Source organism: Nannobrachium achirus (genome assembly GCF_963921795.1).
Source record: "Nannobrachium achirus genome assembly, chromosome: 21".
In the NCBI taxonomy this organism is placed as follows: Eukaryota; Metazoa; Chordata; class Actinopteri; order Myctophiformes; family Myctophidae; genus Nannobrachium; species Nannobrachium achirus.
Window position 1 is genome coordinate 38,721,807 of NC_137828.1, and position 117,500 is coordinate 38,839,306.

The 117,500-nt window shown below is 42.0% G+C and overlaps 1 long non-coding RNA gene and 1 pseudogene across 2 annotated transcripts; both read right to left on the reverse strand.

The window, feature by feature from the left end:
- Positions 1-51,681: 51,681 nt before the first annotated feature.
- LOC308306932 (tubulin beta-4B chain-like) lies at positions 51,682-100,306 on the reverse strand (annotated as a pseudogene). The gene is made up of 9 exons: positions 100,250-100,306; positions 92,816-92,924; positions 91,970-92,080; positions 74,594-74,838; positions 73,201-73,567; positions 63,364-63,507; positions 52,812-52,999; positions 52,173-52,225; positions 51,682-51,791 (listed from the first exon to the last, which is right to left on the reverse strand). The product of its transcript is annotated as a tubulin beta-4B chain-like (transcript).
- Positions 54,295-55,251, reverse strand: LOC308306933. Its single transcript, XR_013963189.1, has 3 exons — positions 55,115-55,251; positions 54,736-54,828; positions 54,295-54,468 (listed from the first exon to the last, which is right to left on the reverse strand). It is a non-coding gene; the product is annotated as an uncharacterized lncRNA (long non-coding RNA).
- Positions 100,307-117,500: the final 17,194 nt, after the last annotated feature.

Genomic DNA, 117,500 nt, shown 5'->3' on the forward strand with positions numbered 1-117,500 from the left:
CCCATTTGTGGGTCGCAGACACATTTTTATGGGTCCCTTACTTTCTTGTTACTTTTTTTTTCTTCCAATAAACATTCCCAAAAAAGCTAATATTTTCATGCAATGATTTTTTCCCCCCAGTATTTTCATGAAGAAATCAAAGAAGAATCAAAGAAATCCCATGAATTAGAACAAATATTTTACGTTGTGAGCTTGTAGATCTGCTGTTTTCACTAGTTTGGGTCCGGGCAAAAGTCAAGGTAATTTCATTAATAAATAAAATAAATCTAAGAAATGTCATGAATTAGAAAACAAATGTTTAAGTCAAAGGAGTAGGCCTAGTTCACCCACAAAAATACTTTGATGCTTTTCTAAGACATTTTTTCTCCAGCAATGGAAAAAAGGTCATTTTGAAGATTATTATAATTTATCATTAAATCGGTGTATTTCAATTGGGCCTTTTTTGACTTTCAGGAAATAAACAAAAATACACAGGGAAGACATTATTTGCAATATTATAACCACACCTGGGGGTCTATTAGAGTAATGTTAACTCCATAGACACATACAAAACAGAACAAGTACAAAACTATGGTCTTATCTTCTAGGATTTTGTTCAAGCAGTTAGTTAGTTTGTGCACTGTCAAATCAGAGGTATTTTGAAATGACAGCCACTAATACAGCATTAGTATATTTGTAACAGGTTCAGCAGCAGATGACAGCTCGAGTTCTGGGCCAACATTCTCATGCAGTTCCAAAGCCTGACAGAAACATAGATCCAGCTGCTCACCAGGCCTTAAGGTACTCAAAGTCACTATCATCCTCACGGACAGGGACGTGCAGAGAATGTTAGAGAGGCAGGGGCTGAAATATCTAAAAGGGCCTTTTAGATATTTCGCAGCGCGACGCGTTGTGAGCTTGGAGGTCGGCTATTTTCACTGCTTGATACCACACTGAACTAAGCATAATCAAGTGAATACAGAGAGGGCAATTCAGTTTCAACATAAGATGCTGCATTCAAGTTCAGTTTGGACAAGGCAATTCAAGCTGTCATAACAGTCATATATAGGGCTAAAGTGGTTGATAATATATGTTTTGTAATAATAATCCAAATCTACAAAGTAATTAGTAAAAAGTAAAAAGTATTCCTATAATTGTAGTGGAGTTAAAGTACAATATTTGCCTCTGAGATGTAGAGGAGTTGAAGTAAAAGTATTGAAAATTGGAAATAGGCCTAATACAGTAAAGTAAAAATTCAAATACCTCAAATTAAGCAAAAACTTTCCACCACTGGTCAGTAGTCACACCCAGCTCAGAGTCGAATTAGTTTGACTCAGACCAGGCGTGACGGCTTAAAGCCATCACCCACCCTATGTGAAAAATATGGATTTGGCCTTATGCATGATTTATACTTGGTTGCACTGCACATTGGGTCACGCATGGAAATAAAGAATCTTCTAAGCTCACAACAGGGCACGTTGCAATGCTTTGTGATGCTGTACAGATCGGCTATGTCTGGGGGCATAACACCGCCCAACTAGTATAAATGAGGCCGTCCACCTTGTTGAGAGAATAATGTTTTCTGAATACAGAAATGTCGTGTGTTTCACAGGTAAGATCTCAAACCTACCAATCAAATACATGATGCCGAATAAGAAATAGATGTTCATAAAATGCACAAAATTGTGTAAATACAGATGCCGTTATGTGCTTACACACTGTATGGTCGTGCAGAGGCACACACTTCATGCATGTGTGCCCTCATACATATTCATACTGCAGGCCTATGTCCTTACGTGTACACATACACATGAACATAACGCACATGTACACACGCGCGCGCGCACACACACACACACACACACACACACACACACACACACACACACACACACACACACACACACACACACACACACACACACACACACACACTCAAACACATACAGTAAGCTCATTACTGCCGCAGGGGGTGGCACTGGCTTTGGCTCAGGAGGTAGAGTGGTTGTCTGGGAGCCATAAGGTTCCCGGTTCGAACCTTGGCTCCCACTCCCTTCATGTTGAAGTGTCCTTGAGCTATAAACGGCTAGTGAAGAGCAGCTTAATTGTACCTGCAATAAACATGCAGACTGAGTGAGTGCTCCTGTGTCTTATTTGGGTAGTCTATTTGATTTTGCCCAGGTAAAAAACATTTTATAGAGCAGTGGTTCCGGGACACAAACTAGTGAAACTATTTTCACTACTTTTTAAAGGGACTACACCATTACATTTTTACAATTTGTATGTATTTTTGTGATGTCCCACCAGCACTTTCTATCCTCACAAAGTCCTATTTCTGACCATTGTGTCTTTCTCAGTTTATGGGTAGTTCTATGTAAGCAGGTCTCAGAACGGACAGTCTGATTTTAAGTGCACTTTTAACCAAACCGATTCGGCCACGAATCGGCGGCAGAAGAAGGCGGAAAGCGTCGGTTGCCGACAGGGAGCACATCGGCAGGTTTTCGGCAGCGGGTCGGGAACGCTATCGACCAGTATCGACGGAAAACTGGAAGACTTTATTGGATCTCCTTTTAGTTGACCTTGTAACAGTGAACTGTACTGACATGAAACCTTTTCCTATTCAAACTTCTAATCGACCTGGCGGTTGGCTATTTAAACAACATCATTTTCTGAGCTTGTGGTGGAACTCAGTTAAATATGTCCGGTTGTTGTGAAACCAATTATGTTGTCCTCTAGGCTTTTGAACTGCCATGTTCTTTTAGAATGTGTATCTCGCTAAGTGCTAATGGCCTCTTGTGAGCTATTTGACCTGCTGTGGTAAGCGTCACTCAAGTCTAAAAAATGTTGTATGGAACAGCATGATACAATCCAGGGGCATCATTTGGGCCTACAGTGTTGCTATGGCAATACCCTAGTGTTAAATCCATTTGTAGGGTTCAGGGTGACACCAAAACGTCCGGCACACAAAATAAGTGGCCATTTTCACATGCCGTGAATTTCAAAATTGCAGTAACTTTAAAAAAAAAATAATAATCCAAAAGTTTGGCTCTGTGAAAACGTGCTCTACTACTACTACTGTACTGTATAAGGCAAAATGTGACCTTTTTGACCTTTGAGATGACCTGAGATGTATAATTATTTTAGTTGTACTAGGTTTAGCTTCAGCAGAGCGTTCATTAGAGCCCAATATGAAGGTTCGATGACAATGTTAAAAAGTTTACCTTTCAGAGCTGATAGTTGGCATGCAGCCATCTTGGATCAGAAGATAAAAAACAGGTTAAATCATTAAATTAACATCAATTATGGATTCCTCAACCCAAAAAGTCACAGAAAACTAGTTTTATTCATAACTGTAGGTCAAACCATTGAAAAGTTCATTTTCGTCATAGCTGATTGTAGCCATTTTGGATTTTGGTCTCTAAAAACATTTCCCCACCCTTTTAAAAAATACACCCCGGCCAAATTTGTTTAATAACCCTCCTAGATGACGAATCCATTGAGAAACGGACCTTTGCTCTCCACGGTCACGGAAGTGCCATAAACGACCCAACTATGTAGTGACTCGACTCGAGTGGACTCGGTGGGGGGCGAGTCCCGAGTCAAATGGTCCGAGACCGAGTCGAGTCCAAGTCAAATTAAGGGCGAGACCGAGACGAGACCGAGTCAATGAAAATTTGGACTCGAGTCCTGACTCGAGGCGAGTCAATGACTCGAGTACTACAACACTAGTATTCAGGAGTGGTAATTTAGCCTCAAACCTTTTGAAAAACGTTTTTTGGGACACAAACAATGTTATATAAATTATTTTTAAATGCATGGTGTAGAACCTTTAAACAATTGTTTTCTAATTTATGGAATTTCTTAGATTTTTCCTTTATTTATTCATTAAAATACTGCTTTTTTGGGAATGTTTTTTTTAATATAGTTTTTTCAATAATAATTAAAAACAAAATGTAGGAAACCAAAAAATAAGGGGCCCATAAAAGAAATGTGTCCACGACCCACAAAGGTGTCCCGACCCATTGTTTGGGAACCAGTGGTAGTCATCTAGACTGAGTGGCAAAACGTAAAGCATTGGAGTTTGGAAGCGCTTGTTGGGAAACTCCTCTTCACTGACTCCTCATGACTCCTGCTGACTCCTCATGACTACTACTACTGACTTTATGCCACTCAGTAGGCGTTCGCCCATAACTTCCAGGTACGATGATGTCATGTGCATACCCTCTATTGGTGCCTTGCATGGTTGTAATGTTGTGTGTATGAATGGGTGAATGTATCTTAAATGTATTGCACTATAGAACGCACTCACGCACACATGCACTCACGTACGCACCTTTCTTGCAGCAGTGATCCTGATGAATGGGAAGGCTAGTTCTCTGGGAGTGAGTGAGAGCCTGCAGAGGACGAGCCTTTGCTCTCTCTGGTGTGCATTCAAGCCCTGTTTTTTTCCCCCAAAGACACAGCCCAGGCAACAGAGGCGTTTAAGGCCCACAGAGGAAGAATGCTGGACTATCCTACATCAATGTACAGTGGATTACACATGCTTGAGCTTAATCAATACATGTCACGTGCATTTTTCACCTGAAATTCTATTATGGCGAGCAATGTGGTCACATAACAATGTACCGGTATGCATTAGGGAGTCAGGGAGTGTTGATTTTGGCAGAAATTTCGATTTTGTATTAGCCATAGTCTTTACGTTTTTGTCACATTTTATTTTAGTCACCTGAAATGTTTTAGTTTTAGTCAAGTTTTAGTTGACTAAATATCATACCATTTTAGTCGACTAAATTTTATTTTTGGTGGGCCATGATGGCATCGAAATTACTGATTTTATACTTGGTTGCATGCTGAAAATAGCCGTTCTACTGAGCTTGTAGATCTGCTATTTTCAGAGTGCAACACCCAAGCGCAACCAAACATAAAGTGACTTGTCTTTTAGTTTGACTGCATCTCTTCTCGACTAGTCCCTCCCTAACATTTTAGTCTAGTTTTTATTTGTTGACGACATTGTCAATATATTTAGTCTTGGTTTTTGTCATCATAGCTTCATTTTTATTTACAGGTAGTTTTCGTCAGTGAAAAAAGGTAGTCGACTAACATCTTTCGTTATAGTTTCATCAACACTGACTTTGGTTCTTTGATTGATATTTTTTATAGAGGGAAATGATGTGTGGCTTAACGGTGACCTGAGGGCTTATCACCAACCAACAATCAAAAATTGATTGGTGGCAGTCAGTCGATTCCAGGCCCTCGCCTAGAAGTGTCACAACAATCAATATCCACCCCCCACGAGCCAACACACCACCCAAAAGCGAGATAGAGCATAAATATGCGTGGGTGAGAGAGAGAACCCCAGAGGAGAATGAAATGCAGACAGAGTGTTGGGAAAGAAATAGAGAAAGAGATGTACCCCCCATTTAATTGCTCTGGGAGAGAGAGCACAAGAGACAAAAGAGATGCAAAGAGATGGAGAGACTCGGGAAGATAGACTAGAATAAGGGGGACGGCTACTTTTGTATACAAAGAACTACCTTGTAGTGCTCCATTCATGATTGATTATAGCTTTCCAGTAGTAAATTATGGATGAACTGGAATGAAGGACTTGTACAAAGAAACTGCTCAGACATATCTGTATTTTAGACTGTGAGTACACAAACCTTTCTTTTATGTCGCTGTGTCCATTATTCTCTCACTCTCTGTCCTCCCATTTCTGTATTTTGATCACAGGGTGATAAACAACCTTTGGTTTCCAGGCCAGTGACTGATTCTACTTAAGGGGAAGCTAAATTGTAACTGGGAGACATGGATGAGCTGCATTCCGTCTTCGAGTCCCCAGGAGAGTGACCTACAGTCAGCCAGAGTATCTGCAGGCTCACCATCGCCCTGCATAATGTGTTACACAGTATTTAGAGATGGGGCTTGGCAGTCTGCAGTATTTTGTATGTGTATACTCGGTTTCAAACTAAAGTGTGCTCTAAATATATTCCATATACAGTATATATTTTTCTTTAGTTCATTCCTCAACCATTCAATTTTGAGAAAATGGTATGTATATATATTTTAAGAAGTAGTGCTGCACAGCGGTGCAATTATTCCCTTGAGATGATCTTTGCGTCACAGCATCTCACATGTATGCCCATGATGTAAGCCAGCACATCAGACAGTATTGCATAGCTTACTTCTCTTACATAATAGTCTTGGGGCCAAGACTAAGACAGAGAAATGTTAGCTGAAATTATTTTCACCTATACGAATTGCCAGCTTTATTGAAGAAGAGGTTTTGGACTAATTATTTGAGTGATTTAATAAACCACAAGACCATTCTCTAAAATGACATGCTTTATATTGTAAATCTGGTACTGTAACTGTAGGTGCAGCAATGGAAATAATACTTATACTGTATACTGTACAAGTTCTGCAATACAAATATGGAATATTTTTCAATTCCATTGAATTCACCTCAGGAGTGGTGTATAGATAATAACCCCTGTCCTATATTACAGTAGATCAGGGGTCTTCAACGTTTTCAGGCCAAGGACCCCTTAGTTGAGAGAGAGATGAAGCAGGGACCCCCCACAACCTGTTCATAGATTCCATATAGTTTAGTTTCATCGTTTGACAGCACAATCATCAGTGTATTTTGGGTTAATCTAAATGTGTTTCCAGATATTTAACCACTAGCTTGAACCGTCAATACTCAATAAACTTGACCTACCAATTTGATACTTAGTCTGCTCTTTTACCCTCTACAAAACCTCTTTGCCGAAAATAGCCGATCTACAAGCTCACAACTTGTAGATCTGCTATTTTTGGGAAAGTTCTCTGAATATGGACACTAAGGTTCAATTGGTTAATATAAAAAAGGAGAAAAAAAAACTTTCTGTCACTCAAAGATTTGGGGGACCCCCTGTAGTAACTCTGAGGACCCCCTAGGGGTCCGGGACGTCCGGGACCCCCTTTGAAGACCCCTGCAGTAGATGAATTGTAGCTCATGAGATTGCCACAAAGCATCTGACAAGAGCATGCCTGATGAATGAAATCCACTCCATATTTTACCTTCCTCTATGTCAGCATGCAACAGCCTGGTATTTATCAATAATTTAGAATAGGAGAGATGGCGGCAAACATATGAAAGCTAGCACCATGGACAGCGGCTGTATTGTTCACAAGCAGCCTCTTTACATTTTGACAGCTTGGCAGAACCTCAGTAGACCTACTAGACCAGGGGTGGGCAATTATTCTTTCCATGGGGCCACATGAACAACAGAAAATATTGTGAAGGGCCGGGCCAAAAGGCAGTGCTCCCCGCAAGATCTGCTCCCCGCAAACTAAACACACAGCTTTACCTCCGACTTCAGTAAATTAATATTTTTTTGTTGAAAACCCGGCATTCGGCATCGACTTTTCTTTTTTTAGCCACTTTAGCCATTTTTTATAGGTAAGGTAAGGCAGGTTATTGAGGCAACATCCAATGATCACGCACACGTGCTGATGTACGCATTGGGTCCATATGTACGTGAATAAAAAACTTCAACATAAAAGCAATGCAGCTTTAGTCCATGCATGAGGTAACATTTTTAAAATGTGTTAATTTAACCCTACACGGGCCGGTCAGAGTGAACCAAAGGGCCGAATACGGCACTTTAGTTCGTAGAATGCCAAGGTCTGTACTAGACGATTCAAGGTTACTTTCTTAAATCGAATGTACCGTATTCACTGCGTCATTGTTATGGGCTTGAGTCAACCTTAATATGAATTTCCAATGGCAGGTATGTTTACAGTAATGTCAGGTTATATTTACACTAGAAATTCGAGGCGGCTGTGCCGCCGCTCCATTCCTAGGACTTCGCGCCCTCCGGGCGCTCAGGCAGGACTGCTGCTCTATAGCATTTGGCAACTTGAAATGTGCTAAAAGTAAACAGCATTGGCTGTAATGAGGTAGAGCATTAATTAAGGTTGTACTTACTACTTACCAGAATGAAATGACTCAAATGAAGCAAAGATGGAAACATACGGAGCTTTGCAAAAGACAGAGGCGGCGCGGCACTGCATGAGGTGTTCCAGCAAATGTGTTACTCCATAGCAGGATCCAGGCAGAGGTGGAACATAATTCGATAGGTAACCAAATGTTGTGTAACTGGCTTCACGTTCGGTGGAAAACACGAGTCAGAACTCTCTCTCTCTCTCTCTCTCTCTCTCTCTCTCTCTCTCTCTCTCTCTCTCTCTCTCTCTCCTCCCCCCTCCCTCTCACTGGCTTCACGTTCGGTGGAAAAGACGACACACCTCCCTCTGTTGTAATTCGATACACTGCCAGTGCTCCGCTCAGCTCCGCTCTCTCTACCTCTCTACTCTCCACCCCCCCCCCCCCCCATCCTCCCCCCATCTCTGTAAGTTGATACTTTGATGCCATTGCTTGCAGCTTGCAGGCTTGGAGTCATACTCCATTTGTGACGTAAATCGCGTCGCCGGTCAACTTTGGATCACTCCGTCAGGAGTGGGCTGCTCTGCATGAGCAAAGTTGGTTAAATTGAAATAAATGCGGTTCAAAGAGTGGCATGTTTAAAATGTGGACAGTGGGAAATTTTCACGTTTGTTCAACATGGTGGCTATGTTTGTGAGAGGTGTTTGTGAGAATATGTAGCTAAACATTCTGGTTTAGGATTGCCTCCAAATGCTCCAATGTAGGTGTTGAGATTGCAGTTGGTTTGATGTTTTTTATATGTGGGCCTGCCTCTTACAGCACTCTAGTGGTAATGATTTCATTACCCCTCATTACAGCAATATCATTGTAGAAATAATGAAGGAGAAAGGTGAAGTGATTCAATGAGATGTAAGAGGGTTTGCACATTAATAATAACGATGATAACACGCTGTAAGATAAATGGTCCTTTGGTAGTAAAACAGATCGATGATGTCCTCACCAGGGCCCTGATTAACCTTCATTGATTAGCAAACTGATGACTAATTTACAAGAGGTATGACAAATTGAACCTTTTGTACTGTAAGCACTGTATTGTTTTGGTCCTTTTTTTTTACCATACTGTTTGCCCACGACAATTTAGCCCCTTGAGGCAGAGTTATTATAAGTAAGTATAAAAGTACTGTAAGTAGCCATTACAAAGGAAACAATGGTCCCTGAGCCATGTGGCCCATAGGTCACACTCAGGACCCTATCTTTTTCCTCAGCGTCAGGCAGCTTGATGCACAAGTACACCCACCAGCCATGAGGGACAAGTACACCCCCTGGACATGGCGATACACGTGTTGTGCGCGCGTGTGTGCGTGCACGTCTAATGACGAGTAGTCACAGTATGCATAGTAGTAGTTGTAGTAGTAGTAGTAGTACCGTAATAGTATTAATTGTAGTCATAGTTGTAGTAGTTATCAGTGGTGTACAAAGTACTTGAATCTGTCAAATTTGTAGTACAAAAGTTCAAATTACAACAATGCATTGCTGTATAGAAATGTAGAAAAAATAAATCTAATATAGTGAAAATTGCAGATCTGTAAGCACACAATGTGTCGCATTGTCAGACAATTCTGACTTTCTGTATCGTATACAAATATAAAGGTAGTGCTGGTACAGTATACTACAGATGTCTAGACAGTATGGAAAAATGTATCGATGGGGTTGAACAACCTTTTAAACCTTTTAGCCAACATAACTGGGCAGGCAAAGTTTCATGCCGATAGGCCCAACAATGCCGGAGATTATGTGCACAGGCACAAAGACTAGATTAGAACGCTAATATAATGCTGTATTTTGTAATGACTTAATAATTAAATAATTAATTTCTCTATAACTAATAGCAGGCTAGCAATTATTTATCAGCTCTTCCTCAGCTGCAAGAGAAAATTGGGTTATAAAGGCTAAAAGGCATTGTGTTCGAGTTAATATTGTATTAACATTGTGTATTGAAGTTATTATGTTCTCGTTATAAAGAATGTAGGACTGTAATGAATTTGCTGTTGAGTCGATTAATAAATACATGTCATTGGTGCTTTTGTAGTGCTTCCTGCATGTGAGACCATAATGCACAACGGTCTATGTTCTACATCTGTTACTGTACTATTGCAGCACCCTCTACTGTATATCTGCTACTAGTAACTTCTGGAATTCCTTTTAGTGTGGTTGCCTCTGCAGGGCAACCAGACTATAATAGTCCTTGTCCGACTTTATCTCATCCATCCATCTTTACCCCCCTAGATATATATATGTATTTTTTTTTTGGCCACGCTACTCCTCCCACAGTTTTGGTGGCACACACGGGCCATATGTCAAATCGACCGGCTTAGGCCATGGCTACACGGAGATGGATTTTTCAGATATCCCGGTTTTTCAGATATCCACATAGAAAAACATCTAGGTGGATATTTCGGCCGCAAAGCTGGATATTTTTTAAACCGGATAAATAAGTGGAGAGATTGAAAAATATCCGATTCACTGGATCCGTGTAGACAGGGAACCCGGATATCTCTGAAGACTTTACTGTGTGTGTGCTTGTTAGACCTAGATATCTTTGTCGTGTGGACCTAGATATTTTTCTATGTGGATATCTGAAAAACCGGGATATATGAAATATCCAGCTCTGTGTGGACCTAGATATTTTTCTATGTGGATATCTGAAAAACCAGGATATATGAAAAATCCAGCTCCGTGTAGCCATGGCCTTAATCGGGAATTGATTGCTTGAATTTTGCTGAGAGATACGTTATGTAACCAGGTAGACCTGTTACTATGGCAGCATCAGCCAGGTGCTCCTTGTTTCAATTAAGGGTGGGGTTTATTGGCAGACTGGGCTGGGCTACTTTCATTCAGGGGATCCCCTAGCTGCTGTAAGGTTGGCATGCCTGAGGAGGACGAGCTGGAAGGCATGGCTTATCTATGTGTCGGGCTGTCGGCATATTGGCCTGATGATTTAGTACATATGGTAAGAATGATGCCCTTATTCCATGCTGGTGCTCCTTCTCCTCCTCTGTCACGACAGCCCATATATGGTAATGGTATTGTATGTTATTTATTATAGTTGGGTTTTAGACTCAAATGTATTTAAATGTGTATTGCTTTTAAAATGCTAAATGAATACTGAAGGCAAAACAATAAAGAGACTTTTTGTAATTATTCCTTGTATTATTTCCATGCTCATCCTGCGCATTGTATTGTATATTGTTTTGTTAAAGAGGACCTTCCCTCTAGAAAAAGGTGGCATTGTCTAGTAGGCATTTAGTAGCAGGTATTTTATTAGTCTCCCTTTAAAAGTCCCCCCTGCTACACATAGTTTAAATAATATAAATGTATTCATGAATTAATTTTCTCCATTTACTTTAATAAAATAATAGACTTTTCCCAAATATGGAGATGACTGACATTGACATAATAGATGTCTGACATCATAGACCACATGAGACTGACACAGTATGTCCATATATGGGCATTGCCAGATATGGGCTTAATATTGATGACATCAGGGATCTCCATATATGGGCATAAAAGGGACATGGACGGAATGGTTAGCACTGCTCAAATAGGGACAAGGACTGACAGAGATATTTGTAAGTGTGACCCACATCACGGCAACCACACTTGCAATTTCTAATTGCATCTGTGGTTGCCGGTATACAGTAGGGCAACCAGACTATTGTTTTGGTCCGGAACACAAACATTGCATAAACACAGCCAATCAGGAAGCAGCATTCTCTGTGACGTCACCATTATAGAGTAAGTCCACTGAGATCAATGGAGGAGTGGTGCCCTTGCCTTAGTGATGCTGTCGTTATCTTACTGCCCAGGTAGGTGAATTCATGGATTTCATCCACATCATTATTGTCTCCACCAGCCGAAGGCATGGGGGAGAGTATGTTTTCCCCTCCGTCCGTCCGTGTGTCTGTCCGTCCGTCCGTGCGTGCGTCCGTCCGTGCGTCCTCGCAGTTTGTGAGCACCTAATCTCAGTCGCCGTTGGCCCGGTCGCTGCCAAAGTGAGCACACACATTCCATGGATGCCAATCTAGAACCTCTGCCCTAAATTTTTCAAATGGGCCTTTTCTAGCGCCACCTAGTGGCCGATGTTCGCAAAACACATTTCTGTGCACTACTCTTACAGATTTTGTCCAAAAATCCTACAAATCGGTAGGCAGTATCTCGACAGTCATGTGATCGACGTGGATCTATCCGAATTTGCATATTCCATCCTGATTGGCTAAAATTGGCTTCCAAAGTTTGTAGGATTGAGCCGTTTTGAACAAAATGCCTCAAATCACAAACGCAAAGTGCAACTAGAAGCAGTGCTCTTCCGAGCACAGGTCTCCACCAGGCCACACAAATCGGCCTGTTATAGCGCCACCATGAGGCTGATTTAAAAAATGTGGGGCAGAGGTTCTGAATTAGCATCCAGGGAGTGTGTGTGCTCAGTTTGGCAGCGATCGGGCCAACGGCGCCGGAGATTAGCTGGTAACAACCAGGCCACACAAATCGGCCTGTTATAGCGCCACCATGAGGCTGATTTGAAAAATGTGGGGCAGAGGTTCTAGATTGGCATCCAGGGAGTGTGTGTGCTCAGTTTGGCAGCGATCGGGCCAACGGTGACTGAGATTAGCTGCTCACAAACTGCGAGGACGCACGGACGCACGCACGCACGGACGGACGCACGGACGGACGCACGGACGGACGGACGGACGGACGGACGGACGGAGGGGAAAACATACTCTCCCTCAGCCTTCGGCTGGTGGAGACAATTATCATGAAATCGCACACACACATTCCCACTAGGCCGAGGAAGAAATGCCACTTATTTTTTTTTTAAATCAGCCTCATGGTGGCGCTATAACAGGCCGATTTGTGGTTTTACCTATAACTCCACCGATCAGTTTCAAACTTTGTAAGCGCACTCCCTAGAGGCTAAGGATAAACCTTTGCCCTGCATTTTTCACATCAGCCTTTTATAGCGCCACCTTTGGGCCGACTTATGTAAAACGCATTTTTGGATATTACTCCTTGAGATTTTATCCAAAAATCACGCAAATCGGTACACAGTATCTCTATAGTCATGTGATCAAGTACGATCCGTCTGATATTTCATATTCCATCCTGATTGGCTAATATTAGCTTCCAAAGTTTGCAGGATTGCTCCGTTTTTGAACAAAATGCCTCAAATCATCAACCATGCTTGCGATTACCGTGAAATTTGCCACACATATTCCCACTAGGTCAAGGAACAAATGCTACCTTTTTCACCTTGGCTCGTTATAGCGCCACCAGCAGGTAGACTTTAGCAAAACATATTTTTGGAACAATGCTTCAAATCATGCATGCAGCGTCCGATTGCCATGAAAGATCTAAGGTGAAGAACACATGCCACCCTTTTTACATTGGCCTATAATACAGTAGCACCACCAGGACGCACAGCCTGGTGGAGACCTGTGCTCGGAAGAGCACTGCTTCTAGTTATTGATGATATTGATGGCTGGCTTTTGGATTTATCTTTTTCCTCAGTTTAGTAATCAGTAATGATGGAGAGACCAATCTGTTTACCATATGTCACTAGATCTTCTATCTTGCTTTGTATGTTCTGATGGCGAAGGGCTAACAAAGATTACGTCTGCGTAATGAATGTCCTCCAGAGTTTCTATGAGTGTTCACGATATTACCCTTTTGTTATTTCCAATAGTTTTGTTCATAAGTCTAGTCTCACTCTATGCAAAGTGAGAAAAGTGAGGGGAGCATATCTTGTTTGACTCCTGTTTTAATGATGAATTCCTCTATGAAGCTGGATTCACAGATCACTTTAGCACTAAAGTCTCTATTTAGCATCTTAATTATAGAGATGATCTTGTTGGGAATTCCATAATGCCTGAGAATTTTCCATAGTACTGTTTGGTTAAAGTCAATTAGGTTTGAATAGATGGTTTACTGCTCAATTCATTCACGTATCTGCTCCATTATCTGTCGCAGTGTAATTATATAGGGTGTGTTATTTTCGAATCAACTGCATCAACAATCTATTTAATATGATTCAGAGAATTTTACTGGTAACTGGTAACATCAATCCTCTCCCAATCTGGCTAGCCATCGTCAAAGTAAAGGGAAAAACAGTGCCCTCTCTGTTTTGTTCCTTTTACGTAACATCAGAGAATCTGTTCTTGAGAGATTAATCCTCTCCAGTTGTTGTAATGCAACATATCTCTCTGCTTTGTTTGATAGTTTGACAATGAGATCTGTTTTCCATTGCCGATTTTGGAATATATATTGGAATTGACTCTTTGTCAAGTCCCGCCCATGGTCCCGCCTCTCTTCACACCCATTGGTTGCTGTGTCTTGGTTGGACAAAACTCCTTTCTCTCCATCCACTACCATTGAAATAATGTGTTTTTCAGTTGCTTTGTATTGTTATATATTCAATTCTCATTTTAAACTTAACAGTATAGTAACTGGGAATGTTTTTAAATGTTTTATTTTCTCCAAAAATGATGTTAAATTCAACATAAAAAAGGCGGAACCAGGGCGGAACAAGGCAGAAAGAGCCTGCTGGTTGGTCAGTCAGGGACCAACCAGAAGGCTGACAAAGACAGTAAGGCATATTTGAATATCTAAACTGTTTTCTTTTCTTTCCTTACATTCCTATTCTTCTCCCCTTTCCAGAAAACTACAAGTGATAAGAGCTTGTACAAAAGTGAATTTTACCCACTGTTTTACCTGTAAACCTGTGAAGGTGACAATAAAGTTGAAAAGTTAAAAGTTGATGTTTCTCATACAACCTGATGAGTACCAAGGCTGGAAGGAGTACTTGCAAGCAGGAATAGCCATGGCAATGAGGTTCAATAATTCACAGGTTGGAAAAAATAATGTAATGTTTCTTAAAAAAAAAAACCTGCAAGCCTCAGTCTCGATGATCCCAACATGGGGCTGTTAAGTCTGACATCATTTTGTAGGCAGAGGAGAACTTTTGAATTACAATTCTTACTATTTGTTGTTGAAAGAAAATTGGTAGAATTATACTTTAGTCGTTATTTTTGTCTCGGATCTGTTGAAATAGCGAGGGACAGATATTGAGAATAAATCTGCTTGGAGGTCTGACTACAAAATGATGTCACGGCTTAAAAGCCCCATAGCTCTGCACTCAGTGTGTGTTTGTGAGTGTGTGTGTGTGTGTGTGTGTGTGTGTGTGTGTGTGTGTGTGTGTGTGTGTGTGTGTGTGTGTGTGTGTGTGTCATAGAGTTATAATATTAAGGTGTGTGTGTGTGTGTGTGTGTGCGTGGCTGCGTGCGTGCGTGCGTGCGTGTGTGCACGCGTGCGTCAGTCAGTCTGTTTTTTGAGCGGTGGTCACATCACTCCTATACGTGGCCGTGTGTGTGGGTCTGTCTGTCTGTCTGTCTGTCTGTATGTCTGTATGTCTGTCTCCGTGTCCGTAGCCTGCAGTAACCTTTTCTGACCACACATGTTAAGGGAGGGGCGCTGTTGCACACACACACACACACACACACACACAAACACACTCACACACACACACACACACGCACACACACACACACACACACACACACACACACACACACACACACACACACACACACACACACACACACACACACACACACACACACACACACCACCGCTCAGTTCACACGAGTGTGATTTTCTTTTTTTTCTTCATATACTTGCATGCAGATGCACTCCATGTAATACCATTATTGCCTGGCTCTAAATGAGCTGAGGGACATTTCACAGAAGAATGCACTAATGTTATCAACTTCAAGGTTGTACAAAGATAGACTACGGTATAGTGTTTTGGCTGACGAGTGACAATATCACAATAATTGCATTTAATTGCCATTACTTATTACCGTCTTGTGAAAGGAGTCTTGGGGGAAAACACTATAATGCTGTTCACAGCCAGAGCATGACAGAACTGATTCACCTTTCGCTGTCTTTACTGTCATCTCAGATAGCAATGTTCCTTCACTTTCATTCACCCCCAAACCCTCCCCTCTTCCTCCGTGGGATTTGTGCTTTCCACACCTCTCTAAACTTTACATAAACTAGCCCTTACCCGTTCAAAGATATGAGCTCCGAAATGATGTGCAGTGTGTGGGTTATGGGATGTGCACTGTGCACACAGTATATGAGGGATGGAAAGTAACTTTAACTGGTGCTTGCATGCTAATATGTAGGAGCATCAATGTAAGAAATACCCGTTCCATTTAACAGCTACAGAGATACTGTGTACCGATCTGCATGATTTTTGGACAACATCTGTAACAGGGCCAGAACCCCCCCCCCACCCCACCCCACCCCCCCGTGTGTGTGTGTGTGTGTGTGTGGGTTTGTGTGTGATTGTGCATGGCCTGAACAACAGCGCCCCTCCCTTAACATGTGTGGTCACAAAAGGTACTGTAGGCTAAATAGATATAGATACACCATAAAAATGCGAAAATACAGCATACGATTTGTGAAAGTGACAAACGGGCTTCACAGTTATGTCAGGTGTGTTCATATGCAAATGGTGATGCGATTTCAGATCATTTGCTCCAGCCACTGAGGAGAAACGCTGTTTCAGACAGACAGACAGACAGACAGACAGACAGACAGACAGACAGACAGACAGACACTCACTCACTCACTCACTCACTCGCAAAATTATAGTATAGATAATTCATACTAGTGAGGAATGAAATATTGAAGAGCACAAGTGGGAATGTCAGAGGTCATCCGTCGGCGGTGCGAGGTGAGTGATGTGGAATAGGCTCTGTGGATTACGCCGGTTTTCTACACAGAATGTACAGTTAGCTGCAATATGTTCCCCCATCACTCTACTTTAATGAGCCTGTTATCATGCAGGGAGATAAGTGAAATCTGAAGGATCATTGAAATGATGCACTATCTTCACTATCTCGATTGGAGATATATTTAACCTTTTATGTAATTTCACTGATGCTGCTATAGGCAGTGAAAAAGATAACATGCAGTGGTGGGAAGAGTACTCACATTATTTGAAGTAAAAGTATGGCAATGTTCTCTGACAGGTAGAAGGTTCACTGAGTGAACCCAACAGTGACTACATTTACATTTCCTGTTGCACTGCTTTCCATTTGCTCATCTGCCCTTCCACTTTCACTCTTTACGTCCGTCCGTCCGTCCGTCCGTCCGTCCGTCCGTCCGTCCGTCCGTCCGTCCGTCCGTCCGTCCGTCCGTCCGTCTGTCTGTCTGTCTCTGTCTCTCTCTCTCTGTGTGTCTCTCTCTCTCTCTCTCTCTCTCTCTCTCTCTCTCTGGAAGCCCAGCTAAAGTGACAGGTGCCATAAGGAGTGTATACATTGACTAAAGACTCTGACCTTGCCCAAGAGTCTGCTCCTGTCACATCCATCATCGCATCTCCCCACTAAAGGTTATAACTGAATCCCCAGGGAAATAAAGGAACACCAGGTTGATTGAATTCAGTATTATTTCAAGTTCACTTCAAGTTTTCTTCAAGATCACAAACCCAGCCTATGTTTGTCCCTGATGAGGAAGTAATAAAAGGATTGAATGGGTAAATAACTGAATTATCACCCGAAGCCTGATACGGCAGTAACTGACCATATAGCACAAACCAAAGTTCAAACATGTGTTGAACTGTCAACATGAGTGACCTAAAATTGTGGTAGCACATACCCAAGATGATTAAGCATGCAAAACATTTCAGAGTGAGAAAATCAACACATTTGTGTCTGTGATAAAATAAATGGCTATTAGCGTAAAATATATTGTTATATAATAAGGGTAATAATAATAATAAAACGGTCATACAGCAACTGAATCTAAAAACCCCACAAATCTCATTTGCAATCAAACTAAGTTAATATTTGAGATCGTCTGACTCACGACTTTATTGCTGCAGAAAGCGACCAGACCTTTCCTACCGGGTTGCAGCAACTTCTGTCTTACGTCCCTTTATGTGACGCGCGCAGAACTGCTTCACCCCTATAGTCATGCTTCACATTCCAGGAGGATTTTACCTAAACTAGGTAGGAAACGCCGGTGCGCCTGCAGGAAAGCCTCCATCACCATCAACAACATTTCTTTCACGGGGCTGGGGATGTTACAGCAAATAATGGGGGGAGGGAGAGAAGTGGCCGTGTACAGAGCAGAGTACAGGCATATGTTGCCTACTGTCACTTCACTCAGAGGGGGCTTTTGGACTGGCTGTGGGGGAGGTGGAGTGTGATTTCCGCCACCAACTGGCACCATGCTCACATTGTGTGTGTGTGTGTGTGTGTGTGTGTGTGTGTGTGTGTGTGTGTGTGTGTGTGTGTGTGTGTGTGTGTGTGTGTGTGTGTGAGTGAGTGTGTGTGAGTGTGTATAGTGTGTGTGTGTGTGTGTGTGTGTGTGTGTGTGTGTGTGTGTGTGTGTGTGTGTGTGTGTGTGTGTGTTCATCATTTGAGCATTATTGTCACATCAGAAGTGAAGTGGGTGAAATTAGTTTTTGTGCATCGATGCATTGTATCATTATTTTCCATAGATGAAAGAAAGGGAAAAGGGGGGGGGGGGCAAGGGGGTAAAGGAGGACAAACAAGAAAAACAAAATAAAAAAATATCTACATCTTTACATGGTACCTGAGATAAGATATAAGGTGCTAAACTATATAACGTATCTCTTAGTACCAGTAAGACTCCCTAATCGGGAGATAAGCGACCGCCAGGTCGCAGCGTGATTTTAGGGCAAAATGTGTTGGAGCAGTGTCCAAAAAAGTGTTTTAAAAAATCAGCCTGATGATATGGGACAGATCCATGTTGATGAGATGAGTGTAGACATACTGTGTGGCATTTTGCGTGATTTTAGGGCAAAATGTGTAGGAGCAGTGTCCAAAAATGTGTTTTAAAAAATCGGCCTGAAGGGGGAGCTAAATGGGACAGATCCATGTTGATGACATGAGTGTAGACATACTGTGTATCGATTTGCGTGATTTTAGGGCGAAAATTGTAGGAGCAGTGTCCATAAATGTGTTTTGCAAGAACCAGCCTCATGGTGGCGCTAGAAGAGGGTCATGTGAGAATTGATGGGTGGCTTGGATCGGGGCAACAGTTGCGGAGATATGAGCAGGGCAAAAGTGTGACGTGTGATGCGTGACAGACAGACAGACAGACAGACAGCTGGTCGAGGTTTTGATAGTAAAATGCAAGCAGATGAGTCCCGATGAAGCCAGTCGATTTGACATGATTTGGCCCAAGTGCGTGCCACCAAAACTGTGGGGGGACGGAGGACTAGCGCGGCAAAATATCCAGAAAGATAGAAATATGGAAAGATGGAAAAAAGTCAGACAAGTACTATTATATAGTCTGGTTGCAACCACACTAAAAAGTCAAGTCACATATCAATATAATCTACCAGTAGGTCCAAGGAAGAGCTAAAATCCAAGCTATAATTGCGACCGTAGGTCGCAGTTACTTTTACACTCTCATACTATCCAAACCTCCACCAGCCGTCAGTCTGTCTGTCTGTCTGTCTGTCTGTCTGTCTGTCTGTCCTTCCTTCCTTCCGTCACGTCACTCGTCACACATCACACTTTCCCCCTACTCATATCTCCGCCACCGTTGCCCCGATCCATGCCAAAATTTCCACACAAACTCCTTGCCTGCCAAACTACAACCTCCAAGGACGCCCGGAGCTCCAGGGACCCCCAGGTCCCAGGGACCTGGGGGTTTTACCAAATGTGCAAAAATGACCAAATGACCACCCCAACGGGGCTGCTCACGGGGAATTCCCGGGGACCACCGACTCCTGGTGCTCCAGAACGGATGCAAAAGTGGTGGCGCCCCCAGTGGAGGACCCCCTCCACTGCAGCTCACATAAAATGCCTTAACTCGGGCTAGGAGCGACCAGGAGAGCCGGGGCCGGGACCTATTTGTCCGCCTCGGCGGCGCGGAGACCCCACCCCTCATTTCTCACATGGCCCTCTTCTAGCGCCACCATGAGGCCGATTCTTGCAAAACACATTTTTGGACACTGCTCCTACCATTTTTGCCCTAAAATCACGCAAATCGGTACACAGTATGTCTACACTCATGTCATCAACTTGGATCTGTCCCATATAGCGCCACCTTCAGGCCGATTTTTTAAAACACATTTTTGGACACTGCTCCTACAATATTTGCCCTAAAATCACGCAAATCGCTACACAGTATGTCTACACTCATCTCATCAACATGGATCTGTCCCATATAGCGCCACCTTCAGGCCGATTTTTTAAAACACATTTTTGTACACTGCTCCTACAGATTTTGCCCTAAAATCACGCAAATCGCTACACAGTATGTATACACTCATGTCATCAACATGGGCCTGTCCCATATAGCGCCACCATCAGGCCAATTTTTTTCAACACATTTTTGGACACTGCTCCTACAGATTTTGCCCTAAAATCACGCAAATCGGTACACAGTATGTCTACACTCATCTCATCAACATGGATCTGTCCCATTTAGCGCCACCTTCAGGCCGATTTTTTTAAACACATTTTTGGACACCGCTCCTACAGATTTTGCCCTAAAATCACACAAATCGCACAGTATCTCTACAGTCATGTAATCAAAACGCATCTGTCCCATCTAGCGCCACCATCAGGACGATTTTGGTAAAACAAACTTTTGGCCTATTTGTGGCTGGTCGCTTATCTCCCGATTAGGGAGTCTTACTGGTAATAATACACCAGCAGCTCTGAGACCAGCCTATTCCTCGTTCAGCACTCTGAAGGCAGCCGGGTGAAAACTGCTCCAGAATCTGATGGTGCTACTCTTGATACTGCGGTAGGGCCCCCTTGCCCGGCCGCGGGTGTTGTACAGTTGGTTGAAAAGCTTGTGACTTGGGTTGTGCATGTCCTTGATGATGTGCTAGGCTTTGACTACAAACCGCTTTTGTACAGTTACTTTTTGTACTAGTTTTTACAGTAGAAAAGTTCATCCAAAAAGACCATTCAGTCACAATGAAGCTACTGTCTAGGGAAAAAAGAAAGAAATGGTCTGTATCTGTATGTATGCGTGTGTATGCATACCGTGAATGCGACTTTGGGTGTGCTACTGTGCTTATACTGTAGATTAGAGTTTAGTGTAACCTATCTTCTTTTGAACATGAAATGATATGCTTGTGCTTATCTATAAGCACAGTGCAAGTGCTTATCTATAAGCACAAGCACTAAAACTATCACAAGGATGTCGTATTGTGACACCTGATGAGCTAGTTTTTGTTATTGTTTTGAATTCCCAAAATATGGATGTCAGATTGAAAGTGTTGAACTACAGCTAAACAGTGAGCTACTCTTCTGGCAGTCATTATTGCATTGACCCAAGCAGGTCATAATTTATTTTCTTTCCATAAACCTTCAAAGACGCAGCATACCATATATGTAATTACCCTTTGCATGAAAGTATCTGTCAAGGGGTCACACAAATCTGTCAGAACATCAAAAGCCTTTTCCCTAGGCTGTTTGATGTCGCAAAGTGTGTTTAAGAGACAGAAGGCGGTTGTGTAACACAGCTTACGTATGAAGATGGTCGGTTTACTCAGTTACTGTACCCATATAGAAACATCAATGTTATCAATAAAATAAAGCAAGTGATGAAAAATCATACATCTGATATCAGTTGGTTATTACACTTAGCTTTCTTTTTCTTTTCTGCTTACAGTATGTTTCCCTTCTTTAGAATCTATCCACTGGCATTCTAAAAAAAACATGGTATTTACCAAGAGGATGTTAACCTTCAGCAACAATACTGTGCCCCAACAGGCAGCAGTGGTTATCCTGGGCCTCTGGAGGGATGGAAGTAATATTCTGTCAGCTTCTCTGGGTGACTGGGTATTTATCTTCTGTGATGGCACGGGTTTGGAATATGGCTGGATATGAGTTCTATGAAAACTTCAATCACAGGTTATTACAAACTGGGCTCTGTATTTGTGAGGCGGTCAGCAGAGGTGGATCAATCTTACTTTTACCCCTCTAGTGCAATGGTTCCCAAACACTGTGTCAGGTACCCATTTGTGGGTCACGGACACATTTGTATGGGTCCCTTAATTTTTGGTTTCCTACTTTTTGTTTTTAATTATTATTATTTCAAAACATTTGCAAAACACATTTGCAAAAAAGGCATTTCCCCCAGTGATTTCATGAGGAAATAAAATAGAAATCTTAAGGAATTCCATAAATTAGAAAACAAATGTCTAAGAAGTAGTGAAAATAGCTGATCTACAACGTGGCGCGAAGCTGAGCTTGTAGATCTGCTGTTTTCACTTGTGTGGGTGCAGGCCTAATGTCTAATTTCTCTTTTGGGTCTTGAGCTAAAAGGTTTGAGAATCACTGCTCTAGTGAATGGAATTACACACTACATAATTGTTTGTCAGTGCAGTTCTGCTCGAAATATCATTCCGAATGTAATCTTCTGCACTAGCAACACTGACTATTGTGAAAGGACAATTGCCTGAATCTGGAACAGTTTCAAATTAGTAGCGAGATACATCCAGACATACGTTGAAAGGTAATTCGCACGGTTGTGTCTCTGACATTGTGTTGACTTGCAGGTTTATCAAGGGAAAACGCCCCTCCTATCACCTTTGTTTCCCTTTCCCAGCCTCATTTCAAATCTGCAGGACTCAGCCAACAGCTGTTGGTCATGGTGACTTAATTGTGACTTTCAAAGCCAAATTGCTTCCACAGGGATCCAAAAATGTGTCTGCTGGAAATTCAGTGTGAAAGTCAAATAACCAAGGCTTTGGGAAGATAGACTGTAAAGAGGCCAAATACACCAGAGCTCATTAGTCATGGCTCTTAATTACCAAAGAGTTCACGTACAGTACAAGTCAACCTGGAATGTCTTCCTCTGCCCTGGATAATCCAGGCCTGGACAGTCAGGACTCCAAGGGCATCTTGGAATCCATTAGTGATAGTAACAGTTTTGTGTTTTTTATTCAAATACTTTCTAGTTTCTATGATTGATTAATAATACCAGGCAAAAAAGAAGTAGTAAAGTATTTACAGTTGTTTCTTCAGTTTTAACTAGAATCTGTACTTCTTGCAGTATACAATTGTGTATAATTTGTGGTTACTGTCACTTTGCCAGTATTAAATTGCTTGGCTCTTTTGTTTGTTTGACCTGTTCTCTGTCCCCTGTTTGTGATCATTGCCGAGGTTTCTTCCTTTTCTTTTCAATGTTTTTTCTTGTCAATCTTTCCTTGCCTGATTGAGGGTCTGGTGATATTGCTTTGGATTCCTTTGTTAAACGTGGGCCTGTAAAATGCTTTGAGACTGTAACAGCGGGGCTATACCATGGGTATTCAGCAGTAGGTTTGGACCCCTAAGCGGTCCTCAGAGTCACTGCAGGTAGGCTGCCAAGTTATTGTTAGATAGTAACGTTTATTTTTTAATCTTTTTCAAATATTAAAAAAATATTTTAATATTAATTAAAATATCCAAAATGTATTTTAACACTCGCATGACTGAACCTGATTTTGAGATTTTGAGGTGATTTGGGTTTGTTCAGGAAACTCTGAGAAATTTTCCCTTTCATGATTTTTCCTTAAAGAGGTGGTGCCATAGTTTTGTACTTTTTCTGTTTTTCATATGTCTAGGAGGTTGAAAGTACATCATTGGACCCCCTGGTGTGGTTTTTATGAGCAATTATGTATTCTCTTGGTATTTGTTTGTTTTCTCTTGGAGGCTGCCACCTTGTGGTCAAAAGTGTCAGTTAAAAAACACAGATACTTTTACATCACAGAATCAACTCCTCCCCTAATTACCATTCACCCAACACTGTGGGGTGTGGCTAACTTCAGCTGGGTCACCACCCACCATGACATCCATGCATACTTAATGAACTGGGGGTGTGGCCACATAAAAACCCAATTTTAACTCTTTCTGTATACTTTTTTGGAAAAAATCTTCCTCCTAGTATAATCATAATACCTGATAATCATGCTTTAGAGGGGGGGGGGGGGAAATCATGGCACCACCTCTTTAACATACAAGCAAAGTCTTGTTTTTTTTCTACCATTTGAGACTTTTTGTAAATATGAAACAAGTGAGTGTTTCCTGAGCAATCTAATTCCATTTCTAAATCTCAAAAACAGGTAAAAATGACCTGTTAGTCATGCAAGTGTTTAATGAGATGGTAGGGAAGCTGAGAAGGATGGCAAATGAGTAGCACTTGTAAGGTTATAATTAGTATTACGGTATGATCGGTATCTCCAAGGCTACCCTTTTTATTATCTTTCTGACAGATTTCCTCTTTCCAAATTGCCACTTGATGGTTTTGAACTTTTCAAAGCAATCACAAAAACCTGAGTTGCTTTTAAGAATGTCCATAAAAACACACCTATGCAATACTTAGTATTTCTTCCTCATCTTTTACTCTTTCTAGATAGTTCCTTGATGGCTATGAACTTCTCATTAGTACAGACCAGCAGTGAACTCAACAACCGTCCAAACCTGCCAGCGCTAGATACTGTTATTTTTATTCTGTGGAGGTTGCGTACCACCTTGTCTAAAGCTCTGGAGAGTGTGCTGCAAATTTCAGTGACCATGCCTGGGTCACAAGATTCATATATCTGGCAGAAATGGTTTCTGAGATCAATAAACTTGACAATTCAATGCAAGACCACAATACACATTAACGCATACGATCCAGCTGTATGACAAAATGGAAGGTTTTCTAAAAATAAATAAAGTTCAGAAGTTGGAGGGACAGAGACAGCCTCTCTACCCATTGTGCTATGGCTGGCCACATCAATAAAGTATACAGTAGCTCTATGTATGTACAGCAAGGGTCTTCAACAGGGGGTCCCGGAGTTACTACAGGGGGTCCTCCAAATCTTTGTGTGATAGAAACCTTTTTCTCCTCTTTTATATGAACCATTTGAACCCTAGCGTCCATATTCTGAGAACTTTAGCCAAAAATAGCAGATCTACAAGCAAAGAGGTTTGGTGTAGAGGGGAAAAAGAGCAGAGTACAGAGTGAAAGTCAAGTTTATTAAGTATTGACGGTTCAAGTTGTTAAATTATCCTCAGTGAATACATTGAGGATAGTGCTGTCAAACAATGAAACTATATGGAATCTCTGAAAAGGTTGTGGGGGTCCCTGCTTCATCTCTCTCTCAACTAAGGGGTCCTTGGCATGAAAACGTTGAAGACCCCTGTTGTACAGTATGAACAGTACATGTCCATTTGTTAAGCACAGCTTTCTGTCTAACTTTATTCATTGGATGTGAGACAGGCAGACAGCCCATAAGCACTTAATCCAAAGGCTTCACAGGGGAGCAGCTCCACAATTAATTATTAATTATTCATTATTATTACCGTGCATTTGGAGCGCTGCACCATGAGGCAACATCTGGTGCTGGGGCGAGAGAAACAGCAGGAGAAGAGAGGAGAGGTTGGCAGCTCCCATCAGGACCACGGTGGAACCGCAACTGTGGCATCATCACTACCGTGTCTGCCGTGTCACAGCCTGCTCGCCCCTGTACCTGCTGGTTGTCGGGTTAGTTGCACCACATGGTTAATTTAGACTTGAGAGATACTATAGAGCTGGTGTCAGCAACCCTTTTGACATGATGTGCCATTTTTCCCTTGATAGTCACTGTGCCATATCAACATTAAGTTTAATTATGACCACATCAAAATATTTCCAACAGATTTGGATTGTCTATAATAAATAAAACAACCCCTATTCCGTCTTCTTTTGAAATATACACATCAGGACATTGTAATCATCATTAGAGTAGACTAGCAATAACCCGCCTATCTCACAGACTTCTTAGAATTTGCATACAGATGTGATTATAGTATACTATTACTATTGGGGGCGGCTTAGCTCAGGGGTAGAGAAACCGTCAATAGGTTCCCAGTTCGAATCTGGGCTCCACCTGAGTTAGTGTCGAAGAGTCCTTAAGCAAGACTCTGAACCCCAAGTTGCTCCCGGTGAGCAGGTTGGTGCCTTGCATGGTTTCCTCCACTATCGGTGTGTGAATGGGTGAATGCAATGCAAAATCTATGTAAAGTGCCTTGGATAAAAGCGCTATATTTAAATGCGCCATTTACCATTTAGCCTAATAATATTTTATTTTAAACCAAAAATCCTCTCTTATGCTACACTTATGCCAGCCAGTGATTACCCTCCCCTGTGCCAATGATGACACGCAACCTAAGGTTGCCCCTGCTATACAATGCAAAACAAACAAATTTATTTTTTGTAGAAGAGACTTCTCTCCTAGACCTTCAGTGACTGATTGAGTGTGTATGTAGTGGTTTGAGTCACATGAATTGAAAAGAAAAAGCATAAAATTGTGGTTTGGAAAACTTTGAGAGATGATACAAGGAGTGATGAGATGACAGTGAGTCGTCTATTACTGTGAATAACAGACGATAAGCTGCAGATTGGCAGAGAGAGGCACGCTGGCATATGGCACATTGTCAAGCAATGGTGCCACTGTGTGGACGGAAACCGCAATCACAGCACTGTAATGGTTTCATGACAAACGAGTAGCTTACAGTAGATGTTATAATGTTAGTCACCAAACTACGAAGAGAAGACCACAGCAGATTCCACTAACAAAACACAAAAGACTTAGCCTACATTTATTCTGTTCTTTAAAATGTGTGGGGGACTCGTGATTACTCGTGGGTAAGATGAACACCTGGAGTTGCTTAGAACACCCGCATGCTTGCCTCCCGAGAGTGCACACAATGGATTGAACAGGTGCATTGCAGTTGGAGCGGCCAGGGTAATTAATGACACCTGCCAATTAATTAAAGTGGAGAATAATTCTCAATTCGCTCCGGTCCAATTCAGATAAGTCCAAATATCCAAATTGTCCAAATTGTGTGTGTGTGTGTGTGTGTGTGTGTGTGTGTGTGTGCGCGCGCGCGCGCGCGTGCGTGTGTGTGTTGTAACCTTTCCTGTCTTCGCCTCCGGATTTCTCAAAATAACAGGAGGGCAGACACAGGGGAACTGAATCCCATTCAATTCCACGGCCGAAGTTACTTGCGTCGGTAATCCGTCATTAACTTCAGGGTAGCCTAAGTAAAAGTACAACCCAACGTGTAACTAATTTCCCGTTGCACAGTGGTGAATGAACAGTCTCTTTATCAGGCACAGTTAGTTTAACACTTCTTCAGCAACATCAAACACTGCTTCTTCCCACATCAAACCAAGGAAGATCAAAGAAGGAAATAAGGAATGGACACCGACGTCATTTTAGGCTCCATGGCCATCCGCCATGACACTTTGGGACCCAAAGTTTGGGTGGCGGAAGTGGCACCGGAGGTTCGGTGAATAACACGAGCTTCGGCTGGGACAGCTCATGAACAAAAAATAATTCTGAACGATAGAGACCTTTATAAAACACTCAGCTCAGGAATATAAAAGAAAACATGTCACACATTGTTTTGTGCTGTGTTGCTTTTCGGTGAGTACACTGTATAACATTATAGAGGCATCTAAAGAGCACAATTTACCTTCCTGAACTAGATAGTATCGCAAGACTCTCCACCATTCCCTTTCTGGAATCCAAATCTCGCGATAGCTCCGAGACAGAAACTATACTTGCCGCTGTTTAGGTGCCTCAATAACATTATGTACTGTGCACATCGAAAAGCAAGTGATTGTAAAAATACCTCTGATATGTCTTCTTTTATATTCCTGGAGTGATTATACAACAAAGGTCTCTATCGTTCAGAATTATTTTTTGTTCATGAGCTGTCCCAGCCGAAGCTCATAGACGCTAATGTTATTCACCGAACCTCCGGTGCCACTTCCGCCACCCAAAGTGTCATGGCGCATGGACCGTGGTCAAAGATATTTAATGAATGAAGATAGCTCATCCTCATTGGATCCACTAGAGTGCGACATGGTACACAAATCCTACAAATAGACTCCTAAGTGGGCAATGGCTCTGACAGCAAATCTCGCGCACGTCCTGTTTACTGGTGCTATAGATCCCGCAAGAGTGTGTTGCTGGGACAGCTAAAGAGCAATAATAAAGTTGATTTTTTCAGTTGTTGTGAAGCTGAAAAAAGCCACTTTAGTATGACAATTTTGTTAATATTATGTGGCTTGTGATGATCTGGTCCAATATTTAGTTCAGTGAATAGTAAATGAATAGACTCCAAACATGCTTCCGCCTCCTAAAAAGGTATCTACCTACGTCACACAGAAACGGGAAGTACAGGTCTTTTGCACCCTCTTGCTATCGCCCTCTTTGCCGTGGTGTGCCAACTTCCGGGTGGGTGTCTTCTCCTTCTTTGAGCCTTCTTGCATCAAACACAAGACAGGGTCAGAGTTCAACTACTTCCTCTCTGGCCGGCTACAGACATTAAGGACTCTGAGGCTGGCTACAGACATAAATTTGGCCGATTATCAAATCAAATACTTGGTGACTTTGACTTCCCTCCTTGGGAGTTCAGACTAGCAAGTTCTCCTTTGGAGAAGGGACTTCCGAGGACGGGAGGACGGGAGGATGGTAGTTCTGCTATTGGAATAGCAGCATACTCAATGATGTCACAGTCTCAGCTTGCTTCAGGGCATTCCACTGCACGTTTCTGTGAATAGGCCTATATTTTGGGCAGATCTAGTTGGACGCATTCATACATCTGTTCTTTTGTTCCAACAGAGGATAAAATGTGCTCATTCAACAGTCATTGTGCACTTTACAACTAAACATATATATTAGATAAAATAAAATAAAACACAACACTGGCTCTGTTTTTCTTTCCTTTTTTTGAAATGTCAACCTACTGTTATACAGTATATTGTTTAAAAAAAGAAGCGTACAGAAATGTGCATATGAATATCCTATATTATTAGCCGAATTATAAATATAATATAGCCCACTGTGTGTACAGCCCTGGGTGATCATCGTATTATGCCATTCTCACGGAAATCTTACTGCAAGTGGCCAAAAATGTAATAATGAAAAATAAAGTCAGATATAACATCTAAGCTACTCTTCAATAAATGACTTTTCAGGGCTTAATGTGCATTGACAATAAAACGAAATATGAAATACTGAAACAGCCTTTCCAATTCATTTGTTCATTAAAGTGTAGCCTATATTAGGTCAATATAATTATAAAATTGATTGATTGAATATAATGAAATGGAAATATTGCAGAGTATTTTAACAGTAAAAACAAGTTGTGGGAGATTGCACATACTGTAGTGTAGATGGTGCTGTTTAACAGTTTATTGACAGAGAAGCAAGAGAAGAAGAAATTGTGAAAGGCATTGTGGGTAATTTGCTCTGAGAAGTCTGTGCAAGTCTTGTCCAGAGCAGACTTGGTAAAGTGGGAGGATCGGGCGGATCAAGTCTACATCCTGGTATTTTGTCTCTACTTGCTCAGATGCAGACTTGAGGATTGGAATAGTACTTGGCAGCGACTGATGACGTATCACAAGTTCACAAGGAGGCAAGTAGAGACAAGTAGGGATATTGAGAAAGACCCTTTAAAGTCTCTTCGAAAGAAGAATGCATTTCCCACAATGCTTTGCGGGAAGTGGGCAGTTCTGCTAGAGGAGGAAGCAGATATGGTATTTGGCCATGTAGTTCTTTTGGAGTTGTCATCGGGTGAAGGCAGAGTACCTGCTGCTTTTTGGTGACACGTAAAATGGATCTACAAGCTCACAGCGTGCCGCCATGCGACATGTTGTGAGCTTGTAGATCTGCCATTTAAAAAAGTTACTTTAGGCACTTGAAGTACATTCTGATGCCAACGCTAATACTTTTACTCAATACATTTTGAATTCCAGGCTTTTACTTGTAACAAAGTATTTGTATGTTTCAGTATTGATACTTTTATTTATGCAATGAATTTGAGTATTTTTTCCACCACTGTACATGACAAAAAGCTTACATTTTATTATGAATAGCACATTTAATCAATTGCATCTGTGTAGGCATCACTGTCACTATGTATGACATGTAAATACATATTTGTAATATTCATTGTTATTTTTGAATGTTTACTGTGACACACACTTAACTTTAATTTATTTATATTATTTTTCGTTGTGAAATGGAGGTTTCATGTCACTGCAGTGCAGCTCTGCTGCTGTGGAGTAGACTACAAGTGAACACAGCTGTGTGGGATTGCATCATGGCCTTTCTGTCTCATCAAGTGCAGCTTGTCTGCCCCCTACTGCTCGCCTACAACTGTCTCTGTGCTTGTTCTAAGCAAGTTGGATGGTGTTTGATGCATGCTCTGTGCAACCACAGAACACCAAAGGACTCGCATCAGACTTCAAACCATGTGACTTTCATCGGGAATGAATTGTGCTGTCTCTGCCCCCCGCCTCCCCCCAGAACTCTGAAAGAACTTTGTGTTTTAATGTCTGTAGCCAGCCTTAAAGGCCACATACACTCATTTTACAACTGTGTGTGTGTGTGTGTGTGTGTGTGTGTGTGTGTGTGTGTGTGTGTGTGTGTGTGTGTGTGTGTGTGTGTGTGTGTGTGTGTGTGTGTGAGAGAGAGAGAGAGAGAGAGAGAGAGCACCGCAGTGGCCGTGGTTTACTGCCTGGTGCCACTAAAAAATCTCCCGTTCATTTCCCCATAGACTTTCACGAAAATATGCCATTAGAACCAAGCCATCCAGGATGTCAGTGAATCATGACCATGAAACCTTTGTTTCAGTGAAAATATTTTTTGGAAAATTGCTAAACAAAGGGTATTTATTAAATGTATAAAATAATTAAATATAAAAAAATAAAATATGTTGATATAGGATCAAAATATGTTGATATATAGGATCAAAGGTTTTATGGTCATGATTCACTGAGATCCTGGATAGCTTGGTTCTAGGCTTAACATAGGCTAATTGTTTTGTAAAAGTCTATGGTGAGAGATTTTTAGTGTGCACCATGCAGTAGCCTAAACCACTTCTGCTGTAATAGCCTACTTTCTTGTTTAGGCTACCAGGTTGTATTTTATTTGGAATTTGAATATGTCTATGATTGTATTTTATTAAAGGTTTAGATGATGTCCATGTTTCAACCATGCAAAGGTTTAAAGCAGAGGTGTTCAAAGTTCGGGGTGCCCTATAGCGGTCTTTATGCACAGGGAAGGATTGATTGTTGACTGAATTAATTTGCAAAGAGGTTTTTCAATACAGGCAGCAAAAATTCACATTGGGAGACATTTCTATCGACTGACACAAATGAAATGCATCAGTTCAGTTTGACATGATTCAGGCGGGGGAGAGTGGAATCCAATATTCCTTCCTTATGGAAGTCACATGGTTTCATTCCTCTAGCATAGGAGGGACTAAGGGAGAGTTGAATCCAATTAATTCCCTATGGAAGTCACATGGTTTCATGCCTCTAGCAAGCCTCTTGACTCAACCTCCGATCCAGAATTTGTGCATAGGCTGGTTATTGCAAACACATAATATCAGATCATAATCATCATGTTTACAATAATGTACAGGCCGATGTGTTTCTAAGATATGGTAGCTTACTTAAAGGAGTAGTTCACCCCCAAAATTACTTTTTTCCTATTGATTACTCACGCCATGGAGACTTGAGTTCAATATGTAAATAAATTATAATATTTGTCGCATTCCTAAGACAATAATTTGATTACAATATTTGGGTGCCCATCCGGAATCAATGGGGGTAATTTACTTTTACTTTTTGTTTGTCTTGCTACAAATACAAAAAAATATTATTGAACTGAAGTCTCCATGGCGTGAGTAATCAATAGGGGAAAAAGTCATTTTGGGGGTGAACTACTCCTTTGATACATACTAGGCTAGAGGCCAGGGATTGTGGAAATGTGATTATAATGTGACTTATTCTGTACAGAAGCAATTTAGCCTGTTTACAAATAGCAATAACAATTATTTTGGTGTTCGTGGCTTTTCAGGACAAGTTAATAATTCCTGACATGGAGGCATGTTTGCAGAAGAAGCAAGTTCTGTTGGCAAAATCACTATTGGACACAGGCAGATTAAATCACGTTTGAAAACTCACTTGTTGCATACTCCTTGGGTTTCAATGATTCAGACTGAGAGTTGCTGTTTCCATTAGGCAATGTGCCTAAGTGAGAGAGTAAGAGGGAGTAGAGGAGTGATAGACTCCTATTCTGGCTGGTCGGGAATTGAACCCGGGACTCGCTGATCGGGGCATTTTGTGCCCACCCCTAACAACTTGGCTATCAGGACAACCCCCACTTTGGACACATTTGGACAGAAATGTTACTCATACAGTATCCAGCATTAGTTACTGTACACTGAGAGACCAGCTTGGGGTTAACCATCATTCTTAGTTGCTGAAAGTCTCACTCTCCCCTCTTGCTCACCTATGAGCATGGATATATTCTTTTCATATTATATTCTTTATCTCTTTTGAGCAACTATACAACAGACTTTTTATGGTACGCGAAGATAATGGATGTGCAGTGCAGCACCATAAAATGAGATGACACTGATAGTTGCTGCCTATCCTTTGCCTTACCTGCTGGGAAACTCTGCGGACTCTGTGGAAATAAGCCGTACATGTATGCACACAGATATAACAAGGTAAGATACTTTTCGGAGTATACATTAGTGAGTTGGCTCTCTACAATGTCAGATCTGTTACATCATGTCTTGTATGACATCTCTCTCTCCTGTACTTTCCCCACCTCAAGCTACGACTATGGGAAACCGCGATCCAAGTCGTGTGGCGCTCGTGTTTGTCGAGTTGTTCTGCTTTCTAGTGGCAGTGATATTCAACTCGATGGCGGGAGTTGGTGAAAAATCAGGTGCAGTTGGTCATATGAGGTCAAATGACTTTGTGTGTTCATTGTTTTTGTGTGTTAAGCTACGTTTGATACGATTGAATGTGTTTTCACCCACACAGGTCTTTTCACAAATAGCCTGGTGGATTTTATACTGAAGTATAGGACACCTATAACCCCCGCTTCATGGTCTCTTTTTGTGTGGGATTTCATATATGTTTGGTTTGGTGCCATGTTGCTATACTTTCTAGTGGGGCTCTGTAGAAGGTAGGCTTACCTCCCATTTCTATTTACTGTACGCAACGTCTAATATTGTTTTTACATGACGATTCAATGTTTTGACATTACCAATCCATTGTTAAATATCTGTTGTTGTTTTTTTGTGTACCATATCTCAATGTCAAACCGCAAACTGTAATTTTCATTCATCATCATCACTCAGCGTTTTACGGGAATACAAGAACGCTCACCGGGTCAAACCGGGTCAAACCTGTGACCTCGGAATGGTCAATAACAGGTATTCCTAAACGTAACCTCAGCCTAAACCTAACCTTATTACTAAACATAAAAACTATGCCTAATCCTAAACGTATTCCTACCTTAACCTCAGTAAAACAAATACAAGAACCACTGGGGATGAGCTGTCCGCGAAGGAAATGAACGTGTTTTGGGGGGGATCATTCCGGTTACCTTTTACGGCACACCGTCATTTTCACTTTATTACCTTGCAGACTGCTTTTATCTTGTCATTGTTTCCCAGCAGAGATTGTCTGCAGGCAGAATTTGTTTACTCAGGCAAGCGTTACCATGGAACGGTCTGTTTTATAGGAATGTCTCCTCGTGGATGTACACTACTCCTGCCGTGCTGCCCTATGGATTTCATGTGTCCTTGATCATCAGTCTGTCTCTGAATATCACAACACTGTTTCTTTATGACAGAGAGTAAGTACAGTACACAGAAAATGTCATGTAACGATTATTGTGACCAAAGAAATTGCGATTTATGATATTATCTCGATAATAATCAAAATATCCCCAACAGCCAACAGTGGACAATTTGAAGTGAACATCTACTTTTCTGTGTATCATAGGATGTTGCTGCCAGCTCTAATCGTCTCAGCCTTAATGACTTTCGCCAACTATGTGATTCTCTTTTTCACGTGTCATGGACTGAAGGTCTATGGAGCCTGGCTGAACAAATTTCACACCGCAGACCTCTGGCTCATACGGATTTTGGTAAAACTAAATCAGGGCTGCCTTAACTATTAGTCTTAAACAATTACATTTTACTTGATGCTTTTCTACTCTTGGCAAATGTATACGTTTTGTATCTTTAGCTGGACATACACTGTATTGTAATCCCAGGGACATGCTGGGCCCCTGATTCAGCCTGGGAAAAAGAGTTGGAGAGGCCCTCATTGCGCGCTATAGAGCTGCTGCTACTCAAAGATTTGGCATTTCAGATCATGACAAGTGACAAGCCAGTGGGCCAATTACACAAGTTATATTTTGTCGTTGTCGGGTGGAAACCTTGTACGTCCAAAACCGTTTGTTTTTGTTTTAAAAATGATTTAAACTAGTGAAAACAGCTGTTGTAGATCTGCTGTTTTCACTACTTTTGTGCAACGGCCTTGTATGATGAAGCAGGGCTTTGCTTTGCGAAAAAAATTACAAATTTGAAACTTGGAGATAGATACAAGGTTTCTGCCCGACAATGACGATTTACTTTGTTGGCCACCCAGCCCCCAAAATGGAACGAAGGCCGACATTTTATTTTTATTTTTTTCCTAATGGCCGGCCAGGAATGAACCGGCCGTTCGGGAGTTGTCCCGCTTTTCCCAATGGCCAGCACGTCCCTGTGTAATCCCGATCTGACTTGATATTTTGCCACACGATTTCCGTTGAGTCAGGCCGAATTTCTGCTGTTTAGGCTTAGTTTGTTTTGCAGTGTGTACAGGGGGTCGCAAGGACGAATTTTCTACTCCTGATCAGCCGCTGGGCGTTTGAATACATTTCTGACAACATTCATATCAGTGTCTTTCTGATATCACTGCACCTGCGCCAAGTAGCAAATGGAATAGTGTCAAAATGCAGACTGTATTTACCCATTTAGAACGGGTACACATTATTGCGAATCATTATTTTATGCTTTAACTATTGATAAATAGCAGATATACAAGGTCAGTGTGCCGCGCTGCGAGCTTGTAGATCTGCTATTTTTGAAAAACTTTGAAAATTAGAATTTTGACCCGATTCTATAAGCCATCAAAGAAAAGGTCCTTTTTTAACTGGAGCTCAGTTAGTCTGTTCTTGAGAGACTACTATGTCAGTGGTTCTCAAACTTGTTCATGTGAAGGACCCCCAAACTGATATTTATTTGGCCATGGACCCGCATCTCAAAATATTTAGTTCCAGGGACCACCCAGAAGCAAAATTTGAGTTACAAACGTTCGCTTTAAAAATACATATACTTGTATTCAAAGATTTGCACACATTTTCACAACTTACGAATAAAAAAAAAAAAAAGCAGATCTACAAGCTCGCAGCGCGGCACTCGGTGCCACGCTGTGAGCTTGTATATCTGCTATTTTTCAATAGCTAAAGCATTCAATAATTCTAGGCCTAAATGGGTTAATTACAACCACGAAATGCAAGCAAGCCTGAACCAAAGTGATTCTTCTGCCCAGCTCTGCTCTGCTCCAATCAGATTTACAGAGTCAAAGACAACATTGGTGAGACTCATCGTTTCAGATTGGACTTTTCTGTCTCTCGCTGAAGAGGCCGTTCCTCAGACACCTGTCAAAGCAAATATGAAAGAGAACTTTATAATTGCGACCGAAGGTCGCATATACTCTGAAGAACCGTGTCGCTTGAGTGTCCTTCCTTCCTTCCGTATCCTCGTGACCGTCCGTATCCTCTGTGATGTCAGTGTGATGTCAGCGAGTTGTGACATCACTTCCTGTACAGGGCGGCTACACGAAATGTGGATAACACTATATATGGAGATAGTCCAGTCCATCATGTCATATGGGACTACCGTCATAGTTAATCCGGAGTCAATGGCTGACTGTCTGTACAGGAAGTGATGTCACATGACATACTTTTTATGCCCATATATGAGTCCTAACATGGAGATGTGGATAACACTATATATGGAGATAGTCTAGTCCAATATGTCATATGGAACTACCGTCATAGACAGTAGCTATTGTTAGGTCAGAGTCAATGGCTGTCTGTCTGTCTGACTGTCTGTACAGGAAGTGATGTCACATGACATACTTTTTATGCCCATATATGAGTCCTTCTGTACCACATCTCCATGTTTAGGCAAACTCCACAAAGAAAGGCCCTATCGCCAACCCAACCTAGGGTGTGAGCGATAGGGCCTTTCTGTGTGGAGTTTGCATGTTCTCCCCGTGTCTCCTAGGGTTGATACCCTCACAAAAACATGAACAAACTCCCCCCAGAATGACAACAACTAGAATCGTCAGAGAAACGCTGTGGTTGGCCAGATGGTCAAGAATTGGCGCGACCTCGCCCTTTAGGGCGAGGTCATTTGGACCTATACATGGAGAAATGGAGCAAACCTGTTTGGCCTAAACATGGAGATGTGGTACAGAATGACTCATATATGGGCATAAAAAGTATGTCATGTGACATCACTTCCTGTACAGACAGTCAGACAGACAGCCATTGACTCCGGCCTAACAATGGCTACTGTCTATGACGGTAGTCCCATATGACATGATGGACTGGACTATCTTCATATATAGCGTTCTCCACATCTCCATGTTTAGGCCCTATCGCTCACACCCTAGGTGGGGTTGGCGATAGGGCCTTTCTGTGTGGAGTTTGCATGTTCTCCCCGTGTCTCCTAGGGTTGATACCCTCACAAAAACATGAACAAACTCCCCCCAGAATGATAACAACTAGAATCGTCAGAGAAACACTGTGGTTGGCCAGATAGTCAAGAATTGGCGCAACCTCGCCCTTTAGGGCGAGGTCGCATGTCACCCTGAGGTCGCATTCCACCCTCAGGTGTCTTACTAGTTATTTTTGTGCTGAAAATTCTGCCTCAGAGCTTTAATATACATCTTTATTGACAATTGTCAACAAGAACAGGGACAAGGGACAGGGACGTAGGCCACAGTGAACAGTCACACTTGTCCGTATCTCCGTCTGTCTATAACGCTTGACACTGTGGTTCTATGGGTTTGTCGCTCTGACATCATGCTCTGACTTCACTGTGATGTCAGGGGAACCACTCTAACAGAATGGGTTTGTGGCTCTGACATCACCCTCTGACTTCACTGTGATGTCACACTAACAGAATCCCTTTTATGCCCATATATGGAGTTCCCTGATGACATCAATATTAAGCCCATATCTAACAGGACTTCATATGGGAATGACCACATCGTTCACATACCACACTAACAGAATCCATATATGGCCAAGACAGATGGACAGATGGTTCTACAGTCAGGGATCTCCATGTATGGGCATAAAAGGGTATCAGATGTCAGATGTCATAGACCTCATAGGACTTTCACATAATGAATAACTGAGAAAGCATGTTTGGGCTCTCACAGCATACAGTATCTCCATATACAGTAGGCCTACATGGATCTACATACTGTATACACACCAGGGGTCTACATAAATGGGTAACTGGTCTGATATACATCACTGGCCAGATGGCCAAGAATTGGCACGAGGCGTCTTACTAGTCTTATTCTGAGAAGTTATAGGCCTGTGTATACAATGGTTGATTATGTGAGTAGACCAAATGTTTTGTCTTGTTTAAACACCAGGGTTATTTTAGTTAACACGCACAAATTCACATTATGTGTCTTCTGCAGACTGGCCAGGCCACAAGCGCTGTAGAAGAGACAATCAGTGTCTGTACACTGATTGGCTCTTCCACTTTGTGGTCCACCCAGCACTATGACATGACATGATGCATGATAATGTCAATTCACATGATGGGAATGGTTTACCATCCCAATTCATTATACCGGTATATATAAGTTTCTGTCATTTTCATTTAATTTGAGTTTTGACTTTTCATGTAGTTTCTTTTTAATGAATACAATGTTATTTTAGACAATCTATATGGTAGAGTATATGTTAATAAAATAAATTATACAATTGAGGTAGTTTTGGCCTGCACATTTAGATCCTGTGTTTGGTTTCGTACAACTGGTGGACAAGTTGTGCTTGAAGGTCAAAATTGTATTTCTCCCCTAAACAAGAGGGCAGGCTCTATAGCAATTACCGTATACCGTTTCTACTGTTGCACTAAAGCAAAGAGTTATTTGTATTCTAAATCCCACTGTGTGTATTAAATCAGGTGCAGAATGGAGTGGCACTGTATGCAGCGTGGGGGACCATAGGCACCTTGCTAAACCTGACAATTTATTTACAACACCAAACGATAACGGCTAAATGTCAATGTGCAATGATGTCACTGACACTGCTCCTTATGGAACTCCTTGTATGGTAAGAGAAGTGGTTTGGTTCACCTTGTTAACCTGAAATGACCCCTGCACGATATGTACTTTTGGCCAGTGGTTCCCAAACTTTTCAACTTGAGACCCAAAAGAGGGATAATTTTGCCCGGGACCCAAACAGTGAAAACAGCAGATCTGCAAGCTCACTTGAGCTACTTCTTACATATGGAATATTTTAGATTTTAGTTTTTTCATAAAATTACCATACTGAAAGAAAAATTGTTTTATGTTTTGAAATAATAATAATTAAAATGTAGGAAACCAAAAAGATAAGGCACACATAAAAATGGCACACAAATGGGTCCCGACCGACCCAGAGTAACTGGTTTCCCCCTCTCTCTCCAGCTCTTTATTAAACACAGTTTTTGTTAAATAAAAATATAAATAAAAAAGATTAACAGGGGTCTCCCCATGTCTCTAGCTCTTTATTAAACACAAAATACATTTACAAATTGTGTCCAAGCAAGTTTCAGTCCCAATTCTGTCAACTCTTTGTTTATCCTGTAACCCATAGGAGTTCTCTCTCTTGATCAGATAAAATTGCTATGCCAACCTGAAAAATCTTTTTGTTCACTAAATTGCAGGAGAGATAGGGACACCTAGGTTACTGAACAAGCACTAACACTTAGAAGGAAATAAAAAGAGTTACCTTTTTTTATGTTTATGTTTATCTCCCAGGTTTTTATTGGAAACCTTTTACCTGGATGAGCATGTGCGCTACATTTTGACCATGTACCCTGTGACAGTCCTATGGCTAACAGGCAGTGTGACCAACTCAAACCCCCCTGGAAGCTACATCCATATCTATGCCGGTACCGAACTCTATTAATAGTTGTTAAATCACGTCTCAGCAGTTCCAGCATTACAATAAGTTCATGTGAATATAATGAATTTACCTGGTACACATTAAAATTATTCTGATGTCTTCTCTGTCCCCCTTCAGTCATAATCCTGGTTACATCCTGTGTCATGTTTGTGGCGCGCATCATCCTAGTGATGTGGAGGCACCGCAAGCGACCACTCTACAATGACAACACTCACAGCATGTCACCTGTGGAAATTGCCTTAACACAGAGGAAATACTTAACATAAAACATAAGTCTTGCGTGTGTGTGTGTGTGTGTGTGTGTGTGTGTGTGTGTGTGTGTGTGTGTGTAATGATTACCTTTATTGTTTTGCTTTACTGTGTAATGGTTTGTAGTTGTTACTGTTCGACAAATCTAGGAATATAACATTTCTTCTGAACCATTCCAGAGTGCAGTGTGCATGGTCTTAAAAGTATAAGTGATACAAATAAATACTTCACTGATATCAAGATGCATCTGTAAACACATTGGTAAAGTAATTCCAACAGATTGGGTCACCTGCCTAGTCTCGCGTGGCCAGACTGTTGACTCAGCGATTTGCAAATGCTCCCGCCATACAGTCTGGGATAACGTAAGAAGAATGATGAGTACCCGGGTTAAAGCGGAAGTGAAGCCTCCTCCTCACTTCCGTTTCTGTCTCACATCGCGCACATTTATCCTAATATAAATAAAAATCATCTAAGCATATTTAGCTTGCTGCTTAGCAGAAATAAAATATATTTTCTTGAACGGAAATGCCAGCTTCCATTAGGCCTACTTGCCGTTCAGGAGCTGTAGACTCTATATAGCATTCAGAGATTGTGGAATAGTTGTCTGGCTACACGAGACTACCTGTAGCCTGACACTCAGCCTGAAACATTTCACTGTGTCGTTTCACTCCATTATTCAGTCTGAAAGACCTCTCAGTGCTGCAATTTTCTGAGATGGGGCGTGGCTAAAGTGGGACTCTTTGGCGTTTGTTTCATACTGGATTATCCCGATTGGGCGGCCTTTCTACAGCGTCACCAGACCCTGAATGCGAGGATAATGATTCAGGGCCTGGAGTCAGGCTATACGTCACCTGACCAGCCACACCTAATATGATGTACAACATCCATAAAATTGTCATAAATCTTGTATAACTTCCATAAAACTCTCTCTCTCTCACACGCACGCACGCACGTACGCACGCACGCACGCACGCACGCACGCACGCACGCACGCACGCACGCACGCACACACACACACACACACACACACACACACACACTACATACAAACCATTTTAATATCAATATGCAAAGTCCACAGTCTTGGACGAGATATGGCCATGAATGAATGACTGACACCTGGTACAGTCTTTTCACAGCCTGTTAAACTGTGCTCACAGGGTAGCATGCTGATCTCCAGATCAGATGTGTCTGCTTTCAGGGGACAAGGTGTACAACAGTAACCATGTACTGTAATCATACACAGTGTGACATGGTGATGTTAAATTATTACACTTTCCTTATGCAATATGATACTTGTGCTGGGATTATTTGGTCTCTGAAAGACCATTACCTTGCTACTCATTGCTTACAAGCTGTTGAAATCTGTCAATTACGCAGAAAGATATGAAAGCTATAAAAAAGCATATAAAAGGTCTGATCTCTCAATTTAACCTCCCAATTAACCAATGAATTCAGTGCTTCACATCTAATGTGGATATGCTATACCCTCGTAGGGTCTTCGGGTCACTTTGACCCGGTTTTCAATTTTCAACATCAAGAAAAAGTATGTTAAAATATGTTTTTATCCATGAAACTTCTTCTGCTTGGCTTATTTACTGTACTAAACATGTGATATGAAAATGGTACATGTCATGCATTTGCAACACCCCCCTGTATCAACATATAACACCCAGGGTCTTCGGGTCACTTTGACCCGGCCATTCAAAGTGTATGCTAAATGGCTAATATTTAGACCATTTCTTTCTGAAAAAACATTGGACATATGGATTTTTGAGTACATAATTTGCTCACCATTACAAATTACATTGATAACAATTCATTCAATATTATCTCCGCCAGGCCGGGATGGCCAAAGGTGAGGGATTATGTTTTCGTTGCTTCTGTCTGTGAACAGCTAATCTCAGTCACCGCTGGACCAGTCAGCGTGAAACTTTACATGTACTCCCCCGGGAGGCCTAGGAAGATATTCAACCCCAAATTGTCCTGTTATAGCGCCACCATGAGGCAGAATTGAGCAAAACAAGTTTTGGGGGATATTTACAATACCGATTTTCTCTGGTCATTTGATCAATGTCATGGCCTACAGTATGTGTCACATTTTCTATTCAGATTGGCCACGATTCCAAAGATGCTTACGATTTTTGCGGGAGTGGCACATTTTGCTACCAAATGGGAACTTCATCCCTATGCCACTTTACAAATTCCAAGTTCCACAGCATTCCGACGTGATTTGTAGCATTTCTTTTTTATTTTATTTTATTTTGAGTAGCCAATTATGGTTTACCCTCTTTTTCTCCCCAATCCAGTCCTTATGCCAATTGATTCCTCCCCTATGTTGTCACTGCTGTTGTATCCTACCGAATCACCTGACAGTGAGGACCCCCCACCGAGTGGACGTAGGGCCTTCGCCCTTCGTCCTACTCCTCCCTCCCAAAACCAGCTGCCGCCCAGCCTGGCTGTAGGAATACATGTACAATTATCAACCTCTCCGCCCAGCTTCCCTTCCCTCGAACAACAATTGTGTTTGCATAGATGCCCCACGATTGATTCAAATCCACAACCTCTGTGGCAGTGACACTGTGCCATCAGAGCACCTGTAGCACTTTGTGCAAATCAGAATGGGACAAGAAATATTTGACATATAGTTCTTGATCAAATGACAATAGGGATAATATGTACCAATTGGTGTGAGATTTGGACAAAGTCTATATTGTAATACCAACAAGATATTTTGCAAAGATCAGTCTCATGGTGGTGCTATAAATGACAGATGGAAAAGATTTCTAGTGGAGTTTCTTTCTAGGCCTCCTGGGCGTATGTGTGCCAAGTTTGATGCTGAAGTGGTGCCTGAGATTAGCTGTTCACACAACAGCCTGATGGTGGCGCTATAAGAGGCAAATGTGAAGAATTAGGGGAGGAGGTTCTTCCTAGGCCTCCCGGGAGTGTATGTGTGTAGTTTCACACTAATTGGTCCAATTTGCCTGAGATTAGCTGTCCACAGACAGAGGAGTGAAAACATAATCCCTCACCTTTGGCCATCCCGGCCTGGCAGGGATAATACAAAATATTTATTGAATTGTTAGTAAAGTAGTTAATAATGACAATCAAATTGTGTTTAATATGATTTTTGGGGATTTCTAAATACTTTAGAATGGTTTAATATGAGCCGGGTCAAAGTGACCCGAAGGCCCTGGGTGTGACTAAAACACGAGGATCCTACGAGGGTTAAAATAGTTTTAAGTGGACCTAAATGTGCAAACCTAATGTTACAGATGCATAATACATTGTAAGCATCAAGGCTGGTGCTGTTAGGCAGATAGACTGCCACATCAACACTGTACTAGTGCTCACCAAACAGCAACCTGTTGTATGATCTTCACTCCTAGTCATATATCACAGCTGTTTGCAGGTTGCCTTTGCCAGTAATCACAACTGCATCATTGTTTGCACGAATAGCATTAGCAGTGTATTGGAAATAAAACTGTACGTTACTGTGGCTGACTGTCACTCATTCCTCACTGTGTTCATCAACAACTGCATTTAAGTATTGTTGTATTCAGCTACTTACTTTCAAATAGAAAGATTGTACTTTTGACTCACATTACATTTCCAGGAAGGGACTCTTGGGACCAGGGCAGGAATTTCAGGGAGGCCATGAAGGCCATGGCCGTTGTTGCCCCTCAGTTTGGCCTTGTGCCCCTCCAAAAAATGGCATGACCTGAGGCCACAGTGGCCTTAATGCCCCAGCTGACTGTACCACTTTCTCCTCTGTTCCTTTCTTGTCAATAGCCAATTTAAGCTTTGTATGGCTACGGCAGATGACAACGGCAGCCGGAAATGATCGTCGCTGCGTTTCTCAAATGCCCTTTGACATCAACACTCTAATAAAGAGCACAGGATTTTTAAGCAAATGAATATGGATGATGTCAATATGACAATTCTTCTCTAATTGCCTTTAGTGATTTGAAAAATTCAAAGCCATCACACCAAATTTGAAAGTGAAGAAGGTAAGAAAGTAGTAAAAGGTTCAGAGATGGCCATGGAAATAATAACAATAATACATTTGACTTTTAAAGCAATTTTTGAAAATGGATTATAAATTGCTCCATCTATACCTTCCGTCTCAGCTTTCCTACTGAAGAAAATTAATTAAAGTTCAATGGGATGACTAACCACTCTCCCTCTTTAAAAACACAGCATGTGTTCTCCATCATGTCTACTGGACTGGTATACATTTAGTATTTTATTCATGGTAATATTGTTGACCACTCCTTTTGTATGTCCGTGGCAAAAATATATCTTGTGGAAAATGTCCATCACAAGCCCAGGGGTTGATGACCCATGACCAATGCAGTAAGTTTGATTTGTGCAGGGCTGAGATTTCACTGCAGATAGTCTACATTTCAAAATCATCCTTAACGCTTAAATTCAATTAATTATTTCAATGGATTAAACCTTGTTTTAGTTGATGGCCTTCCTGCCTTAGCAAATTGGCCTTCGTGCCCTCCCAAAATTGACAACAACAAAGGCCAATTGGCCGTGCCCCTAAAACAGACCTGGGCATTGTTCGGCCCGGGGGCCGTATGCGGCCCTTTGGTTCACTCTGACCGGCCCTTGTAGGCTTAATGGCAAATTACAAAATAAACACTTTTTCTAATTTTACCTCATGCACAGACTAAAGCTTTTGTACATATGGACACAATGCGTACATCAGCACGTTTGTGTGATCATTGGATCGTTGTCTCAAAAACAAGCAGGTGGTCAGACTGGTCACATGTCAAGACGACCTGCCTTACCTTACCCATAAAAAATGGCTAAAGTCGATGCTGAATGCCGTGTTTTCAAAACAAATTGGACTGCTTACTGAAGCCGGAGGTAAAGCCATGTGTTTAGTTTGCAGGGAGCACTGCCTTTTAGCCCGGCACTCCTCACTCGGAGTACACCTGAATAGTTCACTGGACTGGTCAGACAACGCGCAGGCGATTCACAGCAAGGGGAAAAGCAGACTGTTCCTCCTGAGAAGACTGAGATCGTTTGGGGTGTGCAATAGGATGCTACAGATGTTCTATCAGTCTGTCATGGCAAGTGTCCTCTTTTTTGGTATAACATGCTGGGGTGGCAACAACAGAGCAGGTGACACGTTTAACCTAAACAGACTGGTGAAGAAAGCAGGCTCTGTTTGGGTCCTCTCTGCAGGGGGTGGAGGAAGTAACCAGGGTGCGCACAGCGAGGAAGCTAGATTCCATCTTGGAGAACTCCTCCCACCCCCTCCATCTAGAGATCACCAGTTACTGGAGTAAGAGAGGAAACGACCGCTTTACCTACCCAGGACGGAGATGTGAGAGATTAGGAAAATCTTTTGTTGTGTTGGTAGTTTCTGAGTATTTTTGCTTTATTTAACAATGACAGTGAGATACTTGTTTGCACTAACTAGCATTGACTGCTATGGTCTCTTTTGCAAGACACTTTATGTATATATACTTATATATTATTCGCCCCCTCTATTGATGCACCTTCTCTTTATTGGTACTGTACTGCTCTTGTCTTTGTTTTGTTTTTTTCCCCCTCTTATCTATCTTTTCTTACGTCTCTGTAACTTTGTAAATAACTGTATACTGCTGTGCTTCTACTGGACAACTGAATTTCCCCCTTGGGATAATAAAGGTATCTATCTATCTATCTATCTATCTATCTATCTATCTATCTATCTATCTATCTATCTATCTATCTAATATGTTCTGTTGTTCATGTGGCCCCATGGAAAAGATAATTGTCCACCCCTGCCTAAAACAACGAAATTCTAGGCATGCTTGGGACCCAAACTTACAAAGAATTATTATGAATGATATTATATTGCAAATATAATGAAAAATGCTCCTATTTCTGCAATTTTTATATTGTATGTCATTACAGCAATGCATTTATATTAAAAACAAAATATTTTGAATACTGAGTATACACTGTACATTAGTAGGCCTATACCACACCTCTGAAGCCTTTCCCCTGGAGAGGTGACCCATGTACGGAAGGTGCAGTGTGGATGAAATTAACATACAATACCTTGGAAATTATTATATAGGTATATATACTGTAGACTACAATATAATAATATAAGTAGGCTACTTGTTGTGGGGAAGAAAACTGGCTGATGCTGCATTATAAAAACACCTCTGGCAAAGAAATGTAATTGTTTGTAGCCTAGCAATACTTTTTTTTTTAATCATAAATAATACTTTAAAAAAATAAAGCTAATTTAGGTGTATTAAAACAGGAGTATTGTTTTTATTTTATTGTACCTTTTATTTGATCAGGAAGTCCCACTGAGATAAAAAACAACCTGGCCATGGTAGCAGCCGTATAAAATCAACAAACACAAATCACAACAATCACAATGCGTTAAATACATACAACATATACTAAAATATTCTATAAAAAAATAAAATCCACAGTAAAACAGAAAAAAAATGCTTTTCAATCATAGTGGCCTGTCAGGAAAAACAATCATGCCTGCTGTATTACCACATCCATTATGATGCCCTGAAATGCATCAGTGCAAGATAAGTGAAATGGAATAAAAGGTTTGTCTTTATCATTTGGAAGTAGTGCGTGCGTGTGTGTGCGTGCGTGCGTGCGTGCGTGCGTGTGTGTGTGTTGCCGAGCATCTGTAGGCCTACTGTATTTTTGACAATTGTGAATGTAATGTCATGTTTCTTTCCATGTGTACTTTGTGATTATCACCATAAGAGGGCAGCATATCATTACTGACCAGAGGCATAAACTAAAGCAATGTGCTTTATTAAGCTACATAAAGAGGGCATTGTGTGACAAGTAGGCTATTTATTGAAATATCAACTTACTCTGTAAACATGCTTCTAAATGTTTTTAGTCAACATGGAAGGTCCCCCAATAATGGTTTTACAGACAAGTCATATTTAAAACATGTACCTTATAGTATAAATGCACACCACAGCTCATATAGCCTGTAGACAGGAAAAAGGCAATATTAAACAATCTATTTTGAGCCTTATGTGTAGAAAGACAGTATATGAGGAAAATATACAGCCCTTTTTTGACAACCACAAGTCCACAAAGCTATAAAAGACCAGAAAGGGGAAAGAAAAGAGAAAGAAGAAACAGAGAAGGATCAGTGTGGTGCTATGTCATGTGATAAACATGAATGCATTTAACCAATCTTCCCCAAATGATGTCATGTGATGTGACAATTAGTGTCAAACTGCCTTTTTTATTCCATGTTATACTATATACTGTACAAACATGGAATCACATTGGCGCTTTCATTTCTTTTCTGGTAATCCTACCGAACTGGTTCACAAACTTGGGGTCAGGGGCCCCCCATATGATCAGCTTTGTGTGCAACATTATCTTCTCATTCAACAGTTAAATCAAGTGTAGTGTATCTTTTTAACACCAAATTGGACAAATTGTCAAACATTACGTAAGAAAGTTAGCCTGGTTCCAGACCCTGAATCACTAGCTACACCCCTTGAAACGAATTGCAATTCAGGCTCAGTGTCAGGCTATAAGAAAGTGGAAAACATTGTGAAAATAGTTTGTCTAGTTTCACAATATTTATCTGTGGATCTGAGTCAAACTAAATGTAATGCCTGCAGTTCCAAGTGCTTGTCGTGGTCCGCAGTTCAAATAGGCCTATTTTGGGTGGTCGTGGCCTGAAAAGTTTGTAAACCCTTGTCCTTTATGGGAACTGGCTCTCACACTTCCTTGTCAAGGACCCCCACATTATTATGATTTAGGTGTGGACCCCTATCGGAAAATATGTTGTGCCAGGGACCCCTAAATGTTTCCTAAAATATTCAAAATTGTTCAGATTTTTCTAAATAGCAGCAAGCTCACAACTATTGTCAAATGATGTATGAAGGGTTAAAGTGATGAAACTAATTTTGATGCTATGTTGACAATTTTACCCACTGGAATCCCCTGACGGACGCCTCAGGAGTCCCTGGAACCCAATTTGAGAGCCACTGTCCCAGAGTGACCTTTGATGAGGATGAAGACAATGACATGCATGAATGGAGATGAGAAAATGGAACAAAGAACAAGAGGGTGCATTATAATTTTAATAATTAAAGACAAAGAGGTTCAGCACTCAAAAGACCAGATAATTGGTCTCCATCTGTGGCATAGCATGTTCAATGAGACAAAAAGAAACAAAAGGCAAAATAATATGTAGAGCACTGCCATATAGGTTCATTTTACATTTTCTGTAATGACACATATTTCGACCCTTGTGTTTGAAACTGCCAGCTACATTTAACACTGTGTTTTAAACCCTAAATTACCATTTCCGAGAGTGACCCCGATAACTGAGAAAGTGTGAAACATTGCCAAGAGTTTGATAACCTCACAGGCATCCTTCAAGGGCTGCGTCTCAGGTCCTAATCCTATTTCCTACACTTGCATCCTTTCCTTGTGTTTCAGTCCCTCCCAATGAGGAAACATAGAAGAGGAGAGAGGAAAGGATGAACATTTTGTTCAGAGAAGTGGGACATCAATTCCTCTTAAGTGTCATCAAAGATATTTAATTAATGAAGATAGCTCATCCTCATTGGATCCACTAGAGTGCGACATGGTACACAAATCCTACAAATTGACTCCTAAGTGGGCGCCGGCTCTGACTGCAAATCTCGCGCACGTCCTGTTTACTGGTGCTATTCACGATATTCCTGGCCCCGCCCCCGGCTTCCTGTTCATATCCTGAAAGAAAATAAAAAACATCATTTGGTTTCCTGTGTCCTTGCATTAAAGTGTCAGTAGAGGCGCTCTGGGCTCTTGGCTCTGAATGAACCGGTGTTGCCATGTCTGCTTATAATAAGCAATTGGTGTCGTTGTTTATTGGGCTTACTTTCTAATATTTTTTAAACCAGTGGTTCCCAAATCTTTTCATATCAAGGACCCCAGATTAACAGATTTGTCCACAGTCGCAGACCCCCATCTGAAAATATGTGGTGCCAGGGACCGCCACACAGATTTGTGTTGTTAAAATGTTTCAAAAATATTCAAATTATTTTCGTTTTTTCTTTCCTCTATATTTTTTAAATAGCAAATATACAAGCTCACAGTGTGTCACAATGTGACACATTGTGAGCTTGCTGATCTGCTATTTTCAAATGTAAATGTAAAGTAGTAAAACTGAACCTAGTTAATTCTATTGGGCTTATTATTCATAGACCTGGCCGCTTGTCTCTGGCAATATCTGGCAACAGACAATTCCCTGTCACTTCCTTGGGATCTATTGTTCTTCGACTTGGGAGGAAGTGAAAAGATGTTTAAAAATGCTCCAGCGCCCTCTGTAAAAGGAAAATGGCAGCCTCCATAGAATGGCCAGGAATATCGTGAATAGATCCCGTGAGAGTGTGTTGCTGGGACAGCTAAAGAGCAATAATAAAGTTGATTTTCTCCTTTGTTGTGTCGATGAAAAAAGCCACTTTAGTATGACAATTTTGTTAATATTATGTGGCTTGTGATGATCTGGTCCAATATTTAGTTCAGTGAGCATAGCTTCTGAACTATTATTTTGATCTGTGTTCACGTTAGCTCTCTCATTGGAAATGAATAGACTCCAACCTGCTTCTGCCTCCTAAAAAGGCGTCCCCCCTACGTCATACAGAAACGGGAAGTACGGGTCTTTTGCACTCTCTTGCTATCGCCCTCTTGGGTGTCATGTCGTGCGATGTCCATTTCTGATGACATCACAGGTGATAGGCCGTTCTATAGAAAGTGAGCGTAAGGCGGAGTTTCGCTCCAGATGACGTATTTCCCGTCGCCATCCTCGAGGGACGTCACTTATAATAATAATAATAAGTGCACTACAACGTTTACACAACCTCCATGACGATCCTATTACTGTATGTATTGAGATAGATTGTTGTAGGCTACAACAGTTATCATCAAAATAAACCATATCAAAGTGTGCGGGACATTTCTCTCTCAAAATAACAACTTTTCTAGTGTTATTTCTTATCCTGGCACATCATGGGTCTGTCCCTTGTTCAGCCATGTCAGATATATTTTCTCTTTAAACAAAACCGTTTGCTCAATCTCATTGTAGGCTATATCCTATAATATATTCAATAGATATATTTTTATGACCGATTTACTGGCCTCAACCTCCCGTGTAATATGTATTAGCCTAGACACTTCAGTCAACTCTGCCACTACGCAGATCATCTGAGAGAGAACATTGTGGTCAAGCAAGGATCACTTTGTATTGAGAGAGAGAGGTGCGCTTTCTCTAATTATCCAACAGAAGAGAGAGAGAGAGAGAGAGAGAGAGAGAGAGAGAGAGAGAGAGAGAGAGAGAGACATGCTCAAGCCTATAATATAGGCCTATTAAATAGAAATGTATGTGTTATGCCAAATTACAAAACCAAACCCGAGTGGCCCCGTAATGGTCTTGTCCATTTCCGTCCCGTTCTGATTCCTTTTTTTTTTTTTTTTTGAGACTTGTGACATTGTCCTGAAATCCGTTTATTTCCGAGGTTCAGAGAGACCCGAGCATTTAGCTTATTATTAGGCTATTAAAAGTCCATGCGTGCCTCTGCCTTGACAGGCACTGTCAGAAGTCAGAGCGGTGTAAACTTTATCATAAATGTAGACTTATTATTGTCAATGCTGCTGGTTGGTTGCCTAGGAATCTATAATATTAACATTGAAACAAAAGCCAGGGAGAAAGGAATGCTTTTAGGCTATTTTCTATCTACAGAGGTAAGTCATTTTCCGTTTAGAGAGAGAAAGAGAGAGAGAAATGGTCGAGTGAGCTTCACTTTGTATTGTAAGACGGGACCTGTGTTGCATTGCCGATTAAAATATAATCTCTTTAGGCCTAAGCCTATTTATTAAATCACAATCGAATGTTGTTTACTTGCATAATGGGGACACTTTAAAAAAAAAAAAAAATTAAATATCTTAAGATATTTAAATAAATACTCATGAAATGTCTATGGAAGAAATGAATGGGGAAAACGCTTCCAACCACCGAGGGAAGACGGGGCTTCAACTGCGATGCTCATTTGTTTTGCACAAAAAACATTCCTTGGGCTAAAAATGGCCCCAGAAAATGATGGTTTAGTGATGAAAAGTGATGAGTCATCACTTTTCATCAGTTTTGTGGGCATTTTCTGGGGCCAATGAATGTTTTTGTGCAAAACAAATGCTTGCAATGGATTCAGCATCATGACAAACCCCTAGTTAGACCCCTCACATCCTACTTAAAGCAGATTTTTTTTTCTGGGTATTTTCCTCCTGTATAGAAAGTCGATGGGAGCCCAACTTGATTTGGCCACTGTGGGTATTTGCAGTGAGCAGATTTTTTATCCTGGCTAGTAGACCTAATTTCCTGTCAGAATCAGTTGAAAAACGAAATAACACAATTTTTTCCAACCTCAGCTTTATTTTTACTTGACTACAATGCGATGTCATTAACCAGTAAGAGAAAAACTAAAATCAGTAAACTGTATGTAAACAATACACAAAAATCTAATTCTGCAAATATTGGAAACAAAGGACATAAAATAATATCTAAAATATAATAATAAAATAAATAAATCAATAACAGTGAAAGTAATAATTTGTAAACTGTATGTAAACAATACACAAAAATAAAATGCCACAGATATTGGAAACAAAGGACATAAAATAATTAATATAATATAATATAATGTAATATAATATAATATAATATAATATAATATAATATAATATAATATAATATAATAAATAAATCAATAACAGTGAAAGTAATAATTTACTTAAATAATACAAATACAAAAATAAATATCAATTGCAGCATCAACGTAAGTCTCAAGTATCAACGAGTCTATGGGTCCCATCCATAACTCTGAACTAGTCAACATTTCCAGCTGAAAGGTAAGGTAAACAAAGTGAAATTTCTGTCCGGGGCACTCATGGACGAAAAACAGGTCCCTGTTTATATTGTACTAAAACAATGAGCGTGTGGTTAAATGAAAAATACAGTCAATGCCCCAGCAAAAAAAAAAAAAAAGCAAAAAGCTTTGTCTTATTCTCCTCCCTTGGTTTTAAGGGCAGCTTGCAACCATAATCCTGCACTACTGCCACCGGCTGGAAACCAGCAGTCCCATATTGCTTTCAGAGTATGTCAAAAACCTGAATTTACTTATTTACTGAATTTAAATTAGCCTGCTCTTACTCATTGTCCAAATGAAAAGTAACGAGTACAAGTATTTACTATTTAAATTACTTAAAAGTAAGAGTAAAAGTAGAGCATTTAAAAACTACTTTAAAAGTATAGATCCTCAAAATAACTACTCTTGAGTAATTACTTGAGTACTTATACTTGAGTGTTTTCAACCTCTATCTAAGGGGTATTTCTTCAGGCCAGGTCTTCCTCTTCCTCTTCCTCCTCCTCGAACTCTCCCTCCTCCTCAACAGTAGCGTCCAGGCACTGCTGGTACTCTGACACCAAGTCGTTCATGTTGCTCTCTGCAGTGCCGGTTCTAGGACTCAAGTGGCCCTATGCAAGATTATTTTAGGTGGCCCCTCACTAACGGATGCGCGCGTACGCGCGCATCCGTTAGTGAGGGGCCAGCTAAAATAATCTGTAGCACCAGATCGAAATGTTTTTTTTGGAGGCATATTGACTTGCTCATGAATCAAGTACAGGCAGCCAGGCCTAGAGTGAAGTTTGGGATTATGAGGAAGGAGGAAGGGGAGCGCATATTAAAATAATAACGCTAGTTTTTGGATAGGGGATACATGACATAATGTAACAATATGTTTAAAAATATCTTCTTCCTGTGATGTGGCCCCCTTATTGGTTGTGGCCCTAAGCGGCCGCTTATGTTGCTTATGCCAGGAACCGGCCCTGGCTCTCTGCCTCCGTGAACTCCATCTCATCCATGCCCTCGCCGGTGTACCTGCAGACCAGGAATAACAGCTTAGGAATCACGCGCACACACACTTGAATGAAAAACCCTTAACTTTCAGTTTTCACTCAACAGGTGCATTGTACCTTGGGTCAACTATTCGAAGTGATGGGAAGTGTGGAAGGGAGGCGAAGAAGAGAGTGCCAAAATATCATTTGGTTAAAGTCATATTTTAGTCATCTGAAAGGTTTTAGTCGACTAGAAATCGTAAGATTTGCCAAAGATCTACTGTCAATTTAGTTGACAAAAAAGTATTTTGGCAGGCTGTGATGGCGTCGTAATGGAAGATTTTACACTTTGTTGCATGCTAAAAATAGCAGATCTACAAGCTCACAATGCGTTGCTGCAACACATTGTGAATTTGTAAATCTGCTATTTTCAGAACACAACCAAAGTTCTACTGGATCTCTTCTCCACTAGTCCCTCCCTAACATTTTAGTCTAGTTTTATTTGTTGACGAAATAGTCAATATACTGTATTTAGTCTTAGTCAACATAACTTAGTTTCCATCTGTGAAAATAGGTAGTTGGCAAAAAAAAATGTCTTAGTTTTAGTAGATGAACAAGGCTCTAGGTACCAGTGGAGGAAGGCCTTGCGACGGAACATGGCGGTGAACTGCTCTGAGATGCGCTTGAACGGCTCCTGGATGGCCGTGTTGTTCCCGATGAAGGTGGCGGCCATCTTGAGGCCCCGTGGCGGGATGACGCAGACGGCCGTCTTCACGTTGTTGGGGATCCACTCCACGAAGTAGCTGCTGTTCTTGTTCTGCAACCGACGGAGGGGGCAAAGGTTAGCGTGGCTTTCATCAGCTTTTATTTGTTTAGATTGATTGAAAACACCCGTCCTTGGTTCATATATATATATATATACACTCTTAGAACAAAAACTAGGCTCTACTCAATTTTATTGGTGAAACATTTTTACACTCAAAAATATTGAGTAAATATTACTGATATGAAATCAGGTAAATGAAACTCAATTAATTTGAGTAAAAGTAACCAAAACTTTTACGTACTTATTAACAACTAAAATTGAGTACAATGACCTAAAGAAATTGAGTAGATATAATTAAATTATTCAGTCAATGCCACAAAAGACTACAAGTAAATACATTGAAATATTAAGTAGATCTAATTGAATATTATAGTATGATTTAACAAAACAAATATGTCACATTTACTCTATTCATTTACTTTTATTGATTTAATTCATATAGTACCATTTTACCCCTTTCATTTACTTTACCTTTTACTCCAGGAGTACATGATGTCAAATGAATACACATGAAATAATTATGCAGATAATTATGTTTTTAATCAACTAATTTTGACCAGTGTAACACCACATCAAGTATGAACATTCAACATACTTTAGTATGTAAATGACATGCAACAATGCCTGCAAAAACAATATATTTAAAGATAATGATCAGGAAAGGGGTATCCCTGACACTTTTAAAATGTTCTGTTTACTAAAGAGCAGTGTGTGTTCACAATACTGTATATAAGTACCTCTAATTGAACTGTACATACTGTAAGTAAGCAGTCTGTCAAACATTATGCACCATAAGAACAATGAGCCCATCAAATAAACAGTAAGTCATAACCACAAAATACATTAAAGAAGACAGTCAGAGGCCATTTGGCATGAAAGGAAATCACAACTTGGAATATGAAATAATAAATAAGCATTTACAGTAGCTCAACATTTAAACATATTGACTATGCACACGTGTAATGTCTATATGCTAAACTGACCTGTTTGCATTATGACTCGAATGCACCAGAAACAAACACTTTACATTAACTAATTACTATCAGCAACAAATACCATTGCAAAAATGCTGTTTTGACAATAAATCCACTTTCAGTAGGTTATACCCACGTTCTGAGAGCATCTTGCTGAACAGTAGTCGGCAAGCAGACATTTTTTCAGTCTCTGAACTTTGGCTGAAAGGTGTCCGGGATCCAACTCAACTAGTACTTTTTGGAACATCTCAAGACCATATCTGAGGTTCTTGGGGTATCTCAGATTAAAGGCATAGAACAGTCCCAACAGATAGCAGCAGATCCCCAAGATTGTTGAGGGCAGTGATGCCCTTAATCACAATACCTACATCAGTAGGTTCATTCATTGAGTCCTCTTGGTTCTGCAGCAGGTAGATCTTCATCTTCATCATCACCTCCTCTGTCAACTTCTCTTCTACTCTGACAGGTGCACCAGCAGCTTCCTTCCTGCACACATTGTGAAGATAATTGTTTAGAGCTCACTTTCAGGCTAAATGTTACAAGACACACAGACACACATTGAGCAATCCTAGCTGTCTCCACATGCATGCAGCCCTGGGCATAATCTTGAATCAGTTGGACCAGACATGCAACGGATGCAACAGCCATTCAGCCAATGTCACAACCTTCTCTGGACATCACTATGCTGTTCCTTTGCATGTGATGGTCTCATCCACGATGACATTAAAACGTCAAAACATTTATTTTACTAACTTGAAAGTCCTTGATCTTGACACTATCTTCTTCCAGATGGTCGACGAGACATCGGATGATGACCTCTCGTGTTCGTTGATTGGGGATTCCTCTCTGCAGAATAGAAACATAATTATTTGAACAATAAAGAAAAAGTATGACTGCACTTTCATAAACAAACATAAACGTTGGCAATACAATTGTTTCCACAACCTAGTTTTAGCAACGGAAGCTGGGAGACTGTCCTTAGTAGCTATTAAGACATACATTTAGAAATGAATAATCAAGAGAGAGAGTTGCAGGGGATAAAGATGAGTTTAGCATAAATTAATGTAGTAATTATTGTCATTAGCCAGGTGAAATATAATTAAAGCAGTTAGAGTAAATGAAAGTTTCATACCTGAAGTAGAATACTCATTTGTGCCCAAACTGCCCTTCTTGGACTGGAACATGGACAGTAGTTTGGGGGTATAGAAGTCCAACATTGCCATACATTTTGGCTCAAGATTCAGTGTGGTGATCATCCTGAACTTTGCACTAACCTGGAAGACAGAGATGAGGGGAAGAGAGTAAAAAAGAAGACGTGAGATTATAGATCTGCTATTTTCCCCCAGGATAGGGATGCTAGGGTATACAAGTGGTTAACTGTCTGTCACATTCAGGTCTAATTTCTGTAACCATTTCTGTAAACATCTAACAAGGCAGGCCAACTCTCCTTGATGTCTGCTGGCTGACAACATCATGTCATCTAATGCTTAATATCTGCAACCCAATTTTACAGGGATATAGTTAATAATAATAATTGTATACTTCAAAATATTCCAAAATAGTGGATATAGCTGATCTACAGCTCACAAGCTTGAGCTTGTAAATTGGTCATTTGAGCATTTCTGAAGAAAAAAAAAAGATAATAATTCAAATAACTGACACCATGTGAGGCTTAGTCAATTTTTACTTGGCCAAACCAAAATCAAGGAATACTGTATAATCATGTTGCTTATTTTCTTCATACTTTTTTTTTTACACATGTAATCCTCATTGAACACCATAATAGATACATGTAGATAATATGCAGGCCTACCTGTGCATTTTATCTTCATTGTACACACCATTGTATGCAGCTGTGCATAGCTTGTAATAAATGCAAAAAGTCATGACTAGAGGGCTTGCACATTACCCTCACTGTGACCTTAACTAGCTGCAAACCTTTGTAAAGAACACAAGTTATACCCAATACATTTGTGTAGCCTATATGCACAAAGATACAGTAAATCTACTTACCAATATTTGCAAACACTCTCCAGGTCTCTTGTTGAAAAAGATGTGTGCTGCTGCTGCTGCTGCTGCTGCTGTTTGTTGACAGAATGTTCCAGTATAATTTTCCCATGAACCCTTTTTTTCCCATGAACCCTTGTGTACAATTTTGAATCTTAGTCATATCTACTCAATTGTTTAGGTTGTTGTGAGAGATGAAAGATTATTTAGTTGGAATGAATAATAATTAAGGGTCTTTTTAAATTGATCCATATAAGTACTCCATACTCAAATATTATGAAGGAAAATTACCAAAACAAATTGAGTATAATTCATGAATAAAATCAGTTGGTCAAATACTAATTTATTCTCACGAAATTAACTCAAATAATATATGTACATCTAACTCAAAACAAACAGTTGGATTTTTACTCATTTCGTTTGGTGTGACCTACTCAAACAATCACATACATGATATTCAGTGATTTTATTGAGTAAATATAACTTTTTCTAATAGTGCCATATACTCGGCCGCAGAATCATTTCTCAGAGTGTATATATATATATATATATATATATATATATATATATATATATATATATATATATAATTATATAAAGGGTCTTAAAGGGGAAGACCACCCATTTTCAAAGTTGCCTAGAACTGGAAGATTGATTTTGGGGTTTGTATTGTAAAGTACAACGGTGTGATGTCATCAAGTTGTACTTTACAATACAAACCCCAAAATCAATCCTCCAGTTCTAGGCAACACAGAAGGGGGGGAACCTTTTTTCTATTTTCAAAACTCCTCTAAGGCAGGGGTTTTCAAAGCGGGTGACGGGGCACCCTGGGGTGCCGCGACAGCAGTCCAGGGGTGCCGCGAGATCATTTGATAATATTTGACATTTATTTGGGCATTTAAAAATATATTTAGTATAATTTTAAACTTGAAGTACAATGTTATTTTCAGTCAATTCTAACCAAAATGGCTATTATCTCGCTTTCCTCGCAACATAATCGCTAAAATATGTTATAAATATAAGGTGCTGGAATTGAAAATTAGGAATATAATAATGTAGTGGTGCCTTGGATGAAACAAATATTTATAGGGGTGCCCCGAGCCAAAAAGGTTTGGGAACCCCCTGCTCTAAGGTATATTAACCAGTAAGACTCCCTAATCGGGAGATAAGCGACCGTAGGTCCACAAATAGGGCAAAAATGTGTTTTTCCAAAATCTTCCTGATCCATGTTGATGACATGAGTGTAGACATGCTGTGTAGTGATATTCGTGATTTTAGGGCAAAAACTGTAGGAGCAGTGTCCAAAAATGTGTTTTAAAAATCGGCCTGAAGGTGGCGCTAGAATAGGGCCATGTGAGAAATGAGGGGTGGGGTCTCCGCGTTGCCTTGGCGGACAAATAGGTACCGGCCCCGGCTCTCCCGGACGCTCCTAGGCCGAGTTACGGCATTTTATGTGCGCTGCAGTGGCAGGGGGTCCTCCACTGGGGGCGCCACCATTTTTGCATCCGTTCTGGAGCACCAGGAGTCGGTGGTCCCCGGGAATTCCCCGTGAGCAGCCCCGTTGGGGTGGTCATTTGGTCATTTTTGGTCATTTTTTACATCTGGGGGTCCCCCAGGGACCTGGGGGTCCCTGGGGCTCCGGGGGTCCTTGGAGGTTGTAGTTTGGCAGGCAAGGAGTGTGTGTGTAAAATCTGGCATGGATCGGGTCAACGGGTGCGGAGATATAAGCAGGGAAAAAGTGTGACGTGTGACGTGTGAGCACATTTGGTCATTTTTTACATCTGGGGGTCCCCCAGGGACCTGGGGGTCCCTGGGGCTCCGGGGGTCCTTGGAGGTTGTAGTTTGGCAGTCAAGGAGTGTGTGTGCAAAATTTGGCATGGATGGGGGAAACGGTTGTGGAGATATGAGCAGGGCAAAAGTGTGACTGACTCACTGACTCACTGACCCACGGACAGCCGGTGGAGGTTTCTACAGTAAGTAGCTCCCTACGGTCGCAATGACATAGTTCGATATTGAAAATGGGTGGTCCCCTTTAAGAGAGCGATGAAGCAGGGAGCCCCTCTACATATTGTATAAATGTTTGATGCAGATTTTCCTCAATTTCATAGATAAATTCATAGACTTGTTTCACAGCACTGTCATCTGTTTATGTTGGATTCATGTTAATGTGTATTTTCAGACATTTAACCACTTCAGTTGTCGATATTTTGTAATCTTGACCTTTCACTATGTATACTTGGTCTGCTCTTTTTTACCTCTACACCAAACGTATTTGCCAAAAACAGCCAATCTACAAGCTCTGCAATCCCTTTATGCCCATATATGGAGATCCCTGTCTATAGAACCAGCCACACAGATATGGGCTGTCTTCCTCCATATATGGGCATTCCCATATGAAGTCCTGTTAGATAAGGGCTAAATATTGATGACATCAGGGATCTCCATATGGGCATAAAAGGGATTCTGTTAGTGTGGTTCCCCTGACATCACAGTGAGCCATTTCTCATACTAAACTGCTACCTACGGTTGCAATTAATTTACCGAATGTCTGTCTGTCTGTCTGTCCGTCCGTCCGTCCGTCTGTCCGTCCGTCCGTCCGTCCGCCGTCCGACTGTCACTGATACTACACAGTGTTGCCACCGTGGTAACAATGCCAACAATGCCCAACTGACATCACTGACTGACATCACTACAGTGCCCAAATTCATCACAGACTGGACTGGACACCATATATGGGCATAAAAGAGTGCCAGCCAGACAGAAGATAGAACGGGTATTCGATGGTAACTATTCTGCCCAACGGGCACCGGTCTGGGTTCTCCAACATTATTTCTCCTACATTCAATCCCTCATCGCACATATACCCCCGGGCACTTCTGACCGCAAAACAAATAGTGTAAAAGCGATAGGCTTATGGGCTCCACTCTATGTTATGAGGGCTGCTGGGTTCTGCTGGGTAGGCTAAACTGGATAACATAATAGACCCCATGGACAGTCATTTGGGATCAATATAAGTATAGGAAAATGAGCCTAGATGTTTATTTTTTCTGGAGCTGTCCTTTAAAACGACCTAAAAATGTTTGAAGGTGAAATACCCCTAGTTTATTTAACCTTTTCCTTTTTCCAAATATCCGATGTACAGTACAGTATATTAGATTAAAGTTAGCCATAAATCATAACTCTTGTAGAGGTTGTTTATATTGGGACCTTTACTCTCTACAAGAGTTATAAAGGGGGGGCGCCCGCTGGCCTGGTGGTCAAGAAGCGTACCATATACTAGGCTATGATGCCTGCTGGCGTCACCGGTTGGATTCCCGATCCGGACGACCTTTGCCACATGTCATTCCCCATCTCTCTCCCCATTTCCTGTCAGTCTACTGTCCTATCGAATAAAGGCATAAAAAGCCCAAAAACAAATCTAAAAAAAAAAAAAATCACACTCGTGTGAACTGAGCGGTGGTGTGTGTGTGTGTGTGTGTGTGTGCCCCCGCCCCCTGTGTGTGTGTGTGTGTGTGTGTGCCCCCTGTGTGTGTTTGTGTGTGAGTGTGCCTGGCCTATGCCTGGCCTATCCTGAACAACAGCGCCCCTCCCTTAACATGTGTGGTCAGAAAAGGTTACTGCAGGCTACATACCCGGAGACAGACAGACAGACAGACAGACAGACAGACAGACAGACAGACAGACAAACAGACAAACAGACAGACAGACCCACACACACGGCCACGTATAGGAGCGTTGTGACCACCGCTCAAAAAGAGTTATAAAGGGGAGTCAGAACGCTCTTGCTGGTTGAGCCCTAATGTCCATTTTCGGCTCAAAACATGTACAAATCAATAAGGTGCTCACCGCATCGTCGAAACAGTTTTCTATCTACCGATGGGCCCACTCGTCGGCATGTGTTAGTCCATATGTTTCGAATAAATTAACGTTTACTCAAACTTCTCCGAGACTTGCAGCGTTTCCTCGTCGGAATGCTTCCGCCTTCAGAACTGCAGAACGTACAGTAGGAATACTTCTGCATACAAAAACGTCATGTCCTAGTATGAGCGAATAGCGACGGCCGATCAACGTCACGTGATATGTTCGGCCATTTTTACCCAACAACAAGGAAAGCGATGAGACTCTGAGAAGTTTGAGTAAACATTAATTTATTGGAAACATATGGACTAACACTTGCCGACGAGTGGGCCCATCGGTAGATAGAATACAGTTTCGACGATGCGGTGAGCACCTTATTGATTTGTACATGTTTTGAGACAAAAATGGACGTTGGGGCTCAACCAGCAAGAGCGTTCTGACTCTCCTTTATAACTCTTGTAGAGAGTAAACGTCCCAATATAAGCAACCTCTACAAGAGTTATGATTTATGGCTAGATTAAAGTGGTTAAACTCAATTTGATTCCATTATTATTAACTATAATTCACCTGGAACCCCCTCCCCCTCAAGGACCGCCTGGGGGTCCCCAGACCCCACTTTGAGAACCCTCCCTATACCTGTAGCCTAGCGGTGCCAGCCTCTATCACACACTTCGTTTTGGGAAGAGAGTCTGGGGTTGCAGGGAGAGATTCCATTTCTGGGGGAGGGCTAAAGCCTTCAAAGGGGTTGCACACTAAGGTAATTCTCTCATTTGCAAATCCCGCCCCATTCTGCCGTGTTACTATGGTGGTACAGATGACCCTGGGCAGATTGTTTTTATAGTGGCAGTGAATGGGGGTAGAGGGTATTTTCATTGCCTCATTATTGCAATTTAAAGTACCAAAGGAAAAACATCTAGGTGATATTAATAAAAAGGGAAGACAAAGGTACAGTAGTTACATTGCAAAACAGGGGATTTCCCCCGAAAATATATGTTTTAATCGTTTAATCCCCAGTGGGACAGAATCACCATTGCAGATTCTTTTATAGTGGAAGTGGATGGGGAAAAAAGATTGTTCATAGCCTCATTACAGCTATATAAAGTACCAAAAAAAAAAACACATCTACGTGATATTAATAAAAAGGGAAGAAAAAAGTACAGTAGTTACATAGCAAAACAGTAGTTTTCCCCCGAAAATATATGTTTTAATTGGTTTAATCCTCTGGATCAGAGAGAGAGGAGAAATAGAAAGAGAAAGTGCAGTGCATCTTGGGTAGGAAAATGACAACCAGATTATAGTTCTACTCACATAATAGGCTGGCTTTCGTAATTCTGCCCATTTAAAATATATGTACCCAATCGTAACTCTTAGTTATGTTGATAAGGTCCATGTGAACTAGTCTGTTGAAGCTTATTCATTATGATCAGGGGCGAAAATGGGGGGGTGACAAGGGGTTTTTGTCACCTTCCAGGTACAATTTCGTCCCCTCCATTCACTTCCAGAAGTCCCCCCATCTCCCCAGTCAGGGACCCCCAAGCCAAACTTTTAGGGGTCTGAATTCTGAAAATCACGCACTAAACGCGAGCGATAATGTTTGAAACCCCCCCGTCTAAAATCCCCAAATGGTTCGGTCCAGTGCCCTGAGTGGTGCGTGTTCCCCACACTCCCAAGCCCCCACCATTGCGCTTAGGTTCACCGGGAAATACGCGGTCGCAGCCTGTATAGCAGTTTACAGTTGACTCTCAGACAGGGCCGGCGGCAGCCCACAATGGCTGAGGGTGCTATGCTTTAAGTGAAGGATACCCAACTCAAATCGGCCCTAACCCGGTGAAAACAAAAGGCTAAATTTGCATACCAATGGGAGTGTGTGCCAAACCGGTTGTGGCCAGCCAATGCTGATCTACTGTATTATAATGTAAATTTCGGGAATTACTGAGAGGTGGGGGTGCTCCCTCGCCAAAATGAGGGTGCAAAGCAGGCCTCAGCACCCTCGTAGAACCGGACCTGCTCTCAGAGTGAGTGATGACATCATAATGTGGCGACTTTGTTTTGGCTGTGGTGTGGAAGCATGTTTGGAGGAAGGACAGCATGATTTTTTCATTGGACAGCTGGAATGGACTAAAGCACAACTACTGACTGTGGACGTCGCATATTAATAAAAGTAATTGCTCTTTTGGAATTCCAAAGGTTTGGTTTTGCCTGTTTCTTGTTTCTGGATCTGGACAATGACATTTGACGCTATGTACATTTATTGGAATTAAATGGATACCGACCTCACAACCTGTCCCAAGTTGCTACAGAACTAGAACTGTACATTTCGGGAGGACCAAGTTGACCAACAAGCAACAATGGTAACTATTTACTTTTTCCCTAAGTTGTGACTTTCTGATGAAGTGTTTTTTCATGTAAGCTTTGGTTGTGTTGGTTATTGCAGTAGTGATAACTTAAATAAATAATACATCATAAAACCGCTAAGGCCCGTATCTGAAGGAAAATGAGGGGGGAAAACCGCCCGAAAACCGATCTCTGCACGCCAAAAAAACGAAATCGGGCGCGTCCCCTGCTTTTCGTGGATCTGCGCGCCTGATTATGATGAGCGAAATCGCTATCACCTCGCGCGGCCGTACTGCACGAACGCCGTGCTCCGCAGAGCGGACCGTTGTTGAAAGCCTGAAGCAACATTCTCCACTGCACAAACTCCACCCCCGATAGCAAAAAGTGAATGGTTTTTTTCTGGTTGGCCAGTCAGGGAGTCTCAGGGACCAATCAGAAGGCTGACAAACGGTGGATTGATTGGGCCATAAAAGTGTCAAGACCTCGTAAGTGTTCTCTCTAATCAATGAAACCATCAAAGACAACTACCTGTTTGATGCCTGTCATAGAGGGGAGGGGGAGGGGGGAATGTTTTTGTGTCCACACAGCATACAGCCCTGACTGGCTAACCCTGTTCACTTAGATCAGCCAACACAGGGATGCTGACCGAACCCTCGCTAAAAACTCCAGGGCAAAAATCCACTCGTCCGAGACAGTTTGCCCTCTTGGCTCCCAAGTTGTGGAATAAACTCCCTGTCGCACTTAGAACAACGGACTCACTCGCTACCTTTCGCCGTGGACTGAAGACTCACCTTTTCAGACTCCACCTAAACCCTTAGCACTACAGTAAAATCAATGACCATACATGAAGCTAGTTAGTATTTGTTTTTTGTTTTTTAGGTTTCTTTAGAACTTTGATTATATTGTGTTTTCTCTAGATAGATATCCATTTACATTGTTATATTACTGTTAATGTACTGACCTATTATCTTGTTTATTATTGTGATGTTGTATCTGCTTATTGTAAGTCGCTTTGGATTAAAAGCGTCTGCTAAATGCCTAAACTGTAAATTGTAAACTGTAACCCTTTCTGGTGGCTGGTGGAAATGGATTCTCAATCGTGAGGTTCCAGACCACACTACACCACCACTACCGCCAGGGGGTGGTGTTGTGCGGTCTGGTTTATTAACCAGGCTACCCTACCTGCACGTTGAGCATCTGCTCGTCCACCTCCTTCATGGACATGCGTCCGCAGAAGATGGCCGCCGCGGTGAGGTAGCGCCCGTGGCGCGGGTCGCACGCCACCATCATGTTCTTTCTTGGCATCGAACATCTGCTGGGTGAGCTCTAGAACGGTAGGTTCCGTACGGAACCATTGTTTACTTAGATATGGAAGGATGACCTCCCACTTGGGTAATGACGCCCCCTGGCGATCATTCAGAGAAACTACTTCAGCTCCCGTACTAACGTAGGTAGGAAGGGCCTGTCACTCAAACCGGAGTGACCCGCCTCCAGGCTATATAAGCCCCCGGAGGCGGAAGTAACATCCTCTTAATACCACTCTCTGCCACATTCAGTGAAACAGAGGGGCATTACGTGGGAGGTCATCCTTCCATATCTAAGTAAACAATGGTTCCGTACGGAACCTACCGTTTACTGTCAATATTCCAGGATGACCTCCCACTTGGGATTCTTAAACTCCCCTCTAAGCCACAACCTACTCTCATACCCCCACACACCCCTCATACGGGTGAGCACAGCCCAAACGGGCGTGACCCATCACCCAGAAGGTCCCAGGCCCACCGGACCTGGGTGTGAAGGCATGAGAAAATAAGGAGAGACCCTGACAGACCGAAGTCCGCCTCATTCAACTAAATGAAAAGGACAAGTCCGCCTTATAAGTAAGACACACTATATAAGGAAAACACAGGGTCCCCCCCAAAATACCCCAGGTGGCTACATGCCCACCTGTGGGAGGGGAAGATCCGACTCCTCTATGACGTAGAGGAGGCAACTGCACCCAGAACCGAATGCGCTAGCGAAGAGGATTCGATATCCAGGTGATAGTAGGCTGCAAAGGTAGAAGGCGAAGACCAATTCGCCGAAACACAAATCTCCTGAACGGAGACTCCCTTTGCCAGTGCCCACGAAGTAGCCACACCTCTAGTGCTATGGGCTTTAAGTGCCGCCGGCACTTCCACACCCGCACTAGAGTAAGCCAGCCTAATAGCATCCACAATCCACCTCGAAAGAGTGGGTCTAGACACCGGCTTTCTGACAAGAACATTGCCCATTTCCACGAAGAGCTGAGAAGAAGCTCTAGACCCAGCAGTCCTGTCACAGTAGGCCTTCAATGCCCTGACAGGACAAAGGCAATTCAGCCGTTCATCCTCCACCGAGACAAACGGAGGAGGATGAAAAGCCAGAAGAACAACAGGCTCCTTAGGAACCACCATGTTCTTAGGAACAAACTTAAGATGAGGCTTGAGCAACACCTTGAGATCATTGTTCATAAACTGCATGCACTCCGCAGACACCGAGAGAGCTTGCAGGTCACCAACTCTTTTAGCCGTGGCCAAAGCCAGCAGAAGAGCCGTCTTGAAACTCAAAAGTTTCAAAGGCATCCCTACAAGCGGCTCAAAGGGAGCCCGACATAGGCCCCGTAGAACCACCTGCAGATCCCAAACTGGGAACAAAGACCTAGTCACCGGCCTCAAACGTTCAACTCCTTGCATGAACTTGATGACCTCCGGGACTTTAGAAGGTGCCTTGCCCGCCACCCCCAGGTGACAGGCATAAATAGCCACCAAATACCCCCTAAGGGTAGAAAATGCCAGACCACTTTTCAAGCGGTTCTGCATAAATTCCAGAATTTCCTGGGCTGACGCCACATGAGCCACCACAGGTGGAACACACGACTCACACCAGTCCTCAAAGGCATTCCACCTTCCATCATAAGACGCCCTCGTAGAGGGCGCCTTAGCACTCTGAATGGTAGCAACCACTTCAGAAGAAAAACCGGCTGCCAGCAGGTTTAACCTTTCACGTGCCAAACCCACAGGTCTAGGACCTGCGGGTCTTGGTGGAAGATCCCCCCCCTGGCCTGGCTCAACAAAGCCCTGCACTGAGGCAGCTGCCAGCCTGGTTCGCAAAGGAGAGGGGCGATCGCCGATCTCCACGTGCCCTTGTAGGGAGCCACCAGGAGCATCTCCAGACCGAACCTCCTGACTCTCTCCAGAGTGGGACGGATCATGTCGAAGGGGGAAAACGCGTACAGTAGACCTCTCGGCCACGTGTGCGCTAAGGCGTCCAACCCCAAGGGAGGACTGCCCTTCACCGCGAAGAACAACGGACACTTCGTATTCTCCGCTGAATACGAACTTCAGCGGCTGACCGAACTTGCGAAAAAACTGTCTCGCCACCCTGGGGTGGAGAGACCAATCCTCGTAGCGAGGACCTCCCCTGGACAGGAGATCTGCTCCGCTGTTGAGGAGACCCGGGACGTGTAAGGCCCTGATTGACTTGAGGCGCGACACGCACCAAACCGTCAGTTCTCGAGCCAGACGATCCAGTGGCAACGACGACAGGCCTCCTTGTTTGTTGACATAAAACATGGCCGTCGTATTGTCGGTCCTGACCAGAACGTGACAATGCAAAATCCAAGGCTCGAAAAGCTTGAGCGCCCGGAGTATAGCCATCAACTCCAAATAGTTGATGTGACGACCCCTCATCTCCAGAGGCCAAAGCCCCTGCGCTGTGCGCCCCTCGAAAGTGGCTCCCCACCCACTGAGACTGGCGTCTGTCGTGATCGACTTGTGGGAAACCACCTCGCCAATCGAGACTCCGCTGGTGAGGAACCCCTCCACCAGCCAAGGAGACAGGGCGATCGCGCAGGAAGGGGAAACCGTAACCTTCTTGTACTTCAAGGAGGGCGGGATCCCGAGGGATAACATCCATCGTTGAAAAGGTCTCATATGAAACCTGCCCAAACGCAACAGATGTACTGCGGAAGCCATCATTCCCGTCAGTACCATGCAACTCCTGTAAGTGACCACCTGGCCCACTTGAAAGGAGTCGAGACATTCCCGAAACCTGTCCACCCTCTCCTCTGAGAGACGGGCCGACATGTCGGACGAGTCCAGAAGGACCCCAATGAATGTAAGACGACGTGCTGGAGTCAGCATGCTCTTGCCGTGGTTGACTATGAAACCTAAGGCCTTCAGGTGAGCCAAAACCACTTGTGTGTGACGCGCCACTTCGTGGGCGGAGCTCGCTGAAATCATCCAAACGTCGATGTACGTCGCCAACCTGACGCCCTGCTGTCTCAGCGGGGCGATGGCTGCTTCGGTCACTTTCACGAAAACCCTCGGGCTCAGTGACAGACCGAAAGGGAGTACTGTATACTCGTACAGGTGACCCCCGAAGGCGAACCGTAGGAAATTCCTGTGTGGGGGATAAACCTGAACGTGCTGATAAGCATCCTTCAGATCCACTGAACAGTGGAAATCCCCTTGCCTGACCGACCGTAACATGGTGGGTACAGTTAGCATCCTGAAAACGTATTTCTTCAGGTACACGTTTAGTGCCTTTAGGTCCAGGATGGGACGTAGCCCCCCCCCCTTTTTGTGCACCAGGAAATAACGGCTCCAAAATCCCATGCGGGATTGGGTCCTGTCCAGCTCCACTATAGCACCCTTGCTTAGCAAGGAGCTGATCTCTTCTCTCAAAAGATTTGCTTTTAAACCACGCGCCCTGGTATAAATAACCCTGCTCGAAAGCGGGGGTATGTCTGCGAACTGTAACCTGTAACCCCTGGTTATCGTTCGAAATACCCAAAGGCTCGGGTTGCATAACTTCCACTGGCGCGCGCAGCGTGCTAGCGTGTTTTGAGAGAGAGAAACCCCACCACTGTGCTTCCGTGACGGCGGAGCTATTTGGCGACTGGACCGGAAGCGGGAGACCTGCGTATCCGTATCCGGAACGACCGGATGCGGAGCGCAAGGGTTCAATAGGCCGCATGGCGGAAACACCTTCTGGTTGTACCGCTTGACTAGCGGAGCTATTTTGCGGCGGGACCGGAAGCGGGGAGCGAGCGAATCCGTATCCGGTGTCACCGGAAGCGTTCGCACTTCGCTCGATAGAGAGACAGGAAGAACAAAGCGATTCGACTGATAAACAGACTCGCCCACAACTAAAGCATTCTCCCCTGACAGGAGAGGAACTTTTACGTTTAATACCTGCTCTAAGGCCTTTATGCTTGTCCCTTGACTCGGGCTCATAGTAGGCCGACAGAATTTCTGACTCAAAGTTAAATTCATAGCATCGCTCACGCGAGGGAAGGCCCACTCGCGCGCATGAGGAACCACATAATTGTTTGACGTTAACATTACTGGTTGCTGATAAAACCTGTGATTGATTAAGGAGTCCTGACGGGACTTCATCATTCTTACAGGAGGCATGCATAAAGGAGTCATATTGTCGACGCGAGGGATATTCCACTCGCGCGCATGAGGAACCACATAATTGTTTGACATTAACATTACTGGTTGCTGATAAAACCTGTGATTGATTAACGAGTCCTGACAGGACTTCATCATTACTACAGGAGGCATGCATTTATCTTAGCCCCTGTCCTAAGGCCTTTATGTTTGTCCCTTGACGAGGGCTCATTAGTAGGCCGGCAGAATTTTGTGACTCATTGTTAATTCATTGCATTGACCACGCGATGGATATTCTCCTCGCGTGTAAGGGGAACCATCTAAATGTTTGACATAACATTACTGGTTGCTGATAAAACCTGTGATTGACTACAGAGTCCTGACAGGACTACATCAATTTTACAGGAGGCATGCAAGATGGAGTCGTCTGTGCAATAGAGTTGGACAGAAACAGACTTGTTCTTTCAACAGATTTATCTGGGACACAAGCGGCATATACATTGACATTCTCATTTTCATTTCCCCGACGCGGGGAAGGCCTTTATGTTTGTCCCTTGACGAGGGCTCATTAGTAGGCCGGCAGAATTTTGTGACTCATTGTTAATTCATTGCATTAACCACGCGAGGGATATTCTCCTCGCGTGTAAAGGGGAACCATCTAAATGTTTGACATAACATTACTGGTTGCTGACAAAACCTGTGATTGACAAAGGAGTCCTGACAGGACTACATCAATTTTACAGGAGGCATGCAAGATGGAGTCGTCTGCGCAATAGAGTTGGACAGAAACAGACTTTGTTCTTTCAACAGATTTATCTGGGACACAAGAGGCATATTCATTGACATTCTCATTTTTATTTCCCCGACGCGGGGAAAATAAACGTCCTCGTTTGGGGGGAGGGGAACCGGGTGACACCACGGACCCCTGCCCCAACACAATCCCCCTCTACAATGTCCGCAACTAAAGCATTCTCCCCTGACAGGGGAGGAACTTTTACGTTTAATACCTGCGCTATGGCCTTCATGCTTGTCCCGTGACGAGGGCTCATAGTAGGCCGACAGAATTAGTGACTCATCGTTAAATTCATTGCATTGTTCACGCGAGGGATATTCCCCTCGCGTGTAAGAGGAACCATATAAATGTTTGACATTAACAATACTGGTTGCTGATAAAACCCGTGATTGATTAAAAAGTCCTGACAGGACTTCAACACTTTTACAGGAGTCATGCAAGATGGAGTCATCTGTGCTAGTGCAATAGAGTTGGACAGAAACAGACTTTGTTCTTTCAACAGATCTATCTGGGACACAGGAGGCATATACATCGACATTCTCATTTTCATTTCCCCGACGCGGGGTACAGAAAATAAACGTTGTGCCCACCACTCTATACTGGGGTCTGACAGAACCCAGAAAAGAATGTGCTTGTGTAACTTCCATGAGGATTGTAGCGCTTTAGTGAATCCAACATCTCCGTTGCAGAAAACCAACGTCCTCTGCCATCGCTCCACCCGCTCCACCCGCCTGACTGGCGGGTGGAGGGGCAGTTGAAGTGCTGGCGCCGCAGGGGCCTTACCTTTCACTGTAAAGACAGGGCGAGAGCCATCCTCCTCCGCCATGTCCTCCTCCTTCTCGTCCTCAGAGTATCCTGAGTACGAACCCTAGCTCTGACTGGAGCTCAGGTCCGATTCGCGCCTGAAGGATCGGACTGCTTTGCTAAAGTTCACGTCGAAGGGGACGTCCCCGACGGTCACATCACAACGCTACTCTTTAGGCACCGCGCCCGTAGGAGAAATGGTCACCGGAGGGATATTGTTAGACTTCTTAGTCACCTTCCTCGCGGTAACTCCGCCAGACCCGCCAGCTCCAGTGACAGTGGAGCTAGCTGCGGTCGGCTGCACGGCAGGCGGTGTCTCACGTCGCTTGGCGCCATCTTGACCAAGGCGCGCTGCTGAACAAGCGGTGCCCCGGACGGCAGCGCCGCACCTTGACTATCGGTGCGGGCCGCTTGGGGCGGACAGCCTGGGCTGTAGGATCCAGAGCGTTAAGCCCTCCTGGTGGAGCGCAGGCTCCGAGGCCTGCCCTAGCCAGGTGGAACCGATGTACCATAGCGAAGCAGTGTAGTTAACGTTAACAAGGAAGCTGTCGAGCAACGAGCTAACGGCTAATGCTAGGCCAAACTTGGTTCAGGCAGAACATACATTCCCTCGGCAGAAAGGCAAGAGGGACCATAGCGAAACACGTAGCTAACGTTAACAAGGAAGCTGTCGAGCAACGAGCTAACGGCTAATGCTAGGCCACGCTTGGTTCAGGCAGAGGCCTTAACAAGCTAACAGCAGAACAAACATACATTCCCTCGGCAGAAAGCAAGAGGGTTCATAGCGAAGCAGTGTAGCTAACGTTAACAAAGGAAGCTGACGAGCTAACAAGCTAACGGCTAAAGCTAGGCCACGCTTGATTCGGGCAGGGCCTGAACAAGCGGTAAGCAGTGTAGCTAACGTTAACAAAGAGCAGACGAGCTAACAAGCTAACGGCTAATGCTATGCCACGCTTGGTTCGGGCAGAGGCCTGAACAAGCAGTAATAATCCTTTGTTATAGAAGGAAATAACCGTCGTTTTAGGACGGGACAAGAATAAGTATTCTTAAGTACGGGTTAATTCAACACTCGCCGGTGGGCGACTCCAATGCCACCGCTTTAGGCTAATGCGCGAAGAATAATAATACAAAGGCTGAGTTTCAACTTATCTGAATGTGATATCGCAGAGAGTGAAAAGAAGAGGATGTTACTTCCGCCTCCGGGGGCTTATATAGCCTGGAGGCGGGTCACTCCGGTTTGAGTGACAGGCCTTCCTACCTACGTTAGTACGGGAGCTGAAGTAGTTTCTCTGAATGATCGCCAGGGGGCGTCATTACCCAAGTGGGAGGTCATCCTGGAATATTGACAGTAAACCGTCAGTGCTCTACAGAGAGATGGAATAAATATCAATAAAACCTCTCTATGATGATGAAATAAATATCAATAAAACCTCTTTATGAGGGAATAAATATCAATAAATCTCTTTATGATGATGAAATAAAGATGAATAAAACCTCTTTATAATGAAATAAAGATGAATAAAACCTCTTTATAATAGAATAAATATCAATAAAACCTCTTTATAATAGAATAAATATCAATAAAAACTCTTTTAGGCAGGAACATTCACGTCAAGAAGATTTAACCATTTATTACATAAATGGAAAACAGGTTAAGCAGATTTAACCATTTATTGCATAAATGGAATACAGGTCAAGCAGATTTAACCATTCATTGCATAAATGGAATACAGTTAATCTTGGCGTTTGAAGGGCTCCGCGTTCGGAGATGTTCCCTGAATTTTGTGCAAGCTTTTCTGAGCATGCTAAGCAAAACCAGGGAACACAAAGCAATACCCCCCATAGGGATACAATAGCAGAATAATAGCAATAACCATGACATGTAACATAGTAAAAAAATCACAGTATTGAGCTTAACAACATTGACATGAAACTTAGTTAAAAAAAAATCACAGTATTGAGCTTAACAACATTGACATGAAACTTAGTCAAAGATCACAGTACTTGAGTTAAGCACATGACATGTAACTTAATCAGACAACCAAGTATTTGAGCTTAGCCAGACTGATCGTGCAAATAGGTGGAGGCTGGGGTGGAGGAGGCAGCAAGCAGCAAATTATTCAGAAGCTTCGGAAATCAAGCATTGATAGAGAAGCAAGCAGTATTTAAAGGAGCCTTCCCTACTGATTGAGAGCTTTGATTGGAGTATGGCAGTCATGTGACATAATGACCAGCAGATGAGGTATGAGAACAGAGCTGACTGACATCTGACTACAGCTGAGCAGCAACTTGACCCCCATATCCTGCATAAACTAATGCTGAAGCTTCATTTATGATGGAATAAATATCAATAAAACCTCTTTATAATGGAATAAAGATGAATAAAACCTTTTTATAATGAAATAAAGATGAATAAAACCTCTTTATAAAAGAATACATATCAATAAAACCTCTTTATAATGAAATAAAGATCAATAAAACCTCTTTATGATGGAATAAAGATAAACACTACGCTCTGTCGAGGTGCCAACTTGAGCCTTTTGCACTCGTTGGCCATAGCCTACTTGTGCGCCAGCACAGCACGCAAGTACTGAGATCAGTGCTGTTCGGTGCTATCTGTACCTTGTTATTTATATCAGGTCGCACTTGTTGGTGACTTCTTCAAATGACTGAAATCAGTTGTGGCAACTGAGAACTTTAATCCATGTGTTTATATGGATGTTTTCTTGTTGCTTATTTTTTGATAGATGTGTTATACTATTTAGATAATCATTACCCTTTGGCTGATCGCAAATTATGAAAATGTTTGTTAGACCAAGTCGCAATCTGTGATTTGTTAATGACATGAAAAACTGCAACGTTACCATTTCTGAGAATCCTAAAGAATGTGTTAGACAGCATGTTGTTTAGACAGATGCTGGGTTTGATCTTTACCTGCCATCCTAGTGACTTAATAGTTTTCTTTGAAGTTCTTACATTATTGAGTGACAGCAAGTTTTATTTTGGACACTCATGAGACCACACCTAATGTCACGAAAGTGCCCCACCTTGTGACGAAGCAGAAGTACAACACATACATGTTCCTGTCCCATCACTGTGTTCTACATGGCATTGTGTCAACACATAACACATTCTACATGTTCATTATTAGGAGTGTGCTCTGCCCTAAATCTACAGTTGATTTTGGCTGTGTCGTAACGCCTGCATGCTGAAAATAATGGATCTACACGCTCAAAATGCGTCACAGCGTTATGAGTTGTGAGCTCGTAGATTGACTATTTTCAGATTTTATGTAGTTTACGCCAGTGAAAAATGGTAGTCAAAGGTCTAGTATCTCCCCTGGTCCACAGGGATATCCCTTAGGTCTAGTGGTTAAGATATTGGAAAGATGTTAAGACTTTCACATGGGAGACCCGGGTTTGAATCCTGGGCGTTACAATGGTGCTGTGAACTGGGTGTCCCCACGGGAGGAGATCAAAAGGGGTGACTCACTGACTTAGCCCGATGACCTCAAAAGTCTAGTCCATGTCCACAGGGAAGTCCACAGACCTATGGTTAGATGTTAGACTTTTACGTGGGAGACCGGGGTTCGAATCCCAAGCAGTACACAAGTCACATCACTGTTTGAATGAGTAAAATAACCCTGTTAATTCAGGGTTCAGCCCGTCGTGCTGAAATCTTACAGCTCATCCGCACTGCCTGCGATGCGACGTGAGTGACGCGACGCGAGCGATGAAATGTCATTAAAATACATTTGTTTCAATGAGGACGTCCTGACCCACCGCGAGCGACAACGCATCGTGCTGCGACGTTGTCCCCCTGTTTTCGCTCACGGAGCCTCTATTTGAGCGAGGTTTCGCGGCGACGTCCATAGAAGTAAAGGGCCATGTCCCGCCCCCCAAACACTTTATATTATTATTTATGTATTTGATTGGTTCAGGCTACGTCGCAAGGCAATGGCCAACGCTCCATATGCGGACAGTATTTTGCGGGACTTCGCGCCACGTCGCTCGCTCGCGCGCAGTGCAGATGAGGTGTCAATCTCCAACCTGTATTGCTGGCCTCCTCGGCTGGTGAGTGGCGCAAAGCCGGGCATGAAGAAGTGCAGGCGGGGGAAGGGCACCATGTTGACGGCCAGCTTCCTCAGGTCGGCGTTGAGCTGCCCGGGGAAGCGCAGGCAGGTGGTCACCCCGCTCATGGTGGCAGAGACTAGGTGGTTGAGGTCTCCGTAGGTGGGCGTGAGCAGCTTCAGCGTGCGGAAGCAGATGTCGTACAGCGCCTCGTTGTCGATGCAGAACGTCTCGTCAGTGTTCTCCACTAGCTGGTGGATGGACAGCATGGCGTTGTAGGGCTCCACCACTGTATCCGACACCTGGCCAGGAGAGAGAGAGAGAGAGAGTGTGTGTTAATACGAGTGTGTGTTAATAAATAAACAGGGAGGGGAGGGGAGGGGTCATAATAACCTAATGATAAATATTCACGCCTCCAAAACGTTGGATAGACGAAATCTCCTTAGCGCGGTGCCCAATTCCGCCATTAAAATAGGGCCCCATGAGTTTTAAGCTTGTAGGCTAGTTACAGCAAAGATGCTTAATTTAATTTGATTCCTCTCTCTCTAAAAAGCCATTCTTGTGTCAGTATCTTGGGAAGATTGTGTGGCTTGTGAAGACTGGTTCCAATATTTTGTTAAGTGAAAGAACGGTTCAGGAGCTGTGTTCACGTTAGAGCCTTGGTGTGCGTAAGGCCCGCGCCCACTCGATCATGATTGGAGGAAGGCCCCAACTCTATCCTGATTGGAGAAAGGCTGTCACCTACAGGGAAAACTGAAACTGCTTTTCTCTCCTCACAGGGGATAGGGTGGAAGTCCTTATATGGACCTAACACTATAGTAACTATCAGAATCAGTTATTATTTGAATTCAATTAAACTAGACTGCACTCTGTCGAGGTGCCAACTTGCTCCTTGTGCACTCGGTGTATCTGTCGCATATCTGTTTTCCCAGTGTTATTTATCCACATTTATCCATTTCCGCGGGAGTTTACTGGAGACTATCGGGACCAAACTTCCGGGTTTAACAGCAGACATACAAGCTCACGTCGTGTCGCAGATGCAACCCGTTGTGAGCTTGTAAATCGGCGGCGGAAGCTCGGTGCAGACGTCTGCGCAATGCACTATGGGGCGTTGGAAACTCGTGGATATCGGGTCACACTTGTTGATGGTGACCCTGGTGATGCGCTGGTCCCTGATTGCGCAAACACAGACACACACGCGACAGATACGTGACAGAAACACCGAACGCAGTACTTGCCCTACCATAAATCTTTCAGTAAAAAAGGTAATCGACCAACATTTTTCGCCATAGTTTCAGTCCACGAAATCAACACCTCTCTTCTCTAACCTTGGGTGAGGGCACCATGCTGAAGGTGTTCATTATGCGGTCGGGGTATTCCTCCCGGATCTTGCTGATGAGCAGGGTTCCCATGCCAGAGCCCGTCCCGCCCCCCAGGGAGTGGGTGAGCTGGAAACCCTGGAGACAGTCACAGAACTCCACCTCCTTGTGCACCACGTCCAGCACTGAGTCCACCAGCTCCGCTCCCTCTGTGTAGTGGCCCTTAGCCCAGTTGTTACCTGCACCGCTCTGGCCTATGGAGGGTTAACACGCCCGTGCACACACACGCACGCACGCACGCACGCACGCACGCACGCACACACACACACACACACACACACACAGAATTCACCTGCCGTTTAGTTGTTGCTCAAAATCAAATAATTGCCATTACAGATTTAATTTGCGACAATTTAAGGCTTTGTAAACAAAAAAGTACACAGGGCAGATACTTATATAGCCTAATTTAACAATACTTAAAGTGGGAGGGACACCCCCAAAACAGCTAAATGAGGCTATCTAATTAGCTAATATTTTTGATGATGCCAAGTACACCCACCCATGTTAAATTACCCAATCAAATTAATGTATTGCAGTTACTGTACTGAATGTAGTACTTTCTGTACAGTAACTGCAATAAATGTTATACTTTTATACCACAATCTTGTGATAGCTTTTTTGTTGGATGCCAGCGGCACCTTGACTAGATACATGTCATCTCCATGTGTGTTTTCCTGCGTCAAGTTTCATAGATACAGATTTGATAGATATGAATTATGATACATAATTGTATGATTTGTGTATGAGGCTCATATGACCATATAAAGTTATATTATGAACTGAACTTACAGTATAGGAGACCATATTTTGGTCGTACTGTAAGTTCAGGCTAGTGGATTACAGGTACGAAATCATGTTTTGGTTATACTGTACGTTAGGGTAGAGTGGGGGAAAAGGCCCCCCTGGGGTAATAAGCCCCCCAGCTGTATTTGACTACAGAACTACAAGGTGGCAAAAATTTTGATTTCAGCACATTCCTGGCATCCTTAGCTCTTCATGGATACAACATTTCATTGTCTCACCTTAATCCAGGTCATAACTTTCTCAATCAAACACATTTAAGATAAACTGATCTAATTCTTTGTCACTGTGAAAATGTTCCAAACTCGGTGTAAATAAGTTGAACCTCTTCACTTATTTTTTGTATATCATTAGGAAGGCCTTATGATAAATTATCAACTTAAAAAAATAAAAAAATAAAAAAGGTTTAAGATTTAAGATGACACTCTTTGCAATGACAGCGTTGGGGTAATAGGCCCCCCCCTCGTGTGGGGTAAGAAGCCCCCGGAGGCTTTTTGCCCCATGGAGAGAATAACTGCTTATTTTTGGCAGAATCGTTCAGTTAATGATACAAACGTGAAAATTGGCATTAGCAGTTTCCATGGGTCACTTTGAAATGGACACTTTCAAGATGACAGAAATTTTTCAAGATGGCTGACACCTAATTGGAGCAGTTATGTGATATAAAGGGTTATTTTACCCAGGGGGCAAACCAGCCTTTTTTTGGGAAACCTGCATTTGCCCCGACATAAAAAGTTGTCCACCAGAAATATTATCTATGACCCAGTAGGATCACAACCTATATGGACAACCCGGTCAATTTGTACAACAAAGTCCAATATGGCCGCCTCAATATTAGCCCCTATTAGTTTTAATGGGGGGTGAATAGGGCAACATTTTAAACTGAGGGATATTTCCACGAAACTTCACAGGTTGATCAATGGTATACATATGAACATTTTTTGTATTGCAAGTTTCCATGAAATCCAATATGGCCGCCACAATATGGCCGCCATAATGTAAGGACCCAGAAAATAGGTTTTGCCTCTAACTTCTGAACCAGATGAGCTAGAAACGCAAACTTGGTGTCTATTTCATGGTGTCTGACCATGGGAGACTCAATGGAATAGCTAATTTTATTATTGGGTGTGTCTGGACCTTTATTGTGCATATTTGCAAGATGGTGGATTCCCAAAATAGAGCTTTAACATAATTTCTACCATGATTGTTGACTGCTTTTGCAAATACAAGCAATATGAATCCATTTGCTAAGATTTATGGCACAGAAGGGACTTATACCTGTATTATTCTTGAGTTTGCATGTTGTCAAAATGGCTGTAAACGAGATATTATATTTCCTGTCCGATTCTACTGTATGTAGTTGTAGCAATGACTTCAGATAAAATCAGAGACCAAAACAATGTATCTTAGAAATTATTTTTTAATAATAATAAAAAAAAGAGATTATCTCAATGAAATGAATGCAACTGCCTTTTTGGGTCTTTCACACATAGACATGCACATGCTTTCCAACAACTTCAGCTTCAGGGAAATTATAATGAACACATGATTAAAACAGGCTGCATTATAATGCAAATAATTGCTAGTCACTATCACTGTCATGTGTACCTATCCTGCTGCATCTTGTCTCCAGTCCTTGGCAACGACACCCCAAGTAGCATGCAATTCCCTTCTTCGCACATGAACAGTTTTTCTGGCAGCCTTTGATACAGCTACATGATCTTGCCTTGTCCATTGATATAGGCCAGGCTGGCTCTGTAGATGGACAGGGGACTGCCTTCCCATGGCGGCAGCATGATATAGGCATCTATATCATGCTGCCACCCACCTCCTAGACCTTCCAGAGCTGTGGGTGAGAACAGAGCAGGATGCATATCTTCCTATCCATCACATGGTCTCAGCCCTTGGACTCGCACAGTGTCGTGCCCTGCCCTTTATTCACAGCCTGAGTGGCAGAGATACCACCAGCTATCCCTTTTTCACTGGAAAGAAGGCATGGTTCAAGACCAGCATGGGCCTAGATCTCCCTGCACTTCAGGAGTTTGGTGAAAATTCCTCTTATTCCCTCTCAGAGGATGTCAAGAATCAGGCTAGAGACCTCACAATAGCTGTATATGCATCAAAAGCTGACCATTCGGAGGACTTTGACCTGGCAAAGCTGAGAGTGTACAAGTTCCTAAATAACCGATCAACCCTGTTGAAGCTGCTGCCACCTACAGAAAATGCCTTTGGCCTGCACCTGAAAAGAGCTGCTCTTGCAGCCATAATAGATAAAACTGCACACATCGCGAAGCCAGACATCCCTTGCTTCACTGAATATGGATGGTCTCTCAGTGATGGGAAGGCAGTCCCCTGTACATCTACAGAGCCAGCCTGGCCTATATCAATGGACAAGGCAATATCATGTAGCTGTATCAAAGGCTGCCAGAAAAACTGTTCATGTGCCATCCATCCATCCATCCATCTTCAACCGCTTATCCGGAATCGGGTCGCGGGGGTAACAGTTCCAACTGAGACTTCCAGATTTCCTTATCCTGCGCAACTTCCTCCACTCCCTCTGGGAGTATACCGAGGCGTTCCCAGGCCAGTCTGGATATATAATCCTTCCATCTGGTTTTAGGTCTGCCACGGGGTCTCCTCCCAGTGGGACGTGCATCGAGGACCTTCCTAGGAAGGCGCTCGGGGGGCATCCGTACTAGATGCCCAAACCACCTAAGCTGACTCCTTTCCAAGTGAAGGAGCAGCGGTTCTACTCCAAGTCTCTCTCGGGTGATTGAACTTCATGTGCGAAGAAGGGAATTGCATGCTACTTGGGGTGTCGTTGCCAAGGACTGGAGACAAGATGCAGCAGGATAGGTACACATGACAGTGATAGTGACTAGCAATTATTTGCATTATAATGCAGCCTGTTTTAATCATGTGTTCATTATAATTTCCCTGAAGCTGAAGTTGTTGGAAAGCATGTGCATGTCTATGTGTGAAAGACCCAAAAAGGCAGTTGCATTCATTTCATTGAGATAATCTCTTTTTTTTATTATTATTAAAAAATAATTTCTAAGATACATTGTTTTGGTCTCTGATTTTATCTGAAGTCATTGCTACAACTACATACAGTAGAATCGGACAGGAAATATAATATCTCGTTTACAGCCATTTTGACAACATGCAAACTCAAGAATAATACAGGTATAAGTCCCTTCTGTGCCATAAATCTTAGCAAATGGATTCATATTGCTTGTATTTGCAAAAGCAGTCAACAATCATGGTAGAAATTATGTTAAAGCTCTATTTTGGGAATCCACCATCTTGCAAATATGCACAATAAAGGTCCAGACACACCCAATAATAAAATTAGCTATTCCATTGAGTCTCCCATGGTCAGACACCATGAAATAGACACCAAGTTTGCGTTTCTAGCTCATCTGGTTCAGAAGTTAGAGGCAAAACCTATTTTCTGGGTCCTTACATTATGGCGGCCATATTGTGGCGGCCATATTGGATTTCATGGAAACTTGCCATACAAAAAATGTTCATATGTATACCATTGATCAACCTGTGAAGTTTCGTGGAAATATCCCTCAGTTTAAAATGTTGCCCTATTCACCCCCCATTAAAACTAATAGGGGCTAATATTGAGGCGGCCATATTGGACTTTGTTGTACAAATTGACCGGGTTGTCCATATAGGTTGTGATCCTACTGGGTCATAGATAATATTTCTGGTGGACAACTTTTTATGTCGGGGCAAATGCAGCACACCTTCCTTTGCCCCCTGGGTATTTTGGTGATAAAAGCCTGAAAATTGGAATGAGTAGTCTCTGTGGGTCACTTGGCAATTAGCCTCGGAAACCCAGACTTACTTGGCAATTAGCCACCCACAGTTACTTGAAATTTCAATATGGCAGCCATTTTTCAAGATGGCCACCACCTTAGTGGAGCACCAAATAAACCATTATATCACTTAACTGCTCCACAAGGTGTCCGCCATCTTGAAAAATGTCCGCCATCTTGAAATTTCAAGTAGCTGTGGGTGGCTAATTGTCAAGTGACCCACAGAGACTGCTCATTCCAATTTTTATACTTATATCACCAAATAAACTATTATATCACATAACTGCTCCACTAAGGTGTCAGCCATCTTGAAAAATGGCCACCATCTTGACAATTCAAATTCCTCTGACAATTATCTTGTCAAGGGACCCATGGAAAATGCTCATGACAATTTTCATGATTGTAGCACTTATTCTGCTCCAGGACATAGAAGGGGGCCTATTACCCCATAGAGGGGCAATAGGCCCTTTTTACATGTTTTTCTTTTTGTACTATAAAATCAAATGTATCTAATTTTTCAACATGGTGCCCATATAGGTGTATTGGGTGAAGCATTGTTAACATGTACATACTGAATTAATATCAAAATGTATTTTAATTGGTCATAAAATAGACATTATCCTTAGGGGGGGCCTTTTACCCCACCTTACTCTACTAGTGGAAAGTTACCAACACTACGTATCTCTGTCTTCTTGTTATGATCTGGGAACGAATCAATGAGTCCCACGATCTAACTGTCATAATCTGTATTCTTTATATACTGTATGTTAACTTCCTTCTTGGAAGAAAGAGAATTATCAAGCTGCCACTAGGATGGTAAGCTCACTGTATTGTCTTCCTTGTCTGACTCTCTTCAAATACAGCAATTTATGGATTGTCCTTTGGCTCGTCTTTGTCTTATTTTGGTTATGGATTTATCCATATCCATATTTATTTAACTTAATTAATATATTTATCAAGAACCACACTTGTTTTCGGTATTTCATACTTCAATATCTCCTTTAGATATTGAAGAAAGATGAAATGTTTATCAGAGCTCTTTATGATTTATCATAACACTGTGACTTTAGGGAAATAAAGGGTGAGCACATACTGTACGTGACCACCTAGTTAGTTGTTGGTTGCAGATCAGTCTGAAGCACACTGGCACAGGGTCTCTCTCGACTCGACAGTATTCAAGTAAATATACTTAATTGTTGCAAAATGATTGACATTGTGATGTTGATGCCGTTTGACTATATTGCTGCAAAATAAGTTGTCCTAAATAAATCATATAGACATATATGCTCATGGTGTCTAGAAAAAGAAGCACCCGTTTTGCACTTTTCTTGTTTATGTTTGTGTTACATTTAGGTAAAAAATAAACCGTAGAAACCCGTTAAAACAACATAGGATAAAACCGCGCAAAACCCGATTCTTTCGCACGCGCGCTATCGCACGCGTGCATGAGGATATTAATGACCTCGGTATTTTCTGAACCCTGGTTACGGCCCTGTATCCCGATACCCCCAACTTTGATTGGCTCCCACAAAGTTTCCGAAGGGAGTTGTAATTGGAAAAGTTCAGAGGTGATGGTAGACACCTTTATGAACACATTTGTGAAGAAAGCTATTGATTTAGATTTAGTTCCCAGATTGATCTAACACTCGGCTAACTTTCCCTTACTATTCTGTCTAATCGTTCTTAGCAACCGGAGCAACCTTGGAGCCCGGTGGAGCAGTTCACTGTTGTGTTCAGCACTGCCTCCTCTCCCCCAACACCAACGTGTGTGTGTGTGCGTGCGTGCGTGCGTGCGTGCGTGCGTGCGTGCGTGTGCTTCAAAAGCGTGCGTGCGTGCGTGCGTGTGTGCGTGCATGCGTGCGTGTGCTTCAAAAGCTCACAGCGTGTTGTGAACGCGACGTGTTGCTCGCGGCACTGTACGACGGACGAGGTATACATTCACTACTAACTACGCAGTCACACTGTGCAGAGGCTGATACGGTCCCGCCCCTGTTCAGATTGTTTGGAGAAAGACCATGTGACCTACTGTAGCATAATGTATTATTTCGGTGCATGACATAACAGCTTTAAAAAAAGAAAACAAGTTTGAAAGTACATGAACATTTTTCCAACAACAATTATGACGATCATTGTTAAATGTAACTAAATGTATTTGCTGGGTAATCATATTCAGTCATCAGGTTACCTGTCAGAGTAAAGGCCAATGGACCAGATGGGTGAAAGTCTTTGAGGATTTATTCATATCAGTACAGGTGAATGGCATTGATGATGGTGGTGATGATGGAAAACACTGATGATTTTAACAGAAACAAAGGAAAACACAATCAACATTAAGTAGCCTACAACCAAGCATAACCAAGGAAAGGTAACTAACAAACATGCTTCAGAAATAGGAAGTCAGGAAAATAGGAACACAGGAAACTTATAGAAAGCTCAAACATGCCTAAAATGCTGCAATCAGGTGCAGGTGGTGCTAGTTATTAAAGGTAGGGTAATACCCAGGGGGCAAACCAGCCTTTTTTTTTAGGAAACCTGCATTTGCCCCGACATACAAAGTTGTCCACCAGAAATATTATCTATGACCCAGTAGGATCACAACCTATATGGACAACCCGGTCAATTTGTACAACAAAGTCCAATATGGCCGCCTTTAGTTTTAATGGGGGGTGAATAGGGCAAAATTTTAAACTGAGGGATATTTCCACGAAACTTCACAGGTTGATCAATGGTATACATATGAACATCTTTTGTATTGCAAGTTTCCATGAAATCCAATATGGCCGCCACAATATGGCCGCCATAATGTAAGGACCCAGAAAATAGGTTTTGCCTCTAACTTCTGAACCAGATGAGCTAGAAACGCAAACTTGGTGTCTATTTCATGGTGTCTGACCATGGGAGACTCAATGGAATAGCTAATTTCATTATTGGGTGTGTCTGGACCTTTATTGTGCATATTTGCAAGATGGTGGACTCCCAAAATAGAGCTTTAACATAATTTCTACCATGATTGTTGACTGCTTTTGCAAATACAAGCAATATGAATCCATTTGCTAAGATTTATGGCACAGAAGGGACTTATACCTGTATTATTCTTGAGTTTGCATGTTGTCAAAATGGCTGTAAACGAGATATTATATTTCCTGTCCGATTCTACTGTATGTAGTTGTAGCAATGACTTCAGATCAGTGTTGTTTTTGTTGACGAGACGTTAAGGAAAAATATTTCGTTGACGCCCCTTTTTTTCACGACGATGACGTGACGTTAACGTAACGAGCTAAACATAAGTCTGACGAAAATATGACGAGACGAATGTGTGTTTTCGTTGACGTAACGAAGACGAGACGAACATCTGGTTTTCAGACGACGTTAAATAAACATACATGAAAGCCAGACAATATTATTGTAGTTGTTTCAATGGAGGAGTAGTGGCCAATCATATGGAACGTTTAATATCACGCTTCTAGGACGCATATAGCAAAAGGCTCTGTGATTGGCTGGGATGTCGGCAGGAACACACGTGTTGTTTGTTGTTGTGGTCAGAAGTTGCACACATTACAGCTGGGAATGTTACTAAGTTTCTATTTGCAAATGAAAGCTAATCTGATTGAGTAAAGACCCTGTATCTGCATCGCGGCAGCAGCGTCAACATCAATTAATAGATTCTGTCGTCGGAAAAGAATACACGATATGGATCTATTTTACAATCCAGTAAATAATGCAGGCTTACTTACAGTACCACGGAGCGCTGCTATTCCAATCCGGTAAGCTGACGGCACAAGCCTTTTAACAAATCATAATCATTTGCTTTGCTGAGAAGAGAAGAGAAGTTGATTTCCTTTCCCATTGACAACTGGACCCGCCGTGGTCACTTTCCTACTAATCCCTCATCCTCAACGTTTTCTGGCGCTAAGCTTCAGGCTAATGTTGGCTTGTTTAAGCAGACGTAAATTAATTGGATTGTTTGTTTTAAAGCATGCAAACTTTTTTCCCCGCTGGATGCGGAGAACGGTACGTGATAGTGAACGGTGCTATTCTCAAAGGCTACGTTAGTGACGTAGGGGTTGTTTGTTTCCTGTCATCGGCGGCCGACGTCGCGTATGACTGTGACGTCACGTGTAAATCCTTGGAACCCAACAGTACCGTGTGTGTGTGTGTGTGTGTGTGTGTGTGTGTGTGTGTGTGTGTGTGTGTGTGTGTGTGTGTGTGTGTGTGTGTGTGTGACTACAGTACAGACAGCACAAGCAAGTGCAAGTGGCCATGGATACTGTATTCTTATATTATATTACAATTGCCTCCTGTGTGAACTGTGCATATAAATAGGATGGGGCAGGTGTAATATACACTTGTCATTAGCCTATACGTTATGAATTCAATTGCACCTGTCATATTTGATTCCAATGTCTAATACTTAATTTATTTATTTAAAGACACATTTTTCTTTTTGACTAAAACTATTGACTAAAACTGGACTAAAACCTTTGTGAGGGTTCGTCGACTAAAACTTGACTAAAACCTTTCGAGTTCTAGTCGACTAAAACTAGACTAAAACTATCAAGGATATAAATGACTAAAATCTGACTAAAACTAATAAGCATTTCGTCAAAAAGACTAAGACTAAGACTAAATCCAAAATGCCCGCCAAAAACAACACTGCTTCAGATAAAATCAGAGACCAAAACAATGTATCTTAGAAATTATTTTTTAATTAAAAAAAAAAGAAAAAAAGAGAGAGATTATCTCAATGAAATGAATGCAACTGCCTTTTTGGGTCTTTCACACATAGACATGCACATGCTTTCCAACAACTTCAGCTTCAGGGAAATTATAATGAACACATGATTAAAACAGGCTGCATTATAATGCAAATAATTGCTAGTCACTATCACTGTCATGTGTACCTATCCTGCTGCATCTTGTCTCCAGTCCTTGGCAACGACACCCCAAGTAGCATGCAATTCCCTTCTTCGCACATGAACAGTTTTTCTGGCAGCCTTTGATACAGCTACATGATATTGCCTTGTCCATTGATATAGGCCAGGCTGGCTCTGTAGATGGACAGGGGACTGCCTTCCCATCACTGAGAGACCATCCATATTTCAGTGAAGCAAGGGATGTCTGGCTTCGCGATGTGTGCAGTTTTATCTATTATGGCTGCTAGAGCAGCTCTTTTCAGGTGCAGGCCAAAGGCATTTTCTGTAGGTGGCAGCAGCTTCAACAGAGTTGATCGGTTATTTAGGAACTTGTACACTCTCAGCTTTGCCAGGTCAAAGTCCTCCGAATGGTCAGCTTTTGATGCATATACAGCTATTGTGAGGTCTCTAGCCTGATTCTTGACATCCTCTGAGAGGGAATGATGGAATTTTGGATCATATTCCATATGGATAAACAGTTTTCCCCAATCATAATAAAATACTCCACACAATGAATGAGACCACACCGGAGAATATGCGTTTTTGTGTTGAAGTTTAGTCAGAGTTCAAAGTACTGTACAAGTACAGTATAGAGCATTTTCTCACCCATAGTTTCTCTGAGTACAAAGCATAATGATTCCACATATATAGTTGAATGTGTACAGCATAAAATACATTAGTCACATTATGATTGGACCATTAAACATAACAATGGATCATGAGATGGTGTTGTGACTGAGTCTCGTGAACTCAGAAGCAAGGATGTAGAATGTTTTGGTTTCTCATTATCCAGTGTCCGGGACACTTTGACATTTCGCCGGTCAATCTTTCTGTCCCTGGAGTGGGGCAGATTCTCGTCTCGTGCATTAGTTATCAGATCAAAACATCATGGCATTGACTTTTAACACTGAGAATGATATCTATACCATGTTAAACAACAATAACATATTGTACTATCAATTCCCTCCTGAGATAGCATTTGAAGTGTTAAATGTCAAGGCAGCATAAACAACAAGGGAAGAAAACATGGGTTAAACTTTTTTTTTTTTAAGGTATTTGAAACAGAACATAATAATTGAACAATTTAAGTCAAAAACATTTCGATAGTTTTTGAAGAGTAGAGTCAAAAGAACTGTATATTTCCAAAGGTATTTAAATCAGAATATCATAATTGAACTTTGTTTTTGTTTTTTAAGTAGAGGTAAAAGATTTTTATTGTCTTAATTATTAATTATTATATATATGTATTTTACAAAGGTTCAATGTGTCGAAGATTGATTGGAAATTATCCATGTCAAGCAAGATAAAAACACATCAGCATCACGCTCCCGGGTGGTTATTACAATTTGGGGCCGATTTTAGTCAAAACAAGACGAACTTGACTCTTTACCATAATTTAGGTTAAAGACAAAAGCATTCAAAATGTATTTAGACAGCATCCGAAAATCAGCCGTTTGGCGGTCATAATTCGTACACCTCCGAGGTTACCTTTAGGTAATGAGTGGTCTTAATTGTCCCTGCAGGTTGGGGACATTTATAGTGAGGTGTCAAACCGGAGCCGCCTTAAAGCCAACTGTCTATTCCTCCTTACTGGCTTTTGTCCGAGTCAAGGTCTGAAAAAAAACTTTACAGCGGGAAAACGTGTGTGATGCAGTTTCATACTCACGAAATACATATGGATTTTTCAATCATCCTTTTTGACATTTCCACTTTGGACAGACATGCAGTGAAGTATGTGTCTGTCAACTCATTCTCAATTATCATCTCAAAATATCTTTATCTGTAAGACAAGGGAAAAGACAGGGACAAATCAATCCAATAAGGTATTTATATATAGAAATTAAATTGAAATGTTTAGATACATCACCAAAAGAGGACACAAGTTGTGTCAGTTTGTTCTGTTAGGGGAAACAGATTAACCCTGTTGAGGATTGGAATCAACTTCAATAAGGTGAAATATATTTAAATGGGATGAAATGAAAACAAAATGAAATATGAAAATATGAAATCAGAAAATGAAATATGAATTCAGAAAATGAAAATATGAAAGAAATAAAATTAAATGAAAAAATATTAATTCTAAATATTAATTCTCCAAACACATTCCCTCCCGTTTGCCACAGCCAAAAATATTGGGTGTGACAAAAATTGTTTTGTTGATGTTTGGAGGCAATATGGTTAAATGAGAAACAGATGGTCCAGAGGTACAGTAAACCTTGTGGATGGACAGTGATTCTGCTCACTGTCAGAGTTAGTGAGCTTCCAGGCCTGTGAGGGGGGAAGTGTATCATAACAAGATAAGGTTTTCCCAAAACAATAGTTAGCGAGGCCTGCTGAAAGGCTCTCTACTGAAAGTGTCCCAGAGAGAGAGACTTTAAAGAAGTAAAATAATAATAATAAAAATACATAACATAATCATAATGTCATTTTTTTTTTTTTTTTTTCATAATGTGTAATCCCGTATAAGCCCAGTAGGGTTGTAATAATTGTGGAATTTGACTGAACGGGTTTGAATGGAGCCCAGCCATCTAAATTGTTTTTGGAACCGTCTCAGCCTGCTTTTACTCAAGTAAAGAGGATAAAGTATTACCAAAAATAAACCAACATGAGAAATTAAAGGTTGAGTAAAGCAGGGCTAGGCCTCTTCCATCCTTAACCCATACTGCAGTTTATGTGTTAAGAATGGTAAAAGTAAATGTTTTTGGTTCATGTCCATAAGGTGTGGTTTGAAAGAACAAGGTTCAGTTGTTACACAGGAAATAGTGTTTTTCACGACAAAACAGGAGGACAGGAGAAAACTGGTTAAAATAAAATAAACAGTCATGAAATTAAACAGGTTAAAATAAAATTGAAATAAAACAGTCAGTCAGTCAGTCACCATGTCATTAGTCCGTCCTGTCCCCTAAAATAAAATAAAGCCCACCTGTCATTGATGGGAAGAAAAAAATTATTAAGACATAGAAACATTCAAATAAACCCAAGCGTTGGTTGTTATCAGTACGAGTGTAGTCATAACAAGAGCGAATGAGATCCCCTTTGAGAGAGAGAGGGAGAGACAGTCATATGTGTAAATAATTCCTAGTTTTGCAAACCAGGCAAGTGAGTTAGAACACCAACAGAGGGAGAAAAACCCAAGACAGATTCAAATAAGACAGATTCAAATATAACCCCAGCACATTGTTATCAAGCCCTGTATTAGAATGTAAACAGTAGATTATACAGAACAAGAGCGAATGAAACCCATTTTTGAGAGAGAAAGAGAGAGCAAGGTCACACAGAAACTGAAACGGCTCGTGGCCTCTCAAGGTAAAAATAAGAAAAAATGAAAATAAAAAAAAAAAACAATTCCAGCAATCCCCTCATAGTTTTTTTCAAAATAAAACAATAAAATAACACATAGGCCGTGCCAGCCTATAAGCAGCGTAAGCAGCTCACGCAAGCAGCAGGCATTGAGCAAGCAAGCAGCATAAGCCAAGCACATATTGTACCATATTGTACACAGAAGCCGCACCGCTCACTTTATACTTGGTTTGATTTTCCTGCTTTCATAATAGACAAACCGAAATGTAACCAGGGGAGGAAAATTGGATTAGAGATGATTAGACAGACAATATATCAAAAACATTTAACAGATGGGTTTGTCAGTCAGAACTTGATTTTTTTTTCTTTTTTTTTTTCTCTCAGAAGTCGTACTTAGTCAAAAGTAAACAAAATATATAGTACCATTATCTCGGGCGTCCCCAGGGTCAAAAGAGCGTTTGTTCTTTTCGGGACATTGTAATCCATGACAGTCACGTAGCAGATCTACAAGCTCACAACGCGTCCCATCGCATTGTGAGTGAAAGGGCAATGCCAGGTTCGGCTGGGGGGGGGGGGGCTCTGTCAAGCCCTTCAGCATCTTGAAAACATTGCTTGCGTCCTCTGTTCCTTCCTGATGAGGTTCGAACATCCAGTGGCAAATAATGTCCGATTTCTCCACAGCTCCGCACATATCCATTGACATGTTCCAGGAAAAGTTTTAGGCAGTGTTGATAACTGGGAGTCCCCGATGATCTTCCAGAATGACTTGAGGTCCGGGTTAAAAAGAGGTTCTGGGTTCAGATTGTAACCTTTCATCCGTGTGGGTCCAGGTTTTACACGATAAAAACACTGCTTCTCGGAGCAGGGGGCTTTTTTAGCTTGAATGGTCATGTTTCTTAAAAATGTTCTTAGGAGCGCTGAGATAAAAAGCTCCTGTATTCAACATCTCAGAGTCGCCTGAGACGGAAATAAAATAAAATAAAATAAGATAAGACTGAGACGAAAACAAAGACGTGTAAGCGTAAAGCATGAAGATTTCCGTCAGAACGTTCGGTTCTAGAGCATAAAGTGAAATCTCCTAATTAAAATAACCACGCTATTTCTTATGTGATTAAGTGGCTCTAATCAGCCGTATTGGGTTATCGTACTGGCCGAAGAGACATTCCTTCAGAACAAAATATGTTCTGGCCCCAAATAAAAAGATTTCGTCTCAGAACTTCTTGAAACAGCCGTTCTAGAGCATAAAATGAAATCTATATTGAAGTCTCGTACTGATACAAACCCAACCTTAGACAAGCAATCTCCGTGGCCAAACGGCTGCTATGTCCTCAAAACATGTAACGAAAAGCGACAAAAACAATAGACTACAAAACATTAAACAATAAAAACGCAGCTGTGTTAAGAGCTAGCTAGACTCTTAAGACAGCAGGTATAAACGTATGACCTGGGTTCTGTTGAATTAGGACAGTGTGTGAGAATGAAGCCCGCCTCTCAAGTCTCTGTGAGAGAAACTGTCTGTGTCCGGTCCCTGGTGTGGAACGCTGTGCCAGAGCCAACCCTGGCTGCCTCCATTTCGGCTTTCTTCAGACGGCGGTGAGATTTTATCGATATGTTGATGTGGGAGAGAGTCATCATATCCGAATTCCTTTCTCCATATGGGCAAAAATGGTGCAATTGTGGGGCACCTAGAAACAACCGGTTTCATTTCCTCATTGTCTATCTTAGCCATTAAAGCTGTTATCAGTTCATTCCCCAAGCTTTGGAGAGAGGCTTCAAGCAGGTGTTTTCTGCCTCCCTGTGCTCGGGGCGTCCCAAGGTAATTTCTCCTCGCGCAGGAGGAAAAAACGTGTGGGAGATAGTCCTTTCCGTGGGAGTCAGGGGAAACGTCTGATAATATCCCCGGCTGGTTGTTAACTGGTTCTAGCAGCGGAAGAGACCAATATCTCCTCGGAGCTAATCCGGCAATCGAATGGACCATCTGATGGAATTTTGGATCATATTCCATATGGATAAACAGTTTTCCCCAATCATAATAAAATACTCCACACAATGAATGAGACCACACCGGAGAATATGCGTTTTTGTGTTGAAGTTTAGTCAGAGTTCAAAGTACTGTACAAGTACAGTATAGAGCATTTTCTCACCCATAGTTTCTCTGAGTACAAAGCATAATGATTCCACATATATAGTTGAATGTGTACAGCATAAAATACATTAGTCACATTATGATTGGACCATTAAACATAACAATGGATCATGAGATGGTGTTGTGACTGAGTCTCGTGAACTCAGAAGCAAGGATGTAGAATGTTTTGGTTTCTCATTATCCAGTGTCCGGGACACTTTGACATTTCGCCGGTCAATCTTTCTGTCCCTGGAGTGGGGCAGATTCTCGTCTCGTGCATTAGTTATCAGATCAAAACATCATGGCATTGACTTTTAACACTGAGAATGATATCTATACCATGTTAAACAACAATAACATATTGTACTATCAGGGAATAAGAGGAATTTTCACCAAACTCCTGAAGTGCAGGGAGATCTAGACCCATGCTGGTCTTGAACCATGCCTTCTTTCCAGTGAAAAGGGGATAGCTGGTGGTAGCTCTGCCACTCAGGCTGTGAATAAAGGGCAGGGCACGACACTGTGCGAGTCCAAGGGCTGAGACCATGTGATGGATAGGAAGATATGCATCCTGCTCTGTTCTCACCCACAGCTCTGGAAGGTCTAGGAGGTGGGTGGCAGCATGATATAGGCACATGATGATGATGTCTGTGTCATTAGCATGGATGACAACTCTGTCAACTTTTTGAGCCTGGTAAAGAACACAGACATCATACACTTTTGCTGTGACCGGTACAGTGGACCCTGTCTTAAGACAGCTGAGCAGGAACACAGGTATGTCTTTTGCAGGTATTCAAAACCTGCAAAAGAATATGAAGTCTCTGCACAATATACAGCTCCTGATCCTCAAGAGTTTTTTGCTGTCTCTGAAAACAAAGCAAACCTTCTAAGATTCCTCTGTGAAGAATGGTGTCAAAATGAGACACTTAAGTCTGCTCTTGGTACAATTCATCTTTACCTGAGTGGAGGATTTAAAGAGACAAGGAGTGTGGTGATCAAGGAGGGGTGTGTTGTTGATGTCCCTGCACTAGAGTCAACACAACAGGAGGCCGACACAAGGGTAATTCTACACACCATCTACAGTGTCCAGGCTCACAAAGTTGATAGAGTTGTCATCCATGCTACTTGGGGTGTCGTTGCCAAGGACTGGAGACAAGATGCAGCAGGATAGGTACACATGACAGTGTTAGTGACTAGCAATTATTTGCATTATAATGCAGCCTGTTTTAATCATGTGTTCATTATAATTTCCCTGAAGCTGAAGTTGTTGGAAAGCATGTGCATGTCTATGTGTGAAAGACCCAAAAAGGCAGTTGCATTCATTTCATTGAGATAATCTCTCTCTTTTTTTCTTTTTTTTTTAATTAAAAAATAATTTCTAAGATAGATTGTTTTGGTCTCTGATTTTATCTGAAGTCATTGCTACAACTACATACAGTAGAATCGGACAGGAAATATAATATCTCGTTTACAGCCATTTTGACAACATGCAAACTCAAGAATAATACAGGTATAAGTCCCTTCTGTGCCATAAATCTTAGCAAATGGATTCATATTGCTTGTATTTGCAAAAGCAGTCAACAATCATGGTAGAAATTATGTTAAAGCTCTATTTTGGGAGTCCACCATCTTGCAAATATGCACAATAAAGGTCCAGACACACCCAATAATAAAATTAGCTATTCCATTGAGTCTCCCATGGTCAGACACCATGAAATAGACACCAAGTTTGCGTTTCTAGCTCATCTGGTTCAGAAGTTAGAGGCAAAACCTATTTTCTGGGTCCTTACATTATGGCGGCCATATTGTGGCGGCCATATTGGATTTCATGCAAACTTGCAATACAAAAAATGTTCATATGTATACCATTGATCAACCTATGAAGTTTCGTGGAAATATCCCTCAGTTTAATATTTTGCCCTATTCACCCCCCATTAAAACTAAAGGCGGCCATATTGGACTTTGTTGTACAAATTGACCGGGTTGTCCATATAGGTTGTGATCCTACTGGGTCATAGATAATATTTCTGGTGGACAACTTTGTATGTCGGGGCAAATGCAGCACACCTTCCTTTGCCCCCTGGGTATAAGTGATTTCATTTAATTCAAATAATAACACAATGATTTTCTACAATCATGCAAAAGAATAATTCCAATGATCTCAATTAATTTGCGATGATGTAATAATTGTGACAGGCCTAACCAAAGCCCGAAGGTAGATTATTGTCGGTAGGCGACACCGTTATACTGTAAAAAATATCATGGGTTTTCGTTGTTTTTTTTCCACCGATCAAACTTCCAAGTCTCATGACCAGAAGACATTTTGTGGGAAAGGAAGATGAGACGAAGGACTCACCAAAGACAAAGTTGTCTGGTCTGAAGATCTGTCCAAAGGGCCCGGACCTCACAGAGTCCATGGTCCCTGGCTCCAGGTCTACCAGCACGGACCGGGGGACGTACTTACCACCTGGTATCACACAACACAAGCATGTCATTTATTCATGTCACGTCTAGGGATGGGATGATAAGTGATAATTATCGTTTATCGTGATAAAAAACACTCACGATAATCGTATTGTGGAGATAATCGTATCGTGATATCGTCCTCCGTCATGCACTGGGATCAATTCACCTTTTACTTGCCGAGCTGCAAAACCTTCTATAATTGGTAAAAGGTACTTATTATACGTACTTGATAGTCTTTTTTTTCACTCTTTCAAATGTCTTTGCCCAAAAATAGCCGATCTACAAGCTCGTAGATCAGCTATTTTTTGGCAAATGTTCCACCCCAGGATAATAGATTTTGATTATCGCGATAATATCGTAAATCGCGATTTCTTTTGTCACAATAATCGTGATATGAAATTTTCATATCGTCCCATCCCTAGTCACGTCCTCACTGAAGCCAAAGGACACATCAATCAACTAATCTATTTGGTGATAAAAGGACACCAACTTAACATCAGAGAGTCGGTTTGAGTCCCCGCTCATCAAATTATAAAAAGATCTCGGCTTCATGGGGTGTGGAATTAATAGAAAATAAGTCCTTTGGGTGAACTACTCCTTTAAATTAACACTGAGGATGTCATAGTGTAGTGAACCTGGCTGACGTCAGATGGAATGGAATGGAAATTAATTGGTTTAATTACCTGCTACTTCGTTATAAAATATGTTTAATGGAGATGAATTGGTTTAAAATTACTTGTTGCCTCGTTGTAATAGACGTTGATTCTTTCCAGCTGCAGGTCGCTGTCACCATGGTACGTCCCTGTGGGATCGATGCCATGTTCGTCGCTGATCACCTCCCAGAACTATAGGGTTAAATAAAATAATTAATGCTCGTCACAGATCACCTCCCAGAACTATAGGGTTACTTAATGACATAGTCACTGATCACCTCCCAGAACTAGAGTCAATTAAAAATAATTCATGTGTGTCACTGATCACCTACCAGAACTAGGGTTAATTAAAAATAATTAAAGATGGGGTGCCATGATTTTTCCCACCCTAAAACATGATGATCAGGTATTATGATTATACTAGGAGGAAGATCTTTTTCCAAAAAAAAGTGTACAGAAAGTGTTAAATGTATGTTTTTATGTGGCCACAACCACCAGTTAATTAAGTATGCCTGGTTGTCAGGTGGGTGGCACTGGTGACCCAGCTGATGTTAGTCACACACACAGTGTTGGGTGAATGGTCAAAGGGGAGGGGATAATTGTATGATGTCATTAACTCTTCGATCGGGCCTTTTGACTCAGAGGCTTTCATCTTTCAGGAAGTAACCAAAAATACACAGGGAAGACATATGTGCATATTATAACCACACCTGGGGGTCTTTATTAGAGTAACGTTAACTCCATAGACACAAACAAAACAAAAAAAGTACAAAACTATGGCACCACCTCTTTAAAGTTTGTCACTGATCTCCTCCAGAAAATATGATTATTGTGGTTGCCCTAACAAGGCAACCAGACTATAATATAGTACGATTTCTTTATTCCATCTTCCATCTTTCCAGATAAACTCTATTTTGCCGTGCTACTCCTACCACAGTTTTGGTGTCACGCAGTTGGGCCATGTGTCAAATCGACCGGCTTCATCGGGAATCATGTGCTTGCTTTTGCTAAGAGATACGTTATATTTTTATAGTTTAATTGCTACTAGTAAGACGCCTCAGGGCGAGGTCGCACCATGTCTTGGCCCTCTGGCCAGTGATGTAGATCGGACTAGTTAGTTACCCATATGGAGACCCCTGGGACCCATTTTTGGAGATCCATGTACTGTATAAGGAGATATGCTGTGAGAGCCCAAACATGCTTACTCAGTTAATCGTTATGTGAAAGTCCTATGATGTCTATGACATCTGACATCATACATACAATCCCTTTTATGCCCATACATGGATATCTTGTCTGTAGAACCAGCCACACAGATAGGCCTATGGGTTGTCTTGGCCATATATGGAGCCATATATGGATTCTGTTAGTGTGGTATGTGGCCGATGTGGCCTCCATATACTGTATGGGCATTCCCATATGAAGTCCTGTTAGATATGAGCTCCATATATGGGCATAAAAGGGATTCTGTGTCAAATCCTGGAATAAATTCCTTACCAAAAAAATCTTCACCAATGTGTTTGTAAAGGTGTCTAGTAACACATCTCACAAAGACTGTAATTCAGTTTCCCTAGGAAAATCTTTGACAGCTAGGGTAATTCTGGCTGGGTCTCATTCACTCACTATACACTATAGTATACTATAGGGGAAAAATCACTCCCAAAGAATATGCTTCAAGTGGGATGTAAGGGGTCTAACTAGGTGTTTTTAATTATTCTGAATCCATTGCAAGCATTTGTTTTGCACCAAAAACATTCCTTGGGCTAGAAATGGACCCCCATACCACTGTGAAAAGTGATGACTCATCACTAAACCATCATTTTATGGGCTGTTTCTAGCCCAATTAATGTTTTTTTGTGCAAAACAAATGCTTGCAATGGATTCAGAATAATTAAAAACACCTAGTTAGACCCCTCACATCCCACTTAAAGCATATTTTTTGGGGGTGATTTTTTCCCCTATAGTATAGTAGTGTATAGTGAGTGAATGAGACCCAGAATTACCCTAGCTGTCAAAGAATTTCCTAGGGAAACTGAATTTCAGTCTTTGTGAGATGTGTTACTAGACACCTTTACAAACACATTGGTGAAGAAATGTTTTGGTAAGGAATTTATTCCAGGACTTTTTAAGATATCTAACCCTAACCCTGACTATGAACAACCAATAAATGGATAGAGCCTGCGATCATAGGTTCAGTCAGCATATACCCGAGGGGTCAATGCGGTTGCATTCAGTTCTGTTACAACACTACTACGCCAGTCTTGCGTCACAGGTGACGTGGCAGTCAGCTGATCATTGCCAACCTACTTAAAGCCTGTTCAGTTGTCTCTTCCTCCTGCCTTGCTGATTGGCAGCTGGCACTTGCTTGCCAAGTTGCCATGCCTCATGGTGTGAGGCTGTTTGCTGTGCCTAGCTGGCTGGGTGTTACTGGTTGTTCTGCTGCTTATTGTTGCTTAAATCATGTTCTTGGCTGCTAAGCTAAGAAGCCGTGACTTGGCCAGGTTGTATGGAAAAAATGTTGGGATTGTTTGATTCTGGTAATCGCTGCTGAATTCTTATTATTGCTTCAAGGTTCATGTTGTCTTTGCTAATGTTGCTGGTGCTCAGTTGCCCATTCTGCAGTGCTACAGTCTAATGTGGCAGTCGTTTGTTGCTAAAGCTAATTTAAATGTGCTGTGGGCTTTGCTAACGTTGCTAAAGTTAAGCTCAGGAACAGTGGTTGATTGTGGTTGTTATTCTTGACAGGTTCAAGTCTCATAATAATGAGGATCTCATTCCCTCTGGGCTTTGGGAACTTAACCACATCATTGATTAGCTGTTCCAGCAGAAAAAGAGGGGGAACGTGTGTATATTGTGGGTTGTTGTTTATTTCTCACCTCAGTTGTTCCATATATTTTATTGAACTGTTTAGCCGTTAGCAAGTCAGGCCATTTGCTAAAGTTAGCTCAGAAACCATAGAATTCATCAGGATCAGTGGCTTGTTTGCTTGTCGTCTCCGCAGCCATGAGCAATCGCTCATCCCATTCAGTCAGTGTCAGCCAGGAGCTCTCTGCTGCTGATGTAGAGAGTGTCAGCTTATAACATGTGTAATGTTTAACGTGGGTTGTTAGCATCCAGCTAGCGTGAGTTCGCCTCCTAGTAACGTCATGCTGCTAGACATGTTGCGCACCCCTCTGCGCATACTGAGCTCTATGGGTAACGTAGTTCGCTATCTTTCAAGCTCTGCGTTGTTGTTTTTCAGTCTATGGTGTGTTAAGGTGTCTTCACGAAATGGCCTACTTCCAACAGCTCTAAACTGCCATCCTGTTGTAGTATGCTATGCTGGCATTAGTCGGCAAACTTGGCATTAAATAAAACCCGGCGACAAACATTGATTGCATTCTACAGCGGCCGTCGACAGTGTTGCCATGTCTGCTCATTATAAGCGACTCGGTATTGTATTCCTGTGAGGTCTCTAGCTGCGGGTTTCTTTGTTTGGGCGTGGTTCTGGAGGGTATTTGGCTTGCTTCAACATTTGTTTTATTTATATTTATTAGGAAATAGCTTATGTTATAGAGCTCAAGTGGCGAATCTTTGGGCTTGTTTTCATAGACTGGTCACTTGTTTCACTCACAGGATCTGGCAACGGGTCTACGGGAGATATTCGTTTTGCAGCTTGTTTTAAATGATTCCGTCTCTGTGGGCTGCTTATGTCTCACCTTGGGTTTACATGTTAATGTATTGTGAAGCCCAAATGCAGTCAGGCACTGTCTGGCTGTCAGATCAGCGCTTATGTCCATGAGTGGCCGATGTTCTCAAGTTGCTAATAGACAGTGCTACGTCGTGAAATGATTTTCTAAAGCACATTAATCACTTCCCATTGAGAAGTCTTATTAAGGATGTCTGTCTGTGTTGGCTTCTGGGATAAAGGAACGCTGCAAGCTCATAGTGGTTTATGTGCGATCATTGTTTGCTTCCGCAATCACAAGCTGTCTGACCTATGACGTCATCAGTTGAACTTGCTGATGCTTTCTGGGAAACGTAGTCTATGCTCTAAATGCACTGGAATATTGTGCATGCATTCGGTAGCTGTGGCGTTTCATGATTTCCAGGGGTGGAAAAGTGCTCACTTTTTGTACTTAAGTGGAAGTATCGGTGCTGCACTGTGGATGTACTCCGTTGCAAGGAGACGTCCAGGATTCAAAATGTACTTAAAAGTACGGAAGTATTGGCATGGAAGACAGTGTACTTGGGGTACCAAAAGTAAAAGTCTAAATGCTTGAAAATTGCGACGCGTTGTGAGCCAAGGTATAAAATAGGGCTAAAGTGGGTTAATGTGTGTTTTGTATTATTGTAATTTACACCTGCAAAGTAACTACAGTTTTCAAATAAATGTAGTGGAGTAAAAGTACAATATTTGAATCCAAGTTGTAGTGGAGTAGAAGTTAAAGTATTGGAAATTAGAAATACTCAAGTAAAGTACAAATACCTCAAGAGTGTGCTTAGGTACAGTACTTAAGTGGATGTGCTTAGTTACTTACACCACCGATGATTTTCCTATTCCAAATGGTTGGGGCACTTGGTGGGGGAGCTAATGCTAGCAGTCAGGTTGTTGGTTCATGCCAAGCTAGCTTCCATTTATTTCGGTGCTTGATGTGATGCTTCTCCGGTGTTGGCTAGTAGCCTTCATGTTTGTCTTCGGATAATCAAGTTAATAATCCTCTCAATTGAGCTGGTTTCAAACTCTGCCCTGCGCTCAGTTCAGGTAGCCTACTTGGGTGAATTAATTCTATATTCACAAATGGATAAATAACGAATTACTAAAATAAATAATTCACAAAGTAATTTTAAATAGATAATGGATACATTTAAATGGATATTAAAAAATTACATTTAAGTACATTTATATATTATGGCCTATATATATATATTTATATATATTATAAAATAAATAAAAAATAAAATAAATAAAAAAGGAAAATGTGTCGTCATCACCCAGTAGGTTAAGATGCAATGTGCATCAGGTATGCAAATACTGCTTAATGTTTTTAAGTGGTAGGTTATGATACCATGGTGCATCAGGTACACCATGGTGTATGAGGTTAAATGTTGGGTTTAAGATGCCAATGGCGCATCAGGTATGCCAATGGGCATAAGGTTAAATGGTATTTAAGATGCCAATGGTGCATAAGGTTAAATGTTAAGATGCCATGGTGCAGCAGGCATGCTAATGTGCATAAGCTTAAATGTTAAGATGCAATCGCGCATCAGTTATGCCATGGTGCATACGATTTACATGGTAGGTTTAGCATAGCATGGGTAATTCACTAAGTAGAATATTCCCTCTATATCAGAATTCTCACCGGGTAAGTGTTTTTGCCGACTGCTCATTTAGTTATCCTGCTCAGGCAGGTCTCCCAACATCGTCATCAGAACGGGTTCGCTTGGTTGCCATCATAGATGTTCTGCTCGGGCAGGTCTCTCAACATCGACTGAGAACGGGTTCGCTGGTTGCATCATTTAGTGCTAATCATGGATATCACTCCGTCTTGGTCAGGAGTTGTCAGGATGAGTATGTTCAGTTACTGTTATGCTTACCATGAAAAGCCGGTTGACAGTGGATGTCATGTACCGGTATGTGCGACAAGCCATACAGAAGTAAACTCCATTGCATGTTACTTACGGAGAGGTGCTCCATTAATAGTCAAGATATAAAAGTCTGTCATGCTGGCTGGAGATGTTGCTGTCTAAATGGGTCGGCTGTCAGATCATCGAATGGATGATTATGCGTAGAGTGTTTTAGGAAAGGTGTTATCTGGTGGTGATAGGATGATAGTTACATTTATTTTCATTAATCACTGTTCAGTAAAAGCATGGTTAGTACTCGTTGGTTCCAATCTTAGATCTATTCACTCTAATCAATCTTAATGTATTCTTTTATCCAAACCGTCAGCGGAACTGATATGTTAAATATTATCTCAACTTATCAGAATTTAATGAGTTCAAGTGTTGTAATTTAGCTTGAGCGGTTCAAGCAGTATTACTAAATATATGGTGGTAGCTGGGGGAAATCGTGTGCATCAGAGTTACGTTCACTTAAGTCCTAATGCTCCTCTATACTGGCATTAGAGGGATGGCTGTTGGTGTGGGCAACTAAGGTTATGCCTTAGCGATCCCAGATGGTTGTCGCTGTGTTGGGGGAGAAGTTGGGATCGGCGTAGTATTAGAGGGGAGCTTCACCCCACATTGAAGGCTCATAAGCTTGCATTCGTCACTGTGTCTCCTAAGAGCAGTGGGACGTCACTGTGTCTCTTAGGAGCAGTGCCTGGCTTACATAGATTTCCTCATAATGTTAGTATATCCTAGCAGGATCCAGAAATGCTAGCGGCATTTCGTCTCTGTGTCTCCTAAGGAGCAGGGGGATATCTGCTAGGATGACACACGGCTTGTTGCGCCAGCTCACATAGATTTTTCCACATTATGTTAGTATGTCTTATCAGGATCCAGGATGCTAGTTGCATTCGTCTCTGTGTCTCCATTAGGAGCAGTGGGATATCTGCTAAGACGTGCATGGCTGGTTGCGCCAGTTCACATAGATTTTTCCACATAATGTTAGTATGTCTTAGCTGGATCCAGGATGCTAGCGGCATTCGTCACTGCAGGGGATATCCGCGGAGATGTCACACGGCTGGAGCAGTGGGATATCAGCTAGGGTGCCAAACGGCGTGGTGTGCCTGGCTCACATAGATTTTACACATAATGTTAGTATATCCTAGCAGGATCCAGAAATGCTAGCTGCACTTCGTCACTGTGTCTCCGTCAAGGAGCAGTGGGACATCTGCTAGGATGAATCGGTAGAGTAATTTCCCGTAGGGCGTTCTTGGTTCTGCGTGTTGGGGGTGTTTATATATATTTATATCTCCCTGCTACTAATGGTTATTGATGTTCTTCTGTGCTGCGCTGAGCAGGGAGAGCAGAGCCTGACGCCAAAATAAATGTGACATATACACACTTGCATTACTCATTCATAATAATAATAAACATTGTTTCAATCCTTATCGTGGGTTATCTGACTGAAATGGATAGAGCCTGCGATCATAGGTTCAGTCAGCATATACCCGAGGGGTCAATGCGGTTGGATTCAGTTCTGTTACAACACTACTACGCCAGTCTTGCGTCACAGGTGACGTGGCAGTCAGCTGATCATTGCCAACCTACTTAAAGCCTGTTCAGTTGTCTCTTCCTCCTGCCTTGCTGATTGGCAGCTGGCACTTGCTTGCCCCCACCGCCTCCCCAGCACCACCAGTAGGCTCTGCTGTTAATTCTGTTCCCCATGGGGGGTGTTTATATATATTTATATCTCCCTGCTACTAATGGTTATTGATGTTCTTCTGTGCTGCGCTGAGCAGGGAGAGCAGAGCCTGACGCCAAAATAAATGTGACATATACACACTTGCATTACTCATTCATAATAATAATAAACATTGTTTCAATCCTTATCGTGGGTTATCTGACTGAACTTGAATAAAACGTCTTACCTTGGCTCCGATTTGATTGCCGCACTGGCCGGCCTGCAAAAGGACGATTTCCCTCATGTTTGTTTTGCAGGAGTACTGTAAATAATCTTATTTAACTGAAATGGCAACCATTCTGTCCGGCATCTACAAGTCTTCTAACTGAAACATGTTGAGACCAGATGTTTATATAACAGGGACCGAGGGAGACTCCCCCCGTTGTCAGGGGCTACAGAAACATTTAGCGCGAGCACGCTGAGTGTGCCCGCGAGGCAGGGTGGGTGGGGGGCACCAGATGGAGACCTTTGTTATAGGATATTACACACACATCACACACAATTACAAAATATGCACGCACGGCGCACGCACACGCACACACGCACGCGAGCACACACACACACACACACATAATATATATATTGTTCATTTATATATTCACTGTACATGTTATATTTATTGTTCGACTTTACATATTCAGAGATCCACTGCAAATGCAGTACAGTATTTCACTTTATTTCATCTTTGGAACAAATATGATTTTGAACAAATTTCATTCTAACTAATGCTGCTGGCATAATAAATCTAAAAGCCTTTTATACTATGTTTGTTTGATTGATTGATTGATTGATTGATTGATTGATTGATTGATTGATTGATTGATTATTTTATTAGACAAAAACTAAGAACAGTACAAGTATAGTTGAACACCCTGCCTAAAAGGAACATCCCAAATAAGACCTTTTACGGTCTTTATTACGTTGGAAGCCCTCTGTATTTAATTCATGGATCCAGCAGGACTTCATATGGGAATAATGCCCATATATGGAGGCCACATCGGCCACATACCCCACTAACAGAATCCATATACTGTATGGCCTAGACAGCCCATATCTGTGTGGCTAGTTCTACAGACTAGGATCTCCATATCCTAGGTCACTTGTCGCCCTTAGGCGTCTTACTGGTCTTACTCTATGAGATGCAAAAAACAAACATTTTCAATATTATTATATCTCCAAATGTGGATCAAACAATCTATTTCAGAACACTGTTTCAGAGGAAAATGTACAGCAAAAAAAAAATAGCCAATCTACAAGCTGACACCACGTCGATGAGTTGTGGGCTTGTAGATCTGCTATCTGCAACACTCTTGTATGACAAAGTATGGCAATCATTTACAAAATAAATCAAATAAATATGGACAAGGTTTCTGCTCGACAACAATAGATTTACGTACACAATATGTACAGACATGCAAACAGCCCCAAGTTGGTGACAACTTTTCCTGGCTGTGTGCAAGGAAGATCAAAGAAGGAATGGACACCGACGTCATTTTAGGCTCCATGGCCATCCGCCATGACACTTTGGGTGGCGGAAGTGGAACCAGAGGTTCGGTGAATAACATTAGCGTCTATGAGCTTCGGCTGGGACAGCTCATGAACAAAAAATTATTCTGAACCGATAGAGACCTTTATAAAACACTCAGCTCAGGAATATAAAAGAAAACATGTCACACATTGTTTTGTGCTGTATTGCTTTTCGGTGAGTATAACATAATAGAGGCATCTAAAGAGCACAATTTACGTTTCTGAACTAGATAGTATCGCGAGACTCTCCACCATTCCCTGTCTGGAATCCAAATCTCGCGATAGCTCTGAGACAGAAACTATACTTGCCGCTGTTTAGGTGCCTCAATAACATTATGTACTGTGCACATAGAAAAGCAAGTGATTGTAAAAAATACCTGTGATATGTCTTCTTTTATATTCCTGGAGCGATTATACAACAAAGGTCTCTATCGATCAGAATAATTTTTTGTTCATGAGCTGTCCCAGCCGAAGCTCATAGACGCTAATGTTATTCACCGAACCTCCGGTGCCACTTCCGCCACCCAAAGTGTCATGGCGGATAGGCGTGGTCACCAACGCGTCACAGGGTGTCTTCTCCTTCTTTGAGCCTTCTTGGCTGTGTGCTGACTGGCTGCTGAGCGCTCCGCTCAGCGCTGCACGGCTGCAGGGCACTGGACACAGTCAAGCATAGGGATGGAGCCCGGAAACCGGGTGTTGACATCACAGGCAAGAAAAAGCGAGCGCTTGATTTGTTCAAAAATAAAACTACCATATTCCCCATCCACCTTCACCACTACTGCACTGACAAAACGGACGGCTCCAAGAAGAGAAAAAAGTGCTCCTCTTCTCACTGCTGCTCAACGCAACCTAGATGACACAACACCCCCCTAAATATTTTTACATCGAATCTGAACGAATCACACAAACGATCAATTTGGATTCAAAAGTTTGCATGCCTGTATGTAGGTGTCAGAGGGCTCACACTTTGCGCAAGAAAAATAAAACAAGTCACAAAATTACAGATTTAAATTGGCAATATCTGTAACACAACTGTTAATTTCTTTTTGTTGACTGGTAGCCTCCTGTATTTGGGCAGTAGTATATCGTGCCCTTGTACACACTTTCGGCATGAATTTGCCTCCACTGTCCGCTAGTTGAATCCGGCCTTAGAGGCACGTCGCCTTTGGACAGGTGGTACAGCTGGAGCAGAGAGACAGCAAGGGTACAGAAACGAGGTGGGGTGCTAAGGTAGGAACGTGAGACAAAAGGCTACGTTGTAGGACATAGGATTTAATTGAAGGACCTGAGACGCAGCCAAAGGGAGAGTTTGAGGGAGGAGTGAGGGTGCAGAGGGTCTGTGACAGGGGCTTGGACAAACACAGAAACTAGAGGCTTTGGGAGAAGCTGCCTACTGTGCTGACAGTCTTTGACGGACAGCAGGTGGAGTGGCAGCAACTTCATCCGTTGACCTTTTTCTTGTCTTGGCTTGTTGCCCTGTTGTACTCTGTGGCAGGTGGCAGACCTGCAGAATAGCAGGCGGGTGAGGAGGAAGAGTGGGGCGAACATTAGCAGCTGGAAGGGGCCCAGCAGTCACAGGCATAGCAATAAGCAGGTTAATCCCCTGTACAACCAGCCTATTGATCCGCTTCACTGAGAGAGGCCCTTTTTCAATGTTCAGACTTGTACTCCCGTCCTCACCATCATTCTGTGCCTAAGTACTATTCTAATCCTCAAGTCTGCATCTGAGCAAGTAGAGACCAAATACCTGTATGTAGACTCCGATCCTCCCACTCTCTGAGCAGACTTGCACAGACCTTTCACAGCAAATTACCCAGAATGCTTTTCACAATTTCTTCATCTCTTGCTTCTCCGTCAATAAACTTTTCTACATTGGCTCCCTATTCACGTTATTCCTGGCCCCGCCCCCGGCTTCCTGTTCATATCCTGAAAGAGGTGGAGGCTGAAAAAGCTGGCCTGAAAAACATCATTTGGTTTCCTGTTGTCCTTGCATTAAAGTGTCAGTAGTTGGCGTTCTGGGCTTTGGGCTCTGTATGTACCTGGGTTGCCATGTCTGCTTATAATAAGCAATTAGTGTCTTTAAAAAAAAATAGTATAGTTGCTTATTGGGCTTACTTTCTAATATTTTTTTAAACCAGTGGTTCCCAAATCTTTTCATATCAAGGACCCCAGATTAACATATTTGTCCACAGTCGCAGACCCCCATCTGAAAATATGTGGTGCCCGGGACCGCCACGCAGATTTATGTTGTTAAAATGTTTCAAAAATATTCAAAATATTTTTTTTCCTCAATAGTTTTTAAATAGCAAATATACAAGCTCACAATATGTTGCAATGTGACACATTGTGAGCTTGCTGATCTGCTATTTTCAAATGTAAATGTAAAATAGTAAAACTGAGCCTAGTTGCTTCTGTTGGGCTTATTTCTTTGGCAAAATCTGGCAACAGACAATTCCCTGTCACTTCCTTTCTTGGGAGGAAGTGAAAAGATGTTTTGCCCTCTGTAAAAGAAAATGGCAGCCTCCATAGAGAGGGCCAGGAATAACATGAATACAGTACACACCAGTTTTAAGATTCTTCTTTTAACCTAAAATATGACACAAAGTTGCACACCCTAGTAACTCCTTACATTCAGGGGTGAGATGTCGTGGGCTCGGTTGGGCTCGGCGAGCTCACACTTATTATCAAGCTGTACACACGCACGCCCGAAATGCACACACGTGCACGCACGTCCTCAAGTTGTGTGACGGCTCGACGGCTCGGTCAACACTTCAATCCCCTATCTGTCTGCCTTGCATAACAATACTCTGGTAGGCAGGCTCATTTACACTTGTATATGCGGCCGGCCAGCATATAGCCTACGCTCGCCTAGCATTCTTTGCAGACTTTTAGCTCCTTTCGGAACCTCAGGGGGTTACACACTAGGCGCGGTCACCGCCTCCTAGCAATTCATTTTCAATGAGAGGCGGGCGGCTTTTTCGGCCACGCAGTGAAGTTTGGGGGCGGCGAAGAGAGCGGGCGCGGTCCCGTGAAATCCCTGCGGGTGTGCTTGTTTGTGCATGCGTACGCGGGCGGTGCCGGTGAGAGATGGATTGTGTTCATCTTTGTGAAATACCGCGTGGCGTTTACTTGTGTGTTTGTGTCTCACCGGCGTCACCGCGCCGTAGCCACCGCTGATCCTAGCGGCAGCCCCGACGGCAACGTCGGGGAGGGAGAGGGAGGGCACCCTCTCCCTCCGCTATGCAGCTCCTCACTCTTCATGTCATGAGTTTAAATCACTCATTTTGTCAGAGCTGCATAGCGGAGGGACTCGGGAGAGGTTCTGAAAGGAGCTAGCAGACTTTACTGTGTGTGGGTGCGTCTATAAAGTCTATGTAAAGTTATTTTATATAAAACCTAAAGGAAAATACATTAATTGAAACTAAAATAAAAACAACAAATTAACAATGTAACTAAATAAGAAATATAATTAGATTAAAAATGTTGTGTTATACAGTATTTGCACCGAGCGGCAGGCATGCGTGCACACATGCGCGTGCACGTGCGCGCGCACGTGAGGTGCATGTGACATCATGAATTTAGAGGGGAACCACTTCTACAATCCATATCACACCACTGCTTACATTGTAATACAGCTTGGCCCCTGCAATCAAACAATGCTGGTCTCCTAACTATTCCAAAAATAAAATATAACTGCAAGCAGCGATAAAGTGGCCAAGGCAGAAAAAGCAGGAAAGCAAAAAAGCATCAAGGGAAAGCAAAGAACAAATCAAAGAAAAACTGGAAGCAGTGTTCTTCCGAACAGGTCTCCGGCAGGTCAGGTGTTTTTTGTTTGTTTTTTATTTGGCCTAGTGGTGACTCTATAATAGGCCAAAGTGAAAAGGGTACCACGTGTTCTTGGGCCTTTCACGGCAATCGGACGCTGCATGCGGGATTTGAAGCATTTTGTTCCAAAAATGTGTTTTGCAAAAATTGACCCGCTGGTGGCGCTATAACAGGCCAATGTGAGAAGGGTGGCATCTGTTCCTTGGCCTAGTGGGAATGTGTGTGCAAAATCTCACACACATAGCAGGCTGCATTTGAGACATTTTGTTCAAAAAGGAGCAATCCTGTAAACCTTGGAATTCAATGTTAGCCAATTAGATAGAATATGATATCGGACAAATCTGTCATGATTACATCACTGTAGAGTACTGTGTACTGATTTGTGTGATTTTTGGATAAAATCTGAAGGAGTAATATCGAAGAATGTGTTTTACATACTATAAGTCGGCCTTCTGGTGGCGCTATAAATGGCAGATGTGAAAAATGCAGGGCACAGGTTTTTCCTTGGCCTCTGGGAAGTGTGCATACAAAGTTTTACACTAATCGGTGGTTATAGGTAAAAGCACAAATTGGCCTCTACACAACATGTATGCAAAAGACTGTAGGCCTATATGCAACAGACATAAAAAACTGCGATACTATGCACCTGGACAGTTTGATGATGTACATAGTAAGCCTTGCTGAGCTATGAAGACCATATGAATCGGCCAAGCCATGAATCTCATAGGGCAGGAGCCTATCTCCTGTTTCTGTAGCGTAAGGCAGCTTGATGTACAAGTACACTCCCTGGACATGACGCTAGTATGTCGCAGGGAGTTACCCCCAATCCAACCCTTGATGCTGAGTTTCAAGCAGGGAGGAACTGGGTCCCATTTTTTAGAATCTTTGGTATGACACGACCCGGGTTTGTACCCGGATCTCCCAGTCTCAGGGCAGACACTCAAACCACTAGGCCACTGAGCTGGTTCATGATATCATTGCAATCCTTGGAAATCACAACATAGGTGTAGACATGACAGTTTGTATTATAATGCTTGTTTCAGGATTTATGATGCAAAATACATTATTTAGTAATGGCGGATATTAAAATACGCATCAAGGGGGGTTGGGGGACATTTTTAGGAAGGCTCCATATCAGACATTGTTCAAGGAACCAAACTGTAAAGTCTACCAAATATCACAGTTTTATGCTTGTATAAACCCCAGGCGGGATTCGATCCAACGTCCTTCTGCATGAAAGGCATATGCCCTGACCACTACACTAGGCAGCCACAGGATCTGTTAACCATGTTTGTTTAAAAAAAAAGTTCTATGTAGGCTGAGTGCCTTGATTTTATTGATTTCTTTTTTATATTTTGGAGGCTTGGGGTGAAATCAATCTGAGTAAATGTAATCTGAGTATTTCTGACATTTTCGAGTGATCATATTTTCTTTCACTCAGAACAGAAAAATAATGGCCGGTAGAGAAGGGCTCATTTTAAACATGAACGTGATCTGGAGTTAGATCAGACGTGTCAACATTAAAGAGTTTGACATACGCACATGCCATGGGCATACAGGATGTTAACATCAACTCAACCCGATGCGGGGTTTGAACTCACAACCGTCCGTATATCAGGCACAGGCACTGACCACTACACTACGGCAGTCACACATAATAGACCTATCATAAAAAATAAAAAAAAGGTTTCATGTAATGTACTTGACGCCTTCTTTCAAAATGATATAGCGCCCCCCTTTGGCCAATTGGGGTAAGATTGGTTTCAGCGATGTTTGGACTAACCCTCTACAGTAGTTCATCATGAAAATTTTACTTTGCATGTATGTTTTAGAGGCAGAAGAATAATTTGCATACAACTTGCAATATTGATTGAATTATTAAAAATGCATGTTTCAATTTTTAAAAAATCCGATCTGACAGATCTTTAGATGTTGGTCCAAAGTTCATGTAAAAACAGTTCCGTGCACGTGACGCGAAAGTTCCGGAATAAAAGCGGGTTTAAGTGTTTTACAAACTGCTCAAAATGGCGGAAAATCTAAGGACGGAGCTTACTTAACAAAGACACGGATGGCTTCCGCTTGAGTCAAGGCACGCGTGTAACCAAGTTGCATGTCTTTAAACGAAACGATGCATGACTTATGCCCCTTTAAAGTTTGAGTTTTCAAACGTTTCGTATAGCGCCCCCCTTTGGCCAATTGGAGTAAGATTGCTTTCAGTGATATTTGGACTAACCCTCGACATATTTGCCAAATGCCATGAACGTGTCACTTTGTATGTATGATTTAGAGGTAGAAGAATAATTTGCATAAAACTGCAACATTGAGTGAATTATTAAAAAATAATGTTTCGCTTTAAAGAAAATCCGCCGAGACAGATCTGACCGTATTGGTCCAAAGTTCATGTAAAAAAAGTTTCGCGCACGTTACGCGAAAATCCCAGGAGGAGATACATTTTGACTGTTTTTCATATAATTCAAAATTGTGGGAGAGGTAAAGGTCAGAGGTCAAAAGTCAGAGCGTAAAAGTTGTTCGGCATGAGGAGACACATAAGTGTATACAGGTTTCATTGCTGTACCTGAAACAGGGCATGAGCTATACCTGTTCAAAGTTGGCATTTTTCAAAGGCTTCCTACAGTGCACCCTTTGGCCGATTGTTGCGAGCTTCGCGTTTTAGCCGTTTGGCATAGTCCTCTGCCATACTGCCGAGTTTCGTAAAAAGCGACTGCACGGTCTAGCCGCTAGAGAAAAAGTGGCGGAAGATGAAGTCCAATATCAATGAGTGGCCATTTGCCACTTCGTGGCCTTGGCCACTAATAATGAGAAAGTCCAATATCAATGAGTGGCCATTTGCCACTTCGTGGCCTTGGCCACTAATTAATATTATGGGGATTCATAGAAATGTAATTATCTAATTGCCTTAATTGTATTGTATTTTTTACACTATTTCCTAATATAGATTAGAATCATCACCTTGGAACAATGTCTTTATGACATTATAAAGAATGACATGTTATAATATGATGGCTAGCAGAGGTCAGTATGTTAAATATTACATTAGTTTCATGAAACCACAAATGGCTGAGGTAGACTATGAACCCTGCAGTCACTTGAATCACTGTTAATAAAATTATAACAAATACCATAATAAAATATTAAAACAGTTTATTTGGAGGTATTGTGGTTCTAATTATGTCACGTTGCTCTGTGTGTGTGTGTGTGTGTGTGTGTGTGTGTGTGTGTGTGTGTGTGCGCGCGTGTGTGTGTGTGTGTGTGTGTGTGTGTGTGTGTGTGTGTGTGTGTGTGTGTGTGTGTGTGTGCATGCGTCCGTGTGTGTGTGGTTCAGACCCAAAAGAGAAATTAGGCATTTGCCCATGACCCAAACTAGTGAAAATAGCTGATGTGAGCTTCTTCACTACTTTTTAAAAATGTTTCCTAATTTATGGAATTTCTTAGATTTTGCTTTTATTCATGAATGAAATTACTTAAATATTGCTTTTTTGGGGTGGATGTTTTTTAGAAAATGTTTTGAAATAAATGATTAAAAACAAATAGTAGGAAACAAAATACAATAAAATAAAGAGACCCATAACAATTTATCCATGACCTACAAATGCCTCCTGACTCCAGACCCAGTGTTTGGGGGGAGAGTGTCGATATTTCGACGTAACATGTGTTCAACGTTCTTTTTTTTGACACTGGTGAATGCTAACCTGGTGATTGTTAAAAACTATGCCTAAACCTAACACAAACCCTAACCTCAGTACAACTATGCCTAAACCTAACCAAAACCCTTAGTCGAAATAATGACACATAGAAATAGTGAGATTTCACTGTGTTGGGGAACCAGTGACAAAGACTGTAAGGGATGGTGAACCACTGTAATCTGACCTCTCACCTCTTCAGACTCCACCTTAGACCAAGCCTTGACTTATGCAAATAGGTTAAAATGACATTTAGATAGCATGTTATTCAGACGATAGGTTCATTATTTACCTATAGCATCCTATAGTTCAATTTCAAATGTTTATGAACGGTGCAAACCGCTCCTACATTGTCTGTTTGTCCCACGTCTGTTTGTACGTACGTCCCGGCCAAGCTTCACAGGACACTAAATTAAACTAGAAAGTAGGGGTGGGCGATATGGAAAAATACAATATCACAATATATTTCCAAGCTGTATTACGATACACATGCAATCTTGCAAAACACATTTTGGCCTATTTATGTATACATGTGACCTGACGGTCGCTTATCTCCCGATTAGGGAGTCTTACTGGTTTATGAAACCTTTCTAGAAAAATGTTAATTCATGAGTTTAGTTCTCTTACAATGTTGCCTGCGCCAAAGTGTTCAAAAATATCATATCAAATATAAGTGCATAATAAATAACATAATTAAATACTACTGCATTCATGTCTTCATCATCTCTATTCATTGTTGTATAAAATTCATTCATTTTGTGTGGCAAAGTCTCTCTTAAGTTGAACTTGACTAAATAGCACTGCTAACTTAATTTTATTTTCTTTATTTTTTATATTACGTTTAAACTGATGCTAGGATCACAGGTAAACCAATAGCCTAAACTAGCATCAGTCTCTCTTAAGTTGATCTCAACTAAATAGCACCGCTCACTTCACCCAGGGTGTGTTTTTTTCTTTTTTAATAATACATTGCTTAGAGCTAGACTGATGCTAGGTTGGTTTGCCATGTGCTCCTAGTTTACTGAGGCACTACACTGTCTCTATGCCAGCGGTCTTCGACGTTTTCAGGCCAAGGACCCCTTAGCCGAGAGAGTGATGAAGCAGGGACCCCCAGATTCCACATAGTTTCATCGTTTGACAGCACAATCATCAGTGTATTTTGGATTCATGTCAATTTGATATGTAACCACTTGAACCGTCAATACTAAACTTGACCTTTCACTCTGTACTTAGTGTGCTCTTTTTTTCCCCTCTACACCAAACCTTTTTGCCAAAAATAGCCGATCTACAAGCTCACAACGCCTTGCAGCGCGAGGCGTTGTGAGCTTGTAGATCAGCTATTTTTGACTACATTTCTAAGAATATGGACATTACCCACATAGCAGAGGGGTCTGGGCCAAACGTGGCTGCAATCCGGCATGTCTGGCCTACCTCTGGCTTCGGCAAGTGGTATGTGAACCAGATGTGGGCCAGGTCTGGCAATGACGGCACTGTTTATGTTATGGCACGCCACATGTGGGCCGATTGTGGATTGGTTTATTTGGCCCAGATTCGCCATATAGTTAACTGGCCCATATGTGTTTTGGTTCATTTGGCCCAGATTAGCCATATAGTTAACTGGCCCATGTGTGTTTTGGTTCATTTGGCCCAGATTAGCCATATAGTTAACTGGCCCATGTGTGTTTTGGTTCATTTGGCCCAGATTATTCATATAGTTAACTGGCCCATGTGTGTTTTGGTTTATTTGGCCCAGATTAGCCATATAGTTAACTGGCCCATGTGTGTTTTGGGTTTATTTGGCCCAGATTAGCTTTATATTAACTGGCCCATATATGTTTTTGGTTAATTTGGCCCATATTAGCCTTATGTTTAACTGGTCCACATATGCTTTGGGTTTATTTGGCCCATATTATCCATATATTAACTGACCCACATATATTTTGGTTAATCAAAAGACAAGTTGACTTGCAAAAAGTCATTAATGCCCTATATTATTAGTTTTTCCTGTCATTCTCAGTGTACGGCCTTGCTTTTTCCTCATGTGCTTTAAATTATGCCAATAATATGTATGTGTCATAATTCCTAGTTTTGGTAGTTCTAGTTAATCATGTTTTGGTAGGGGGGCCTAATCAACCCTAAATACAGGCCTGTCTACACACCATTACATCACTATATCACCACAAGATTGTAGATTGGCTATTTTGGAAGCTATTCAATGGTCTGTTCTGGCCTGGGTCAAGTATGTTTGATACTATTTGTACTTTTACAAGGCGGCAGTGGCTTAGAGGTAGAGAAACCGGCATTAGAACTCAGAGGATTCCCGGAGAGTTCAAACTCAGGCTCCCCCAGAGTTAGTGTTGAAGCGTCATTGAGACTCTGAACCCCTGTTACTCCTGGTGAGCAGATTGGTGCCTTGCATGGTTTTCCATGGCTCCCTTTGTCCTGTTTATTCAGGTAAATCACGTTTTTGAACATGAAAACTGTTCTCTTTCAGCTCTGTGTAGTGTAAAAGCACTGCTTGTTTTGTGATTGTACTAGTTTTGACCAGAAATGTCGTGATTTTGTTTAAGACTAGTGTGTGAAGTGAATCTGGATGTAAACAGCAGATTCATGGCAGCCATTACTGCTGCTCACAACGTGGTTGTTTTTGTTTCACCTACAGTATTTTGTGCTCCCTGCAGTGTGTAAAAGCTCCTTTTATAGTGTTTAAAAGCTCCTGTAGCCTTTGCAGTTGGAAATGTTTATTTTCGTTTTTAGTAATTTAGTTCTCTCCATATTAATGCCTTGATGCCTTGCAATATCTTTGCACTATATGCATTGTAGTCATGCCAATACAGTATTTACGTTTTGGTTCCATATTTCATGATTAATGCCATTTGATGGTCATGTATAAATAAATTCATGTTGGTATATGATTAAAAAGTTAAAAAGAATACACTCTAAAAACATTACTGGTAAAAAGCCACAGATTAAATACAGTTCATGAACACTGATAAAACAAACAACTTATGGGAATATGATGAATATGAAGAAATGTTTATTGTGAGTTTGATGACTGTGAAAGAAATGAGAAGAATGGGTTTACTGTAATTTTGTGAACATGTGAGAATTGTGAATACAGTGATTGACTGATGCTCTTTAAAAAAACAAAGGAAGAAAAGTAAAGTGATTTCATTATAATTGTGAATAAATGAGATGAACAAGGAAGGAGAAACGAACTATTGCTCAACATAAGTAATATTGAAACTGTCTCTGTCTCCCTTTGTCCTGTTTATTCAGGTGAACGCTGCAGAGCAATTTTACAAATCTTATCTGTATCTAGCCACACCCCTGGGGCGTGTAACACACACACACACACACACACACACACACACACACACACACACACACACACACACACACACACACACACACACACACACACACACACACACATAGAGAGATAGAGAGAGTAGACCAATGAGGTGTTAGAATGTCATTACCATGTGAATACAGGCAGCCCCTACTGTCCTGTCTAACCAATCACTGTGCTTCCCACCATTTTTTGAATTCTAAACTGGTATTCAACTGTTTCATTTGGAGCAGGGAGTTAGAGTAGACACATCTACTATTGTGGCTCTTGCTATTTACTTTACCACACGGATGGAACTTAAATTCAATATGGTAAGTGGCCTCTTTATCTACTCTATATTCTAAAATCTTCTCAAACTAGCCTAGGAGCAATTTTAACTTTTGGTTTGTTGTTTCTGTGAACTTAACTGAGGACATTATACTGTACAAGTTTGTTACCTATAATCTAGAGCCTATTGTATTTTCTGATATCACATATTAACTAATTATTTCAAACCATGGATTTAGGCAGGCCAAGACTGTTATATATTCCATGTTTTAGATCAGGGGTCTTCAACAGGGGGTCCGTGACCCCTATAGGGTCAGAGTTACTCCAAGTCTTTGTGTGATAGAATTTTTTTTCTCATTTGTTTTATATAAACCATCTGAACCCTAGCATCCATATTCCAAGAACTTTAGCCAAATAGCAGATCTACAAGCTCACAACGCCTCGTGCTGCAAGGCATTGTGAGCTTGTAGATCGGCTATTTTCGGCAAAGAGGTTTGTTTTGTGTAGAGGGGAAAAAGAGCAGACTAAGTACAAATAATGTGTGCTCATTGCTCAACATAAGTAATAAGTGTGATTTTGTTGGGATATTGAGCTTGGCTAACTAGTGGAAGGGACAGATTTGATTAAGATACCACTGTTTGCAGTTAAATGTTTATTCTACATCTCAACATTCAAAACAAGTTTGCCAACAGTAGTTGAAACCTGAGTGCTGTAACTTAAAGCTCAGAGAACAAAGACCACCACATTTTCTATTTGTTAATGAGAGGGGGGAGTTGGAGCCAGTGTAAGTGTGTTTAAAGATAGAATGCCTACTTTACATTTATATCTTGTGGCTTTTCTTTTCTTTGACTTTTACCATAAATTCAGGAATTGCCATGTTGGAGATATCGCTTCACTGGATGACTACCAGACAACCTTTTTGGACATCAGGGTTCATTGAGTACGAGGACCTGCACCTTTATGATGTTGTATAGGTAAATTTTAATTGCTCAGTGTAACTTTTCCAATCTTTCTTACTTTAAATGTTGTAATATAGTAAAACATTTAATGGATAACAGTAGAAGGCCAAACACAGCATATATGTATAGCTATGGACACAGGACACAATAAATCTTCAAAATATTTTAACTGATGTATGTCACTCAGGTTTCATAATGCTATCATCATAACAGTTTGCTTCTTGTCATTTATTTCAGGGCGACTAAAGAACAATGCTGCCCCACATGGATGCAGAAAGACGTGGAGTTAGAGGTCAGACAGCTTCCTCAACTGGATGATCTGGAGAAGCGCTAGCACTGTGGTCGCTGGAAGTGGCGTCTCAAGTCCCAGCGCCCCTTTGCCACACAGGCCCAGGAACTGTTCCCTACAACACCAGCCGGCACCACCATCTTCCTGGGCGAAGGCAAGATGGACAGACCAGTGGAAGGCAGCAGAACCATCCAGGATCCCACTGATCTTCCTGGCCAGCACCTCCCCCGTAAGGAGTGGACAACCTCAATTGACGTTTCAGTGCAGCAATGCACAGGTGGGTCTCAAAGACAGTGCCCAATGCGAATGTGAGGATCCATCTCAGACTGTGGAGCATGTGATGACCAGCTGCCCTATATATCGGCCACCGAATGGTGATCTTTGCTTAATTGACCTATAGAAATGACACACTGGATTGGCTTGCTGCAACAGAGCTGAATGTCTAAGCACATACAACAGAATGCACCATCCCAGTAGACAAACTGACTCTTTCTCTGGTGGCCGTCTGCGTCTATCAAACCCTCTTTTGTGCTTTTTGTTTATTTTATTTTTTTGCTGTTTGTATTTATTGAGGTGCCTTTTCCCCCTATTTGGTTGGTAATTGGTTTGTTTTTTGTAATTTGCTGTGTGTTTTTTATAATGTGCTGTTTTAAAATTTGCTGTGTTAATTTATTTATTTTTGCAATTTATGTTTTTAATGGAGTGCTGCTATACTATACTCCCAGCACTGGTATTGCGTAGCCCATCAACTCTGTTCTATTTTTATCGAAATGTCACTGCAAATATATTCAGTTTTATTGATCATGTAAGTGAGATTTGTAAATAAACCTTTTGTACTTTTGCTAAATAACTGTTTCTGCCTTTTAATTAATTACTACCTTAAAAACTCAAACTCTGCCATCAAAATACCCCTTTGTACCCCTTCTCTGCCATGCCCGTAGAACCCGTAAATGTAATAAAAATTAATTAAAAAACATTTTTTTATCGAACCGAACTAAAATAGGCCTGAACTAATGCTCCGTGATCGGTTTCTACACGGACACATTATTGAGCGGACAACTTTAACATTGGAGTCCCTGAACCGGAAGCGGAAGTCCGTCCTCTATTTTGGCCCGTTAACTTTCTGTCTGAACTCCGCGGCTTACAGATGGAGAACTTATTGATCAATTGAAAAAGTTTCAACGGATTTGAGAAGCTGATGGAATACGCGAACACACGATGCATAGCAGTGTCCGATCCACGCACGATGGGAACTGGACGAGCGCCCACGTTAACAGGTAGGAGAAGCCGGCAGTGAAAGACATAGAGAAATTAACGGGCTTTACGGCCGTAAACTAGGAATGAGTTAACAAAAGTGTGTGGAGTTATGATGTGCATTCAGGTGGTTCATCAATGGTATTAGATTATCCAAACTATTTCGGAGGTGCAATGGTGTGGCTGGATATGGCATAATTAAGGTATAAAGCCCATATCTGGCTTGCCAGAGCTGGCCCAGAACTGGGTCAGAACAGTGTCCACAGCTCTGGCAAGTCATACTGGGGCCATTTCTGGGCCGTCATTCCTTGTGGTATGTGAGCCGACTGTAAGCAGATTATGTGGGCCATAACTGGTCCAGACCAGTTTTGCCGGAACTGGGCCACTGCTGGGCCGGGCCTGGGTCAAATGGTGCGTCCACAACTGACCCGGAGCCGGCCAGCTCTGGCAAGCCATGATGGGGCCATCTCTGGGCCGTCATTCCTTGCGGTATGTGAGCCGACTTTAAGTAGATTATGTGGGCCATAACTGGCCCAGAACATTTCTTCTGGAACTGGGCCACCTCTGAGCCAGAACTGGGCCAGATCTATTTTTCCGGAACTGGGCCACTTCTGGGCCGGGCCTGGGTCAGAATGGTGCGTCCACAGCTGGCCCGGAGCCGGCCCATGAGTTGGCCAGCTCCGGCAAGCCATGATGGGGCCATCTCTGGGCCGTCATTCCTTGCGGTATGTGGGCCAACTGTAAGTGGTTTATGTGGGCCATAACTGGCCCAGACCTATTTTGCTATGTGGGTAGGGTTCAAATGGTTAATATAAAAAAGGAGGGAAAAAAAGTTTCTATCACACAAAGATTTTAAGGACCCCCTGTAGTAACTCTGAGGACCCCCTATAGGGGTCCCGGACCCCCTGTTGAAGACCCCTGCTCTATGCATTTGCTACATGTGTGAACAAGCTCCATGGTGCCACCTGCTGGTCAAACATTCAATCCTCTGAAGTTGCTGGGAAATATGGAAATCCCATTGAAAGATCTTTGCCTACAGTCTTAAAACTAGAGACAGATGGTAATGTCTTTTACAGAGGACTCAAGTTATGGTTGAAATCAAATCAACTGTGCTCACATGAATAGTTTCTGTTCCTTACCTGCTTTGTGAATTGATTATGGCTACTTATGATTTTGTATCATCTGCCCATGAAAAATTGCGGTGCATCTTGGGAATGGGCTTATCGAAAAAGACATATTTAGCCACTTTCACGCATTCCCCCAACCAATGAAATCAATGACATTAAAATCGCTAAAACGATAGAAAGCAGTAAATGAAAACATTTTAAGACTCATATTTTCTTTGCTCTAATTACAATCTAAAATTTGAACCCTTGTTGTAAAAAACAAAGTTGTCCTTTAACAGTACATCCACCTACAAGCAGGGCCAGGGTGAGATGCCATGGGCTCGCGTGGGCTCGGCGAGCTCACACTTATTTTGCTGCACGCACGCGTGCCTCATATGCACACACTAAACACACACTTAACAATAAAAACAGCGTGCGCGCATGACGTCATGAATTTAGAGGACCCACACTTCTAAAATCCATATCACATCACTGCCTACAAGGTAACCAAAAACTAAAAAAAAGGAGTAACAGACCATTTAGACCAGTGGTCCTCAAAGTGGGGTCCAGGGAGGGACTCTCTGGGTTCCTTTTGGGAGGTCTAAATTGACCCATATACCGGTACAAGTATGTACTTTGACAGTATAGAAATGAACGGGTCCATTTGGTTTCATTTGTATACTGTCAGAGTTAAGGTTAAGGACCTTGACATTTTAAAGTTGGAGAACTACTGATCTAGACCAAAATGCAGGTTAAAATTGAATTCTGCAATGAATGTCTGTATTAATTTCAACCAGGCTCCCTTCATTGTATCACAATACATACGATATCTCTGAAAAGGCATGTTGTGGACTGTGGAGACATTGTATCGTCTCAACAATATTTATCACCATATCACCCACCCCTACTAGAAAAGGTGACATTGTGGGAAAGTGGTTGCACTGACGCAAGGAATCCACGGCCATCAGACTTAATTCAGGTCCAAGCACATCATAATCTCCATTTGCACACTTGTAATCAGTGGTGGAAAAAGTACTCAAAGGTTATACAAAATTGTACAGTACTTAAGTAAATCTAGTTACTTTACACCACTGCTTGTAATCCATGAGTTTCATAGAAAGTTCCCTTCTTGAATTCTGTTTTGTATTTACCAGCTTG